Consider the following 128,929-nt stretch of genomic DNA (forward strand, 5'->3'; position numbering starts at 1 on the left):
GGGCAAGGACAAGGGGCACGCGAGGCCCGAGTTCGGCAGGGCAGGTCGACTGCTGCTAAGGGAGAGCATCAAAGGACAAGAAGCAGGGAGTGGGGCGACGACGGGTGCGAACTCCAACGCCGTGTTGAGCGCCGGCATCGCGGAGCTCCTGCACTGCACCCCCTCTGTCCTGGACCTCTGTCCACGCGCTGTCCACCTTCCCCTCTGCTGTGCAGGCACCCACTGTGCCAGCTGCAGACCCAGGATCTGCAGTCAGGGGTGACTCATGCCCTCGAGAGGAAGTCGTCCCCTTCTGCCTGTAGCAGCGAATCCGAGGCAGCGTCTGGGCCGCGTGGGCGGGTGGGTGGGCGGGTGGATGGACAGTGGCCTGCAGCGCACCAGCAACAGGGCGGGCTGGCTCTCTGCTTGTCTCTGCACACAGAACCCAGAGCTGCCTTGGCAGTGGCTCTTGCCGGCTGCTCTGCTCGCTGGGATCTCGGGGCCACCTGCTACAGCCCTGAGGCTTAGTTACCGTGAAGATGAAGTACTCTCCGTGACGGTTCAGGCTCGGCTGCTGTCTCTGTGCCAAGGACCCCGGCGGGGCCTCTGGTGTCGGAAGTCTCACCAGCTTCTGCTCTGGCAGTAGTTTCCTCCAGGATCCTCATTAGAATTCCTTTGGTAATTAAAACAACAGATGTTCTAATTAAAAGGCTCCTCATTAAATCACAAGTAACTGAAGCTCGAGGTGCGTCCTCCCTGAATGGTGTCATCCAGTCACCTTTGGAGGGAGCAAGAAGAACGCAGGGGCATGAGGGGAGGGGTCCCAGGCTGGCTGCCAGGTGATGAGAGATGCACCTGGATGGGAGTGCCCCGGGGGTGCTCAGGAGCCCGTAGGGGGCAGTGGGAGAGCCGTCTGCCCATGAAGGGCTCCGTGGAGCTGGGATAGAGGACTGTCCCACAGGAGGAGCTGGGAGCACCTTATCTCCCTCATTCTTTCGTTCTCAGGGCCAGGTGCAGAGGGCACTCCAACGACACCTGAGTCATGGGGAGCTTGGAGCAGGGAGCCCCTGAGAAGGGCTCAAGACACTTGGTTCTCCCCCCCGGTGGGCTGCTCATTCCCATGCTGTCCCTGAGTGAGCACTGTCTGAGCCCCAGCACCCTCGCTGGGAAAGCAGCAGGGTGTCACCCACCCATGAGCTGCTGGGGCGCAAGGCATATTCCTTCGATGTATGCAGGGACCAAAGCATCTGGGGTGTGAGCTGCGGGCTGTTGCATTTCTGAAAGACCCGGCGTCCAGGTGCTCTCTGGGTGGGGCTGCGTCTGAGGTTGAGCCTGGATCCTGCCACTGGGCATGGGACGAGCTGCCGGTGGCTCTCCCAGGAGAGTGTGGGGGGTGTGCTGTTTCGGGGTGCTGTGGCTAGCACCAGTGTCCGCCACACCCAGCAGAGGGGCACTGCCTCTCCCATAGCCCCACCCTGGCCACGCTGCCCAGCAGGGCTCTGAATGGCTCTGGGCAGTGATAAAGGGCTTTCCTTGGAAGACCCCCACTGCACCTTCACCACAGGAGAGGAAGAAGAGGCTCTGCCAGCTGTGCTGACATATGTGGCTTCCAGTCCCACCTCCTTCCAGCTTCGTCCTCAGGCAGCTGTGGCTCAGCCTGTCTCTCATCTATAAACGAAGGGCTACGATACCTTGAATGAGTTGTCTTGAGCATTAAGGTGATCAACTGGGGAAAATAAAGGACCCTACAGAGCTTACCGCATGCCAAGAAGTTTCTAGACCTTCACCTATGTCAATTCATTCAGTCTCCACGATAGCCCTCTGGGAGGCCTGGGAGATGGAATAGATGAGCTGGCTGTGGGCTCTGGGGCTGGGGGCAGGGTTGGGATCTGGTGCTGCCCCAGGAACCTCCATGTGGCTCAGGGAATGGCACTGACTCTGGTGCCCCAGGCCCTGGCCAGCACCATCTTGAGTTGTCTCAGTCATCACTGAGGTCCACCTCAGAGCAGCCCAGGTCCATATGCCTCAGGTGGACAGGTGCAGAGGGAGTCAACACTCCTCCTCCCGGTGGCCTGACCCAAGCCAGGGTGTCCAGTTCAGGTGGGGGTGGGGTGGAGGTGGCTGGATGGAAACCAAGGCCACAGCCTCAAACACCAGGAGCAGAAGAGGGAGCGAGGGAGCTACATCAGCACACTCTTGTCCCATTTACTCCCTGTTACATCACGGGTCTTAGCCCTCAAAACACTCAGTAAATATTGGTTGGATGGATGGATGAATGGATGGATGGCAGGATGAGTGGATAGATGGGTAGAAGGATGAATGGATGGAGGGAAGGAAGGTAGGGTGGATGGAAAGATGAATGGGTGGAAGGATGGACAGATGGACAGAGGGATAGATGGATGGAAGGAAGGAAGGAAGGATGGATGCAAGGATGGATGGATGGATGGACAGATGAAAGGAAAGAAGGGTGAATGGATGAATAGATGGATGGATGGAAGGATGCATTGATGGATGGATAAAGGGATTGAAGGGTAGAAGGATGGATAGATGGAAGATGGATGGATGGAAGGATAGATGACTGGATGAACAGACGGATGGATAGATGGATGGGAGGAAAGAAGGATGCATGAGTGGATGGATGGATGGATGGATGGATGGATGGATGGATGTAAATGGATGGACAGACAGATGGATGAATAGAAGGAAGATGAATGGATGGATGGAAGGATGGCTGGATGGAAGGGTGAAAGGATGGGTGGATGAATGGATGGGTGGAGGGATAGAAGGAAGGAAGATGGATAGATGGATGGATGGGTGTGTGGATAAGGGGGTGGAAGGGTGGATGGATGGATAGGTGGAAGATGGATAGGTGGTTGGATGGATGGATGGATGGATGAATGGATGAACAGAAGGATGGATGGAAGAATGGATGCATGGATGGATGGATAAAGGGATGGAAGGGTGGAAGGATGGATAGATGGATATATGGAGAATGGATCATAGGTGGAAGGATGGATGATAGATGGATGGAAGTTGGATAAATGGTAGATGGGCGAGAAGATAGAGCAATCGATGGGTCCTATAGCTACCATTTATTGAGTAACTACCATGTGCCAGACACTGTATACCTTTTTTAATCTATTTCTTACATTAACTCTGCAAGGTCAGCTTTTATTTTCCTGATTTAATATAGAAAACTGCAGTTAAGTGACATGCCTAAGTGCACGCTCCCAGAGGGTAACAGCACAGCATTCGAACCCTGAGAGAAGGATATCCAAGAGTGTGTCCTTCCCACTGAGGCCCAGAGCTCTTGCAAGACCAGAGCCAAAGTCAGCTCACCAGCTCTGTTTGATGAATTCTGGCTTTCCCTATGTATTTAGATGAATTCTGGTCTATCCCCACAATGCAGCTGACCATCATCCCCCCATGCCAGGCCCTGTGATGAGCACCAGGAACAGAACAGAGATGACTATGACCGTGGTCTCTGCCCTGGAAAGATCTGTGGTCTGGATTCAGTCCTGGCCGCACAGTGGGGAGTTCTGGGCTTGGGGGATTTTCAGGGGCAGGGAAACCCAAAGGCGTAGACAGATTCCACCTGGCGTCTCCGTGAGACTTCGGTAGCTGAACTGGGTTTTGAGGTCAAGGCCGGAGCCAGGCAGATAAGGGAAATTGGGGAATGGTCACTCCAGGCAGAAGAAATGGCATCTGCACAGTCAGAGAGGCCTGAAGCAGACTTTGAATGTGGGCTCCTTCCTGGGGGCAGTGATGGGGTGGGGCGGAAGGGACAGGAGATGAGGCAGGAGAGGGGGAAGTTGAGGCGCCACACTGACCAGCTCTCCCAGGATGCTTTTGCAGGACTGCGGTTTCCGTGTTATCCTCAGGGATGAGCTGCTATGAATCACTCCTCTCTGCTCTGCCTCCCTCACCCCCGCTGCAAGCCTTGACACTCCTTGATGTGCTCACGAGGGATCCTGCAGCCTCTGAGGGTGAGAGTGGGGTGCTGAGTGCGCCTGCCACAGCTGAGGCCACAGGAAATGGGGTTCGGGCTCTCTCCGGCCGCAGACGGAACCTGAGCGCCTGGCAGGCAGTGCTCTCCCTCTGGCCCATGGGTACTGCTGACTGCAAGCCCAGATTGTATGCCCCGCTACCCGGGGCTCAGCACTGGGGAGAGAAGTAGGAAATGGCTGGAGAGCCACACGCACTGCGCCGGTGTTGAGAGATGGGAGCAGGGCCAACACGAAGCCAGCCGGCAGAGAAGGGGGCACAAGACACTCCGTGGAAGGGCGTGGTGTGGCTTGGAGACGTGATGCATCTTCTGGAGAACAAGTGCATGGCTAGGCATGACGTTAGGACTGTACCATGAAAAGCCTCTAAGTTTAGTGCCATGGGGATATCCCGGGAGGTAGTACAACAGGGAGTGATGGGCAGCGCACAGATTTGTGGGCTGGGGACAGGGCTTGAAGGCGACTCCAGCTAGGGAGGCCGCAGAGGAGGCACTGGTAACCACCCCTGGGGCAGGGGGCTGCTGAGACTCTGAACTGGGGTAATGACAGGAGTGGTGACACCAGGACAGTGATGGAGGAATGCATGAGTGGTTGTGCGGGGGACAAAGGATGGGCATCCAGGGCCATGTTGCAGTCTCAGGTAACTGAGGAGATGGTGGGGAACATGGCTGTGCTAGATCTGCTCTCCCAGGAGACTCAAGGCACAGGTGCTTGGGGGAAAGTTGCAGGTGCTCAGGGCACAAGTGCAGGTGCACAGGGAGCAGGTGTGTTCAGAGGACAAATGCAGATGCACAGAGCACAGGTGCTCATGGCACAGATGCAGGTACACAGGGGCTCAGGGCACAGGTGCGGGTGCTCAGGGAGCAGGTGTGTTCAGAGGACAAATGCAGGTGTTCAGAGCATAGGTGCTCATGGCACAGGTGCGGGTGTATGGGGCGGTGGAGGCGGACAGTGGGAGGCAGAGAGGGTCCGCCTGGAAGGAGCAGGAGCACAGAGCAAAGAAAAAGCCTCTGACTGAGAAACCCCTGCGCAACCTCTGGAAGCAAGCTTAATGAAAGGCAGCCCAGGACTTCCACAAATTCTTGGTTCTAAGAAGCGGGAGAGGGGAGTCCCAAGTTTTAATAGTAATTTATCTCAATGTAGGCTTTTAAGCCTCAATTTATCATTGTCGTTGACAACACTTGGATTAATCTGCCCAGCATCTTGTGGCGGCTGCGAACCCCAGAAGGATAAAGGGAATTGATACACATAAAGAACTGAATTTGAATGAGTGCAAGCCCGCACTAACTTTCCAGCACATAACCTGGAGATATTTGCATTCATTACACTTTTGTCATCCCAACCCTCGAGGGGAAACATGCCCAGGGATTTATTTATTCTTCCAACCTCAAATTCATCATCAAGGGCATTTTGGGGAGAGGGAACCAGCTGGCCCTCACTCCTTCTCCTAAGGTCCACAATTTGATTTGCAAGGAAGGGACTGACTGCCCATTCCAGAATTTGCTAGAAGTTTCCTGAGCACCTTCAACAATGCTGCAGCAGCTGGAAGTTGGCGCCCTTTATGGCTCCCCATGGAAAGGCAGCGTCTGGCACTGAGGCTGGCCTGTGTCTGCCTACCCCCAGGCCCAGTTCCTGACTGCCTGGGTGGGGGCCATGTGGGGTCCTGATCCCAGAGCCTAATTCTGGTGCGGCAGATGGACTTCACCCCTGTGCGTAGGAAGAAGGTGGGACTCTGGGATGAGTGGCCTCCCACCCACCCTTACTGCACTTGCCACAGGCTACTTCATGTTTGCAGACCTCCCTAAGCTTGCCCACCCTGAGCCTGTGCACGAGTGGGCCCCTTGGCCAGCTGCTCCCTGTACACACCTGCCACCAAACTCACCCTGCTTTCTTCGGCCAGAGCAGCCCAGCTCTCCTTCTGGAGTGCTGTCTCTGTCTGTGTTCCCGTGGCTGTTCACTGGGGCCAACGGCCTGAGGATAGAAATAAGCCACCCACTCAGAGGTGTGCCCAGAGCCCCAGCAACAGCCCAGGGGCTGGAGGGGCCTCGGGGGCCCACTCTGCTCAAGCAGTCCCATGTGTTTGCAGGGAGAGGGCACCCTGTTGCCTTTGTCCCCCGCACTCTGGCAGGTGTTGCCCGTAAGAGACTGTGTCTGCCCAAAGGGGCAGCTCTTTCTAACCTGTGCTCCTGGATGGTCCCCTTATTCCCTCTGACACAAAGGGTGGTGCCTCACCAGGCACCTGCTGCCCTTTGCCAAAAACACTCAGATGGGTGCTCAGGCCATACTCCACGCTGGAGGGCACATGGTCTGCATGTCTTGCTCACTTCGAGCTGGGCCTCCCCACATATCCTTACGCGCCGAGGGCAGTGATCAGGGTAATTACGAGGAATAAGGAGCCCCATCAAGGGCACGTTTAAACAGTATCTTTTTTTTTAAGAGTGAGTGGAGAGGTTCTCGGGCTTGGCTTTCTCTCTTTCTCAGAATTGGGATTGCAGGGTTTGAACTCAGCTCTGGGGAGAAAGCCCTGGGCACCTGCCCCCCATCGCAACCACTTCTGCCCCCAGATGGCTGCTAATGGTGTCTCTATGCTGGGGACAACTCCCCATCCAGTTGTCGGCCAGGGCCTCCCCTGACTCAAGCTCCAGCTCCCCATGTACCAGGGGACGCCCAACTCCCCCCAGCAGACCACCTCCAGGCTGGCCCTCAGCCCTCCTCCTCCCGTCACCTTCCCTTGGGCAGGGCCCCATCATGAAGCTGGTCCTGTGAAAGTTCACACTCATGAGGCCTTCCCAGGAAAGCCAGCGGTGTGGAGTGCTGAGGTGGGAAGGGAAGGCCAGCACGACATCAGCCCCTGCTCAGCTCAGACCCGCCAGGGTACTTAGACCCCAACCCTTGCAGTCAGAGGTTAGGCCATGGCTCACCAACCATGTGCCACGCCACCGTGAGTGCTGTGGAATACTTTAAGTTTTGAGGACCAGACATGGAAAGCTGTCAGACACCACACTCGAGAGAGTTCACAGCTCAACATTCAACTGTTCTACATTCCCTTGGATGACGTCATTTCTCTTCCATCTCCCTGCTGGGCAGCAGCTCAGGGGGTGGGAGGGAAGCAAGTTCTGTGTGAAAATCCACGTTGAAAAGGAAACAAGGGTGGTGGTGGTGTCCAGTCCCAGTCTAAGAACTGAAAAGTTGTGCAGTGCCCAACAGGCACACATGTCCCATTAGTAAGAAAGTATGGTTATTTATGAATGAAGCAAGAATAGTATTTTTGTTTTAATTTGCATATATTGTATTTTCAGCCAGCTGCTCAGCTGCTAAGCTGTTAGGATATAAATATTTGTTTAGTTGTTTGGACCTTGTTACTTAAGGGAGTTGTTAGGTATTTCTTTTGGGCTCGGAATGCTTGCTGTGGGGAAATCACTGAGCGATCAAGGGCTCCTTGAGCTGTGGACCTTCTGGAATCTCAGGGTTAGGGCTGCCCTGGGGGGCTGTCAACTTCCAGGCCTTTCTGGCTGCTGGAAGCCCCGGGGGGAGGCCTCCAGCCAGGAGGCCTGTCACACCTGTTAGGAGGAGACCCGTGGGAGCCAGCGTGGGAGCAACTCGGTAAAGGGACCTGAGTGGGGACCAGCAGATGTCGGTTCAGGTGGGTTCTGTGCTATTGGTGCTTCGCGGGTGACCCACGGGGATCTTGTGGGCTGCCATTCTGACTTAGGAGTCCTGGGGTAAGTCCTGAGGAGCCCCTGCCTAACATGCTCTTGGGGGTCTGTGGTCCCCACATGACTCCCCTTCGGTGCTCACAGACTCCGCGTCCATGACGGACGCTTGTTCATAGGGAAGCCCAAGAGCGCGACGGCCCCAATCCTGGTTTCGGGGGTCCTGTCAGCCTTGGCCGCTGGCAGTGTGGAGCCCCGCCCTGAGTCCCAGGCTGCTGCTAGAATCCAAGACTTGGACAGCCGCCTGGGACAAGGAGGGATGCGTGGAGACAGCGCTGGGGGATGTGGAGGGGGACCCCACCACCAGAGTGCTGGCGCCGGAGCCTGGACGCGCAGTCCTGGGAAGGCCCCGAGCGCCCAGGGCGGCAGACATACCCTGCCCTTCACAGACGGGAAACAGGGCCAGGCCTGGCACTGGGGACCTGAGACCCCAAACCACCCCAAACCCAATTCCAAGGACAGGGGAGCTGATGAGGCGCCTCGAAGGGCTTGGGGGCCAGCACTTCTCTATGACCTCCCCCAACGGTGCCTGGGACCCCAGGCTCCTTGTGAGCTGCGAGGGGGCAGGGTGCTCCCTTCACACCTGAGGCGGAGCGCTGGCCCCTGTGCAGGGACGCCCTCTCTCTCCAGCACTGTCTCCGGCCCCACAGGTTCTTGCCCGTCATCCTCCTTCCAGCTGCTGCTCTGGTGGGCACAGCTGGGCTGTGCCAGGGCAGGGGGCCCTGTCCATGCCCTGAAGGTCTCATCTGCTCTGGGCGGGGAGCTCAGCAGGCGCTCTGACACACCCCGGAAGTAGGGCTCTGGGCACACCCCTCGGGTGGACCTTTGACTGAAATGTGCTTCCTCCCTCCCCTCCGCCCTCCTCCCCAGAGGCCATGCCCCCTCCCCGCCCAAGTTAAGCCACTCTTCTCCTGCGCAGGTGGCTTCTCATGTGAAGACCCTTCTCCTGGCATCCTGGGCACTCTGGGTGATGACCCTGCCACACACAGGTCCTGATCCTGGAAAGGCAAAGGAGCTTTCATGGATAGGACTGGGTTTAGGGTCTGGGCATGAGAACTGACCCTGGATGACATGGGGGACAATGAGGGCATGCACAGTGTCCCCTCAAGAGGGAGGCAGAAGGAAATTTGGTTGTAGGAGGAAACACGTTCATTGAGGCAGGAGGCCGTGCCTGGAGGGGCAGGGAATGGGGCTGTGGAGGTTGGAAAAGGCAGGAAAGAGGTCAGGCCAGGGAGGCTGGCCCTGCAATGCCTGGGTGCAGCCAACAAGGTTGCTCTGGGATGTCCACCCTCCAGACTGCTAGAGAGCAGCGTTTGTGGTCCTCGTCCTTGGGCAGGGTCCTGCTTGGTGCCCCACGTCCACCTGCTGCTCCCTCGGGCTCCCTGTCTCATGGACACCAGTGTGCGCCTGCTCTATCCCCCAGCCAGGCAGCCATAGCCAACTCAGGGTCTGCTCCACAGCAGGAGTCAGGCCAAGAGGGAGCGTGAGCTCCTGTGCTCCTGCATGGGGACCCGGGCATGGGCATTTGGGTGGATCATGAAGGAAATCGTTCTCAGACGTGCCCGGTGGGGTGCTGGGAGCCCTGTGCCCACTTCATGTTGTCATGGACATCAGCATTCATCTGCAGTGTAACTGTCGCCCTAGGTGGAGCTCCTTTGTGCAGTACACAACTGGAACAACCACACAGGGTAGCCCTGATGAGCTGCTTGGCCTTGGCAAACTGTCTGACCTCTCGAAGCCTCTCTCTCTTCTGTAAGATGGGAGTAGTGAGAACACACCCTCAGAGTGCTCTCCTGACTCGTGTGGGCTCTAATAAGCCACTAGTAAGCAGGTGTGGTGTCATCATGGCCATCCTTGTCCTGCTCAGAAAGGTGGTCCAGGCACGCCTGGCCCAAAGTCACACAGCAGCAAGGGCAGAACCTCATGGACTCAGACCTCCAGAGTCTGAGGGACTTCATGCTTCCTCCCCTCAGCTTCTAGGCAGAGGACAGGAGAGGGGGAGAAGGGCCACCCTGGAGCTCCCTGGGGAGGGGCTGGCACCACCGTGGACTGGACCGCAGCCACGGGAGAGGAAAATGAAGTGACAGTCCCCAAGCATGGTCTCTCTTTTTCTGATTCAGCTGCGTCTGCCAGCAGCCAGTATCATCATCACAGGCCGGGGGTCCCGGGTCTTTAGGAACCTCTGTCACCATGCATAAATCTCAGCCCTGGCAGAGACACTCCTCCAAATCTATACACTCCCATCCTCATCCTGGGGGTGTGCCTGTTATTTGACGAGTTGATTGGGAGGCTTTGCAGCCCCGTGAAGAGATGTTTCCTCCCGCATCCCATTACGGGTTCTCTCAGCAGGCTGGAACAGCAGGAACAGCCTCGGGGCAGCCAACCCCGTGACCGGCAGATGGCTCACGTCACATCGAGGCTTCACGAAGCACCTGTAGTCACCGTGCGGGTGGTACCACTGCCCGGGGTCAACCGGGGCCCTGTCTGTGTACCGCCTGCACGGCCTGCCCTCCCCTAGGCCTTTGCTAACCAACTGCCGGCTCCAGTGCTCCACCCAGCACCCCTGCCTGCATCCCAAGCCAGCTGCAAGCGGGAGGCCCAGGTTCTGAAGTCCTGGCCCCTCCACCTAGTAGGCTGTTCTCCACCAGGGCAACGGTGTCTCCCAACCTGGGCCAGAGTGAGCCAAGGTCGTTCTGCATGACAGGGAGCCGGGCAGGGGTGAATGCAGTGCAAGGACACCACTCAAATCCTACAGAGCCCAGGACAGCCTCTCAGCAGGGAGTGTCAGCTATCTGGCGGCTGGGAAATGCGTGCTGTGTGGCGGGGTGGACACAGAGTGCATGAGGGGGAGACCCCGCAGACCGGAGCGAGTGAGCTGGGGAGACCCCGCAGACCAGAGCTTATGAGCTGGTGAGACCCATAGACCAGAGTGCAGAGTGGGGAGACCCCGCAGACTAGAGCACAAGAGCTGGGGAGACCCCGCAGACCAGAGCACGTTAGCAGGAGACCCCCACAGGCCAGGGTGCATGAGCAGGGGACCCCACAGTCCAGAGCGCCCAAGCCAGGGAGATGCCGCAGACCAGGGTGCATGAGGGGGAGACCCCATAGACCAGAGCGCATGAGCCAGGGAAACTCTGTAGACCAGAGTGCAGAGTCGGGGAGACCTCGAGGACCAGAGCTTATGAGCAGGAGACCCCACAGACCAGAGCACGTGAGCGGGGGACCCCCGCAGGCCAGGGCGCATGAGCAGAGGACTCTGCAGATCAGTATGGGTGAGCCGGGGACCCTACAGACCAAAGACCGGGAGCCTGGGAGACCCCGTAGACCAGAGTGCATGAGCGGGGGGGCCCCGCACACCAGAGTTCATGAGGGGGAGACCCCACAGACAAGAGCACGTGAGTGGGTGACCCCGCAGACCACAGTGCATGAGAGGGGGATTCCCTCCAGAGTGTGTGAGCCTGGAGACCCCGGAGATGGGCTGTTACAGCAGGTGCCTTCCAAGCACACGCTGTGTCCCAGGCGGGCCCTCCCTGCTGTCCACAGGTCCATTCTTCTGCACCTTGAGTCCACAGCGACCCAGGGGGCAAAGGGTAGTTTTTACCAACTACACTCTCCCCCCACCCCATTTTACAGAGGCAGAAACTAGGGGCGAGGGGTTAAGCACTTTGCCCCAAATCTCAGGGCTCCTGGTCTGCATGCTGGGGTGGAATCCGGGTGAGCCCTGGCCTCTGGGAGCCGTGGAGCCCAGATTTTGTGCCGCCCAGACACTGGGAGGCTGGGACTCCGCCCCTCAGCACCCGCGAGACTCTAACAAGCTGCCCGCTGCCCCTTAACTGTCCCTGGGGATCTGGAATCAGTGTCCTGGGGGGGCCGGATGTCCATGGGTGAGGCGAGGCCATGGCAGCCACTCAGGCCAGGCTCTGAGGCAGGGTCTGTCTGGCCCTGCACAGATGCTGTGGCCCCAGTGTCCGTGGCTATAGCTGCGTCCCTCCGTCTGTCTCTGTGTCCGTGTGTCCTCTCCTCTGTCCGTGTGTGTCTGGTAACGACGCTTGTCCCTGGGTTGGGGGATGATCCGGGACCGTCTCATGTTGAGATCTTTCGTTTAATTACATCAGGCAAGACCCGTTAAATGTAACCACCGCAGGATGCAGAGTCGCAAATGCAGACGTGCCTCTCTAGCAGCCACCATTCAACCCCCTGCAGACCGCGATGCCTGCCGCAGTGAGCGCAGTCCTAAGAGTAAAAGCACCACCGCTCACAGGGGACGAGAGGAGATCTTAGAGGAGGCTCTTGTGCGCGTGAGAGGGGCTGGATGACCCACGGGAGACACTGCATGCTTGGCTGGCCGCGGCCCGTGGGAGTGAGTGCGGTCCCTGTGCTCTGGGCACCGGGGGCTGTTGGCTGTCCGTGGCTGTGAGCTAAGTGTCCGAGGTCACAGGCCCGGCACTAGGGGTGCTGCCCTTTCCACCCCTTCGGCCAGACGCAGCCGTGGGACTGGCTCAGCGGGCCGATAGAGTGTACCTGACGTTCAGTTAGGGCCGGGGTGAGTCCGGCAAGAGCACACATTCACACACAGTGCTGGACACCGCAGCACACGGCTGAGAGAGAGGAGGAGGAGGACCCGGCTGCCCGAGGCAGGGTCCTGAAGGCACGTGCCCCGCAGGCAGGGCCTGCAGGCTGAGGGCCAAGGAGGCTCCAGGGAGCCAAAGGTTCAGGGGGAGAGGCAGCCTGGGAGGAGGCAGGATGGGGGCAGGGGAGGGCTCAGGAAGGGGAGGAGGAGGAGCAGGTAGGAGGAAGAGGTACCTGGGGCACTGGGAGCAGAAAGCATGGCAGGAGTGAGTTGAGTACATGGCCGGGGCTGGGTACACAGGTGGGGGCGCAAGGTCTGGTCAGCGGGCAGGTTGGTGGGTTTGCAGACAGTCCCCGGCTGTGCTCACCATTGCCATTGGGCGTGGCCCAGGGAAGGGACCTTCATGGATGGAACCTGATTTAAAGGGTATCTGCTCCCTTGGGGAGCGGCAGGGTCCAGGAGACCCTGGGCCCTCCACTCTCCTGCAGGCACGGGCATGAACACAGAGCAGAGGGAACTGGGAGACCAGAGGGATGGTGTGCACAGCGCCTCATGGGAACAGAAAAGAGGAGCCTGACTCGCAGTGGGCAGAGCTGGGCTTCGAACCCAGGGAGGCCGGAACCCAAAGCACTGCCTCCTGGTCGCGGAAGGCTGCAGGTGGAAGAGTGGGTTGGTGGGCCCGGCCACCTGTGTGGATGCACAGTTCTGCTGGAGGTGGGGTGTCGGTGCCCTGATGGCCCTGCACCCTTCAGACCCACAGAAGCATAAGTGAGCTTGGCTCACTTTGACGCTGGCCCTGGCTCCCAAAGACACATCAGCTCAGGGGAAACTGAAGCAGCGTGACCCTTTGTCCTCCTGTCACAAGGCAGGCTTCCCCAGAGCATGCTTAGGCTGGCGGGGTAGGCAGCGGTCCCCACCTCCCTAGTCGAGCGCCAGAGACCCAGGGAGGCCAGGGGGAGGCCGACTTAGAGTCCGCAGATGCTCTGATGCAGGGCGTGCCCTCCCCTCCATCCTGTTACTTCCCCCCAGGGGGTGTTTCCCGGCCCATTATCACATGTGTGCTTGGCTGGGTCTCCATTTGTCACAGGCAAACATTGGGAATGTGGTAATGGTCCCCTAAACCATGGCCAGTTGGGTCTTAATGTCTGTTTAATGGTACCTGCTATGAAGACTCCCATAACAGAGCTCTTAATGGCAGATGAGGGGCTGTTAGACCTCGGACACTTAGCCCACAGCCACGGACAACTCTCGGATGGCAGGCTGCCTCTCCAGAGGGCCGAGGGGAAGGGCTGAGGGGAGGTGCCTAGAGCCCCCCTTGTTCTGCTGGGCCCCTGAGAGTGGGGGACACAGAAGTGGCTCGGGGGGGATGCGGCCAACACCAGAGCCCATCCTGGTTTCCTTTACAGACCACTGAGCCACGCTCAGAGTGAACACCAAGCACTCGGTTTCCCGTGTGGGGCTGGGGGGTAAGAAATACCAGGGATGGGGAGCCAGAGACTGGTCCCTCCCTACCGGGTCCCTCCCATCAGCAAGCAGGTCCCTTCCTGCCCTCCTGCTCCAGCCTCAACCTCCACACCCGGGTGCAGGGCAGAGACGGCTGGCGAGGGTGCGTGGAGACGTCACTGGCCAGCACGTCCGTTGTCAGACGCACTCTTTGTCCTCACGCCTCCCCGCTTGCAGTACTGAGGTGCGTCCAGGCAGGTGGTGCCTGCTTGCTTCTGGGGCACCTGTCCCCCTCGGGAGGAGGAGTCTCTAGGTGTGGGGATCGTTGGTCACACACGAGTAACTGGAATCCTTTCACGATGAACAGAATGTCCCCTGTGCTTGACAGGTATGTGGTGGGACCAGAGGCTGAAGCGGTTAGCACAGCCGTCCTCCTGGGCGCTCTCAGATGGAAACACACCCGGGAGTTTGCCAGCAGCCAGGGAGGTAGGACGCTCCATGAGGAGGGGACGGTGTGTGGAACAAAGGGTCACAGGAGGCCAACCACGTCCCATGGACAACAGGACAGGGAGCTCCCACATGCCCTCTGAGGGGGAGCTCAGAACTGCACCTGGACACCCAGCATCTTCCTCAAATACAATTAATTCTTCCCATCAGCAGGGAAGTTAAAACATTTTTATATTGTAGCTAACAAGAATATATCACAGTAAAAAAGCAAACATTGCATGATTTTTTTTTTTTTTAGGATTGAATTTTTGAAAGTGAGGTATGTTTTGTGTCTCCCCAGGCCTTACTGAAATGTCTGTGGCAGTGTTGGCACTCAGGCCTGAAGGATGGGAGCTTCAAGGGGCTATTGATGGTGAGGGGTCACTCCAGGGAGGTTCTCATCTGGGGGTGAGCTGGGAGCAGACCCGCGTTGGAAATAAGTGAGGCAGACAGTTTGCGAAGGACTGAAGCCAGGAGGCCGGCTTGGAACCTGCTGGAACGGCCAACGTAGAGGCCCCGTGGAGGGGAGGACGGCTGGGAGGAGCAGAGGGGTCCGCCCAGAAAGACCTCTGAGGCTCAGAGCCTGCGGCACTGGCTGGGACTGCAGGCCCCGTGAAGCATTTGGCGTCTGCACCCCACTCACCACGCCACCGTGCTGTGTGCTCACGACATCAGTAACTGCACAGTGAGGCCCCACGGAGTGCTTCCCGCACGTCCGGCAGTCTGTGGGCTCACACTCTCTGGAGCAGGTTCACCCTCGAGACAGCTGCTGAAGCAAGAACATGGCTCAGACAGGTGCTCAGGAGCACATCCGGAGCCCAAGGCCCCTCCAGCCTGTCACTGTCCCCTTGGTCCCAGGTGGTCAGAGGTTCTGTACAGGTGTTTCTGGAGAGAAGGCAAATGAGCAGCAACTCTTGCAAAACTTTGTCCTTTTACTCGGAAAGGAATTCGCTCACCAAAATTTCCATCTGTGCTCATGGACAGGAACCAGGCCGCATGGCCCACGTGGCCACAGGGAGCCTGGGTAGGTGAGCCGTCATCAGGAAGCATGGCCGCCCCACACGCTCAGGGTCCTCTCAGGGAACAGGGGGGTATGGTGGACACGTATCGGCTGACATGGCTGTCCCCACCGTCCTGGGATGTGATTACCATTTTCATAATTTGACGGAGGAGGGGATTAAGGGACAGGCAAGCCAGGTCATTTCTTTCCTGAAGACTACATAGTAGACGGGGAACCGTATCTCTGTGAGATCATAGGCAACCTGAGAGCAGGACCGTGTGTTTGTCCTTTGCCCTGTGTAGCTGTGACCCCATCACCAGACAGAATGTCACTTGGCTCGATGCCTGATCAAATGCCTCGTTGATGGCCCAGTAAAGTCCCATGCACATCTCAGGCTTCCCCGTCCTCCGTCTCAGAGGAAAGAGTTCTGGAAGCCTCCCCACCCCAGCATGTGGTTTCTCTGGGCCCAGGCAGCGTGGGTGTGCCAGGAAGACCAGGTTTGGCCGACTACCAGCCCAGCCACGATCAGCTGAGCTCACCAGGACCGAACAAGGCCTGAAGTGTCTCAAGGAGTATTTTTAACAAGTTGTAAATAATATCTTACCAAGTCCCATCGCTGCCTAGAATTGATGCAGCTGGTGAAAAGCAGTCATGATCCCGTGAATCATTTGTCTGTTTACAAGAACATTTCATTCACCTCCTTCCAGAAGGATGCACAGAACACGCCTTAAAAGAAGACATAACTGGTACCGACATATGGGAAAGCTGTGTTGCATTCCGATTCCTCACTGGCTCATGAGGTGTGTGCAAAAGAAGGGAAACTTGTAATTACTGGGGATTAAAAAAAATACTCACAGATAATTTGTCTTAAGAAGAAACATGGGCAACTGTAGAATGATGACCTTGTCTCCCTGTGGTCTGCTCTTGGGTCAGAAACGTGGCCGGTACCCTGCCATGTGATTACTGGCTTCTGGCCCAGCTGGCTCACTCTCGAAGAAAGGGCGTATGTCTCGGCCTCCTGCAGAACCACCCCGCTCTTGCCTCCTGTTACCCCTGCTAAGGCTGAGCACGGATCTCCGTATTATGGCACATAACTAAGGAATAAACCTCTGGAAGAAAGTCGGAATATCCCTGATGGGGAAGTGTTTCCTGCTACAGCGACCGTCTGTATGACAGTTGGGCTTAAGGAGGAAGAGGGGGGAGCTTGGTCGACCAGGGTTGCATCAGCCAGCGAACTGAGCAGCCATGCCACATAACAAAGCATCCCAACCCTCAGTGGCTTGAGACAAAGGCTATTTCTTCTCATGACCAGGGCTCTGCGGGTTGACCTCGCTACAGCTGATCTAGGCTACCCTCGTTCTGGGGCGGGTGAGCGGGGCATGGCTCCAGGCTCCTGGGTAGACTTGGTCTTTTCCTCGGGTTTCTCCAGAGGCCACATCTGAAGTGGCACCTCTGCCTGGTGCATAACCTTCTCAGGGGATCCCAGGAATGCAAGCTCGCCCAACTCCAGGGCACAAGGACGTGGCAATCCTCTGGCGGCATTGCATCTATGAATATCTCATTAGCCCAGACAGGTCACATGGTCCACCCATGTGCACCTCCCTCCCAAGGGCAGGGAGCAGGACCAGGCCTTGGGGCTGTGGGGATGGGGGAAGGGCCGTGGGGCCAGGGGAGGGGTATGGGGCCGGGGGAGGGGCTGTGGGGTTGGGGGAGGGCTAAGAAGTAACATCTATAATGAGGCAGCGAAGCTTCCAAACCAGAGATTCAGTCTGTCCCAGAGGAAGCCATGGGGTAGTGGGGTGGGGTGGGGGGAGCAGAGAAACGCAGGAGAAGCAGAGGGAATACACGGAGTGGGCAACAGGTGGAGTGTGCGTGGGGAGAGAAAGGGCGAATCTGTCCCAGATCCCCCAAGTCCGGGTTTCTGCCCCAGAAAGGTGAGAGCCACAGGTATAGGTGGGGCATTCCTGAGGGACACATCCCACACGTTGCCAAGATCCTCCGGGATGGAAAGGTCACAGCAGCACCTGCCTTCCCCTGCAGAGAAGCTGTGACCCCTAGTTTCCCCACAGTCATTCGGTCTGTTAGCAAATACCCCACCGTGCATGGAGGTCTGGACAGCGGGCAGGCGAGCAGACCTGCACCAGCGTGGGTCTCCTTCCCACCATCCTCGGCTGCCACCTGGCCTCTGTTCCCCGGGCCCCGCTTTTCTGACAGTCTCTCACCCAGTCCCCAAATCGACTTCCCTGTTAGCAAGCAACACCGGCTGCCACTCCTTCAGGAGACCTCCCCTTCCCCAGGATTCTGCTTTCTGGCTCTCATTAGCATTTCCTTCCTGTCACCCTGAACATTTCTCCTCAGTGTCTTTTCCTGGCGCATTCAAACGTTCAAGGAGGGGAATATCGGCAGCAAAGGTGGAGAGAAGCACTTAACAGTAAAAGGTCCAAAATCTTTTGCCTTGGAAGTGCCGGAAGCCTCCTGCTGTGGGGTTGGGTGGATGATGAGCTCCTCCGAGAACTGTGAGACCTGCTGCCCCATGTGAGCAGTGACCCCAGTGACCCCCCACCTCCTCTCATAAGCAGCATTGGTGAGTCCTTTGCACTGACCTTCTGGGCTCCTGGGAGCAGGCCTGCAGCCAAGGGAGCTGGACCACCCAGGGCCTGGCAGGGGGCGGGTTGCTCTCCTGACCACCCTGCATGAGGGGAAGGGGCTCAGATTTCACCTACAAATTTCAACACCTGCTTCTCCCACATCAGGGACCTTCCACCTGCCTTTCAGCACCCTCCCGCACTACCCCCTGCACTCCGCTAAAACTGCCCCCGTGCTAGTCTGAGCTCCTGCCCACCCTCTTCCTGCCTCTTCATCACGCGCAAATGCCACCTCCTCCATGACGCCCTCTCTGATTCTCTGGCAGGAGTCATCCACGCTGCCTCTCTTCTGGGGCGTTCATTACTGTGTAACTTATCTCCTTCCCCACCTGACTGTGCTTCCTGGCCGTGGGGAATTTGCCTCAAGCTTTGCTTTCACCCAGTACCTAACTAATGATTCCAGTGGAGTAGGTCCTCAATAAATAGGTGAGAAATCATCAAATTGGGGTGGGAGTGTCAATCGGAGAAGGGACCTGATATGTACTTAAGAGCTCCCATCCCCACCTTGTTGCTTTGGAAGAGAGGAGAGTGAAATCAGTTTTTTATTGAATCTGCTCTTTGCAGAGTGATTTCGTGCTCTCTTTCATTGGGCCAATTACAATTATGAAGATGAATTATGACAGGCGGGCACCCGCGTACCTGCATTACCGTGTGCTAGCTGTGCATTTAGTGGCCGGCATCTAGGAGGAGAGTTTGTTGGATGTTTCCATCAGGGAAAAAAAAAAAAGAGAGAGAGAGAGAAAGAAACACACATTATGATCCATAAAAAACAATGAGCAATGATATTTTCATTTTTATTGGTCATTTTAAAACATTCGCTGATAATTTCCCCCATGCTTAATAGGCACATGCTTGTATCTTTCAAAGTAAATCCAAAAACTTGTCGCAGAAACGCATTCTTATATGATTGTTCAGCTTCCTCCCATCGTGAAGCCCAAATGAACAACTTCCCAAGGCGGCAGGCGCGGGGTTCCTGGAGGGCATTGACCCGGCCATACAGGTCACCCAGGGCAGAAGGACTTGCATGAGAGTAAGCACTGACTGTCCAGCTGTCCTCCAGCCAAGGGGGTTTAAACCTGAGAGCATTTATCCTGTTTTGCATTTGAATTAAAACAGGATGAGCCCTTCTAACAGGTATCAGTCCTTTCTGCAGATAATTAAGAGGAGGCTTGAGGTCCTGGTTGGGGGGTACTGAAAGCAGCACAGATGGGAACAAAGCCTGGGCTCTGGAGGGAGGGGCCTCCGCAGCCTTCAGGATGCCCACAAGACCCACCCTCCTGTCTGTACTGTGGAGCTGGACAGACCTCTGAGTAGGTGCCGGTGTGTGACTGTGATCATGTGTGTGTGAGCATGTGAGCACGTGTGCGTGTCTGTTACTGTGATCATGTGTGTTTGAGCATGTGAATGTGAACATGCACATACCCGTGCGTTTGTGTCTGTGTGTTAGTGCAAAGGGACATGTGTGTACATGTGCACCTGTGTCTCCAAGTGAGCGTGTGGGTCGTGTGTGTACGTATGTGATCGTGTGTGTCTGCCTGTGAGTGTGATCGCTTCTGCATGTGAATGTGTGTATACGTGTGTGTGAATGTGTGTACATGTGTGCAGATGAGTGTGAGCACGTATCTGCATGTGACCATGCGTGTGCATGTGAGTGTGTGGACACGTGTGAGCATGTGTGTGAGCACATGTCTGCATGTGCATGAGTGGGTGGGTGTGAGCATATGTATGTGTGTGTGAGTGTGAGCATGCGTGTACACGTGTGTGTGTTAGTGCATGGGGAACGTGTGTACACGTGCACGCATGTCTCCGTGTGAGTGTGCACTGTGGGTCATCTATGTACATGTGGTCGTGTGTGTATGTTGTGTGTGATTGTGTATGCATGAGTGTGCATGTGAATGAGTGATTGTATGGGTGTGCATGTAAGTGTGTGTGTGTGAGCACACATGACTATGTGTTCCCATGTCTCCAGAAGCCCCCCGTGGTGAGTGAGTGGGGACAGAGGTCAGGATATGCTGCAGGGCTGGGGCTCCGTGCAGCATCAGGCGAGGCAGGGCAGTGGCGGGCAGGCAAGAGAGCCAGGCCCCATCAGTGTGTGTTCCTGGCTGCGCCCCATGGGCATGTGGCCTCTCCCTGAGCTGAGCGTGTCTGCCACAGGCCCGCCAGCGCCCTGGGCTTCTCTGGGACCGACACGCAGGTTACTACTCCTGCATTTCCGCTGTGCCCGCTGCTCTGCAAGCCCCTGCAGTTCCAGCAAGCAGAGTCGCAGCTGTGGCCCGGCATCTGTCCTCTTGCTTCCCACAGCCCCCTTGGCTCTCTTTGGCTCTGCAGACATTTTCTGCCTGCACTTTCTCTCACACTGAGTAGCCATGTTTGAACCTGCTTTTCCTGGAGGCTCCCATGCGGGGCCATGAGGATGCCAGAGTTCCCACCCCATAGGCCTGGGTCGTCCTCCAAGTTTGTGTCCCTCTGAGACCGTCGCAGGCCTGGACCCAGAAGGATAGGCCATCCTTGTCTGTATCCCAGGGAGTGTGTGCGATGGTGCATGATTGTAAGCAAGGTCTTCCCAAGTGGCAGGAAATGCCGGGTCTTGCCACATGGGCTCTAGGTAATCCTTGTGTTAGTCAACAAGCAGGTAATTACTCTGTATTTGTGTGATTTCCCCTTTCATGACTCATTTGCTCATCCATGTGTTCAAATAGTTATTCAACAAACATTTCGCAAGCACCTATTGAAGCCAGTGGGTCTGAGCCGTTCATGCAGGAGCTGGGTTCAAATCGCAGCCGGTCACCCCACCCGATCACTCAGAAGCCCTTTTGCTCATCTGTTCAGGGAGCCTCCTGAGGCTGATCAGAGGAACGCGGTACAATTCCATGTTAAAGGCCCCGTAGTTCTCCACCACTGTCGCTGGCATGGGTGTCCTCCCCATTAAACCCCGCAGAGGCTCACATTCCAGCAAAGGCAGGGACAAGGGTTCCCTGTGGTCTGTTCTGTCCCAGGGGATCAGGAAAGGCTGAGGGAGGAGGCAGGTCCTTCCAAGCTGGGCCTTGAGGGATAGTTAAAAGGCTACTAGTCAGTGGGGGTGGGCGGAGGGGAGGCATCCCAGGAATATGGAGGAGCACAAATGGCCGAGTGGATTGAGGATGGCGGCTATGAAGAGGAAGGTTGTGTGGCCAGATTATAGAGAGCCTTAGAGAGCCTCGAATGCCCCACCAAGTGGGGCATCTGGGTTGTGTTCTGCTGGCCGTGGGGAGGGATTCCAGTGTCTTAAACAAGGGAGCAGTGGGATCTGATCGGTGCCAAGGGGACCACTTGCCATTATAAAAATAAATGCGTTACCTGGGACTAAGGAAGTTGGCAGGAATGCGTGGCCAGATTTTCACTGCTCCGCCTGTGTGCCCTTGCTTCCTGCTGCAGGAAAAGGGGCCAGGAAGGGGGATGTCACGGGAGCTTGGAGGCCTCTCGTCCAGAGCAGGCAGCCAACTGGGCTTGCCAGGGACTGCGAGGAAGGGGACTTGATGCAGGGGGCCTCTGGCCCTGTGCCAGGCTTCCTCCTGTCCTCACCACCTCAGCAGCTCCTGGAAACCCAGAGGAACCACAGGCGGGAAACGAAGGTAAAGAGGGAGTGATGGGGCCCACATGAACTTGCTCTGTGACACTGAGACAGATCACTTAACTTTCCCAAGACACGGTGTCCCTGTCGCTGTGGGAGCTCCGTGGCACCGGCCGTGGCTGTGAGGACTCAGGGGGACAGTGTGAATGTCTGGGATGCACTGTGGGGCACACAGCAGGTGCTCATCAAACGGCAGCTGTGGGGGAGTGGGGGGCTTCGGAGCCTGAAGAGGCTCTCACACCTGCTCCCGCCTCCCACCAAGCCTGCTCCCACAGCCCTTCTCACTAGCATGCCTTCCCACGGGTGGGCTGGACGGGGCGTGGGACATGCGGCTCCTGCCCAGGAGGGTTTCACACAGTTTTTACCACCCCTCTCCCAAGTAGGCAACGCTCGCATCCTATGTCTTTTCTTCCAGGACCTTTGAAGTTTTCACTGTAAGTGGTAAAACACATCAGTGAATTTCCCCATGCATATTTATTGAAATGGCACTTTTAATACAAAGCCATTTTAGTGAAACTCCCAGGAAATAAATGCATTTCGTGCAGCCATTGATCTTAAAATTCCGTGTAATTTCATAGACTCGCCGTTAAAGCTGGAATCTGCAGAAGTGGGGTTTTGTCACAATTCTCCCCCAGATTCACACTGGCTTTTGCGCCCTGGCTGCTTAGGGGAACAGCAGCCACTTGATGGAGAAGTTGAGAGCTCCAGGAGGCCTCACTTGCACAAATGGACAGCCAGAGCCCTTTCCGTGCCTCCAGGCTCTCCCACAAGAAGAACCAGCCACAGGGCCTTTGCATGTCCTTGCTCATCAGACACCCAGGAGCACCAGCCCCCTGTAGGGCACCCGACCATGTGGACTGACTCAGCGCGACCTGGGTGTACACTGAACCCATCTTTCTACTCATCTGCAGGTCTGGCTGAGGTGCCCTGTAAACCACAAGGCCATCACAGCAGCTGGCTCTCCCCCGGGGAAGGAAGGGAGGTCTCTGCGGACCTGCAGCAGGAAATGGGACCATCTACCAGGGGGTCTGGCTGATGCTGTCCTGATTCCAGGTTGGGCAAGAAGGTGGGAGGCCCAAGGGTCAGTGGGCCTGGCCTTCCAGCCATTCCTCTGCCCTTCCCAGCCTCCCCAACGTCTGGGTCTTCTCCCCAAAGTCACACGCGGGGGGGCGATGCCGGGAAGAGTGAGGGCCAGAGCTGGGAGCCAGGCTCAGGAGGCAGCCAGCATCTGGCTCTCCATCCCGTCGAGACTCTAGGCTTGCTTCGGGGGGTGCTGGGACCCTTGGGTGCATGGCAGTTGCGGCCTCCTGGCAGACCTCACGTCTTCCTACGACTCCAGAGAAACAGTTTCGTCAGGGGCCTTCCCAGACTGAATCTCAGAGCCGGGGTCGTGCCAATAAGCGTTGCCAGTGTTAAGCAGAGAGCAGCTGTGGAACGGCCCAGGACAGGCTCAGCGCCATGGTGGGTTTGGCGGGGACAGGTATGGAGGCCTCCCTCCGAGGAAGGGCAGCCTGCCGGGCCCTCCACCCCATCTGCTCTCACCACAGTCACTCTCGGCTTCCCCAGGGCCGGGGGCAGTGCAGGGTCAGGATGTTCCAATGCTGGTTTCCCCAAATCTCTCACCCCGTTTTCTTCCCCTGGTACAGTTGGCTCAGGCTGCAGGAGGGCAGACCAAGGGGCCCTGCCGCCATCACTCCAAGCCTGGAGAAGCGTCAAGGGGCCCTGCCGCCATCACTCCAAGCCTGGAGAAGCGTCAAGGGGCCCACACACCATCATCCACCTGGTAGGGGCCCAACCCCCCCCCCCACACACACACTGGAGACCTGGTAGTGCGGCCTCATTTTGAACCCGAGGTACCTCTGAAGGAAGCTCTGTCCCTCCAGGCTGAGCACCAGGTGGCTGAGGATGGTACCTCTCTGTGTCCCCACCTCTGTCCTCACCCACCCACTCTGCCCCCAGCTGCAGAAAATCAGACACACACGCCCCACAGCCCATCCCCTTGTTCTCCAAGCCCCCGAGACTTTGCACACACTGTTCTCTCTGCCTCAAGGTCCTTCCCTTGGCTCTGCTGGGGTAATTTCTACAGATCCCTCCAGACCAGCCAGTATGGTGACCCTGAACCTGCATAGCAAGCACAGTCCTCTGCTACTGGGTTTCTTCCCCTCTGTGACCACCACTCCTCTGCCCCCTGAGGCTGTGAGCTGGGGTGGGCAGCTTTCCTACTGCTCCCCCCAGCCACCGGCCAGCTAGCACACAGCAGCCCACTGCACTCATGAGGACCCTTCTTCTGGGGTGAATAGTGGGAAAGACAGCAGGCTCCCACAGAGACAGAGGGTGTGGCGACGAGGCCCAGGGATCCGGCAGCAGGGGGTGGGTGTTGGGGGGTGGGTGTGTGTGAATTCAGAGGGTTTGGCCATGGCCCCTCCCTTGACAGTTGTGTGGATGGGGGACATGGTCAAATTGGGTGGGGCCACCGGTCTAAGTGATACCAAGACGCATCCCTCCTGGGTCTCCCCATGTGCACCCCAAGCTCCCTCCTGGAGGCCAGCCCTTCCCTGCCCCATGCCCCCTTGCCCCACACCCAGCCTCTAGGACATGGGAAGAAAAAGCCAGGCAGGAGGCCCCTCCACGGAGTGCTGACATTGGATGGGGTAGTGGGGGGTGCACAGAGCTGTGGCAGGTCCTGAGGTCAGTGTGCAGCATGGGGTTGGGGGAGGCTCCACTCTGCACTGCCCTCCGGTCTACGGAGAAGAGAGATGAAGGGCTGTGGACCCGGGAGCCTGGTGGCCATACCACAGATGTTCACAGGGCGTCAGATGTGCCGTTTAGGGCCACAGGGTCCAGCAGCCTCCGTGAGCCCACGTCCACGCTGCGGTACTCGCTGCCCACAGCACTGACACCCACCCAGCCCCACACCAGAGGGCAAGGACCCCGGCCAGCAAGCCTGCAGCGGGAGGCAGGAGAGCTGCACCAGGAGCCCAGTGCACACACCCAGGCCGGCGTCGCCAAGTCCGAGCGGTTCCCCAAGTCTGAGCGGGTCCCCGCAAGCGTGCAGTGGCACATGCAGTGGGTCTGTGAGCGAGGGGTTCCTGTGGCGGGTCCGGCAGCCGGCCCCGTGGAGCAGTGTCCGGGCGGCGCAGGCGGCCCGGCCCCGCCCTGGTCGTGCAGTGCCTTGTCCACCGTCCAGATGTAGCCATGGATTAGAGCCCTCATCTCAGGGGTGAAGGGCTCAGGGTAGTGCGGGTGTTGGCCACACCGTCGGAAGGTGCCCTCTTTGTTGTTCTCCATGCACAGCAGAGACTCCTCGCTCAGGGACACGTTGAGGAAGGCCACCATCTCCCGCAGCGTATGCAGCTCCTCCTACTGCACCACCAGCAGCCGCTTGCAAACTGCAGCCAGTCCAGCATGTGGTAGATGCACACGAAGTCTGGCCACTCTTCGGGGAGAGACGTCTGCACAGGTCGGCCCCGCCTCCTGGGTGCTAAGGGCGGGGAGCCGGGGAAGCGGGCGACCAGGGCAGGTGGCCCCTCGGACCAGGCCCTCCTGACGACCCGCGGGCAGTAAGAGCAGCACCTCGGGGCCAGCCTGGGTCACCAGGCCATGTCTGCCTCGGTGGCCATGCAGCCCCACACAAGGACAGATGTGGCATGTGTGGAGAGAGCTGGTTCCCTCTCTCATGGACAGTGAGTGCCCTGCCTGCGGGGCCCACGCCAGGACAGGGAGAGCCATGTGGCCCACGCGGCACAGCGGTGTTCTTCACAGGTGGGAGATGGGGTGACCCTGATCCACACTCACCTTGCCCTGGGTGACAGGGACAAGCAGGGGCCCCGGGAGAAAGCGTGCAGTCCTGAGCACCTGCCAGGGTCTTCCTGTGAAGCTAAGTGAATGATGTCCCTGCCTGATGCCCACCACGTCCCGTGGGGGTGGCCAGTCCACCCCATGACGCTGACGGGCAGCCCGCAATGTTTGGGGAGGATCTATCCGTGAGAGCTTATCCCGGCAAATATAGACGTGCTGGGGCTTTTGTCTTGCTGGGGACGGTGTCAATATCAACAAATACAGCTTGTGACCATCCTGCCACCTCGGATGGTGTGGGGACCCTTCGCTTTCCCTGGTCTTCACGACCACGCTCAGACAGGGACTGCCTTGGTGTCTTGGGTGGGTAAACTGAGGCCCCTGGGAGCCAAGGAGGGACCAGAGCTCAGACTCCTGCACCTGGGGACTCCAGCAAGGGGCAGGGTGGGCTGGAGGCGATGGGGGCATCTGCCGGGACAGGGTCTGTGGGGACGGGCCTGCTTGCCCAACGGCCCCACACTGCTGCCCTCTGACTGCTCAGTGTCCCAACACTCGCCACCCGGACCCGTGTCCCAGCAACACTGCAAGGGGGCAGCGGCCGAGCCCGGGCAGGGCCAGGAACGGGTGTCTTTGCACAGGAGAAGAGCTGCCAGGCCTCCCCACCCCCCTTCTGCCCATCTTTGCTCTTCCAGTTTCGGTCAGCCATGTAGCCCAGGTGCCCGGTACACTTGCGGTTGAATTCGGCTACCAGGGACCTGTATGGGTTCCTGATCAGCAGGTTGGCCGAGTCAAACATCTCAATCTCCCTGTGGCCCCTCTCGTGGGTCTTCTCGAAGATGGTGTGCCGGCTGCTTCAGTGGTCCTTCTCGCCTTTGAACCCTGCGGGGGAGATGGGGGGCCGCTGAGGATGGTGATGGACCCCGCCGTGACAGCAGGCAGAGCTGAGCGTACCTCCAGGAGACCCCGCAAGTCTGGACCCTGCAAGCACGTGCGTGTGGGCGTCTGCAAGGCAATTTCCCTCGAGCGTCGCCAACAACCCGTGAGATAGTCGTGGCCGCAGGCGTGGTTCAGAGTGGGCAGGACACCTGCCAGGATTGCAGGGCAGCACAGGGCTCTGGGCACCTGGTGCAGGTGTCCCTGTGAGGCCAGGCTTCCAGCCCCCGCCCAGCAGTGGGCCCCGGGGTCCTGTGGCAGGGTCCCAGCCCTCCCCACCCGTAAAGAGAGTCACACGTGGGTCAGCAAGACGCTGTGGGCTCGTTCAGTGGTGGCCTTTATGCTGGGGATGGAGGGGCTCCACGTGCATTCACAGGGAGCACAGCGCCTCCCAGGAAATAGGAGTAGGGGGCCGATCAGGGGGTGCAGCCAGATGTCACAGAAGGACCCCTGGAGGTGTGCCCCAGAACCTAGACTCTAGCCATATCCCGACAGACCCGGGGTCCGCCAGCCGGGGACCCATGCTCCATAAATGAGCATGTGTGTCTTCTGGGCTCTTGGGGACAGCGACAAGCCCCAACACAACCTGCTTTGTGAGCGGGGGCGGGGGGCATGCAAAGGTGCAGCGGGCAGGGCCGGGTTCTTTGATGCTGGGAAACAAGGCTCCTCTGAGTCGGGTTTGCCTCCTGGAACCCAACCCAGTTCAAAGAGATCTCTGCCCCAGGCCTAACAACCGTCAGCCTTTGCCGGGGCTCCTACTGCCCAGCACTGGAGACGAGGGAAAGAGGAGCCAGACCATGGGCTGTAAACACGGGATCAGGATCGGGATCGGGTCCCCAGCACCCCAAGACCTGCATTGTCTTCTGTGTGTGGTGGGCTGTCCCCACAGCGGCCGCTCTGTGTGTCCCATGGGCCACAGTTGCCCAGGACAGACCGGGTGCCCATGCATGTCACTGGTGGGTCGGTGCAGAGGCCAGCGGCCACCCCGCGCCAGTCCCATAAGCCTCACAGGGGGAACCCCCAGGGCCATCACACATGGCCATGCCAGCCACTGGGCCCCCAGGCCACTTGCAGACCAAAACCACCAGCTGTGAAGATGGCTATGGTCCTCTAGACGAGCAGGTAGCCAGCAGCCTGTGCCACAGGACTCCACGGGCACCAGGCCACAGCAGGCAGGACCCCAGAACAGGTCATCCGGCCGCCCCCCTAGGGGTGCCGGTAACACTCAGGGCATAAGATGAGCGACCAGCTTTCTCGGCTTCTCCCACCAGACCAGAGCCCCCCGCCAAGCTCAGGACGCTGTGGACCTGAGCTTCTCTTCCTAAACCATAGTCTGGTCAGGAATCTGGACGCAATGGAGGTGACACCTGATGGCAGACCGACAGCCCCTGGCTTGGCTGGGGTTCTCGGTCCTACTCAGCACAGGGAGGCCTCTCGCTTCTGCAGGGAGAGACTAGGGGCCACACAACTCCGGAGGGTTTTGCACCCATCTTCAAAAACACAGCGTTTTGAGGAGCTACTTCTGGCCTCCCAGAAAATCAGACAAATGAGCCAGTGACATCTCACAGAATTACTGCGGGTTCTGCCAACGAAGGGAAATTCAGAAAGTGGTCATAGTGTGGGAGCACAAGCCGCCAGGATGGATGTCCTGAGTCCCGGGCTGGCCGCAGGGCTGGGAATGTGTTTGCAATGCTGGGGGCTGGCCCCGGGACTCCAGGCCCCGCGGCCCTCACTCACCCTTGTTGTACAGGGTCCCATCGAAGTAGTAACTCCCTGTGTAGAAGCCAGTGGCGTGCTCAATGAGGTGCCGTGCCCACGTGTTCCTGGCTCCCAGGAAACTCGACAGAGCCACAAACACCTTGGCCTTGGTGGGCAGGAACCGCCGGTCTGTACAGCGAGTGTCTGAAAGGCCAGAGGCTGACCACCGACCGCCCCACCCGGACCCACCGCCCCCAGTCTCCTGCTTCATCGATGGGGAAACCGAGGCAGGTTTGGTGGGGAGGGGGTAGCCGCCCAGGCCTGTGCCCAGAGAGAGCTCCGGGGATGACGAGGCCTCCCACAGCCCGGGCAGTGAGCCCTGGCTTCCCACACAGCACAGAACATTCCAGATTCTGCTGGAGGGTGGTGGGGCCCCGCCTCGTGGCTCTCCTGCTGTTCCTCAAAGCACCTCTGTCCCCAGACTCAGGGAAAGGCCAGGTGTGCCCCGTGTCCAGCTTCCAGGGATGGTGGTGGCCTCCCCTCCCCACCCCAGGACGCATGCGGCCGCACTGGTCCCTCCAAACGCCCGGAGAGCACACATGGCAGATATGGCAGGGAAGGCCCCTCACACCTCATGCCCCAGCCGCCGAACTCTACCCTGCACGGGCATCTGGTAGACCTCGCAGTACTGGGCCAGCCTCTGTGCCTTGGGTTCCTGGCCACACAGCGCACTATCCACAGCATCCCCGAGGCTGAACTGAGGCATGGGGTAAGCACAATAGCACTCCCAGCCCCACAGGATGCCCAGGGGGAACTTCTGCTGGGGAGCGAGGGGGGAGAAGCATGTGGGGTGCCCACCGGGGCCAGGCCTCCTGGCTCCCGTCAACATGGACGGTGGCCATTCTTCCCATGCAAGCCCAGGGGAGGCTCGGTGCACAGGATGGGACTTTTGCCCCCAGCAGCTCAGAGTGGGTTGGGTACCTGACACAGTCAGCGTGAGCCAGGCCCAGGGCTAACATTGGGGGGCCGGCAGGAGTGCAGGGAGGACCAGGCACCCAGGACAGGAGCGTCTGCAGGAGCCAGTGTGTGCGAGGGTCAGGATGGGACAGGTGAGCACACATACTGCGTTGTGGACCCACCAGCCATGAGTCCCAAAGGGACCTCTGGCATTCCCACTGGGGCTCCCTGGGGAGGAGACCAGCCCAACCCAGCTGCGGGGGAGAGAGGGTGCAGGCCAGGACATTCACGAAGTCCCTGCCGGCTCTGCCAGGATTAGTGGCAGGGCAGCACCTCACGGTGAGGCCAGGTCCTGGCCTCCCTGGCCTCTTTGGGGTTCATTCCCTGCTCCCTCTGCCCCCACAGAGGAGACTGCTGGGTGCTGTGCGACCTCGGGCAAGGTGCCGACACTCTGTGCCCTTCACCACCAAATACGGGCAATCAAATTCACTTCACATGTCCCTTATGAGGGAGGCCCAGCGCAGGGCATGGCACGTGTGGGTGCTCTCTGGGTACCCAGCCCCGTCATCCCTGCCTGCCCCTGCCTCTTACAAATGGAAATGCAGGGGGGGAGGTGGCAGGGAGGAAGGCAGGAGCCAGAAATAGCACCACACAGACCTTTTTATTTTTTCCTCACAGCAAAAATATCGTAAATAAATAAAGAAAAATCACTAGCGTTTTTGAGCGTGGCTTGGCAAAGTGAGGATCTCCACACTCAGAAAGTCGCCGGGCCCATCCCAGTCATGGTGTGGGGGGGCGATGCAGAGCTTGTGGGGGGGTGCTCCTGTGCTCAGGCGTGTGCCCCCCAGTGCCCTGCACCCCCACCAGAGCCTCTCCCCGCCTCCCTCCTCCTCCTGGACACCCATAGGCAGCTGCACCCCTGCCGAGAGGTCCCAGGGTCCTGGCCCCGTCCGAGAGCTGAGCTGCCACATGGGGACACAAGCCTAGACCCTGCACTGTTCTGACACTGCACAACCCCTCCACACCCCCCTGCGTACCCCACCACGCACCCCTGTGTACCTGCACCATGCACCCCTGTATGTCTCTATCACGTACCCCTGCGCACCCCCACCATGCACCCCTGTGCACTCCACCACGCACCTGCACACCTCCACCATGTAACCCTGCGCACCCCCACCACACCCCTGCACACCCCCACCACGCACCCCTGTGTATCTCCATCACGTACCCCCATGCACCCCCACCACCCATGCCCATCACTGCTACAGCACTGAGCCCCCCCCCCCATGCAGTAAAAGCCCTAAAACAGCCCAGGGGCCCCATCCAGAATGCTAGTCTCTATAAAACAGACAAGTCCTTCGGCTGCTGGCTTGGAAGTGGGGGGGACCTGGCTTCCCTCCGACCTCCTCACCAGCTTGTCTTCTTCCCTGGGACCATAGCACTGGTCCCCATGCTTTTTCTGGACAAGGCTTGACACAGGGATTTTCGGAGGATGGAGGATGGGGGAGGCAGTAGCTCAGGGTGTCTGGGCTTCCTGGGTGTAGGGACCAGGGAGGAAGCAGCAGGCGTGTAGCCCGTCAGATCCCGACACAGACCCTGACACCTCTGAGCCTCAGTTTCCCTGTCTGTGAGCCCCTTCTCATCTCTCAGGACTCCACTGCCAGCGCCCCCTACCCTCCGTGCTTGGGGGACCTGAGGGTTTGATGCTCTGCCTGGAGGCTCCTCTCCAAGATCCCCATGCCCGGAAGGTCGGAAGTCCCACCCCCACTGCACCTGTCAGACCCTCCCATGGCCACAGCAGCCCAGCCCCCCTCAAGCCGCACCCTTGGGCACTGCAGCAGGGCCCGCCTTGGCATGTAGGGCTGGGACCTGGACCGGGCCATGAAGCAGCACCGGCGGAGCCCCAGCCGTCTCTCTGTACCACGCAGTCTCTGTCCCAAGCCCATGTCTGACCACCACCTCAGGATGCAGCTATATTCAGAGACGGGGTCTCTAAAGATATAATTCAATTAAAATAGGGCCATGGCGGGTGCAAGCCAATCTGATTAGTGTGGTCATAAAAAGAGTTTCGGATACAGACACACAGACGACCATATGAACACACAGGCACAAGACGCCCATCTGCGAGCCCACAAGGCCTGAGAAGAAACCAGCCCAGTGACACTCCACCTTGGGCTTCTGGTTTCCAGAGCCTCAAGAAGTATGAGCCCCCTGTCTGTGGCACTTTGTTCAGGCAGTTGTGGTGACCTTCTACACTGGGGTCCTTACGGTCCTTGGCCATGCACCACTGGCACACGCAGAGCTCAGGACCTTTGCACCTGCTGTTCTCTCTGCCTGGAACGTTCTGCCCCCAGACCTCCCCCACTTATTCAAGCCCCTTTCCCTGAGAGGCCTTCACTAGCCAACCCAGTTCACACCACCACACCCTTCCCACCCCCACAAGACCCCATCCCTTTGCTGAGACCTCTGGTTCTGCCCGTGGGAATCACTGGGTCCCGTTTCCTCCTGCAGTCAGCCAAGGCTCTGACTTGTACTCCGTGGTTGTCCAGCTACCCTAGAACATCCTGGAAACAGGATCCCTCGGTGTGGACTTTCCCTTCCCTCAGAAATCAGTGTGCTCACACTGGATCCCTGTGGAGGAACCTGCAGCTGTGGTCCACGTGCAGACACACCAGGGGGCATCCGTTTGCCCCACATGTCTTCGCTCTGTCTGCTGTGTCCTCAGGAGCATCGGCAGGACCGGGTCCTAGAAGGAAGTGTCCCTCTACCAGTGGTCACCCCTGGTGGGGGTCACACCCCATTAGCGACCCGAGCCCCTCCACTTCCTCGAGTGGATGAAACCGTCAAGTTCCGGGCATGTGCGGAGCACGGGGGAGCGCGGACAGTAATGCGGTTTTATTTACAACAGAACAGAACTGGATTCTGAAAACACAGGACAATTTCCAGCCCCTTGGGGATTTCGAGGACATGATTTCCATAAAAATTAAATATTGATGAAACTTTCTCTGCCAGATTCCCTGCTCCCCACACCCCCACCGTCTTCTCAACATTTGGAGAAGGGGAGGCAGGACAGGGACACAGCTGTGGGACCATTTCCATCAGAGGGGCATAGGGGGACAGGGCGGGGGGACAGGTATCCACCCGGAACTGCGTCCAGAGGCTGGGCCTGGTGGCTGCTACATGCACAGTGATTCAGTTTGGTGCTGGGTCATGGCAGCAGCGGCTGGGCCTTCCCGTCCCGGGAACCCCCCTGCAAAGGCATGGTCGTGGCCACAGGTCAGGTTGTGGACGTCCCAGCAGGCCTGTCTATCTCTGTCCTCCTTGAGTGCCTTTCTTTTGGTCGGTACCCAGAATTATAGAGAATCACAAAAACGTCAGAGATGAGAACTTTGGGCTTCAGGAGGGCAAACTGAGGCGAGGAGGCAGGTGCCGAGAAGCCCAAGACTTCAAACCGTGAGACTGATTGGGGGCAGAAGCAGCCCGGGGCTCTGCCCAAGACCACACTCAACTCCATGGACACACTCTTGAAAATAGGGGGGTTTTGGTGGTATCTGCAAACCAGCACGGAGCTTGCCTTCACCAATCTCCTGCCTCCCTTCACTCCGAGGCTGCTCTAGACATGCACACCCAGAAGGAAAGAAGGTGCCTGGGGGTGGTGGCTGCTGGGATGGGCGTGGAGGGCAGGCATCACAGTCAACCACAGCCCGTCCGCAGAGCCCATCACTGAGCTCGTGTCTTCCGCCGACAGGACGCCCCTGCCGTCAGGCTGCAAAGTAGGAGTTGTGTGGTCGAGGAGGCAGCCCCAGAGCCAGGACCAGCTCACGCTCCCCTCTGCCATGGAAACCCACAGCTTCAAATGGTATTGTTGACAATCAGTGAGAATGCCACGGTTCAGGGCCACGAGAATGGCCAGGACCACAAGGCAAGGACGTGTCTGCACAGGGACATGCACCCAGGTCACAGACTCTGAAGCCACCTTCCACTGTCTTTGGAATGAGGCCACGTGACTCGCTTGTGGAAACACACCTGAAGTCTCACGAGTGACGCAGGAGACACGCGAGTCCCTCACACCAGTGATTCCACGTGTGATGACGTGAGGAGAGCATTATGAGCCCCTTGAAAGCTTGACCTTCAGGAATGTTCATGGCAGCATGGCTTGTAACCACGAAGAAAGAGCCCAGAGTGGGCGGGAGGGGGGTCTCATGCCACAAGGGACACGTGGAACAAAGGAAAACGGAAGGAGAGATTCCTTTTTTTTTTTTTCTTTAAGCAGCCTCCATGCCCAGCACAGAGCCCGAGGCAGGACTCAATCTCACGACCCTGAGACCATGAGCTGAGCTGAGCTAAGAGTCAGACGCTCAACCGGCTGAGCCACCCACGTGCCCTGAATGATTCAATGTTAAAGATTCGAATTCTGGCAACATACCCTTCGAACAAAAGACCTAAAGATGTTAAATGCCATTGGTGGTTTTCTCTGATGCGGTAACGTCACTGGTGAGTTCTAATTTAATTTCACGTTTTCCAAATTTTCTAAAATATATATGTGTTACCTTTATAGACATCCACCCCCAGAACACAATAAATTTTCTCTGAAGACACACACGGTGTAATGTCGACAGGTTTATGGCCAAAATCGTGAGAGAACCCCAAGGCTGTGCTAGGTCGTCACCAGCAGACAGGACCGGCGAACATTTTAGCAAAGGGAAAAACCTCCCAAGGTCCAGATGGTTAATTCACAAAACCCAGACGCTCACTGCCCCACCACTGGCCGGCTGCAGAGGCAGCGCCCCTGCCCCATCCCGGGACAGCCTGTACCTGCCGGGACCCAGGTGGGTCCGGCAGAACAGCCATGGCGCAGGGAGCGAGCCAGGTCAGCACCACGGGAAAGCCCGAGAAGACCCGCCCGAGTCATCAGTCATCTATAGGAAGAGCTCACACTTGTCTCCCTTCATTCTTACCCTCCGACAGACCAGGAGCAGGAGCAGGTGCAGGGAGAGGGGACCTCCAGCCGCACGCAGGATCCCTGTGGAAGCGTCAGGGGCCGGCAGCCCATCTGCCCACGGTGCTGGAGCCCTTTGCCGGTCCCATGTCTGCCATCCCAGGTCCAGGCATGGAGACAGGGCAGGTCTGTCCCTATGGCCGCAGAATATCAGACCAGATGGCTTCTCTGTGCTCGGACACACGTGATATCGGCTGAGCCCCGCACCGGTGGTCAGACGGTCATGGCACTGATGGTGCCCCGTGTGTCCTTCTGTCCGGCCACATCATGACGTTCCTGAACCATTGGGACCAACCCACAAACCATGGTGGAGACGTCACCTCTGGGGCCACAAACACCCCTGATGGCGCGCGACCCAGACCAGTCCTCAAGAAGCCCAGCCCGACCCCAGCCTTGGCTCCGCGGTGGGGGTCCATGAAGTCACTGTGGCCTTGCTCACCAAAGCAGAGCACTGAAAACCACAGTGGTGCTCCACAGCGGGGGAGGGGTCACATAAACACCAGGATGTCTGCGCGAGGGAGCCCAAGTTGGGGAAAGTGCTGCCAGTGCCAGGACAGAGCGGTCCCTGAGCCCGACCCACCGGGCGAGGAACAGGAGCTGCCCGTCCCCTCCCCAGATGCCGCTTGGCAGGAACCGCGGCACCATCTGGACAGGACTGGTGCCTGCTTCCAGGGCCACGACCCCCTCTGGCTCAGGTAGCATGTGGGGGGCAGCGTGTCCCCCTCGGAGCACCAGGAGGGTAAAGTGGGTCAGCCGGCACGTGGGGCACCTCCAGGTTTGCAGATGGAGCCACCAGGTCTGGTGCAGCTGAGCTCCTTGGACTGGCGATGGCAGTGGGCACTCCCAGGGCTGCGGTGTGCAGGTGTGCAGAAGACCTGGGAGGGCCGCGTGTAGCAGGTGCACACAGCCTTCCACCCACAGCTCTGCTCCCACATGCGGAGCATGGGAACGCGGGCCTCAGCCGGATGCTGTGAGCCCCCAAGGACACCCCAGATACCCCGAAATGCTAGAGCCACAGAGACCCACTCCAAAGGCTGGGCTGGAAAGTGCAGGAAAGTCTCTGTCTCGGCCCTAATGGGCGCATCTCAAGAGGCACCAGGTAGGGCAGGCTCCCCGGCATCCCCAGAAGCCCACTTCCTATAGCTCCGAGCCACCAGCGGGGTCAGAACCAGGGGGCCTGCCTGGGTCCAAATCCCAGCTCCCCCACGTAGGGGATGGGTGACCTTGGACAGCATTTGTGACCTTCTCCGCCTCCGTTTCCTCAGCTACAATCACAGCATGTCCCAGTACCCGCCAGACATGGCCATTAGGAGGGCAGAGTGACTTCCTACGTGGCGAGGGGTGTGGCTGCCACCGGATGAACGAGGACATATGCGCCACCATCACCAGGACGCTCCCGTCCTAGACCCATCCTCTTACCTGGCCTCCGGTCACAGTCCCCAGCACATGGGAGCAGCCCTGACCTCCGCCTACTGCCATGCCCCGGGGCCCACATGTGGGCCACTGGACCGCACCCCAGACCTCAGCACTCTGGGGGTCCCGTTGCTTACCAGCTCCACCTGGCCTTGACCACCGTGTCCCACCTAGAGCTCCCTCACGAGGCCGGGACAGAGACCTCTGCACCCCGCCCGCCCTCTGCAGAATCATCTCCGAGCCCCGGCTGAGACAAAGGCACACGTGTGACCACGGCCCTGACGCCAGGTTCAGTGCCCATCCCTGTCCATCGGCACAACTGATAAGCCGTCCACTCTCCCCAAGCCTGAGCCAGCACGTCCCACTAACAAACCCAGTCAGTATGACACCTGCCATCGGGGAAGGCACAATCCTTCCAGCCTCGCGGCCCAGCAGACAGCACCCCGGCCAGCCGGGGGTGCCCACGCAAGCACAGACCACATGGCCATCCCAAACTTGCATCTGGCCTGGGCTCCTGCCCCATGCAGCGCACGGCACACACGCACACATCACAGGTGCCCTTACCTTCTGAGAACAAAATCCCGAGCACACGTCCACCATCGTGTTGGCCTGCTCCAGGGAGTCTGGGAAGGTGTGGGTGCCATTCTCCGGCAGTCGGAAGGATCCACTGTACGTGACAGTCCTCCCTGTGGGGACAGAATGGGTCTCTGGTGAGACACGGTGCCCCTGGCTGTTGGTGCCTGTTGGGGGAAAACGGTGGGTTCAAGATCTGGAAAGTGGCAAATAGGATCAGTGGGGGTTTCAAGCCAGACAGCAGACCGCTCTGGACAGCGTGTGGTGGGCCAGGCTCCTGAGACCCTGGGCACCCGAATCTCTCCACCACGGTCACCGACAAGGGACCACGTGGCTGCAGATGCTGACCTCAGGCCACTTCTCCTACCAGCTCCGCGGGATGGTTTCTGCCCCCCCTCTGTTCCTCCTTCCTTCTGCCACCAGCTCTGCAGAATGGTGTCTGTCCCCCCTCCATTCCTCCTTCCTTCTGCTAGCTCCCTGGGAATGGTATCCATCACCCCCCTTCCTTCTCCCACCAGCTCCTGGGGGATGGTGTCCATCCCCACCCCCATCCATCCTTCCTTCTCTCACTAGCTCTGCAGGATCCTGTCTGTTGCCCCACCACCCCCCGTCCCTCCTTCCTTCTCCTGCCAGCTCCCTGGGGATGGTGTCCATCCCTCCTTCCTCCTCTTACCAGCTCTGGGGGACAGTGTCTATCACCCTTTGATCCCTCCTTCCTTCTCCTGCCAGCTCCTGGGGGATGGTGTTCATCCTCGCCCCATCCCTCCTTCCTTCCACAGATCTGCACTAGGCCACCCAAGCGGCTGATATTCTGGAAAATTTTATGTCCCTGCCGTGCAGGTATGAGGAGAAAAGTAGATCCAGAAATGTGAAATGCCGCTGCCGCCCCTCACTGTGCTGTGGGGTCAGACCCGAACTCCCACCAGCCCCAGGAAGGCTCCCCAAGCCCACAAGCTGTCCTCCAGCCCAAGTGGAGTAGTACAGCCCCGAGTGGGGTCCTGGCTACTGGGCCTTCTGGAGTGTTCCAGCTCGACAGGTTGCACTCTGGCCACAGTCGTCAGGGCTGCTTAGGCGGGAGCCTCGCTGTCGTGCCCGCTTTGCCTGCCCACCTCAATAGCACGGGGACCCCGTCACCAGCCAGTGCCCCAGGTGGCGTCTCCATGCACAACCGTAGGGCAGGACCAGGCCTGGAGTCTGGGAGCCTGTCAGGTGGGCCAGCACTCTGCAGTCCCGGTGCCAGTGGGCCGAGGGCAACCCTGGGAGGCCACGCTAAGCACCTCCCACCTTCCCACTAGGGGCCCCAGTCTCCATGAGCAGGTGCGCGGCCCCTCACCCTCTCCCGGCCTTTATGTACTGCATAAAGCTATGTAGATATGTACCAATGTACGTCCTCATACACACACACACACACGGAGTTGGGTTTCTTTGTTCCTGTTTTTATTTTTGTTTTTCATTACCTTGAACAACTCTGTAAAAGTTATCTTTAGAGGAACCTGGTTGGCTCAGTTGGTTAAGCAGCTGCCTTGGGCTCAGGTCATGATCCCAGGGCCCTGGGATCAAGCCCCACATTGGACTCCCGGCTAAGCAGAGATCCTGCTTCTCCCTCTCCCTCTGCCTGTGGCTCTGCATACTTGTGCACTCTCTCTCTCTCTCTCTCTGTCAAATAAATAAATAAAAATAAAATCCTTTTTTAAAGTTATCTTTATTTATAAGTTCTTACAAACTGGTATATTTGGTTCTACACAATAGCTTTCTAGGAAAGGAATAGGTTTTTTTCTTAGTAGATATTGTCATATTCTCATTTTACAGATTAATAATACTGAGGCTTTTTAGAACAGAAGGCTGAACTCGGTTAATTCACATTACATTTCAGCCAGCAATCTAAGCCTACCCTTTCACCTCATGTCCATATCAACATGAAATCTGGAGCATTTAAACTTTCTCTCGGGTTAAATCAGTATATTGATTTCTATTTCCCTAGTAACTAGTCACTTTCCTTTTTCCCAAGGGTGTTAGTCATTTGGATTTGCACTTGGTACATTGTATATTCACATCTTTGCCCATTTTTAGACTCTGTGTTTGTCTTTTTTCCTGACAATTTGTAAGAACTTTTTGTGTATTACTGAAATGGACTCATGGCCTGCTATTTGCATTTTCATTTTTTCCAGATACATCACATCTATCTTGCTTAGTATATCTTTTTTTTTTTATACAGATGGTTTAAATTTCATTTAATAAATGCTGAGTTTCTAGATACTCTAGGTGTCTAGCTTTGCACATGAACTATCTAGATTTTCTTATTATTGCCAGAAAACAATCAGTGTTTTAATTCAACTGGTGTTAATTTTTGTAAATAGTGTAAGACTGGCAGGATCCCTTTTTAATTCCTCCTAGATCAATGCATTGCTGTTTCAGCACTGAATATGAAATGTGCTAGTCTTTTCTTGTTGAATGCCTCTACCACAATTGTTGTGTTAACTTTATTATTTTGACAAGGTATTCAGAGTCTGATGCTTATCAGACTGAGCTACCCAAGTGCCCCTCAATTCCTTTATTCATAACAACTGATTCTCTTTCTCTATTAACTTGTTTTGTCAAAAGTGAGAACGACCAAGAAATATGTAGAAAGTCTGTGATTTGTCTTCATCATCCCTTCCATGCATTTCTGCCTTTTCATGTCTATTTCTCCTCTTTGCTTCCTAAGAACCTTCTTTCTACTTCTTCCCACCCTCCATTGGTATCACTCCAGCCGCCTGTCAAGCCCACCTTTCTTTATTCCTCTCAAATTAGTCATGTCCTAATACCTTTCTATATGTTTTCCTATCATGAGATAGGTTGATATGTAGTTTTGTACTCCGTTATAATTTTTACAGTGATCCCCAAAAGTACTTATTATTATTCTTGTCAATGTTACTGAAGAGGCTATACGACCTGTCCAAGAACCAAAAAATGCCAAAAAGTGGCAAAGGCTATATTCAAACACAGACATTCTGATCATAAATGTCATGTGTTTTTTGCTGTCCTTTATTTGTAAATGACTGTTTTGTTTGATTGACTAATCTGAGTTAGGGTGACAGTGATTAAGAATCAGTAGATAATTTTCCGAAGTTTATCATCTCAGATGCTTTTTTTCTACATCAGTTGAGAGGACCATGTGGTTCTTCTCTCATTGATTTGTTCTATCACATTTATTGATTTGCAAATGTTGAACCACCCTTGCAACCCATGGATAAATCCCACCTGGTCACAGTGGATAATCTTTTTAATGTACTGTTGGATCCTCTTAGCGAAGATCTTGTTGAGAATCTTGGCATCCATGTTCATCAGGGATATTGGTCTGAAATTCTCCTTTTTGGTCGGGTCTTTGCCTGGTTTGGGGATCAAGGTAATACTGGCTTCATAAGAAAATCTGGAAGTTTTCCTTCTGCTTCACATTTTTGAAACAGTTTCAGGAGAATGGGTATTATTTCTTCTTTGAAAGTTTGTTAGGATTCCCCAGGGAACCTGTCAGGTCCAGGGCTCTTGTTTTTTGGGAGGTTTTTGATCACTCCTTCAGTCTTGTTACTAGTATTGGTCTATTCAGGTTGTCCATTTCTTCCTGATTTAGTTTTGGAAGTTTATAGGTTTCCAGGAATGCATCCATTTCATCTAGGTTGCTTAACTTATCGGCCTATAACTGTTGATAATAATTTCTGATGATTGTTTCTATTTCCTTGGTGTTAGTCGTGATCTCTCCCTTTTCATTTATAATTTTATTAATTTGGGTCTTCTCTCTTTTCTTTTGGATTAGTTCAGCCAGTGGTTTATCGATCTTACTGATTCTTTCAAAAAACCATATTCTAGTTTCGTTGATGCGTTCTTCTGTATCTCTAGTTTGTATCTCATTGATCTCTGCTCTAATCTTATTTCCCATCTTGTATGTGGGGTTGGCTTAATTTGTTGTTGATGCTCCAGTTCTTTAAGGTGCAAAGTTTAACTGATTTCACTCACCATTTAATAGATTTATTTGGTCACAGAAATGAGTCTGTGTATGTGTGTGTGTATGTACATGTGTAAAGCAATTACTTTACATCTCAGGTAATATTTTTTTTTCTTCAGGATATAGTTTTAAGTTATTACCTCTACCAAAAAAATCATATTTCAAAATGAGGCAAATAGGTTTAAATGTGGAAATATTTCACATGCCATAGGAGAGTGACTAAGAAACCAGAGTAAAGACTAGAAGTTGGAATTATTATTTATAGGAATATAATGAATAATAAATATCTATTATTTACCAGGGCCACCTAGGGTACTCAGAATCTCACTGGACATCTCAGATGTACCCTTACTTTACAATTCTAAATACTCAAATATTAGATACTCAAATATTAGATACTACATTGATTTTGCATAGAATAGCATGCACTCTTTATGGCAAGGCATCATGAACATGTGCATTTGTATTAGAATCTCCATATGTAGCAAATAAAAACACAGAGTACAGAGTTATATATACTTCTCAGATAAAGAACAAATGTTATTTTTAGTATAAGCATGTGCCATGCAATACTTGGGATTCATGTATACTAACAATTATCCATTTTTATCTGAATTCAAATTTAACTAGGTATCATGTACTTTCTCTGGCAACTATTTTTATATATCTAACACTATACTCAAATCAGTGTTCATATTGATGTTCAAGACAACAACAGCTGCTAACAGCTACATAGGATCATCATATTGCATTAACCTTTTTTTTTATGTTGCAATAGAACCCATATCACATAAAGTTTACTGTCTTAACCATTTTTAGGTATGCAGTTCAGTAGTGTTAAGTGCATTCGCATTGTGCCATGAATCTCCAGAGCTCTTTCCATCTTGCAAAACAGAAGTTCTATACCCATGGAAGAACCTGTCATTTCCCCCTCACTGTGGCCCATCAATCAGCATTCTACTTTCTGTCTTTTTGAATTTAACTACTCTAGGAACCTCTTCTAAGTAGAATCGTGAAGTATTGGGGTTTTGTTTTTGTTTTTGTTTTCTGGTGACTGTCTTATTTCACTAAGCTTAGTGTCTTTAAGGTTTACACAGGTAGCAGATGTCAGAATTTCCTACCTTTTTAAAGGCTGAATAGTATTCTACTTTTAGTTCTCTATTCACCTGTAAATAGATATTTGGATTGCTTTTACCTCTTTTGGTTATTATAAATAATGCTTCAGAGTTGCTGTCTTGGTCCCTTCAAGCTACAGTAACAAAAATCCACTGACTGGGTAGCTTATAAACAGCAGAAATGCATTTCTCACAGTTTTGGAGGCATGATTGGGTGAGGGCTCTCTTACAAGATGCAGACTTCTCACTGTGTCTTTCCATGGTAGAAGGGGCTGGGGAGCTCCGTGGGATCTTTCTTATAAAAGCACTAATCCTGTTCATGAATATTCTACCCTCAACCTATTTACCTGCCAAAGGCCTCACTTCCTAACACCACCGCAATGGGCATTAAAATTCTAACATTTAAATATTGGGAGATCATAATAATTTAGACCATAGGTTTGATTTCTCCTCAGGTTCTTCTTCTTATCCTGTAAATGGCCTTTTTCTCCCTGTATTGTCTGTCTCCTAGGTAAATCTGTATCCTAACTTTCTTTTCTTATTAAAACACCAGTCATATTATGTTAGGCCAAACTCATTTAAATTTAATTATCTCTTTAAAGACTGTATCCAATGCAATCACTTTCTGAGCTACTAGGAGTTAGGAATTTGGAGGGATATAATTCTGTTTGTAATAGGTATAAAACCAAAAGTGAAATTCCTAGATCATATGGAAATTTTGTTTTTATTTTTTGAGGAAACTCCATACTGGTTTTCATAGTAACTACACCTTTTTTATATAACAATACTGCATAAGGATTCTCTTTTCTCCACATCCCTCACAACACTTACTTCTTTTTTTGATAGTAGCCATCACAGTGGATGTGAAGTGCTATCTCATTGTGGTTTTGACTTGCATTTTCCTAATGTTGAACATCTTTTCATGAACTTATAGGACATTTCTGTATCTTTTTGCAAAAATGTCTATTTGAGTCCTTTGCCCGTTTTTTGTTTTTATTTTACTTATTTATTGTTTAAAGATTTAATTTATTTATTTGTGAGAAAGAGAGAAAATGAGCACAAACAGGAGGAGCAACAGGCAGAGGGAGAAGTAGACTCCCTGCTGAGCAAGGAGCCTGATGCAGGACTTGATCCCAGGACTCTGGGATCATGACCTGAGCTGAAGGCAGACACTTAACCCACTGAGCAACCCAGGCGTCCGTGATCATTTTTTAAATTGGATTGTTTTGCTGTTTAGTTGAAGGAGTTTTTATGTATTCTGGATATTAAACCTTTATCAAATATATGATATGCAAATATTTTCTATCATTCTGTAGGCTGTTTTTCACTCTATTGATTATGTCCTTTATGCACAAAAGTTTTCAATTTTGATGTGTTCACTTTTTCTGTGTTATTTTTTGCTGCCTGTGCTTTTCCTGTCATATCAAGGAATTCATTTCCACATCCTATATCATAAAGACTTTCCCCTGTTTTCTTCTAAAAGTTGTATAGTTGTAGCTCTTACATTTAAGTTTTTGACTCATTTTGAATTAAGTTTTGTATATGGTGTAAAGTAAGTGTACACTTCATTGTGTTGCTTGTGAATTTGCAATTTCCCTAAAAACATTTGTTAAAAAGGTTCTCCTTTCCCCATTGAATGATCTTGGCATCTTTGCCAAAGATCATTTGACCATTTAGAGGAGAGCTTATTATTGGATTCCCTGTTCTTTCCACTGACCTATAGACCTGTCTTTATTCGAGTACTACATTGCTTTTAGTACTGTTGTTTTATGATAAGTTTCAAAATCAGGAACTGTGAGAACTCCTACTGCATTCTTTTTCAAGATTGTCTTGGCTATCCTTGTTCTCTTGAGACTCCATATGAATTTTATGATGGCTGTTTTTATTTCTCTAAAAAAAAAAAACATTGGGATTTTCATAGAGATCACATAAGTCTACTTTTTGATGGATAGTTATTCTGTTCTTACTCCAATACAGATCTTAGTATTTAGAGTCATTTCTAATTTTATTAGTTTGAATATTATCTCTCCGTGGGAGGTAATGTTAAAGACGCTACTGGGCAGCAAAAAGCAGCACTTCTGAGACAGGATAGCATAAAGAGTAAAAACCTTAATTTACAAGTAACAGAAGTTTTTTTTAAAAAAGTGGAGATACATATATATGTAAAAATCCATTCAACCTACATGACCTGTTTGGCACTGGAACACAATGCCCAACAAATGCAGAATACCCAAGGACACAGGAAATACTCACTGAGATCAACCACCTTCAAGCCCATAAAACAAGACTCAACAAATTTTTTTAAAAGATTTTATTTATTTATTTGAGAGAGAATGAGTGAGAGAGAGCATGAGAGAGGAGAAGGTCAGAGGGAGAAGCAGACTCCCCAAGGAGCTGGGAGCCCAAGGCAGGGCGAGATCCTGCAAGTCCGGGGTCATGACCTGAGCCCAAGGCAGTCGCTCAACCAACAGAGCCACGCAGGCGCCCGTCTCCAGATATTGATCACCAACAGCTGAGGGGCACCTGGGTGGCACCCTCAGTGAAGAGCCCAACTCTTGGTTCTGGCTCTTGATCTTAGGCTCTTGAGATTGAGCCCTGAGGCAAGCTCTGGGCTCAGGGCAGAGTCTACTAGGACTCTCTCTTGGTCCTTGCCCTTCCCGCCTCCCCCACTCACGTGTGCTCTTTCCCTAAAACAAACAACGAAAATCCTTCACAGAAATGAACAATGGTTGAGAGTGGGAGGAGTGGGGAGAGAAGCGACCAGCCCTGGGGTGAGCGGGAGGAGCCCGAGATGCTGCCCGCCCTCCCCTGGCCGCGCTCGCTCAGCCGCCACCGCCGCCGCTGGGAGCCCACGGGGCCCAGGGCCCGGCGCCAGCAGAGCGCGCTTGGTTGGCGGCTGCCGGCCGCAGGCCGGTCCAGGGAGGCGGCGAGGGAGGCGCCCAGGCGCCCTCCGGGGGGCAGGCAGGATGCATCCAGACCCCCCGGGGATTGACTGAGCTGCTTCAGGGCTTTGCGCGGTGGAGGTGCAGAGGCACAGCCTGCGGACCTGCTGAAGTTCGCCCTGCTGCACTTCAGGCGCCTGCAGCAGGAGAACCAGGGCAAAGGCGCTGAGGACTTTGGCCATGAGGGCGGGACCTGGGGGGACGCCGGCACCGCCGCCTGGAGCGGCACCCCCAGTAAGGGGGTCAACTTCGCGGAGGAGTCCAAGCACACTGACTCTGAAAACGGGGAGGAGGAGGAAGAAGAAGAAGATGCTGCGGTGGAAGCCAGGGCGTTCAAGGCACTGGTAATAAACCTATTCACAGGGCACCTGGGTGGCTCAGTGGGTTAAAGCCTCTGCCTTTGGCTTGGGTCCTGATCCCAGGGTCCTGGGATCAAGCCCCTCATCTGGCCTCCTGCACTGCGGGGAGTCTGTTTCTCCCACTCCTTCTGCCCCTACCCTCTGCTCTTGCACTCCAGATCTCTCTCTCAAATACTAAGTAAAATCTTTAAATAAAGAGACTTTGGGAATAGCTCTGACTCCCCCAACTCAGAGCTCTTGGGAAAAGTGTGAAGACACAGGCAGGGCAGGGCTCATGCAAACAGACAGCTCCCCAGGACCCACCCTGCTTCCCTGTGGGTACGGGGTGGTGCTGGTATCAAGGAGGGGACACTGGAGGCTCCCCGCCTGATGCAGGGGACATTGGGTCACATGATGGCACCGTTTCTCAACCTGAGGTGTGAGCTCCAGTAGCTTCTTCTGCAGTTGAACGAAAGGGACACCTGAGGTGGGTGTTCATGCCCTGTTTCCCTGGAAATAGTTAAAGAAGCAGGATTCAAATGACTTATATTCCTTCTATTCATTCTCCAATTCCACTGTTCAATAATGTAATCGTAACTGGTTTGGTCGTGTATTACCGGCTCCTGTTTCAGGGAGCCTGGGTGGTCAGGTCCACTAGCATCTGCCTTGACCTCCTGTCATGATCTCAGGGTCCTGGGATGGAGCCCCTGTTTGGGCTCTCTGCTCACCAGGAAGTCTGCATCTCTCCCTCTTCCCTGCCCCTCCTCTCTTGCACAGAGGCTCTCTCTCCAAATAAACAAATAAATAAATAGATAAATAAATCCTTCAATAAATAAATAAATAAATAAAAACTCGTGTTTTGGCAAGCTTTCATGTTGGAATACACTAGAGAGAAATGACATGTTTTCATTACCATAGCATAATACCTTTTATTTTAAGCACCTTCAGGTTTGGCTCGGGTATTAGAAAGGAAAGGATTCCCAGAAGAAAGGGGGAGCTCCATGAACTGTGCACTTTGACTGTGTTGGTCTCATGATGGGTCTTCGTGTGTGGCGGGGGAGGGAGGCAGGGGCAGAGTGACCGTTCCCACCCTGTGTCATCAGGGCCACTGCTGCTCACGGGGCTCAGGGGTGGGACTGAGCCTGTTTATCCTAAGGCCTAGAGTCTCCCCTTTCCTGCACATCACATCACTGTCCAGGGGACCAGTCCCTTGAAGTCTGTCCGACCAAATGCCTAGGTGAAGTCTCTCCTGGGGGCATTTGTAGACACTCTCAGCTACAGAAAACACAGTGAGCTGAGACCAGCAAGGGCCCTGGTGCCCTGTGGCTCTGTGCCCTGGGGATGTCAGGGCCAAGATCCCCTTCTAGAATCTATGGGGCCTCCTGGATCCCAGATACCCAACCCAGGGGGCCTCCTCCATCCATCTCTGTGCCTCCCCCATCATTGCAGCACCTGTGTGTGCTTTCCAGGTTCTGGTACAACAGCTGGGAAGGGGGGGCCCTGCAGTTTTTAAAATGGACATGGGTCTTCAGAATCATTGAGACCTATTTTTATTCGGTATTTAAACCATATTTCCTCTCTGAATTATTTTGGTCACATCAGTCCTTCCATCTTAGAGTGACTACTTTCTAGTGCCTTCTGCTTTGTTTCAGTCATGACATGCCTTTGCTTTTTGATATTGATGTTTGAGTCATTTGACTTTCTTGCTGTTCGTTTTCACTTTATTTTTGGAATTCTCTATTTTCAGAGGGATCTGCTTTTAGCTCTGGAAATGTAGGTTTAGTTAGTCAGTGACCGTTCTTTATTTCTGATTCTTGAGGTCCCCAGATACATGTCCAGAGGGCCATTTCTACCTCGGCCTATAGTTCTATCAGCAAATGTTCCTATTTACAGTCCCAGACAGCAGGCTCACGGGGGACCTGGGTGAGTGTCACAGACTCCCTAAGCTTGTCCTTAAATAATAAATAAATAATAAAATAAAATAAATGCTAAATAATAATAATTAATAAAAATAAATAATAAAGTAAATTAATTTAAAAATAAAATTAATAAAAGAAAAATAATAAAATAAAATTAAAATTAAAAATTAATAAGAATAATAAATAAAATTAATAATAAATAAATAAATTGATAATTGCCAGGTTTACAATTCAAGGCAGAATTTTTGGGACCCCTGACTGTCTATGTGTGTTAAGCATCTGCCTTTCCTCAGGTCATGATGCCGGGGTCCTGGAATGGAGGCCCACATCAGTTTCCCTGCTCAAAGGGGAGTCTGCTTCTCCCTCTGCTGCAACCACTTACCCCTGCCTGTGCTCTCCATCTCTCTCTGACAAATATGTAAATAAAATCTTTAAAAATTTTAAGGCAGAATTTTAGAAATAACCTCTAAAAAGACAAGCTGCCCGGATGGCTCATTCGGTGGAGTGTGTGATGCTTGGTCTCAGGGTTGTGAGTTTGAGTCCCACCCTGGGTGTAGAGATGACTTCAGGTATGAGAAATAACCTCTAAAAACAAAGAATTTTGTCATTTTTCTCTACAGATAGATAAAAATCTATACCCACATATAAAAATATGTGAGCCATGTTATGTTGGGACTCCCATTACTGAACAATTGGAAAGCATGTTCAAATACAGAGGATCTTTGGTCAAAGCAAACTGTTGGACTATTATCGATGGGATTACAGTTCAGAATTTCAGAAACCCACCTCCCAGGCTTCCCATATGGGGTGAGGGTCGTCCTGCTACTACATGGCCACAGACTATCCAAGAAAACAGCTGGCTCCTGGCCTGGGGGGAATCGTTTTCAGAGCAAACCGCCAGGGAAAGAAATTCTCTTCCCAGGCCAAGTTTTTAGCCTCCTGAGCCCCCAGCAGCATGTCTGTGGCCTTGGGAGCTGTCATTGCTTGAAGTTTCTCTGTGTGCCCCTGGTGTGGGTTGGGCCCTGAGCAGATGAAAGCTCTGGTACTAGGCCAGCCCTGGACACAGGGGATGGTAGATGCTACCCACTCATGCAAACAGGAACAGGGTCCCACCAAACTGCTATGCAGATGAGGAAGAGACTGACTAGGACACAGTGGGGGTGACCTGCCCACTGGGGACCTGACGTGCAGCCAGGAGGAAGGGCAGGATCTAGATGGCCTCACTGTATCCCTGGATTGCTGTTCCTCCTCTCTTTCCTATCTGCCCTGTGTCTCTGTGTGTGCATGTGCGTGTGTGTGTGTGTGTGTGTTGTCAGTCCCCTCTGTTCCTCTCCCCTCCCACCTCCTTCTGCAGGTTAAGCTCCTTCAAGGAGCTGAGGGATTGGCGCCCTGCTCTGTGCTTCTAGGTGTAACCACTGCTTCTCTCTTCATGGGACGGAGTGGGGCTTGCCGTGCCAATACGTCCTCCTGAAGCCCTCCCATGGTAGTGGCTCTGCGCTTCCGCCGCTCATTCCGGGCAGGCCTCCCTGCTCAGAGCGCACCCAGAGAGGTTTGCCTAAAGACCGGCGTCGCCGTCCTGTCCTCTCCGCGAGCCGGGTGTGCAGCACAGTGCTCTACTAACATTCGCCCCAGTGGGGCCTATGACAGCAGACGTCAGGCTGAGGGAAGCAGGGAGGCTGTCAGAAAGCTGCCCGCTCCCTCAGAACTAGGGTGTTTGTTCTGCTGTGGGTCCAGCCTCACGGTCGCAGCAGAGGCCCCTATTGACGCACTTGTGCAGTGCTTCGGTGAGGCCGAGCAAGGGGTCGCCTTCTCGGATGGCCCCCAACCCAAGGCCCTGCTGGCAGCCTTCCTTAAGCTTCCGCACCAACCCGCGAGGGTGACTGTGTCTCTCTTCGTGAAAGCGGCCTGCACGCGAAAGGAAGCTTGGCTTCAGGCTTGTTTCCTAGAGGTAAGGCGTTGGTGCTTTCGCCAGGTTTCCAGGCTAAGCTTTGAGAAGGCATCCTTCTCCATGCAGCGACGTGTGCAGGGACGGTGTTGGCATTCCACCCTGACTTGTTTCTCACAGGGAGGTGGAGGGCCTCGACCTCCGGCGTTCCCAAACACGCCAGGTCAGCAAACCGCTTCCTGGGTGTACTAGGCGAGGCGCTGCCCTGGGGGGAGGCTGGCACTACAGGCCCGGAGCTCCCGCCTCAGGAAGCGGGTCACTTCCTCTCTCATCCCGGCTCCTCTCGTTGCGCAGGTCTCTTGGGGAGAGGCCTTTTTTCTGTTAGGACCGTGTTGCTTTGGAAATAGGATCGCTCTGTCTCTTCGGCTTCCAGGCCCCTGCGTGGTACGACCATGTCACCATGAATGCCGCTATTGCCCCTCAGGTGCTAGGGGCACCCATAGGTCCCTGAGGTGGAGGCCCAACCCGGCAGGGTGTGTGCACTTTCGTGCGCATCTGAGAGAAGACTTTGGGCTTTAGGGGAATGCGGAGCTGACAGGGCCCCCTGCCTTCAACTCATTCGAGGAGTTGGCGCCATGCTCTGTGCGTCTAGGTGTCACCACCGATTCTCTCGTCACAGGACAGAGTGGGGCTTGTCGGGCAAATACGTCATCCTGAAGCAATCCTGTGGCACTGGCTCTGCGCTGCCACCGCCCATTTCAGGCAGGCCTCCCGGCTCAGGGAGCCCCCAGAGAGGTCTGCCTGAAGGCTGGTGTCGCCGTCGTGTCCACTGCGCGAGCCGGGTGTGTAGCACGGTGCTTTCCTAATGCCTGCTCCGGTGGGGCTGACCAATGGCGGGCATCAGGCTGAGGGGAGCAGGGCTGCTGTCAGAAGCACTCCTGCGCCCTCAGAACTAGAGTGTTCTGCTGGGGGTCCCGTGTCACGGTGGCAGCAGGAGCCACTTACTACGCCCTTGTGCCGGGCTTCCGTGAGGAAGAGGGAAGGGGCCGCGTCTGAGAGGGCCGCGTCTGAGAGGCCGACCGACGGCGGGCATCAAACTTAGGGAAGGGGGGCTGCTATCAGAAGCCTGCCCGTGCCCTCAGAACTAGAGTGTTTGTTCTGTTGTGGATCCCGTATCATGGTGGCAGCAGGAGCCGCTTTCAATGCCCTTGTGCGGGGCTTCCTTGAAGCCGAGGTAAGGGGCCTCCTTTTGGACAGTCCCCAACCCGAGGTCCGGAAGGCAGCCTTCCTAAAGCTCCCGCCCCAACCCTCTGGGCCGACTCTTTCTCTCTTTGCAAAAGAGGCCTGCACGCGAAAGGCAGCTTGGCTTCACGCTTCTTTCTCCAAGGTAAGGCTGTGGTGCACACTCGAGGTTTCCAGGCTAAGCTTTGCTAAGGTATCCTTCTCCGTGGAGCGACGTGTGTGGGGACTGTGTTGGCATTCCACCCTGACTTGTTTCTCACAGGGAGGTCGAGGGCCTCGACCTCGGGCATTCCCACACACTCTGGGTCAGCAAACCGCTTCCCCAGCGTATGAGGTGAGGCGCTGGCCCAGGAGAGGAGGGCGCCACAGGCCCCGCGCTCCTGTCTCAGGAAGCGGGCCGCTTCCTCTCTCATCTACGCTTCTCTCGTTGCGCTAGTTACTCGGGGAGAGGCCTTTTTTCCGTTAGGACGGTGTTGCTTTGGATTCAGGACCGCACTGTCTCGCTCGGCTTCCAGGCCCCTGCGTGGTACAACAGTGTCTCCCTGAAGCCCGCTGTCACCCCGCAGGTGATGAGGGCACCCACAGGTCCCTGAGGTGAGGCCCAAGCCGGCAGGGTTTGTGCACTTTCATCCGCGTCTGAGAGAAGGCTTTGGGCTTTAGGGAAATGCGGAGCTGACAGGGCCCCCTGCCTTCAACTTGTTGGAGGAGTTGAGGGGATGGCGCCGTGCTCTGTGCATCTAGGTGTCACCACGGCTTCTCTAGTCACAGGACAGAGTGGGCTTGGGCAAATGCGTCGTCCTGAACCTATCCTGTGGCAATCCAGTGGGTCCTGGCGCGGAGACCAAAGCCCTGAGGATGTGTGTCCGTGCGCCGGGGTGTGAGAGAAGGCTTTTGACTTAGGGGAAAACGAGAACTGACAGGGTCCCCTCCGTTTAGCTCGTTCGTGGAGCTGAGGGATTCTCACCTCGATTGATGCTTCTAGGTGTCAGAACTGTTTCTCTCTTCACGGGCTTGAGTGTGGCTTGCAGTGCAAAGGCCTGTCCTGATGTAATCCTGTGGCACAGGGGTCGCGCTGCCAAAAACCGTTTCGGGCAGGCCGCTCTGCTCAGGGCACTTCCAAGATGTTGGCCTGACAGAGGGCCTCCCAATCGCCTCCTCTCCATGAGACGAGTGTGCGGCACAGGTACTTTCCAAACGCTTGCTCCGGTGGGGGCACACCGACTGCGAGCGTCAGGCTGAGAGAAGCCCGACTGCTTTCAGAAGCCCTCCCACGCCCTCAGAACTGGACTTTGTGTTGCAGTATGGCTCGGGCAGTCGTGGTGGCAGCAGGAGCCGGGTTTGACGCCCTGTGTGGGGCTTCTGTGAGGCCGAGTGACGGGCGCCTTCTCCAATGACCTGTGACACCGAGGGCCGGGAATCTTCCTGAGGCGTCCGCACTGACTCGCCGGGGCGAAGCCTTCCCTCGTTGCTAAGGAGCCCTGCTGGCGAAAGGCAGCTCAACTTAGGCTTGCTTCTGCGAGGTAAGGCCGTGCTTCTCTCTTGAGTTCTCCAGGCAAAGATTTGAGAAGGCATCCTTCTCCGTGGAGTGAGGTTGTGCGGGGGACGCTGCTCACATTCCCCATGGACTTTTTCCTCACAGGGAGGCAGATGGACTTCACCTCAGGCATCCTCACACATCCCCTCAGACAACTGTTTCCCCCTTGACGGCGCAAGGCGCTGGCGTGGGACAGGCAGGCCCCTCAGCCTGGGTGCTCCCTGACAGTCAGCAGGCTGATTGCTCGCTCCTCCGCGCTTCTCTCTTCCCGGACATCGTTCCCGGAAGGAGCCTTTTCCCCGAGAATGGTGTTTCTTTGAGGTCAGGGCCCCGCTGGCTCGATCGGCTTCTAGGCCCTGGGTGAAACGACTCTGTCTCCCTGAAACATGCCATCATACCAGAGGTGCTGGGGGCACCCCCGTGGGTCCTGGCGCGGAGTCCAAAGCCCTGAGGATGTTTGTCCCAGCACCGGCGTCTGAGAGAAGGCTTTTGGCTTTGGGGAAAACGGGAACCAACAGGGTCCCCTCCGTTTAGCTCATTCATAGAGCTGAGGGGTTCTCTCCTTGATTGATGCATCTAGGTGTCAGAACTGCTTCTCTCTTCATGGGCCTGAGTGTGGTTTGCGGTGCAAAGGCCCTGCTCTGTCGTAATCCTATGGCACCGTGGCCGCGCTGCCACCAACCTTTTCTGGCAGCCCGCTCTGCTCAGGGCGCCTCCAAGATGTTGGCCTGATGGAGGGGCTCACAATTGCGTCCTCTCCATGAGGGGGGTGTACGGCTCGGGAATTTTCCAAACGCTTGCTCCGGTGGGGACCCACCGACTGCGAGCGTCACGCTGAGAGAAGCGGGGCTACTTTCAGAAGCCCTCCCGCACCCTCAGAACTGGACTTTGTGTTGCGGTGTGGCTCGGGCGGTTGTGGTGGCAGCAGGAGCCGGGTTCAAAGCCCTGGGTGGGGCTTCTGTGAGGCCGAGTGACGGGCGCCTTCTCCGATGACCTCTGACGCCAAGGGCCGGGAACCTTCCTGAGGCGTCCGCACCGACTCGCAGGGGCAAAGACTTCCCTCTTTGCGAAGGAGCCCTGCTGGCGAAAGGCAGCTCGACTTCAGGCCTGCTTCTTCGAGGTACAGCCATGGTTCTCTCTTGAGTTCTCCAGGCTAAGGTTTGAGAAGGCATCCTTTTCCGTGGAGCGAGGTTGTGTGGGGGGTGGTGCTCACCTTCCCCACTGACTTCTTCCTCACAGGGAGGCAGATGGACTTCACCTCAGGCATCCTCACACATCCCCTCAGACAACCGCTTCCCCCTTGATGGCGCAAGGCGCTGGCGTGGGACAGGCAGGCCCCTCAGTCTGGGCGATACTGCGACAGTCAGCAGGCTGATTGCTCGCTCCTCCACACTTCTCTCTTCACGGACGTTGTTCTGGGGATGAGGCTTTTCCCCGAAAATGGTGTTTCTTTGAGGTCAGGGCCCCGCTGGCTCGATCAGCTTCCAGGCCCTGGGTGAAACGACTCTGTCTCCCTGAAACACGCCTTTGCAGGGCGGTGCAAAGATGTACCCCAGTGGCCAAGGGAGAGCACCTAGAAAAACATTTGGCGTCAGGGAGATGTCCCTGGTGTTCCTGCGCTTCTGGGTTCTCCCTGGAATCTTCATCTCCAGCAGCGTCCCCAGTGGTTGCAAGTTGTGTGGCCGCCTGCCTTGCTCTTGCTTCTTTCTTTGAGCATGGCATGGCCCTGGTGTCCAAAACGTATTGTAGCCCAACAAGGAATGGGCACTATTGGTAAGACCCATTGCGAGGGCTGGGGTTTGGCTTACAGTCCTGAGGACATTCGGGGCCAAGCCGATGGCAGCATGGAACCCTATCTTGAGGGCTGAGTGGCCGGCCAGCATTTGCATGAGGCTCAGTCTTTGGCTTGGGCCTCAGGGGAATGCTCAGAGTGTCCTGACTTTCGGGTTTGTGGCTCACCTCTCTCTCTCCAGGAACACCCGGGGATTGCCATTGGCATGGGTACCTTCTGGGCTCATCACTGAGTCATCAATTGTCAGCCTTTGAGCCAAATCCATTCCACCCTCGGAACAAGGATTCGGGCACAGTTTGTCCCATAGTCAGGACTAGGGTGAGGGTTACAAGCTGGGGGACAGTAGGATTCTGTCTGAGGGCAGAGTGCAGACCAGCCCTAAGGCCAGAGCACAGGGTAGCTTTGGCGTGAGGCCAGGATGAGGTTTTGAGCTCTGGTGTAGGCTAGGCCTACTGTGAGGGAGCAGGGTTGGGGTTTCCTCCGAATTTCGCAACAAACCCCACCCTGGGAATGAGTGGCACATGTACGTGTGGAGGATTTATCAGTGTCCTGTGGCCCCACCTTGCTCCGTGCCTTCTCTGAGAAGATAGATGCCTTCTACTGTACAGGCGCCTGCCTCAGGCTTAGGTGTAGGGCCAGTTCCCTAAGCATTCACAACCATTTTGAAGAAGGCTTCTAGCTTCTGGAGAGGAGATGCTGGTTGGACAACCGTTTCCCTACAGTGTTCTTAGAGCTAAGTGGAGGACACTTGGACTTTATACAGACACACACACACACACACACACACAACTTCTAACCTATGTTTCTTTATGAACTGGGATGGGTACAGAACGATACATGCCAAACAGACATCATTCTCCCTCAGACTTGTGTGTACGTTACTTTCTTCACACTTGCTACAAAAGTTGGGTATTCATCATTGGAGAATGCTTCTGTCCTCATCAACAATGATGATAGTAGGAACCCGGTTTCCACTACAGTCTTGCTCCTTAGAGTTAAGTGAATGTCCCATAGTTACACTTCCTCACCTATGTTGGAAAACGCCTCTTTCTTGATGTTACATGATGCTGTGGAAAGCTCTATTCTACATGAACTTGTTTCTCAGAGTCAAGGCTAGGGCACATTCCTTGGGCTGTCACACACAAAATTGGGGAACACTCCCGTGTTCCTGAACAATGTTAGTGGAAGGATGGTTTCACGACAAGGGTGTCTCACCAAGTGGAGGGACACTGTGCTTTCCCTCTGCTATTACACAAGCTCTGCCAAGGGCGTCTGTCCTCAGGAAAGAAGAGGTACATGGAATCGTTTTGTTTTCATTTTCTTTTCCTCCAGAGCTGTTTCTTAGAGTGAAATATACACTGCGTGGCTTGGGCTTTGACACCTATGTATGGAATCCCTTTGAGCTTCAGTAAACAACCTGTTAGTGGAAGGCACACTCCACTCTGACTTGTTGCTCAGCAGTAAGTCCACCTCACAGATCTTTACACTTGCACACCCAGACGTGTGGACATGCATCCAAGTCCAGGAGGGAAGAGGTGCACTGAAATTCCATTTGCTCCTGTATTGTTTCTCACTCAGAGACCCTGCTAGGGTGCTTTTCTTACACTTCCACATTGAAGCCTTGACAACACCTCTATCCTGGTGAGACCACATAGTCGTTCAAGTACAACCCTCCCTAGGCACTGGGTCCCTCCAGCTAAGACTCAGACACACTTCTGAGAGTACGTCTCTCTCCTGAAGGAAGAGATGCTGAAGGATGATTTCTCCCCAGGGTTGTTTCCTTGAGACCACTCCATGGCAATAGCCTTCAGTTTCTGCATATATAGTTGACAAAAGGCGTGTGTCTTTGAATCAAATGTTAGTTCGAGCAGGGGAGGGGGAGGGATGTGGGCGGGGGGGAGCGGGTGACAAATGGCGGAGAAGTAGTTGGCACTTTTTCAACCGGTCCCCTAAAGTGAGTTGATTATCAAAAGAACTCCAAAGAACTCCAATCACCCATGAAATAAGCCTGAGATTAGAATTGTACACCTCTGGGTCTCTACAGTGGTAGAATATGCCAGTGGACAGGTAAAGTGGAGTGGGAACATCAGACTGATATCGGAAGATAAACAAAGGGGGAGGGAGCCACCAGAAGCGACGCATTGGAAAGTAATACCCCAATAGGAGAGTTCCCTGTGATTGGGGACCAGCATTAATTTGGAGTCTGGTTGAAAGCACTCAAAAAGAGCAATAGATCTTAAGGGAAATTGGTGGAATTGGGTGGTTAGGGACAGGGACTTAAGCCCACAGACCCAGGACAGCCACCGCTGGCAATGAGCCAGACAGAATGCAGTGAAGAAGCCAGGCCTTGGTCCCTGAGCTGCCGGTGCATGTGAGAGTGTCTGTCTGGGTGGCAGCGTGCATGAGAGTCTGGTGTGGAAGCCAGCCGGTGCTCTCTAGAACCATAGGCTTTTGCACTCTACACGTGTACTGCGTGACCGCAGTCTGAGTCCGGCTCCACACCCTCCCCTGAAAGAGGTCTATGCAGTGCTATCCAGTGCTCTCTAGGACCAGGACAGCATGAAAAACTCAGTGTGCTATCTCTAGTTGGGACCTCTCTGGCAGTTTGGACATGCCCAGACAGCTGCAGTGGAGGCAGCTGTTGGAATCCAGCTCACTGGATTTCTTGTGGTTTTGGTAACACTGGGGCTCAAACAGGAGCCCCTGCAACCCCTGAGATCATGACTGGGGGCGTGCTCTGCCTGCAGCAGAGGGGGAATTTATGGAGTCCGGAGCAAACAGAGGGGAACAGACTGAGGTTTCTCTCTGAGACGAAGGATTGGGTGTAGTTTGCTTTCCTCTAAACCTCCAAAGAACTGCCAAACACTGCTAAGGGGAGGGAAAAAAAAAGAAAAACCTCCATAATCTCCCAGTCCCATCCATGTTGCTACAAAAGTTGGGTATTCATCCTTTCTGATGGAGGCATAATACTCCATAGTGTATATGGACCACATCTTCCTTATCCATTCATCCGTTGAAGGGCATCTTAGCTCTTTCCCCAGTTTGGCGACCATGGCCGAGCATAACAAATATCATGGAGGACAAGGGGAGATGGAGAGGAGAAGGGAGTTGAGGGAAATTAGAAGGGGAGGTGAATCATGAGAGACTATGGACTCTGAAGAACAACCTGAGGGTTTTGAAGGGGCAGGGGATGGGAGGTTGGGGGAACCAGGTGGTGCGTGTTAGGGAGGGCACGGGTTGCATGGAGCACTGGGTGTGGTGCAAAAACAATGAATACTGTTACTCTGAAAAGAAATAAAAAATTAAAAAAAAAAAAAACACCTCCAGAGAACAAAAACCTCAAAAACCTGTTTCTTCAGAGCCCAGACCCTTGACAGGGGGCAGGAAGACTCAACTCCAGCAAGACTGCCTGAAAAACAGGCAGGCCCCTCCACCAGAAAGACAGCCCAAAAAACAAAAACAAAAACAAGAGGACAACCACCTTCTACTTCATAGATATAACTTTTATTTATTTATTTATTTTAATTTGTCAGAGAGAGAGGGAGAGAGAGCAAGCACAGGCAGACAGAATGGCAGGCAGAGGCAGAGGGAGAAGCAAGCTCCCCGCCAAGCAAGGAGCCCGATGTGGGACTGGATCCCAGGACGCTGGGATCATGACCTGAGCCGAAGGCAGCTGCTTAACCAACTGAGCCACCCAGGTGTCCCTATAACTTTTATTTTTAATTTGTTCCCACTATTCTTGTTCTTTCCAATTTGTTTTATAATTTTTTAATTTACCATCACAATGAGAAGTTCAGTACAACAAATTCCATAATAACCTTTTAACTTGAACTTCTTTGATACGTATCCTGTGTTTTTCTTTTGCTTTTCTACTTTTTTATTTTTTTTATTTTTTCTAAATATTCATATAGAGATAAGCTTCAAGGTAATCCCCTTTCCCCAATCAATGCTATGCCTATATATAAACTAGTTTTAATCTCCCTTTATCTCACAAAAGTTGAGTCCTTTAACAAAGATATCAAGATACATCCAGGAAGAATCAAAATAACCTTCCTCACCCACACTGAGAATTTATAACCACCCTCCCATCTTTTTCTCCTGTCAGTGTTTCTGTGTATTTGTTTTTGTTCTGGTAGTATCTAAACCTTATACTTGGGGTTCATTTTGGCTGGGTTCTTTTTTTTTTTTCTTGTTATTTACTTTTTTTGGTCTTTTTGTTTGTTTTTGTTTGTATACTTTATGAATCTTACCTTTGGGGCCCATTCGGGCTGGGTCTTCTCTTTTATTTTTTCTTTTTTTTCCCCCCCTTGTCTCTTTCTCTCTCTCTCTCTCTTTCTCTCTTTTTCTTTTTTTTTTTTCCTTTTTGGTGGGGACCTCCAATTGCTGAGAAGCATTCCAGAGTGCACCTTGCCTGTATCACAGTTGATACATTCAGCTACACATCCCTTCAGCCATCTCTCACCAAAATGACTGGAAGGAGGAATTCCCAACAGAGGAAAAATTCAGAGACTGTGCCCTCTCCCCCAGAGCTACTGAATATGGACATAAATAGTACATTTGAAAGGGAATGAATTCAGGCTAATAATTATCCAGGCAATGGCTAGGTTGGAGAAAGCCTTTAATGACAAAATGGAATTTATTAGGGGAGAAGAGAAAGCCACCAGGGATGATATTAACAATGCTCTCAATGAGTTTCAATCTAATCTAAATTCTCTAACAACTAGGGTAACTGAGGCAGAAGATAGAATTAGTGATCTAGAGGACAAACTGATAGAGAAAAAGGATCAGGAGGAAGCCTGGAACAAACAACTTAGAAGCTATGAAAACAGAATTAGGGAAATAAATGATGCCATGAAATGTTCCAACGTCAGAATTATTGGAATCCCTGAGGGGGAGGAGAAAGAATGAAGACCAGAGGATATAGTTGAGCAAATTCTCCATGAAAATTATCCCAATCTGTCTAATGGAACCAGCATTTGTATCCTAGAAGCAGAAAGGTCTACCCCCAAGGTCATAGAATCTAGAAAGACCTCGAGATAGCTGATTATGAAAATGATGAATCGTAATTTTAGACAGGAGCTCTTGAAGCAGCTAGGGGGAAGAGATTCCTTATGTACAGAGGAACACTCATCAGAATAATGTCAGACCAGTCCACAGAAACCTGGCAACCAGAAAGGGCTGGCAAGATGTATTCAGGGCACTAAATGAGAAGAACATGCAGCCAAGAATACTTTATCCAGCAAGACTGACATTCAAAATGGATGGAGAGATAAAGAGCTCCCAAGACCAGCAAGGCTTCAAAGAGTATGCGACCACCAAGCTGACACTGCAGGAAATATTATGGAGAGTTCTAAAAAGGAAAAATCCTAAGAATATCATTGAACAGAAATATATGGAGACAATCTATAGAAACAAAGACTTTACAGGTAACACGATGTCAATAAAAACATATCTCTCAATAATCACCCTCAACATGAGTGGCCTAAATGCACCCATTAAATGACACAGGGTTGCAGATTGGATAAAATGACAGGACCCATCCATATGTTGTCTACAAGAGACCCATTTCGAAACTAAGGATACACCCAGACTGAAAGTGAAGGAATAGAGAACCATCTTTCATGCCAGTGGGCCTCAAAAGAAGGCTGGGGTAGTGATTCTCATATCAGATAAATTAGATTTTAAGCTAAAGACTGTTGTCAGAGGTACAGAAGGACACTACATAATTCTTAAAGGGAATATCCACCAAGAAGATCTAACAATTATAAATATTTATGCCCCCAATATGGGAGCAGTCAATTACATAAGAAAACTGTTAATCAAGATAAAGAGTCATTGATATGAATATATTAATAGTAGGACATCTTAACATGCCACTCTCAGTAATAGACAGATCATCCAAGCAGAAAATCAATAAAGAAACAAGAGCATTGAATGACATATTGAACCAGATATATACAGAACATTCCACCCTAAAACAACAGAATACTCGTTCTTCTGGAGTGCACATGGAACCTTCTCAAGAATAGACCACATACTGGGTCACAAATCAGGGCTCAACTGATACCAAAAGATTGAGATTATTCCCTGCATATTCTCAGATCACAATGCTTTGAAACTGGAGCTCAATCACAAGGAAAAGTTTGGAAGGAACTCAAACACCTGGAAGCTAAAGACCACCTTGCTTAAGAATGCTTGGAGATCAAAGAAGAACTTAAACAATTCATGGAAACCAATGAGAATGAAGACACTTCGGTCCAAAACCTATGGGATACAGCAAAGGCGGTCCTAGGGGGGAAATACATAGCCATCCAAGCCTCCCTCAAAAAAATTGAAAAATCCAGAATATACCAGCTGTCTCTACACCTTAAAGAACTAGAGAATCAACAACAAATTAAGCCAACTCCACACACAACAAGGGAAATGATCAAGATTAGAGACAGAGATCAATGAGATAGAAACTAGAGATACAGTAGAACACATCGATGAAACTAGAAGCTGGTTTTTTTTTGAAAGATCAGTAATATCAATTGGCCAAACTAATCCAAAAGAAAGGAGAGAAGGTGAAAATTAATAAAATTATGAATGAAAAGGGAGAGATCACAACTAACACCAAGGAAATAGAAACAATCATCAGAAATTATTATCAACACTTATATGCCAAGAAATTAAGCAACCTAGATGAAATGGATACATTCCCGGAAAACTATAAACTTCCAAAATTGAACCAGGAAGAAATTAACAACCTGAATAGACTGATATCTAGTAACGAGATTGAAGCAGTGATCAAAAACCTCCCCAAAAACAAGAGCCCAGGACCTGACGGATTCCCTGGGGAATTCTACCAAACTTTCAAAGAAGAAATAACACCTATTCTCCTGAAGCTGTTTCAAAAAATTGAAGCAGAAGGAAAACTTCCAGACTCTTTCTATGAAACCAGCATTACCCTGATCCCCAAACCAGGCAAAGACCCCACCATAAAGGAGAATTTCAGACCAATATCACTGATGAATATGGATGCTAAGATTCTCAACAAGATCCTAGCAAACAGGATCCAACAGCCCATTAAAAAGATTATCCACCTCGACCAGGTGGGATTCATCCCTGGGTTGCAAGGGTGGTTCAACATTCCAAAATCAATCAACATGATAAAACAAATCAATAAGAGAAGAGAGAAGAACCACCTGGTCCTCACAATTGATGCAGAAAAAGCATATGACAAGATATAGCATCCTTATCTAATTAAAACCTTCAAAGTATAAGGATAGTATATCCTTACACTTCAAAGTATAAGGATAGAAAACATTCCTCAACTTCATAAAATCTATCTACAAAAAACCCACAACGAGTATCATCCTCAATGGGGAAAAGCTGACAGCCTTCCCTTTGAGATCAGGAACACAGCAAGGATGCCCAATTTCATCACTCTCATTCAACATAATATTAGAAGTCCTAGCAACAGCAATCAGACAACAAAAAGAAATAAAAGGTATTTGAATTGGCAATGTCAAACTCTCTCGCTTTGCAAATGACATGATACTTTCTATGCAAAACCCAAAAGACTCCACCCCCAACTACTAGAACTCATACAGCAATTCAGTAATGAAGTAGTATACAAAGTCAATGTACAGAAATCAGTGGCTTTCTTATACACTAACAATGAAAATACAGAAAGGGAAATGAGAGAATCGATTCCATTTACTATAGCACCAAAAACCATAAGGTACCTGGGAATAAACCTAACCAAAGAGGTAAAGGATCTGTACTCGAGGAACTACAGAACACTCATGAAAGAAATTGAAGAAAACACAAAAAGATGGAAGACCATTCCATGCTCATGGATTGGAAGGATAAACATTGTTAAAATATCTATACTACCTAGAGCAATCTATACTTACAATGCCATTCCAGTCAAAATTCCACTGGCATTTTTCAAAGAGCTGAAACAATCCTAAAATTTGTATGGAATCAGAAGAGACCCCAAATTACTAAGGAAATGTTGAAAAAGAAAAACAAAACTGGGGGCATCACGTTGCCTGATTTCAAGCTTTACTACAAAGCTGTGATCACCAAGACAGCATGGTACTGGCACAAAAACAGACACATAGACCAGTGGAACAGAGTAGAGAGCCCAGATATGGACCCTCAACTCTATGGTCAAATAATCTTCGACAAAGCAGGAAAGAATATACAGTGGAAAAAAGACAGTGTCTTCAATAAACTGTGCTGGGAAAATTGGGCAGCTATGCATAGAATGAAACTCCACCATTTTCTTACACCATACACAAAGATAAACTCCAAATGGATAAAAGATCTCAATGTGCGACAGGAATCCATCAGAATCCTAGAGGAGAGCATAGGCAGTAACCTCTTCGATATCAGCCACAGCACTTCTTTCAAGATATGTCTCCAAAGGCAAAGGAAACAAAAGCAAAAATGAACTTTTGGGACTTCATCAAGATCAAAAGCTTCTGCGCAGCAAAGGAAACAGTCAATAAAACAAAGAGGCAACCCACAGAATGGGAGAAGTTATTTGCAAATGACAGTACAGACAAAAGGCTCTTATCCAGGATCTATAAAAAACTTCTCAAAGGGACAAGATGGCAGGGAAGTAGGAGGAGGTGCCTTTTCAACCTGTACCCTAAAGTGAGCTGATTACCTACCAAAGAACTCCGATCACCCATGAAATCAGCCTGAAATCAGAATTATACACATCTGGATCTCTACAGGGGCAGAAGACGCCAGTGGGTGGGTAAAGCGGAGTGGGAAAGGCGGACTGATATAGGAAGATAAACAAAAGGGGGAGGGAGCCACCAGAGGTGACCGGTTGGAAAGTAATACCCCTAATACGAGTGAGAGTGCCCTGCGTCTGGGGACCAGCATTAACTTGGAGACTGGTTGAAAGCACTCCAAAAGAGCAAAAGATCACGGGACGGGGGGGGGGGGGGGGGGGGGGAATTGTGGGAATTGGGATGGCTAGGGACAGGGGCTTAAGTCCCCTGTCCCAGGACAGCCTCCTCTGGCGCTGAGCCAGAGAGAGTGCGGTGGAGAAACCAGGTCTTGGTCCCTGAGCCGCCAGCGAGCCCGAGATTGCGTGGGTTCTGGCCCCTGTGAGGGGATGGGAGCCACGCCGGATGGCAGAACGCTCGAGCCCTGCTACAGAGCCTAAGATGCATGCGCCCCTCATCCTCCCCTGAGAGAGGTACAAAGGCCCAGCCGGCGCTCTTTGACACGCGCCATTGTTTCAGAGCCTAAGACGCACACCCAAAACTCTCCCCTAAGAGAGGTGCACGAAGGCCCAGCCTGGTGCTTTTGGACCTGCGCCCCGTTCTCAGAGCCTGAGATGCGCGCGCGACCCACAGCCTCCCCTGAAAAAGGTACACGCAAGCCGGGCGCTCTTAGACCCAGAAAGACCAGGCACTCCCAGCCCGGGCCAGCGGGAAAATTTCAGTGTGTGATCGCTGCTTGGAACCTCTCTGGTGGTCTGGAGCTACCCAAACAGCTGCTGCTGCTTTGGTTTTGGGTACAAGCAGAAGATCCTGCGTCCCCAGGGACCGCGACTCGGAACCTGCTCTGCCAGGGGCCAAGGGGGAATTTATATGGGCTCTGCAACACCCACAAAAGAACAGACTGAGGCTTCTCTCTGAGAGGGAGGTCAGGGTGCAGTTTGCTTTCCTCTAAACCTACAAAAACCATCAAAAGTGGTCAAGGTGAGAGGGAAAAAAAAAAAAAAAAAAAGGTTAACAAACATAAAAACCTCCAGAGAACAAAAGCCTGAAAAAACCGGTTTCCTCAGAGCCCACCCCTTTGAGGGGGACTGGAGGACTTAACTCAGGGAACATCATTGACTGAAAACCCACAAGGCAGGCCCCTCCCCCAGAAAACCAACCAGGAAAGAAAAAAAAAAAAAAAGACTACAAGAGAACCATCACCACTACTTCATAGGACAACTTTTATTTTTTTAATTTGTTCCCACTATTCTGGCTCATTTTTTTAATATAGATAATTTTTTAACCTATTTACCATCACAGCGAGCTGTCCAGTACATCAAATTCCATAATAACCTTCTAACCTGAACTTTTTTTTTTTTTTTTTTTTTTTTGACAGAGAGAAATCACAAGTAGGCAGAGAGGCAGGCAGAGAGAGAGGAGGAAGCAGGCTCCCCGCCGAGCAGAAAGCCCGATGTGGGGCTCGAACCCAGGACCTGGGATCATGACCTGAGCCGAAGGCAGCGGCTCAACCCACTGAGCCACCCAGGCGCCCCTAACCTGAACTTTTTGATACATACACCTGTGTTTTTCTTTTGCATTTCTATTTTTTGAATTTTTTTAATTTTAGTTTAGTTTAGTCTAGTTTATTCCTTTTTTATTTTTATTTTCTAATATCCATATAGACTTAAACTTCAAAGTAATCCCCTTTCCCCAATCAATACTACCCCTATAGGTAAACCAATTTTTAATCCCCCTTTAGCCTAGGAAAGTTGAGTCCTTTAACAAAGATATCAAGATACATCCAGGAAGAATCAAAACAACCTTCCTCGCCCACACTGAGAATTTACAACCACTCTCCCATCTTTTTCTTCCACCAGTGTTTCTGTGTTTTTATGTTTGTCCTGATAGTATATAAATCTTAAACTTGGGGTCCTTTTAGACAAGGTTCTTCCTTTATTTGCATATATTTTTTTTTCTCTTGTTATATACTTTTATCAGTCTTTTTGTTTGTCTGTTTTTGTTTGTAACCTCATAAATCTTACCTTGGGGCCCATTTGGGCTGAACCTTCTCTTTCATCTTCCCTTTCTTTCCTGTCTCTCTCTCTCTCTCTCATTTTTTTTTCTTTTTCTTTTCTTTTTTCTCTCATTTGGGTGGGGAATCCTGATTGCTCAGAAGTGTTCCAGGGTACACCCAGACTGCACCACGGTCGATACAACCAGCTACATCTGTTCAGTCATCTCTCACCAAAATGACTAGGAGGAGGAATGCCCAACAGAAGAAAAATACAGAGGATGGACCTTCTGCAACAGAGCTAACAGCTATCAACATAGACAATATGTCAGAAAGAGAATTCAGGCTAACAATTATCCAGGCAATAGCTAGGTTGGAGAAAGCCATGGATGACCAAATGGAACTGATTAGGGCCGAGCTGAAAGCGACCAGACAGGATCTTCACAATGTTAGGGCAGAGCTAAAAGCTACCAGGGCTGAGGTTCACAATGCTCTCAATGAGTTCCAATCTAATCTAAATTCTCTCAAAGCTAGGGTAACTGAGACAGAAGATAGATAGTGATCTGGAGGACAAACAGATAGAGAGAAAGGATCAAGAGGATCAAGAGGAAGCCTGGAACAAACAGCTTAGAAACCATGAAAATAGAATCAGGGAAATAAATGATGCCATGAAACGTTCCAACGTCAGAATTATTGGAATCCCTGAAGGGGAGGAGAAAGAAAGAAGTCTAGAAGATATAGTGGAACAAGTTCTTCATGAAAATTTTCCCAATCTCGTGAATGGAACCAGCGTTCATGTACTAGAGGCCGAATGGTCTCCACCCAAGATTATAGATTCCAGAAAAACATCAAGGCACCTGATAGTCAAATTGAGGAATCATAATTGTAGGTATAATCTCTTGAAAGCCGCTAGGACAAAGAGGCTCCTTACTTACAGAGGAAAGCCCATCAGAATAAGGTCAGACTTGTCCACAGAGACACCTGGCAAGCCAGAAAGGGCTGGCAAGATATATTTAGGGCACTAAATGAGAAGAACATGCAGCAAAGAATACTTTATCCAGCAAGACTGACATTCAAAGTGGATGGAGAGATAAAAAGTTTCCAAGACCAGCAAGGCTTAAAAGACTATGCAACCACCAAGCCGACACTGCAGGAAATATTAACGGGGGTTCTATAAAAGAGGAAAAACCCCAAGAATAGCATTGAACAGAAATATAGAGACAATCTACAGAAAGAAAGACTTCAAAGGTAACACGATGTCAATAAAAACGTATCTATCAATAATCACTCTCAATGTGAATGGCCTAAATGCGCCCATAAAATGGCACAGGGTTGCAGATTGGATAAAACGACAGGACCCATCCATAGATTGTCTACAAGAGACCCATTTTGAACCTAAGGATACACCCAGACTAAAAGTGAAGGGAGGGAAAAGCATTTTTCATGCCAATGGGCCTCAAAAGAAGGCTGGGGTAGCAATTCTCATATCAGATAAATTAGATTTTAAACTAAAGACTGTAGTCAGAGATACAGAAGGACACTACATAATTCTTAAAGGGACTATCCACCAAGATGATCTAAAAATTGTAAATATCTATGCCCCCAATATGGGAGCAGCCAATTACATAAGAAAACTGTTAATCAAGATAAAGAGTCATATTGATATGAATACATTAGTAGTAGGAGATCTTAATATGCCACTCTCATAAATAGACAGATCATTGAAGCAGAAAATCAATAAAGAAACAAGAGCATTGGGGCGCCTGGGTGGCTCAGTGGGTTGAGCCTCTGCCTTCAGCTCAGGTCATGATCTCAGGGTCCTGGGATCGAGCCCTGCATCGGGCTCTCTGCTCAGTGGGGAGCCTGCTTCCCCCCTCTCTCTGCCTGCCTCTCTGCCTCCTTGTGATCTCTCTCTCTCTCTCTCTCTCTTTCTCTGTGTCAAATAAATAAATAAAATCTTTAAAAAAAAAGAAAGAAAGAAACAAGAGCATTGAATGACACATTGGGCCAGAAGGACCTCATAGATATATACAGAATATTCCACCCTAAAACAACAGAATACTCATTCTTCTCAAGTGCACATGGAACCTTCTCAAGAATAGACCACATACTGGGTCACAAATCAGGGCTCAACCGATACCACAAGACTGAGATTATTCCCTGCATATTCTCAGATCACAATGCTTTGAAACTGGAGCTCAATCACAAGGAAAAGTTTGGAAGGAACTCAAACACCTGGAAGCTAAAGACCACCTTGCTTAAGAATGCTTGCATCAACCAGGAGATCAAAGAAGAAGTTAAACAATTCATGGAAACCAATGAGAATGAAGACACTTCAGCACAAAACCTATGGGATACAGCAAAGGCGGTCCTAAGGGGGAAATACATAGCCATCCAAGCCTCCCTCAAAAAAATTGAAAAATCCAGAACACAGCAGCTGTCTCTATACCTTAAAGAACTGGAGAATCAACAACAAATCAAACCAACTCCACACATAAGAAGGGAAATCATCAAGATTAGAGCTGAGATCAATGAGGTAGAAACCAGCAATACAGTAGAAGGTATCAATGAAACTAGAAGCTGGTTTTTGAAAGAATCAATAAGATCGATAAACCATTAGCCACACTAATCCAAAAGAAAAGAGAGAAAGCCCAAATTAATAAAATTATGAATGAAAAGGGAGAGATCACAACTAACACCAAGGAAGTAGAAACAATCATCAGAAGTTATGGGACGCCTGGGTGGCTCAGTTGGTTAAGCAGCTGCCTTCGGCTCAGGTCATGATCCCAGCGTCCTGGGATCGAGTCCCACATCGGGCTCCTTGCTCATCAGGGAGCCTGCTTCTCCCTCTGCCTCTGCCTGCCATTCTGTCTGCTTGTGCTTGCTCTCTCTCCCTCTCTCTCTCTGACAAATAAATAAATAAAATCTTTAAAAAAAAAAAGAAGAAGTTATTATCAGCACTTATATGCCAATAAGCTAAGCAACCTAGATGAAATGGATGCATTCCTGGAAAACTATAAACTCCCAAAATTGAACCAGGAAGAAATTGACAATCTAAATAGACTGATATCTAGTAACGAGATTGAAGCAGTGATCAAAAACCTCCCCAAAAACAAGAGCCCAGGACCTGACGGATTCCCTGGGGAATTCTACCAAACTTTCAAAGAAGAAATAACACCTATTCTCCTGAAGCTGTTTCAAAAAATTGAAGCAGAAGGAAAACTTCCAGACTCTTTCTATGAAACCAGCATTACCCTGATCCCCAAACCAGACAAAGACCCCACCAAAAAGGAGAATTTCAGACCAATATCACTGATGAATATGGATGCTAAGATTCTCAACAAGATCCTAGCAAACAGGATCCAACAGCACATTAAAAAGATTATCTACCATGACCAGGCGGGATTCATTTCTGGGCTACAAGGATGGTTCAACATTTGCAAATCAATCAATGTGATAGAACAAATTAATAAGAAAAGAGAGAAGAAAAAAAAAAAAGAAAAGAGAGAAGAACCACATGGTCCTCTCAATTGATGCAGAAAAAGCATTTGACAAAATCCAGCATCCGTTCCTGATTACAATGCTTCAAAGTATAGGGATAGAGGGAACATTCCTGAACTTCATCAAATCTACCTTTGAAAGACCCACAGCAAATATCATCCTCAATGGGAAAAAGCTTGCAGCCTTCCGTTGAGATCAGGAACACGACAAGGATGCCCACTCTCACCACTCTTGTTCAACATAGTATGAGAAGTCCTAGCAACAGCAATCAGACAACAAAGAGAAATAAAAGGTATCCAAATTGGCAATGAAGAAGTCAAACTCTCTCTCTTCGCAGATGACATGATTCTTTATATGGAAAACCCAAAAGACCCCACCCCCAAACTACTAGAACTCATACAGCAATTCAGTAACATGGCAGGATACAAAGTCAATGTACAGAAATCGGTGGCTTTCTTATACACTAACAATGAAAATACAGAAAGGGAAATGAGAGAATCGATTCCATTTACTATAGCACCAAGAACCATAAGATACCTGGGAATAAACCTAACCAAAGAGGTAAAGGATCTGTACTCGAGGAACTACAGAACACTCATGAAAGAAATTGAAGAAGACACAAAAAGATGGAAGACCATTCCATGCTCTTGGATCAGAAGAATAAACATTGTTAAAAGTCTATACTGCCTAGAGCAATCTATACTTTTAATGCTATTCCAATCAAAATTCCACCGGTATTCTTCAAAGAGCTGGAGCAAATAATCCAAAAATTTGTATGGAACCAGAAGAATCGCTAAGGAAATGTTGAAAAACAAAAATGAAACTGGGGGCATCACATTACCTGATTTCAAGCTTTACTACAAAGCTGTGATCACCAAGACAGCATGGTACTGGCATAAAAACAGACACATAGACCAGTGGAACAGAGTAGAGAGCCCAGATATGGACCCTCAACTCTATGGTTAGTTAATCTTCAACAAAACAGGACAAAATATACAGTGGAAAAAAGACAGTCTCTTCAATAAATGGTGCTGGGAAAACTGGGCAGCTATATGTAGAAGAATGAAACTCGACCATTCTCTTACACTGTACACAAAGATAAACTCAAAATGGATAAAAGACCTCAACGTGAGACAGGAATCCATCAGAATCCTAGAGGAGAACATAGGCAGTAATCTCTTCGATATCAGCCACAGCAACTTCTTTCAAGATAAATCTCCAAAGGCAAAGGAAACAAAAGCCAAAATAAACTTTTGGGACTTCATCAAAATCAAAAGCTTCTACACAGCAAAGGAAACAGTCAAGAAAACAAAGAGGCAACCCACGGAATGGGAGAAGATATTTGCAAATGACAGTACAGACAAAAGGTTGATATCCAGGATCTATAAAGAACTCCTCAAACTCAACACACACAAAACAGATAATCATATCAAAAGATGGGCAGAAGATATGAACAGACACTTCTCCAATGAAGACATACAAATGGCTATCAGACACATGAAAAAATGTTCATCATCACTAGCCATCAGGGAGATTCAAATTAAAACCACATTGAGATATCACCTTACATCAGTTAGAATGGCCAAAATTAGCAAGACAGGAAACAACATGTGTTGGAGGGGATGTGTAGAAAGGGGAACCCTCTTACGCTGTTGGTGGCAATGCAAGTTGGTGCAGCCTCTTTGGAGAACAGTGTGGAGATTCCTCAAGAAATTAAAAATAGAACTTCCCTATGACCCTGCAATTGCACTACTAGGTATTTACCCCAAAGATACAGATGTAGTGAAAAGAAGGGCCATCTGAACCCCAATGTTTATAGCAGCAATGGCCACGGTTGCCAAACTGTGGAAAGAACCAAGATGCCCTTCAACGGATGAATGGATAAGGAAGATGTGGTCCATATACACTATGGAGTATTATGCCTCCATCAGAAAGGATGAATACCCAACTTTTGTAGCAACATGGACAGGACTGGAAGAGATTATGCTGAGTGAAATAAGTCAAGCAGAGAGAGTCAATTATCATATGGTTTCACTTATTTGTGGAGCATAACAAATAGCATGGAGGACATGGGGAGTTAGAAGAAGGGAGTTGGGGGAAATTGGAAGGGGAGGTGAACAATGAGAGACTAAGGGCTCTGAAAACAATCTGAAGGGTTTGAAGAGGTGGGGGGGTGGGCTGTTGGGGGAACCAGGTGGTGGGTATTAGAGAGGGCACGGGTTGCATGGAGCACTGGGTGTGGTACACAAACAATGAATACTGTTATGCTGAAAATAAATTTTAAAAAATGATTAAAAAAAAAACTTCTCAAACTCAACACACACAAAACAGGTAATCACATCAAAAAATGGGCAGAAGACATGAACAGACACTTCTCCAATGAAGACATACAAGTGGCTATCATACACATGAAAAAATGTTCATCATCATTAACCATCATGGAGATTCAAATCAAAACCACATTGAGATACCACCTTACACCAGTTAGAATGGCCAAAATTAACAAGACAATAAACAACGTATGTTGGAGAGGATGTGGAAAAAGGGGAAGCCTCTTAAACTGTTGATAGGAATGCAAGTTGGTGCAGCCACTTGGAAAACAGTGTGGAGATTCCTTAAGAAATTAAAAATAGAGCTTCCCTATGTCCCTGCAATTTCACTACTGGGTATTTATCCCAAAGATACAGATGTAGTGAAAAGAAGGGCCATCTGTATCCCAATGTTAATAGCAGCAATGGCCACGGTAGCCAAACTGTGGAAAGAACCAAGATGCCCTTCACCAGACGAATGAATAAGGGGAAGACGTGGTCCTTATATACTATGGAGTATTACGTCTCCATCAGAAAGGATGAATACCCAACGTTTGTATCAACATGGACGGGACTGAAGAGATTATACTGAGTGAAATAAGTCAATCAGAGAGAGTAAATTATCATATAGTTTCACTTATTTGTGGAGCATAGGAAATAACATGGAGCACATTGGGTGAAGGGGAGGAGAAGTGAGTTGGGGGAAATCAGAGGGGGAGATGAACCATGAGAGACTGTGGACTCTGAGAAACAAACTGAGGGTTTGGGAGGGGAGGCGGGTGGAGGGTTGGGTGAGCCTGGTGGTGGGTATTAAGGAGGGCATGTATTGCATGGAGCACTAGGTATGGTGCATAAACAATGAATCTTGGAACACTGAAAAAAATTAAATTAAAAAAAAGAAGAAGAAGAAGACCATAGAGGAAGGGAGGGAAAATTGGGAAGAAATCAGAGAGGGAAACAAACCATGAGAGATTCTGGACACCAGGGGGAACAACCTGAGGATTGCAAAAAGGAGGGGAGTGGGGGAATGGGGGAAGCACTGGGTGTTAATCACAACTAATGAATCACTGAGCATTCTATCAAAATCTAATATACGTTGGCTAATTGAATTTAAATAAAAAAGATTGCAAATGTGAACATCCAGCAGTCTTCTTATGTGATAGACTTGCAACAATGCAATATGTACAAAGATCAATATTCTCACTGACCTATTTATTTCTGGAAATAGTTATTTTTCACTAAATTTTTGTTAACATGCAATGGCTTATTAACATCATTCAAAATTATCTCTTGAAAAAATTTTAAAACCTCTTTTATTCTTAGTACCGTTATGTATTTTTTTTTAAGATTTTATTTATTTATGTGACAGATCACAAATAGGCAGAGACGCAGGCAGAGAGAGAGGGGGAAGCAGGCTCCCTGCTGAGCAGAGAGCCTGATGCGGGACTCATTCCAGTACCCCGAGATCATGACCTGAGCCGAAGGCAGAGGCTTAACCCACTGAGCCATCCAGGCGCTCCAGTTATGTATTGATAGGTATAACCCACATAAACAAAATTATCCTTGGATATTAGTACTCACTAAATTGTAAAATTGTATAGATATCCTGAAAACAAAATGCTTGAGTCACTGATTCAGTGAGACAATATGACAAGACCACTTACTGCAGGAGAAGAGGGATCAGGACTAAGTCACAAATCCCTAGGCCTGTCTCTCAGGGTCCGGCGGGAGGGCGGTGTCTTCGGCCGGAAAGCCCCTTATTAACAGAGTCCGCATCTCCCCTGGTTTCACTTCCTCTCCGAACCTGTGTCAGGTCCTCCTGCCTGGATACTCATGAGACGACCCCAGTTCGCACTCTCATTGCCTATCGGGTTTCTAGAGAAGGCAATCGGTGGTCCTGGTATTTTCACTGGCGGCCAGGCGACTCGGCTTCTCCCCAGAACAGGTGGTTGCCAGTGATGCGTGTCCCAGCCCTCCTCCTGCTGCTGCTGCCGGGGGCGGGGGGCCCCTGGCCCTGACAGAGACCAGGACCGGTGAGTGAGGGAGAAACCGCCTCAGCGTGGGAGGAGGGAGGCGGCTGCCAGACCCAAGCACTGCTCCGCCGCCTGGCACTTGGAGCCCTTACCACATGACCTCACAGATGTTTTGCCCTACCCACCTCCCCCTTTCCGACGCGTGAACCCCTTGCCCTCTGCCCCTCCGGCCGCATCCACCTGGGATCGGACCCGGGTTGGGGGAGGGGTCGGACGAGGTCTGCCTCCCCGCGCCGCAGGCTCCCACTCCCTGAGGTATTTGTTCACTGTGGTGTCCCGGCCTGGCCGCGGGGAGCCCCGGTATTTGGAACGCAGCTACGTGGACGACACGCAGTTCGCGCAGTTTGACAGCGACTCTGCCAGTCTGAAGATGGAGCCGCGGGCACGGTGGGTGGAGCAGGAGGGGCTGGAGTATTGGGACCGGCAGACCCGGGACCCAGGACGTGCACACAGACATTCTGAGGGAGGCTGGGAGAAGTGGGCGGCTACTACAACCAGAGCGAGGCCGGTGAGCAACAGGGGCAGGAGACAGATCATGACCCCCATCCCCAGGGACGGCCGGACGGACGGCCGGGGTAGCTCCAAGTCTCCGTGTCGGAGCAAAATCCCGAGGCTGCGGGACACCGCCATGCCCCCAGCGGGGAAGAACCCTGGGGACTCTACTGGGTTTGGTTTTCAGTTTAGGTTTTAATGACAATAGGTCCTGGTGGGCCGGGGTCAGGGTTTCACACCTTCCAGAGTGATAGGCTGCGACGTGGGGCCTGATGGGCGCTTTCTGTGCCGGTACCTTCGTGATGCCTATGATGGCGTAGATCACATCACCCTGAATAAGGACCTGTGCTCCTGGACCGAGGCAGACTCCACCGCGCAGATCACCCGTCTGAAGTGGGAGGCGACTGGTGTGGCCCAGCGGTACTGGAACTACATGGAGGGCAGATGCATGGAGTGGCTCCACAGGCACCTGGAGAAGGGGAAGGAGATGCTGCTGCGCACAGGTACTAGGGCCTTCCTGATTTCCCCTCCCCTGGGGCTGGCTTCCCACCAGGAAGGGAAATGGACTCAATATCAGAACACCACCTTCCCACGGGTGAGGAGAGGGAGATCCACCTGTGTGTTCATGTTCCTACTAGAGAGTGACTCACCCAGAGGGCTGCTTTTCTCTAAAGGACAACTGAGGAATCCAGTCTCTCCTGGGGAGCAGTTGGAGACCATCCTTGAAATGGTCCCCTCCATCCTGGCAATCACCTTGTAAACCATGACTTTCCCTCTCAAGACTTGTACTCCACCTGAGAACATCCTTGGAGGTCTGACTCCAGGTTTTCTGAATCACTGATGGTCCCCCACAGTCAGGACCACTTTAGACCTGCACTCTCCTGTCCTGGAATCTCTCCCTGCTTCTAAAACATTATTTCAGATCCCTAAACCAATTGTCTTTTCCATCCTCAGGTTGGTCACAAGTGCTGCTTTGTGACCCATGAAGGTAACCCAAAGTGTAGATTTTCTGATTCTTCTTCCCCAGAACCCCCCAACACACATGTGACCCGCCACCCCATCTCTGACCATGATGTCACCCTGAGGTGTTGGGCCCTGGGCTTCTACCCTGTGGAGATCACTCTGACCTGGCAGCATAATGAGGAGGACCTGACCCAGGACACAGAGCTTGTGGAGACCAAGCCCACAGGGGATGGAAACTTCCGCGGTGTTAGGGTCCGTAATCAAAGGAGCGAGAGTGATACAAAGTGAAGGTCAAGCAAAGCTTTATTTCGCACCAAGCATCGAGAATCAAACTGACCGGTCAGGGCCGTCTCTTGCAAAGAGGCGACCCCTCCCAGCCTCACAGACTAACTTTTATAGAGGTAGTTTAGCCGGGCTATACATAGGTGGCCAATGAGATTGCAATGCACAGAGAAAACTGCACAGTCATGTTAGGTCACACACAGGCGGCCAATTGAATTACAATTCACCCTAGTAGATATATGCCTGCCCCACTGATTGGATGTCTCTACCTGGCCTGACCCGCCCTTGTAGAGGGAGGGGCAGGGTCAATCTAAGTTTACTGCATAGGGTCAATCTAAGTTTACTGCATAAACAACAAAATGGCTCCCTCTGATTAAGTAGGCCCTTACAGGCGGCTGTAGTGGTGCCTTCTGGAGAGGAGCAGAGATACATGTGCCATGTGCAGCACAAGGGGATGCCCCAGCCCATCACCTTGAGATGGGGTAAGGAGGGATTTGGGGTTGGAACCCCTTCTCCAAGAAAGTAGCTCTTCTGCAAAACATCCTCGAGGTCATGACTCAAACCTGAGGTCTAGGTCCCTCACCTTCCCTTCCCAGAGCCGCCACCTGAGCCTACCATCCCCATCATGGGCACCATTGCTGCCCTGGTTCTTGTGGTCACTGGAGCTGTGGTGGGAACTGTGATGTGAAGGAAGAAGCACTCAGGAAAGGGAGTGGGAGGGGAATTTGAGTTTTCTTGTCCCACTGAGAGGTTTCAAGCCCCAGGTAGAAATTTGTCCTGCCTTGTTAATGAGAGGTACCATCCACATACCTGTACTTGGCCACTCTGGAGCCAATTGCTAACATTAACTCTTTAGTAAAGACTTGTGTAAATGAAGGACAAATTTTCCACCTTTATATTAAATAATATTATATTAAATAATATAAATTATTTCACCTTTATATTCCTCCGTTGGAGACCTGATCCCCAGCAGTTGAAGGTCAGGGGCAATTCCCTGATGTAGATAGACCTCCAGAAGTTTGGTCCAGTGCCCCTACAATATCCTTTCTTTGTGTTTTCCAATACAGCCATGTCTTTAGTTAACAGTTCTGGAAACTTCATTTTGGTACAGTACTAGGATTGTTAGGGTCCGTGATCAAAGGAATGAGACTGATATAAAACGAGAATCAAACAAAGCTTTATTTCACGCCAAGCATCAAAAATCAAACTGACCGGTCAGGGCTGTCTCTTACGAAAAGACGACAACGACGATTCCGACGAGGTCATTCCCAAGAAGGCCGCTCCGGACGAGGCTGCTCCGCACGAGGCTGCTCCGCAGATGAGGCCGCTCCCTGGTTGGAGCCACTCCCAAGAAGGCCGCTGCTGGTGAGGTCGCTCCCCGGACAGGGCCACTCCCAAGAAGAGGCCACTCTGGAGGAAGCCACTCCCAGGACGAGGCCGCTCCCAATGATGAAGAGGCGATGACGACAGCGACGATGACAAGGAGACAACACCGATGACACAGATGAGCAGAGCTCCCCATGACGCCACTCTGACAAGGCTGCTCCCCAGAGGAGGCCACCGCTCTGGACGAGGCCACTCACCGACGAGGCCATTCCCCAGTCGAGGCCGCTGCTAATGAGGTGGCTCCCTGGACAGGGCTGCTCCCCGGACAAGGCTGCTCTGGCAAGGCCGCTCCCCAGACAGGGCTGCTCCCCGGACAAGGCTGCTCTGGCGAGGCCGCTCCACAGACAAGGCTGCTCCAGCGAGGCCGCTCTGGAGGGAGCCTCTTCCCTGATGATGCTGCTCCCGCAGGGCCGCTCACCAAGGAGGCCTCTTCCCAGACGAAGCCGCTCCCCGGAATGACACAGCTCTGGCGAGGCAGCGGCTCAGGGTTCACGGCGAGGTTGCTGGCGTCTAGGCCGTTCCCTGCGGCACCGCTGCCGAGGGTCGTGGTGTGTGGGCAGGGCCACTGGCATCGGGGCTGCTGGTGTCTTGGTGCCGCAGGCTTCTCGGGGCCGCTGGCGGCGCAGGACCGCTGGCGGCGCTTATAGCTCTTAGAAGAGCTGTTACAGCCCCTATAGCTCTTACAAGAGCTGTTACAGCTCTTCTTCTGCTCCCGCCGACTCTTCTCTCTGCTGCTCCCTCGGACTCTTCTTCTTCTGCTTCTTCTTCTTCTGACAGCTCTCCTTCTTCTCCCTTCCACAGCCTCGCAGACCAACCTTTATGGGGGTGGTTGAGCCCTGCCCCTACACAGGCGGCCAACTGAATCCCAATTCACCCCAGTGGATATACGTGCGCTCCACCAATTGGACATCTCCACCCGGACTGCCCCGCCCCTACATCCGGGGTCCACAAGCCAGTTCCTCTGGGAGGAGCAGGCCCTTATGGGATATTTCTCTGGATACCATAACCAGTCTTCTTCCTGGCCTCTGACCTGATGTGGAAAAGAAGGGAGCTATTCTTGAGATTCTTGAGACCCTGGGATAGTGTAGACAAGACCCCACGGGGAGCTCACCTACCCCATATCTCCTCATTTAGTCTCATCTCCTGTGGGCCCTGACCACATCCTGTTTGTTCTATCCCAGACAATGACAAACTGACCTTTGCTCTCTTCCCTGATCTGCTTTCCTGCTCTAGCAGAGATGGGACTGGGTCATCTCCATCCCTGTCTTTCCTTCATGTTTGGCTGAGAAGTAATATTTTACTTCTCTATTGAAAATCTAGATACAGGGGCACCTGGGTGGCTCAGTCATTAGGCATCTGCCTTTGGCTCAGGTCATGATCCCAGGGTCCTAGGATTGAGCCCCCCATCAGGATCTCTGCTTGGCAGGAAGCCTGTTTCTCCCTCTCCCACTCCCCTTGCTTGTGTTCCTGCTCTTGCTGTCTGTCAAATAAATAAATAAAATCTTTTTTAAAAAGATTAAGAAAAAGAAAATCTGGATATGAATTTGTGTTTTCTATTCTTGTCATATAGGACTGATACGGTAATAAAGGAGAAGACTCCTAAAGTTGAGATAGGAAATAAATGGAAGCAGAGAAACTTCCAGATGCCTGATTGCTGTGCTGTCTGTTGTAGGTGGGACAGGAGAGGCTGAGTAGCCAAGTGTGGACAGAACCGTGCCTGGTTAGTACTCAGTGCATTGTGAGCTTTAACATGGTCACTCCTCAGCTAAGTCATCTTTGCTATTCCCTGGTCCCTTCAGTGGAAACTTATTCCACCAGGACCTATGATCACAGGGACTCAGACATCACCTGTCTCTAGGACTACGGGCATCAAAAGCTGCCTTGACCAGGTCAGGCTAGGCTCCAGCTTGGATTAGATCCTCACCCCCAGTTTTGGGTGTTGTTTTTTTTCCTTTGTTTATATAGAGAATTGGGTCTCTTCTTATTCTTGTGTACAAGTTCTGGTCTCATATGCCTCTGGTATCCCCAGTCTGTGACCATCACAGGGGTCCTATGGCCTCTCATTGTTTCCACAAAGCCCATTGAGCCCTTACACACAGGAGTCTCTGTGGCATTGCAAGATGAATTTTCAGACCCATCCATCTCTTCTCCTTCTACAGCTATTCTGGGTCATTCTGCATCTTCCACCATCTTTTTTAAAAAGCAGATTCTGGAGTTAGAGATAGAATCTGATCATTTCGCATCCTTATTAAATTTCTGTCTGTCTTCTCTGCTCACCTACCTGACCCCCTGCCCCTTAGGTCTAGTGATCTTCATTCTGTTTCCAATCCTATTCATAAAGTTATAAAGCAGTGTCTGATTTGAATTCACATTTCTCTGGAATATATAACCCATAAGCCTAAGGACAATTTTTTTTTGGAAGATTTTATTTATTTGACAGAGATCACAAGTAGTCAGAGAGGCAGGCAGTGGGGGTGGGGAAGCAGGCTCCCTGCCGAGCAGAGAACCCAATATGGGGCTCAATCCCAGGACCCTGGGACCATGACCTGAGCCGAAGGCAGAGACTTTAACCCACTGAGCCACCCAGGTGCCCCTAAGTACAACTTTTCTGAATGGAGAACTGTAATTGTTTCCTGTGCTGTGCAGGAGGGATGGTGTGGAATAGAGGCAATTCTGGTGGAGCAGGGAGACCAACAATGGGGAGAAAAGTGGTAGCTGCCATGAATAGCTGTGGCCTGAGGCTCATCTAGAAGAGAGAGGTACTCCATGCAGATCATTCATTCAACTGATAACTGTCAGATACAGGAAAATTTTAAGATCTAGGACACCTCAGTGAAAAAAACAGAAAAAAATCTGCCCACCTTGTGAGGCATATGTTCTGGAGTAAGGGGCAGACTCTATGCTAATAAACAAGGGAAATGTGTATGTTAGGTGTTGGGAAGTATGTGTAGAAGGCGATCCAGAGAGGCACCTATGATGGGAAGGGGAAGATGGCTACTTTACTACAGTAATCAGAATGAGCCTCACCAAGGTGCCTTTGAGAGATCTGAAGGACATGAAGGAACTGTGTAAGAGGATGTCTGGGGGGAGTTCTTTTCAGGCAGGGAACCACCAGTGCACAGGCACTAGGGCAGGAGCATGTCCTGTGTTAAGGAAGGGCAAGGAGGCCACTGTGGCTGGAACAGAGAGCAGCTGAAATAACATCAGATGTCCAGGCCTTAGGGTATTAGAAGGGTTTGAGTTTTCTCTGCATAACGTGCAGTTACGAGATGGTTTTAAAGAGACAACCCACCTAGTACCACCTCTCCTTAGAAGCCTCTGTTTGCTGCTGTGTAGAATTGAGAGATACAAGGGCAAGCAACCAGTATATAATCTGTAGGAAACTGGTAGTGTCCCAGGAGGGGGATGTTGGCTGTATATCTGGGGTGTGAGGAGGGAAGGTAGTAGAAATGACTGGGCTCTGGATATATTTAAAGATGGACTTTGCAGCATTTCCTAATGGATTAATTCTAGGGAGAAAGAGAATGAGGAATCAAGGAGAGCATCCAATATTTCACACTGCAGTGCCTTCATTGGAAAGGGGGAATCTCTGGAAGTAGCACATTTGAGTAAGCAGCATCACAAGCATCCAATTTATGAAATGATTAATCTGAGATGTCTACTAGAAATGCAAGCATGGAGCACCTGGGTGGCTCAGTTGGTTAAGCATCCGACTCTTGATTTTGACTCAGGTCATGATCTTGAGGTCATGCCATCAAGGCCCGCATCAGACCACCCTCTCCCGACTCAGGAGGGAGTCACTTGGGATTCTCTCTCCCTTTCCATCTGCCCCTCTCCCCTGTCTCTAAAATAAATAAATCTTAAAAAAAAAAAAATGCAAGTGAGAGTGACAGGTGGATATAGAGTTCAGGGTAGGAGAAATATCTGGGTTGGAGAAATAGATGTGAGAGGTCATGCCATATAAACCACATTTAAAGCCTTTACAAGAGATGACATCCCTAAAGGGGTGACAGCCACAGAAAAAAAGAAGAACAGTACAGAACCCTGAACTCCTCAGGGTTAAACAAGCTGATGAGAGCGCACACCTAGAGTGTACTGCATAGTTCGGTTCTGCACCTAGAAAACACATAGACCAAGGAGGCCCAACTTTTAGTGTATACAAGAATTTCCTGGACTATGAAGAGCTAGACAGGCTGGAGTAGAGCATGAGATTCTAAAATTTATAACAAGGCTGGTGTTGCTCCTGCTGTTCTTCAGATCCCACACTGAGTAGTGAGCACAGGAAGCAGGATTCCTACATGGCCATGCATCAGCCTCCCCTGTAAGGCTGCTTAAGTAAGTGATTCCTGAGCCCACACCCAACATTCCAAGATGGTAGGTCTGGGGAGAGGCCTGAGTATTTTGTAACAAAAACACAAGCAATTCTGGGGCTTTGCCAGAGAGGGAAGAAGCACTGAAGTCCTTGATGGAGCACTCAGTGTGGGGAAGGGTCTTACGTACACATTTTTTTTTAAGATTTTATTTATCTATTTATTTGACAAAGAGAGAGATCACAAGTGGACAGAGAGGCAGGCAGAGAATGGGGGGGGGGGGGGGAGCAGGCTCCCTGCTGAGCAGAGAGCCTGATGCGGGGCTTGATTCCAGGACCATGAGATCATGACCTGAGCCAAAGGCAGACACTTAACCGACTGAGCCACCCAGGCACCCCTTACATACACATTTAAATAGTCTTTTTGTAGGAAGAAAAATGCAAGATATGCTGTGAGAAACGTATTTTCTCTCCCATGGAGCAAAACCAGATGAAAGATTTAGGAAGCGGTTATCAGCTCAACATAAAGAAAAACTTATTCATCCCTAAGAGTAGACCTTAAATGTTCCCACACACCCCCCAAAAAAGAAGAAGAAGATATAAAAGTTACTGGGTATCATGATGCAGGTGTTAGCCAAGGCTATCATTTGCAGTACATAAATGAATCAACAGGTTGTACACTTAAACCCATGTTACATGTCAATTATTTCTCAATAAAACTGGAAAAAATTTCTGAATCCCTGCTCTCTTGAAAATATTCCTTCATGGATTTCTTGTTCCTTGTTTTGAACAGATTCCAGGTTGCTTTAACTGAAACTACATATATTTATAGAGAAACATATATCTTTTTAAATTATAAATACATAATACAAAAATATAAAGTATGCATAATATAAATATTAAAGCATAACTTAAAATACATGAAATATATAAATTATATAAGTAGGAAAATATGTACTATGGATAGAGAGTACTAGGCCTCATTTTATTTCAGGGAAAGCCACAGAAGAGGCCCAAGGCTGCACAGGCAGGAACAGAATCCATCATCGCACCCCAGGTCAAGGCCCAAAGAGGAACCACTGCCCCACTGCTGGGCACAGGTCCCACGGTTCACACCACCACACCTTGAGACCAGGACTCCTGTCACTGCTGCTCCTGGCAGCAGGATGACATGATGGCCACTCACACCACCTGTGCCAAATGCCTGCAGCACTGTCCTGTCTTCTCCATCACCCATCCTGAGTCAGAGTCTGGCATGTGGTCCACTGACTGGTGGAGCCTCAGGCCTGGCCCCCTGCAACTATGTGTGACAACCCGACTCTGATCTGGATTCCTGGGGAGTGATCACCAACATCCTCGGACTTGAACTCTTCTTTTGGTCTGATCTCTGCATTCCTAGCCACAGGCCTGTGAAAGACCACACATTCAGGTGGTTCCCAAAATTACCCCTGCTGTAGGCAGATCCCAAGATAGCCCCAGTGGTCCTATCCTCCGGTATCATGCCCTTGTGTAATAATACCCACTTTGGGAACAGAAGGGACATAGTGACTTGCTGGTGACACAGAATAGAGTGAAGTCATGCAGTGAGTATCTGGAATCACCAGGACACAAGATATGAGGGTCTGGGGTCCACAGTCTCAAGGTGGGCCATCCAAGCCAGCCTGGATAAGTGCAGATTTCTGATAGAATCCAATGACAAATGACCCTGCGTTCCTTTTCCCTCTGAGGAGTTTCTTCTCTAGATCTCAGCCCCCACAGCCACTGCCCTCAGACAGGAGGGGGAGGAGGAAAGGTCACCAGCAGGGATTCTCATCCTGGCTGCAGTCAACAAAGGAATTCTGTAAAAAGTACAGGAAGGGAAGAGAAGAAACACAGGCCCCCAAATGTAACAGCTGGTGAATTCATGCACGCCCCCAGGGCAGCCCTGTGGCTACAAAGATGAGAAGAAAACAGTTTTCAGTCTCCCTGTGCTGCCCCTGGGGCCCAGCTCTCCCTTCAACACAGACAGTGTTCCAGGGAGCCCCCAGTGCTGCCCCCCCGTGTATCCGTCTCTGCTCATCTCCAGACCAGACCACCACGGCCACCCCCTCCAGGAAGCCCTCCCCTCTCCATATGCATTAGTTCAGTCGTGTACAATAGAAATCCAGCTAACAGTGGTGTCGACCAGACAGCAGCTTGTGTGTGTCCCATGAGTGAGGTGAGACGTCCAGGGCTGTAGGGTCGCTCTGCACCACGGGGCTGTCCAGACACACTGGTGACAATGACCCTGGGAAGTTTCCTTATTAGAACTAGGACCCCTAGGACCATAGTCCGTGGTCTGTGAGCAGGGCAAGGAGAGCAGAAGAACAGGAAGTTTCCATCCTTTTACGGCAACACCTACTACCTCATTCTGCGTCACCATAGCTGGAATGTAGTCACACAGACTAAAGTAGCCTCAGGGGAGGCTGGTGAATGAATGAGGCTATTTTTAATCTGAGTGACAATGTGCTCCATGAAACTCTGTCACTATGAAATGACTATGATTTTTGCTTCACTGATAGTTTTAAAAATTACCAGCAACAGAATGGTCATTATCAAATCTTGAGCCAGATTTCATGTAAATAGTGAGATAGTCTCACAATATAATATTAATAGAGAACAAAGATGCAGATAGAATACTTGGTAAAATACCACCTGCTGCAGTTGGTTGGGCATCGGCCTTCAGCTGAGGTCATGATCCTAGAGTCCTGGGATCAAGCCCCACATCCGGCTCCCTACTCCAGGGAGCTTACTTCTCCCTTTCCCCTGCCCCAATCATGCTCTAGCTCTCTCTCAAATAGATAAATAAAATATTTTTAAAAAAAGAAAAACCTGCTAAAATGGAAATCTCTCCCTTTAATACTGTTGAAACTGGTTAACAGCTGTTATGTCCGGGGAAAGAGTTTGGAAGAATTATGGATGGGACAGAGGATGAAATTTACTTTTCACTCTATACTTTCATGTTATGTGAATTTTTCAAACATTGTGCATAATCAGTTGAAAAAAACTTTGAATTGCCAAAGAAAGCCCCACTTCCATTTAGCAGACACATATTGGGCAGTAATAGATGTTAGGCTCCCTGCTAGGCTCAGTGAGAGAAACATGAAGGAATTCAGAGTCAGGTATATAACCTGGTAAATGCAACTATTATAATGAGTTTTGGGGAAACAGCCTCCACACAGAAGCTGAGTGCCTACTGTGGGCCAGGTGTTGTACCAAATGCTAGGGACATAAGAAGATACAGGTATACACCTATGTGACCTACCTGTCTCATGCGATGAGGTTCTATACCAACTCCTGACTCTACAGGAATCCTACTACTATCTTGTCCCTGTGTGGGAAGAAGCTGAGATTAGAAAGAGAACCTTTGCCCATTTGGTCCAAAAATTAGTGGAAAGGTTAAGTTAGAGGACAGTGACTTTTTAATGTAACTGACTCATCAATACAAGAGAAAAATCACTAAGAAATAACCTGGATGAAAGGAAAGAAACCAACAAAGTAGAATCACAAGAAGGGACTGCAGGATACTGTCTGAGGAACTGGTAGAAATAGTGGGAGATCGGAATTCCCATGGCAACAGGACACAGGAAAGCAAAAAAAAAATGGTTCCAAACTGAACTAGTTATGATGCTTTCCTAGAGATTTATTTTTTTTTTAAAGATTTTATTATTTATTTGACAGAGAGAGATCACAAGCGGGCAGAGAGGCAAGCAGAGAGAGAGAGAGGAAGAAGCAGGCTCCCTGCAGAGGGGAAAGCCCGATGCGGGACTCGATCCCAGGACCCTGAGACCATGACCTGAGCCGAAGGCAGAGGCTTAACCACTGAGCCACCCAGGTGCCCCGCTTTCCTAGAGATTTAGAAGGTCTGACAAGGGAAGGTGGAAATACTCAGGGAGGGCGATCTCTCCATAAAGCTGAGACAGATCTTTCCAAGTGAAAGCCATGATTCCTGTATCTAGGACCCTGCTTGGATAACACAGCTTAGCTCTGCAAATCATCTGGTCCAATATCAAACCCAGAGTTGATAATTATCTTGTTCAGTGATTGTGCACCCTCTGTATGAGCATGTGCAGTGCAGAGACCTTGCTACCCTCCATTCCTGTCATCTGTCACCTGGAACATCCCCGCGCAGACAGATTCTATAGTAAGGCCAATGGTCCCCAATTCCTGTGGAATCTCCTCCTACTGAGTGTGGGCAGACCCGGAATATATTCCAACCAATAAAATGTGGCAGTGGTGATCTTGGAATATATATAATCATGACTTCCATTTTGCCAGCTGACTTTCTACTATCTTCTCCACTTGCTAGCTTTGCTAAAGCAAGTAGCTGTGTTAGAAAGACCAGCTGTGTTAGAAAGAAACTAAGCCAACATCCTGCCTACATCTAGCAAGACACTGAGCCTCCAGTCTACCGGCTCACAAGGTACTCAGTCCTCCCCATAAGGCAGTCCTTCTCTTTCTTGAGGACAGACATCCTTTTTTTTTTTCTTTTTATCCATACAAATTCCATTTAGTTAACATACAGTGTATTATAAGTCTCAGGGGTAGAACTTAGTGATTCATCAGTGGCATATAACACCCAGTACTCATTACTTCAAGTGCCCTCCTTAAAGCCCATCACCCAGTTATCCCATCCCCCCATCCACCTTCCCTCCAGTTACCCTCAGTTTGTTTCCTATAGTTAAGAATCTCTTATGGTTTGCTCCCTCTGTATTTTTATCTTATTTTTCCTTCCCTTTCCTTTGTTCATCTGTTTTATTTTCTCTTTACAACATGAAGTCAAGTTCCTACCATCCTACTTGCGCTTTCCTCTCACTCCATCAGGGAGACTCCAGGAGGGAGCAAAGGCAGGGTGAGAGGAAGTGCCATGAGCAAGAAAGAGGCTAAGCTTTGTCTCACCTCTCACCTTGGAGAGCAGGTACAATCAGGAAGTCAGTTGGAAGAATTGCAGGGTGCAAAACTGTAACTTTTAGAAGTCTGCTACAGTGGTCTAAGTCCCTGACTTAAAGCTGCTCAGGTGGCAAGGTGGGACAGAATCCCAGGTGTGACAGGGTGGTCTCAGGATCCCTGAGGTCACAAGAAGAACGGGGATGCCTGAGTGTGGCAGGTTCCCAGGAATAAGAATGGGAAGCCGGCCGAAAACAACAAGTCTAGGTGCCAGTTTTCTGCTCTGTGTTGCCGTAAACTGTGAGCTGCAACACCATCGTGCATCCACTCTCCAGGCAGGGGCCCAGCAAAAGGCAGAAACATGGCGAGAAGCCCTCCCATCCCCCACAGGAAGGAACAGTGCAAGTCCATGTAGCAGGAGTCTGTAAATTTAGTGACTTGAAATAGCGTGCCTGAGATAAAAACACTCTGTCACATGCTGGGTGAACACAGAGTTCTGACAGAAACCAGGGAGACAGGAGTGATTGATTGCTTTTCTGTGAAGGCTCACTGAAGAGTGGGGGACACAACTCAGCTCAAGGGCTATGGAAATTCCATAAAGCAAAATAATATCCATGCAAATGGGGTCCCAGAAGATGAGGCGTGGGAGGAAGGGGCAGCTGAAGTACCAACACTTATATCAGACAAACAAGGTTTTGGGGTTTTGTTTTTTTTTTTTTTAAGATTTTATTTATTTATTTATTTATTTGACAGAGAGAGAGAGAGAGACAGTGAGAGAAGGAACACAAGCAGGGGGAGTGGGAGAGGGAGAAGCAGGCCTCCCGCCATTTTCATCCTGCACATGGGTGCCAAAAGCCTTCAGGGAGCAAAACAGTGCCACCTAGTGGAATCCGGAGCCACTCAGACTGAGCCCAGCCTCCTGGCAAAAGCAGCACATTTGCAAGGGCAAGTACATCTAAGAATCAGCGCCACACAACTGGCTTGCACCATGTTTATGGATCATAGAAGGCTACAAAGATTCAGCTCTTGGGGAAAACAGTTTATACGTATAGCATTGTTTTTCTAGCCTTTAGGCTTTCAGTATTATTTTTTGTTATGTTACTATTTTTTCAAATTTTTTTGTTTTTAAATTTTTATATCACATGATATATATATTTAGTTTTTGTTTCCTTTGGTTGAATTTTATTTTACTTCATTTTTATGTGTATAGAGGTTTTTCTACTTTCTTATCTTGGAATCTCGTTTCTTTTAACAAGTAAAACAAAACAACCCAGGATCTAATTTTTTGTTTTGTTTTTTTGTTGGTTTTTCTTTTGTTTCAGTTTGGTTTGGATTTTGTTGTGGTTTTTTTTTCCATTGTCATTGTTGTTCTTATTGTTTTTTCTTTCTTTCTTCTTTTCTTTTCCAAATGGCAAGGTGGAAAAACTCACTCCCAGAGAAAGAACAGGAGGTAGTACTCGCTGTCAGGGATTTAATCAATACAGATGAGTGCTTGCTTTGGCAGCACATATAATCAATACAGATGTAAGTAACTAAGATGTCTGAACTAGAATTTAAAACAATGAGTATAAAGATACTAGTTGGGCTTGAAAAAAGCATAGAAGACACTAGAGAATCCCCTACTGCAGAAATAAAAGAACTAAAATCTAGCCAGACTGAAATTTAAAATGCTACTACTGAGATTCAGTCTCAAGTGGAAGCTATAAAAAAAAAAAGGATGAATGAAGCAGAAGAGCAAATCAGTGATAAGATAAAATGATGAAAAATAAGAAAGCTGAAAAGAGAGAAAGGAAACTATTAGATCACAAAAGGAGATTCAGAAAACTCAGCAATTCCATAAAGCGAAATAATATCCATGTAAATGGGGTCCCAGAAGATGAGGTGTGGAGGAAGGGGCAGTTGGAGTAGCAACACTTGTATCAGACAAACAAGGTTTTATTTTTTTTTTTTAAGATTTTATTTATTTATTTGACAGAGAGACACAGCGAGAGAGGGAACACGAGCAGGGGAAGTGGGAGAGAGAGAAGCAGGCCTCCCGCCAAGCAGCCTCGATCCCAGGACCCCGGGATCACAACCGGAGCTGAAGGCAGATGCCCAACGACTGAGCCACCCAGGTGCCCCATAAACAAGGTTTTAAACCAAAGACTGTAAGAAGAGACAAAGAAGGACACCATCATATTAAAGGGGTCTATCCAACAAAAAGATCTAACAATTGTAAATATTTATGTCCCTAACATGGGGCACCCAAATATAGAAACCAATTAATAACAAACTTAAAGAAACACATTGATGGGGCTCAGTGGGTTAAGCCTTCAGCTCAGGTCATGATCTCAGGTCCTGGGATCAAGCCCCGCATTGGGCTCTCTGCCCGGTGGGGAGCCTGCTTCCCCCTCTCTCTGCCTGCCTCTCTGCCTACTTGTGATCTCTCTGTCAAGTAAATAAATAAAATCTTAAGAAAAAAGAAAAGAAATACATTGATACTAATACAGTAATAGTAGGGGACTTTAATGCCCCACTCACAGCAAAGGACAGATCATCTAAGCAGAAGATTAACAAGGAAATAAGGGCTTTAAATGACACACTGGACCAGATGGACTTCAAAGATATATTCAGAGTATTTCATCTTAAAGCAACAGAATACACATTCCTCTCAAGTGCACATGGAACATTCCCCAGAACAGATTACACACTGGGTCACAAATCAGGTTTTACTTTTGTCAGTACAAAAAGATTAAGATTATGGCAACTAATGATTCACTGAACATTATATCAAAAACTACTATAATGTGGCAAATTGAATTTAAATTTAAAAAAGGTTATACCATGCATATTTTCAGAACACAATGCTTTAAAACTTCAATTCAATCACAAGAAAAAATTTGGAAGGACCACAAATACATGGATGATAAAGAGTACCCTACTAAAGAATAAATGGGTCAGTAGGATTTAAGATGGCAGAGGAGTATGGGATCCTAATTTTGTCTGGTCCCTGGAATTCAGCTAGATCGTTGCAAAATCATTCTGAACACCTATGAAATCAATTGGAGATCTGAGAAAAGAATTACTGCAATTCTACAAATAGAAAAAGCAACCACTTTTTACAAGGTAGAAAGTGCAGAGATGTGCATCCGGGGCGAGATATATTGGGAGATAAACCAGGGAAAGGAGGGAGCTTAAGGGGTCTACCGGAAACTATTACAGGCAGTGGAGTACAAAATCCTAAGTTTTAGAAGTCTGCTACACTTGGAGACATCCCTGGCTTTAAGTTGCTCTAGTAGCAAAGTGGGGTGGATTCCAGGTGGGACAATGTTGTCACAAGATACCAGGGGTCAGAAAAAGCCAGGATGTCTGAATGCAGTCGTTTCAGGGAAGCTGGCCGAAACACCAGTCTAGGAATCAGTTTTTTGCTCCATGTTGCCATAAACCATGAACTGCTGCACAATGGTACAACCATTCTCCAAGCAGCGGCCTTGTAAAAGGCAGTAGCCTGGCAAGACCCTCCTCCCTCAGCAGGGAGGAATGGCACAAGTCCACACCACAGGAGTCCGTGAAGTTAGGAGACTGGAAACTTGGTTGTGTGCCTGAGATAAAAACGTTCAGTCATAGGCTGGGTGAACACAGCACAGAAACCAGGGAGACAAGAGTGATTGAGTGCTTTTCTGTGAGGGCTCACTGAGAGTGGGGGTGTGAACTTTCAGCTCGGGCTAGAGACTGGGGTGCTGCCATTTTCATCCCAAGTGGTGCTGAAAGCCTTCAGGGAGCAAAACAGTGCCATACAGTACAATCTGGAACTGTTTACACTGAGCCGGGAACCCCTGACAAAGGGGCCGACACTTCACCAGGGCAACAACACAGGCCCCACCCCCAGAAGACAAGCAGGAACATCCGGCTAACACCAAATTTATAGATCATAGAGAACTGCAAAAATTCAGCTAGCAGGAAAAACAGTATGTAGCATTAGTGGCTTTTTTTATTACTCTGTAATCTCTTAGTTTTTTCTTAAGTAATTTTCTTAATTTATTAAATTTTTTATTCTTTTTTTAGATTTTATTTATTTGGCACAAAGAGAGGGCACAAGTAGGTACGACAGCAGGCAGAGGGAGGGGGGAAGCAGGCTCTCTGCTGAACAGGGAACCCGATGTAGGGCTCCATCCCAGTACTCCATCCCAGGGATCATGACCTGAGACAAAGACAGCTGTCTAACTGACTGAGCCACCCAGGCGCCCCTAATTCTTTATATATATATATATATATATATATATATATATAGAGAGAGAGAGAGAGAGAGAGAGAGAGAAACATATATTTTATGTTTATTTAATTAATATATATATAAAATATGTTTATTTAATATGCATATATAACATATATGTTTATAAATATATATAATATATATAAAATATATGTTCCTTGTTTTTAGTTTCTTTTCATTTTATTTTAGTATATATAAAAGTTCTTCTTTCTTTCCTTTTTTGGGATCTAGATTCCTTTAACACAAAGACCAAAATACACCCAGGATCTAGTTTATTGTTCTGTTCCATTTTACTTCTTGTTTGATTTTTTTCTTATTTTGTTTTCTTTCTGCTTTTCTTCTAGTTTGTTTAGTTTGTATTTTTCTGGTGTTGTTGTTATTTTTCTATTTTTTCTCTCTTTCATTTATTCTTTTCTGGACATAATGAGACAGAAAAACACACCCCAAAAGAAAGAACAGGAGGTAGTACTCACTGCCAGAGATTTAATCAATATGGATCTGAGTAAGATGTCAGAACTAGTTTTCAAAACAATTATAAAGATATTAGCTGGGTTTAAAAAAGCATATAAGACACTAGAGAATCCCTTACTGGAGAAAAAAAAAAGAACTAAAATCTAATCAGGCTGAAATTTAAAATTCTATTACTGAGATATAGTAAAAAAGGGAGGCCCTAACAGCTAGGATTAAACAAGGCAGAAGAGATAGTTATAGAAGGCAAAATGATGGAGATTAAGGAAGCTGAGGAAACGAGAGAGAAACATACTGGCTCATGAAGGAAAGATTCAAGAAATCAGCGATACAATGAAGCAAAATAGTATTAAAATAATAGGTGTCTCGGGAAAAAAAGGAGAGGGACAAGAGGTTTATACGAACAGATTGTGGCTGAGAAATTCCCTAACCTGGGGTAGGAAACAGCAAATCAAGTCTGGGAGGCACAGAGAACCCCCCCTCAAAATCAATAAAAATAGGTCAACACTTCCACATATTATAGTGAAGCTTGCAAATTTCAGAGAAAATCCTGAAAGCAGCTCAGGACAAGAGGTCCATAACCTACAAGGGTAGAAACATCTGACCAACAGGAGACCCATCCACAGAAACCTGGCAGGCCAGAAAGGACTGGCATCATATACTCACTGTGCAAAGTACGGAAAATATGCAGCCAAGAAAACTTTATCTAACAAGGCTGTCATTCAGAAAAGAAGGAGGGATAGTTTCTAGGATAAACAAAAACTAAAGGAATTTATAAACACTAAATCAGCCCTGCAAGAAATATTAAAGGGGATTTCCTGAGAAAGAGAGCATCCAAAAGAAACAAAGCTCAGAAAAGAACAGAGATAATCTACAGTAACAGTGACTTTACAGGTAATACAATGCCACTAAACTGGTGTCTTTCAATAATTACTCAATGTAAATGGACTAAATGCTCCAATCAAAAGACATAGGACATCAGATTGGATAAAAAACAAGACCCATTAATATGCTGTCTACAAGAGACTCATTTTAGACCCAAAGACACCTCCAGATTGAAAGTGAGGGGTAGAGAACAATTTATCATGCTAACGGACATCAAAAGAAAGCAGGGGTAGCAATCCTTACACTGGAGAAATTAGACTTTAAAACAAAGAGTGTAAAGAGATGAAGGAGGACACAGTATCAAAATAAAAGGGTCTATCCACCAAGAAGATCTAACAATTATAAATCTTTATGCCCCTAACTTGGAGCAGCCAAATAAATAAACCAATTAATAACAAGCTTAAAGAAACACATTAATACTAATACAGTAATAGTATTAGTATTAGTAATAGTAATAGTAATAGTAATTAGTAATTACTATTAAATAGTAATTAGTAATAGTATTAACACCCCACTCACAGCAATGGACAGATCATCTAAGCAGAAGATCAACAAGGAAATAAGGGCTTTGAATGACGCACTAGACCAGATGGACTTCAAAGATATATTCTGAGTATTTCATCCTAAAGCAACAGAATACACATTCCTCTCAAGTGCACATGGAACTTTCTTCAAAATACATCACACACTGGGTCACAAATCTGTCCTCAACCAATACCAAAAGAATGAGGTTATACCATGCATATTTTCAGACTACCCACTTAAAAATTCAATCACAAGAGAAATTCTGGAAGGAACAAATACATGGAGGTTAAGAAGCATCCTACTAAAGAATAAATGAGTCAACCAGGAAATTAAAGAATTTAAAAAAGCAAACAGAAATAAATGAAAATGAAAACACGACAGTTCAAAACCTGAGGGATACAGCAAAAGAGGTCCTAAGAGGAAACCAGGCAAAGACCCATCAAAAAGGAGAATTTCAGACCAACATCCCTGATGAATACGGATGCCAAGATTCTCAACAAGATCCTAGCTAATAGGATCCAACAGTATATTAAAAAGATTATCCACCATGACCAGGTGGGATTTATCCATGGGATGCAAGGGTGCTTCAACATTCACAGATCAATCAATGTGATAGAATAAACCAGTAAGAGAATAGAGTAGAACCACCAGGTCCTCTCAATTGATGCAGAAAAAGCATTTGACAAGATACAGCATCCTTGGGAGGTGAACCATGAGAGACTATGGACTCTGAAAAACAATCTGAGGGTTTTGAAGGGGCGGGGGGTGGGAGGTTGGGGGATCCAGGTGGTGGGTATTGGAGAGGGCATGGATTGCATGGAGCACTGGGTGTGGTGCAAAAATAATGAATACTGTTATGCTGAAAAAATAAATTTTAAAAAAACCATAATAAAAGAAAAAAAAAGATACAGCATCCTTATCTAATTAAAACACTTCAAAGTATAAAGATAGAGGGAACATTCCTCAACTTTATAAAATCTATCTATGAAAAACCCACAACGAGTATCATCCTCAATGGGGAAAAGCTGACAGCCTTCCCTTTGAGATCAGGAACACGGCAAGGATGCCCACTCTCGCCGCTCTTGTTCAACATAGTATTAGAAGTACTAGCAACAGCAATCAGACAACAAAAAGAAATAAAAGGTATTCGAATTGGCAATGAAGAAGTCAAACTCTCTCGCTTTGCAAATGACATGATACTTTCTATGCAAAACCCAAAAGACTCCACCCCCAACTACTAGAACTCATACAGCAATTCAGTAATGAAGTAGTATACAAAACCAATGTACAGAAATCAGTTGCTTTCCTATACACTAACAATGAAAACACAGAAAGGGAAATTAGAGAATCGATTCCATTTACTATAGCACCAAAAACCATAAGATACCTGGGAATAAACCTAACCAAAGAGGTAAAGGATCTGTACTCAAGGAACTACAGAATACTCAAAAAAGAAACTGAAGACACAAAAAGATGGAAAAGTAGGCCATGCTCATGGGTTGGAAGAATAAACATTGTTAAAATGTCTATACTGTCTAGAGCAATTTATACTTTCAATTCCATTCCGATCAAAATTCCACCGGCATTTTTCAAAGAGCTGGAACAAACAATCCTAAAATTTGTATGGAATCAGAAGAGACCCCAAATTGCTAAGGAAATGTTGAAAAAGAAAAACAAAACTGGGAGCATCACGTTGCCTGATTTCAAGCTTTACTACAAAGCTGTGATCACCAAGACAGCATGGTACTGGCACAAAAACAGACACATAGACCAGTGGAAGAGAGTAGAGAGCCCAGATATGAACCCTCAACTCTACAATCAACTAATCCTCCACAAAGCAGGAAAAAATATCCGTGGAAAAAAGACAGTCTCTCAATAAACTGCGCTGAGAAAATTGGACAGCTATGCATAGAAGAATGAAACTCGACCATTCTCTTACACCATACACAAAGATAAACTCGAAATGGATAAAAGACCTCAATGTGAAGCAGGAATCTATCAAAATCCTAGAGAACATAGGCAGTAACCTCTTTGACAACAACCACAGCAACTTCTTTCAAGATATGTCTCCAGGGGCGCCTGGGTGGCTCAGTGGGTTAAAGCCTCTGCCTTCGGCTCGGGTCATGATCCCAGGATCCTGGGATCGAGCCCCGCATCGGGCTCTCTGCTCGGCGGGGAGCCTGCTTCCTCCTCTCTCTCTGCCTGCCTCTCTGCCTACTTGTGATCTCTCTCTCTCTCTCTGTCAAATAAATAAATAAATAAAATCTTAAAAAAAAAAAAAAGATATGTCTCCAAAGGCAAAGGAAACAAAGGGAAAATGAACCTTTGGGACTTCATCAAGATCAAAAGCTTCTGCACAACTAAGGAAACAGTCAACAAAACAAAGAGGCAACCCACAGAATGGGAGAAGATATCTGCAAATGACACTACAGACAAAGGGCTGATATCCAAGATCTAATAAAGAACTCCTCAAACTCAACACACACAAAACAGATAATCACATCAAAAAATGGGCAGAAGACATGAACAGACACTTCTCCAATGAAGACATACAAATGGCTAATAGACACATGAAAAAATATTCATCATCATTAGCCATCACGGAGATTCAAATCAAAACCACACTGAAATACCACCTTACACCAGTTAGAATGGCCAAAATTAACAAGACAATAAACGTGTGTTGGAGAGGATGTGGAGAAAGGGGAACCCTCTTACACTGTTGGTGGGAATGCAAGTTAGTACAGCCATTTTGGAAAACAGTGTGGAGATTCCTTAAGAAATTAAAAATAGAGCTTCCCTATGTCCCTGCAATTGCACTACTGGGTATTTACCCCAAAGATACAGATGTAGTGAAAAGAAGAGCCATCTGTACCCCAATGTTCATAGCAGCAATGGTGACAGTCGCCAAACTGTGGAAAGAACCAAGATGTCCTGCAACAGACGAATGGATAAGGAAGATGTGGTCCATATATACTATGGAGTATTTCGCCTCCATCAGAAAGGATGAATACCCCACGTTTGTATCAACATGGACAGGACTGGAAGAGATTATGCTGAGTGAAATAAGTCAAGCATAGAGAGTCAATTATCATATGGTTTCACTTATTTGTGGAGCATAAGAAATAACACGGAGGACATGGGGAGATGGAGAGGAGAAGGGAGTTGGGGGAAATTGGAGGGGGAGACGAACCATGAGAAACTGTGGACTCTGAAAAACAAACTGAGGGTTTTGGAGGGGCGGGGGGTGGGAGGTTGGGTGAGCCTGGTGGTGGGTATTATGGAGGGCATGTATTGCATGGAGCACTGGGTATGGTGCATAAACAATGAATTCTGGAACACTGAAAAGAAATTTAAAAAATAAATAAAATTTTTTAAAAAAGAAATTAAAAACAGAGCTACTGGGGCGCCTGGGTAGCTCAGTGGGTTAAGGCCTCTGCCTTTGGCTCAGGTCATGGTCCCAGGGTCCTGGGATCAAGCCCCGAGTCAGGCTCTCTGCTTCCCCCTCTCTCTGCCTGCCTCTCTGCCTGCTCATGATCTCTGTCAAATAAATAAATAAAATCTTTAAAAACAAAAACAAAAACAAAAAAAAACAGAGCTACCCTATGACCCTGCAATTACACTACTGGATATTCACCCCAAAGATACAGATGTAGTTAAAAGAAGAGCCACCTGTACCCCAATGTTCATAGCAGGAATGGCGAATCGCCAAACTGTGGAAAGAGCCAAGATGCCCTTCAACAAACGAATGGATAAAGATGTGGTTCATACATACAATGGAATATTACGCTTCCATCAGAAAGGATGAATACCCAACTTTTGTATCAACATGGACGGGACTGGAGGAGATTATGCTGAGTGAAATAAGTCAAGCAGAGAGAGTCAATTATCATATGGTTTCACTTACTTCTGGAGCATAAGGAATAACACAGAGGACACTGGGAGCTGGAGAGAAGTGAATTGGGGTAAATAGGAGGTGTTAACGAACCATGAGAGACTGTGGATTCTGAGAAACAAACTGAGGGTTTTGGAGAGGAGGAGGATGGGGGGTGTTGGTTGAGCCTGGAGCTGGGTAGTAAGGAGAGCACATATTGCATGGAGCACTGGGTGTGGTGCATAAACAATGAATCTTGGAATACTGAAACTAAGCTAAACTAAAATAATAAAATAAATAAAATAGAATGACATTAAAAAAACAAATATATTATTTTCATTCATATCCACATTAGGGGAAATATTTAAATTTATGAAATAAAGCAAACATAGGGGAAGGAAAGGACAAAAAAGTAAGACAGAATCAGAGAGGGAGACAAACCATAAAAGACTCTTAACTCTAGGAAACAAACACAGTTGCTGGAGGGGAAGTAGATGGGGGCATAGAGTAACTAACTGGGTGATGGGCATTAAGGAGGGCATTTGATATAATGAGCCCTGCGTGTTATATGCAACTGATGAATCACTAAATTCTACCCCTAAAATAATAATATACCGTATATTAATTAAATTGATTTTAAGTTGAAAAAAAAAAAAAAAAGCCCAGGGTACCTGGGTGGCTCAGTTGGTTAAGGGTCTGCCTTTGGTTCAGATCATGATTCCAGGGTCCTGGGATCAAGTTCACACTGGGCTCCTGGCTCTGCAGGAATCTGCTTCTCGCTCTGCACCCCCCCACCCACTCATGTGTACACTCTCACAAAAATAAACAAAATCTTTAAAAAAAAAAAAAAGCCCAATTTGGCTTTTCACTTATAGAGGAAAAAAAAAGACGTGTTATATATACAATATGGAATATTACTCTGCCATCAAAAAGAATGAAATCTTGCCATTTGCAACAAAATGAATGGAACTAGAGGGTATTAGGCTATGCAAAACAAGTCAATCAGAGAAAGACAAATACCATATGATTTCATTCCTATCTGGAATTTTCTAAACAAAACAGATGAACACAGAGGAAGGGAAGGGAAAACAAGTAAGATACAGAGAAGACAAACCATAAGAGACTCCAAACTACAGGGAACAAACTGAGGGTTGCTGGAGGGGAATTAAGTGTGGAATGGGGTAACTGAGGACACTTGATATAATGAGCATGGGGTCTTACATGCAACTGATGAATCACTAAATTCTATTCCTGAAACTAATAATACACTATATGTTAACTAAATTGAATTTAGGTATAAATTTTTAAAAATATATTACAATGTATATATTTTTTTATTTTAATTCTCCATGTCATTACTGTAATGCATTTTTGCATACTCCTTTGGTGGAAATGCCTTGATATAAATAAATCAACATTATACCTCAGCATTATTCCGTCCCCTGAACTACAATTCCTTTCAATTCTGAACAAGGAAAACAGCTTGTTTAAAGAATGTACTTGTAGGGGCGCCTGGGTGGCTCAGTGGGTTAAGCCTCTGCCTTCGGCTCAGGTCATGATCTCAGGGTCCTGGGATCGAGCCCCGCATCGGGCTCTCTGCTTGGCAGGGAGCCTGCTTCCTCCTCTCTCTCTCTCTCTGCCTGCCTCTCTGCCTACTTATGATCTCTGTCAAATAAATAAATAAAATCTTAAAAAAAAAAAGAATGTACTTATATCCTACTATATTCATAAATCTCAACTTACCAAGTTTCACAAGTCATAATAAATGTGGGTTAAGATTTAAGATTTCCTTTATTATTGTTTTATGTAATATTTCAAACAGATAGAAATAAGATATCACAGCATTGTGTTCACCCTTGTTCGCAATTACTCTCTCTTGAAACATCCTGGGTACTTCATTATTGTTCTATATCGGGGTACCTGTGTTTATATGGCCTACAAACTAAAAATGGTTTTTACAGGGACGCCTGGGTGGCTCAGTTGGTTAAGCGCCTGCCTTCGGCTCAGGTCATGATCCCAGCGTCCTGGGATTGAGTCCCACATCGGGCTCCCTGCTCGGCAGGGAGCCTGCTTCTCCCTCTGCCTCTGCCTGCCACTCTGTCTACCTGTGCTCACTCTCTCTGACAAATAAATAAATAAAATCTTTTAAAAAAAAATGGTTTTTACATTTTTAAATGATTAGGGGTTAAATCAAAAGAAAAGTAAGTATTTTATGATATATGAAATTCAAATTTCAGTGTCCATACATGAAGTTTTATTGGAACAAAGCAATTCTCATTCATTTAATACTAACACTGTTTTCACACTACAAATACAGAGGAAGTATAAGCCTCAAAGCAGAAAATACAGCTTATCTGGTTCTTTACAGGAAAGATTTGCCAACCCCTATTCTATATCCTAGTACATGCCCTACATAATTTTTTTTTAAGATTTTATTTATTTATGTGATAGAGAGGGAGATCACAAGTAGGCAGAGAGGCAGGCAGAGAGAGAGGGGGAATCAGGCTCCCTGCTGAGCAGAGATGCAGGGCTTGATGCAGGGCTCGATCCCAGGACCCTGAGATCATGATCTGGCCCAAAGGCAGAGGCTTAACCCACTGAGCCACCCAGGCGCCCCGTAATTTTATATTTTTATCTAAACATTCTCTCACCTTTCCTTCCATATTCAGCATAAAATCTTGTTAATAATCAGTCTCCAGGCAAACACATTCTTCACAGACTTTTTGAAATACTCTTCCTCCTCGGAATGGTTACCTACAAACAGAAAGCCAGTATGGAATGCTAGCAACACTTTAAAAAGTTACAAATGAACAAATCAAAACCAGAACCAAACCTCACCGTCACCACCCTCTCTCCAAAGCAAAGCTAAAGTGGCTGACCCCTCAGTTAGTGGCTTTCAAACTACCCTATCTTAAAACTCAGGTGTTTTGGGCACCCAGGTGGCTCAGTCAGTTAGCCTTCTGCCTTCCCCCTGGGTCATGATACCTGGAGTCCTGGGATGAGTCCCTCAGCAGGCCCCCTGCTCAGCCGGGCCTCCACTTCTCCCTTTCCCTCTGACGTGCTCCTGATCTATCTCTCTCTCTCTCTCGTGCACTCTCTCTCAAATAATTATATAAAATTTCAAAAAAAAAGATTGAGGCGTTTTATAAACTAAATTTTACCACAGCTAAAATTCCTAACAGTCAAATAACAATGAGAAAAATAATTTTCCCAAGTCTAATCCTCTTCAAATCATTGGCTACCAGAAAAAAAAGCTCAAGGAGACCAATTATATTAGTATGCCTGATCCTAAACCCCTATACCTCGCACATTTGATGTTTTCTCCAAGTAAACAGTTTCTGGCTCCCAGGATGTAGGGTTAAAGGCTACACTGTGTTTGTAAACATCACAACTTACACAGGAACAAGATGGGCCCTTCAGCCATTTCCTCCTAGAAATGGGTACACCAAAATTTGCCCATGTCTTTCATTCTGCATGCCAAGTATTGGGGGAGAGAAGGTGGGACAAGCTGACTTTTTGATGAACAATATCAGACACTCATAGCACCAACTCCTCTCCAGTCTCATCACTATTCCACCCTGCACTAGGTCCTCCCCAGCTCCATCCTCTTTTCAGCATCTCATCCCTAGTTTCAACATACTTCTTTCAGCAGGCTCTTCCTCCAAAGTCACAGGCCTGCAAAGCTTCCAGTAGAAGAGGAAAGCAGGGAGGCTATAATGCAAAAGTCTGGAGTCCCCACACAAGCATCATCTGCTCTTTGGGACAATCTGGAGTCAGAGCCTCCAAAATGGAAAGAATGAGCGTTAGGCAGCAACCACTTTAACCGCGGTTTATTGCAAGCTTGCTTGAGGTCAGCCGCGAGCGAGTTGAAGATAAAACCTGAGCAGCAGAAAGGCAAGACTTTCACTCCACTGGGGGAGGTAAACAATGTCTTTAAGCCCGCCTGGAGAGGGTAGAGCGAAGAGTATTTGAAGCCCAGGGCAGGGACAACTTACCTAATCCTGGAATGTTAAAAGGCTAAAACTCAACCAGTCGGAAGTGACGTGCCAGCTGAGACCCGCAGGTCCGCCACGTAACTGGCCGCCGCTTCAGCTCGCCACCTTCTCTCTGGACTGACCTGAAGAGAGGATAAGTGTAGCTCAAAGTCCGCAGCCGCCCTTGCCCTGCCCTCAGCGGCTCCCAGCCCCACCCAGGACCAGCAAGCGTGGCCAGAGCCGGGCCCCCGAGCCTGGCGGGACAGCCACCGTCCCAGGCTCCCGCCGGCGCCCTGCAGGCAATGGGGCTTCAGCGCTCCATCAGGCGCATGCGCGGCCCTCTTTCTCCAGAGGAGTCCTCCGGTCACCTGGACGACCACATTTCAGACACCTGCCCCTCCGGGTCCCTTCTCGTTCCTGACTCCTCCAGCTGGTTCTCACCTCTGACCCCCCTCCCTTTCCACCTCCCGCAGGCACCGCTAGGCCTTCCCGCGGCGGCCAGCCGACACCCCGACTTCCACTGACACGAGCCTCTCCGCGCGGCTTCCGCTTCCGGCGAGTATTGTGTGTCGCGCTGCGGGGCGGGGGCGGGGGGAGGAGGAAGGAGGGAGGCTGCGCTCCGGCGGCTCCGCGCCCCGCACTCCCGGACCTGAAGCCGGGAAGGTAGGTGCTGTCCCGCCGCCGCGCCCGGGCCTTGGGGCCTGCCCCTGCCGGCCGGCTCCGCACGCCGCGTCCCAGCGCCCCGCGACTGCGTCACCGGCCCCCCGCACGTAACCACAGCTGCCTCCGCCCGCCTCGGGCCCGGGCGGACGTTTTGCCGCCCCGGCGACGTCAGCGCGTCCGGCGTTGCTTGGCTACCCCGCCGTTCCCCCGTCCCGCTGCCGCTCACCTCCCCGGGTGAAACTCTGACGCCGTCACCGCGGGCCTCGGCTGCGTCATAGCGGCAGGCATCCCACCTTCACGTCACACCTCCTCCTCACCTGGACACGCATTCCTCCCTCCCTGTCAACCACTACGTTTCCTTTCCCCCTCTCCAATCCCCTTACGCCAGATCTGGCGAGAGAAGATGGAGACGAGGGTGGGACTGAGTTGTGGACGACGCTCAGGAAAGGGTCGCAAGGTGGGACCCCAGACAGTGGTAGAAACAAAATAAGGATGTCCCTGAAGTTTGCCCTTCTACTGAGACACTAGGAATAGAGGGAAAGAAATGACCAACCCAGAGACACCTCACTCTGGGTTGTAACTTCAAGTCCTCTCTCTGCTTTCCTAACCTTTTCCCCATTTCTCTTTCACACCACTTATTTGCCAGTCTAGATCCATCCTGGTCCCTAACTCTGCGTACAGTTCAACTCACCCCAGGTGAGGAGGCTGCCTAATTTCTAGAAGAAGGGGGCAGGTTCACTAGTTGAAGTTGGTTACCCTTCGGAAAAGAAGAATCATCTCACTGAACTTCTCTCCTGGTTGAGGGAAGAGTTCAGGTCCAAATAAGTTATCAGTTCCTATTCCAAATTAAAACACTTTTCATGTGTGCCATCAGTATATACAATAATCATTTTTAACCCAACTCATTACATGGCCACTCTTCTCCTAGCACTTAGACGTACTAAATTTCCTTTCTTCTGTTGGGTCTCTTGGTGTGGAGGGGAAGAGGGGGTAGATAGAGAAATCAACTATTTCATGGATAAAAGTGGTGATTTTCAAGGAAGGAGTGGGGGACCAACCTTCTGCTTTATAAATCCCTTTGATGCATTTCCAGTATTTTGAGCCTTCACTTGAGGGAGACTTTGACTCTTTCTCTAATTCCCAACCACTCTAGAACCTATTAGTTGGAGGTACAGTACCTCCAAGGAATTAGTTTTCAGTGGCTGTTTCAAAACACTCCAATCACTGCTGAATATTTAGAAAAGACTTCCTCAGCCCTCTTTCCAAGAAGTATATTATTTCAAGAAGTATGTACTAATATACTCTTTAGTGTAGTTGCCACCTATTTATCACTCTTCAGCAGTTCCAAATATCCAAGTGCACACAAAGATATGGGATGTTGTGTGAATCACAAGAGGCCAAGAGGCACACTTTCTCTAGACTAGTCTAATAAAGAGTAATTTCAAATTTCCTGAAAAGAAGAGCTTGTTACTCTTGCCTAACTTATTCCTTTTTTCACCCTTTGAAAGAGTGAGAGAACAGTGGCAGAGAAGCTTATGCTTCAGGAAGCTATTGTAATAAAATTCTTCTGTCATATTAAACCTTAAAATATACTTAAGAAATCTTAAGTAATACTTTGACTTTTATAGCACCTTTCAGTTTCCCAAGCCCCTTTCTCATCTATTAGAAAAACATGTCAAACCAGGGATACATTGGTCTGGTTTTAAGACACATGTGGGATAAGTCTGGATCAGGAGAAGTATGCTGGGATAGGATTGAAGGAAGCCTCTAATGAAAAAGCAGAGGTAAAGACAAAAGAGATGGGTGTTGGGTATCTGTGTTGAGGAGGAAAAAAAAAAATAGATTGGTGGCTGGGAGTCACAGGTTTTGGAAACAAACAAAAACAAGGGTGGGGGGTGCCTGGATAGCTCAGTCAGTTAGGTGTCCAACTCCTGACCTTGGTTCAGGTCTTAGGGTCCTGCGTTCAGGCTCTGTGTTGGACTCCACACTAAGCATGGAGCCTACTTTAAAAAAAAAAAAAAAAAAAGTTGAATCTAGTGGAAGGGAAGAGTAAAATACCAAAATAGGACTAACCAGAGTTAGGATTTATCATGGGAGTAAATGTCAGGCCAGGGATACCAAAAAGCTAAACTTCCAACTAATATTTATCTTTCTCTGCCCCCTTTCCATCCCTAAGTTAAATAATGGCAGAGACAAGTCTCTTAGATGCTGGGGCCTCTGCAGCCTCCACAGCTGCAGCGCTGGAAAACTTACAGGTGGAAGCGAGTTGCTCTGTGTGCCTGGAGTATCTAAAGGAGCCTGTCATCATTGAGTGTGGGCACAACTTCTGCAAAGCTTGCATCACCCGCTGGTGGGAGGACCTAGAGAGGGACTTCCCTTGTCCTGTCTGTCGAAAGACATCCCGCTACCGCAGTCTCCGGCCTAATCGACAACTAGGCAGTATGGTGGAAATAGCCAAGCAGCTCCAGGCTGTCAAGCGGAAGATCCGAGATGAAAGCCTCTGCCCCCAGCACCATGAGGCCCTTAGCCTCTTTTGCTATGAGGACCAGGAGGCTGTATGTTTGATATGTGCAATTTCCCACACCCACCGGGCCCATACCGTCGTGCCACTGGATGATGCCACACAGGAGTACAAGGTGGGGAACCAGACACATGACACCAATGTGGGGCAAGAGGGAGGAGTACAGAGGATGGGAGACTCCCTGGGTAGAGGATCTTAAGCTCCTGAGGGCAAGACTGTATCTGGTCCTTACTCTCTAGTCCCTTCAGAGCTACATACACAGAGGGCACACAGTACATCTGATCAGTTATCCTCAAGCATGACAAGTTTTGAGCAGTGCCTCAAAATTGCTTTCTGACTTTTCCTAACATCATTTGAGTCTTACATGGAATATTGGTTTGTGTGGTCTTACAATGTATCATTTTTTATAAATGAATGAAACGAAACCACTTGGAGATGATCAAATTGAGGAAGAACTGAAAAGTGGTTTGATTTCTTCATTCTGTCCCCCTACTCAGAATGTTCCTTATATTCCCATTGGTAGTGGGAATAGATAACATTCATTAGGCTGATACCCCACCAGACTAAGCTGTACTTGTCTGCCATTTGTATCTGCCTAGATAATAGATAATGTGGTAACTGATTTAATTACTGTTGGGACACAGGGTAAATGTTCATGAATAAGAACTAAAGATTTTAATATCTTAGCACTGACCAAGTATTTTTTTAATTATGTTAATAAAATCTTGGACACAAGATTTAAAGTAGTTTACAGTCTAAGTAATAAAGACTTTATTATATTTGTAGGTGGTTTGAGTTGGATAGCAGGACAAGTGTAAAGAAGGATACCAGAATACAGAAAGTCACTTTGACCATAAAAGGCAGCCACTTGAGTAAGAAAATGATAGGATTGGGGAAAGACACGGAGTTGGTGACAGCTGGACAACTGTGAGATTCAGTGAGAGGAAAGTTTGGTGAGCAAGGAATATGATGGGGACAGGCTGGTGGCAGGAGGAGGGACCAGAAATTGACACCCCAAATGACAGGCAAGGAAGGAAGTGGGATCAAGAGGTGATGAGATGGATAGGAAGCAAATAAATGGGTTTAAAATAAGTGAGTTAACCTCTGAATGTAGGATGTGCCAGCCAACCCCAAATGCCCCCTCTCCCACTTCCACCCTCAGGAAAAATTGCAGAAGTGCCTGGAGCCCCTGGAGCAGAAGCTGCAGGAGATCACCCGCTGCAAGTCCTCTGAGGAGAAGAAGCCTGGAGAGCTCAAGGTAAAGGCAGGTGATTCCATTTGGGCTGCTCTGCAGTCAGTTAACCACACATTATTTAATCCACCAGGTCTGATTCATTCAAAAAATGCTGTTCTCTCAAAAATAATGGTATTTTATTAGGCTTCTTTGTCATTATACATTGTACTGAAATTATTTTTCATGAATTAAGTATTGAAGAGAAAGATGTAGGAAGTGAAGGAAGGACAGACAGAACATCTTACATGTGGCAAGTTGAGGGAGTTCATGCCCGTTGGTCTCCTTTTTTCTTGTAAATCAAGGAGAGAGCAGGGATAGGAGTTTCTTAGAGGGATTGAGGAGAGAAGAATTTGGAAGGTTCTCTGGGGAGAAAGAAGGAAGAAACAGACAAAGAGCTCCCAGAACTACCCAGTGACTTTAGGACCACATTCTCTTAAGTAAGTTCAGGTATGTTAGATGATGTTAGTTCATTCCTAGACTGTTGCTCTCCATCCTACATCTATAGGATCCTATCTATCCTTCAGGTAAGATAAAAGCCACTTCCTATGCAACCTTCCTTGACCCTTCAGAAATTAACTTTCTTAATTTGTATATAATTTTGCTTCTTCTTCATAGCATTACCACATTTGTAGCATGATATTGTGCTATCTGTCTTGTTTTATTGGACAGTGAACAATTCTTAATAGTGGCAGTAATAACTATTTATTGAGTCCCATGTATGAATTCATTGGATGCCATGACATTCCAAACTTACAGGGTTGCATTTGATTTTAAGGTTCTGCCCAGGTTAGAGTTTTAAGAGTTCAGGCCAATGAACATGTGGGACCTAGAGGAGCTATAACACAAAGGAAAGGGAGTCCTGAAGGTCATCGTTAGCAAAAATGAACTTAGTAAAGTAGGTATTATTATCCTCAGTTATCACAGGAGGAAACAAAACTTGAATAACTATTTAGTCCAAATCACACAGCCAATATGTGGCAAAATCAGGGATACTAGCTCTGCATGAATCAATAAGTATGTACTAAGCTTCCAGTATAGGCCAAATTCTGACACTAGGGAACAATGATGATCAAAAATAGTCCCTGTCCTGCTTGAGCTTATAGTCAAGTGGCACAATGACATGGCACAAAAAGCACAGTTGCAAATTCATAAGAAGACAACATAGAAATTTGACCTCATTAAAAGCTTCCAGAAGAAATAATGAGTTTTTGGAATTGAGATTCTGGGATCACCAGAAATTAAACACAAGTTTGAAAATAGTAGAGACACTAATTTTTTTAACAATGACAACATTTTGACAGAAAGCAAGTATGATTAAGTATTACGAAGTATTACCTTAGTCCTTTATATATTTGAATAAAGCAAGCATTTGAATTTTTTAAAATTTTAACTAATTTTGATTGCAAAGGTGAACTTTAAAAAAAAGTTCTTTGTTCTTTTGGAGGGCTCCTGAGAAACTTAAAATATGTGAAAACGAAGCTTATTCCCAGTCATTAACTTTCCTGTTCCTGTTGATCACCTTCTTAAAGGTAAAGGATAAAAAGGGGAATAAAAAATTTTTTTGAACAGAACTGTGGTGTTTTTGAAAATTCAGTGGTCTCTGAAACTACCACCGACATTCCTTTTGTGACCATTTGAATTCTCCTTCCTCCCTCTCCCTCATCCCTATTTCCAAATTCAGGCCCAGTGCCCCTTTTAAACATAAATAATTAGTAATTAATGATGCTGAAGTGAAAGTTAAAGATAAAATAACTTATCTGTGTAATTTTAAAAAGAGACTTATGCCCAAATACACACACACACATACAACATAAAGGAAAGTGATTTAAATAAAATCTGATATATAAGTATTTGGGCACAGCTACCCTGAAAGACACCACAATGTAGTTTTATCCTTGTACCTATATGTGACATCATCAACAATGCCACAAATACAAATTCAGACTGAAATAATTGCATAGTAGTGTTGTCAAGCACCACAAGCAGCTTAGCTCTTCGTGACATAATTTTTCAAAATAAGTAACTTTTGGTAAAGTTCTAAGAAAAAATACAGTCTTAGTTTTATTCAGCCATTTCTAAAAAATTCAGGTATATTAAAACGGTACAAATTACTCTGTTTATGTGTAAAATGACATTCAAGTCCAGGCTTATGTTTTTAAATATATAGCAGAACATAGAAAATAGTGCAGGACAGTGCATGTTGCAGAGTTATCTCACATACTGGCATGTTAGCAGCCTTACTAAAGTACTCCCAGTTATGGCAAACAAAAAAATGCCCCTTGTTTCCAAAATATCTCTAGTGGGAAGTAAAATCCTCATTAAGAACCAGTGCCCTACATATATAGAGTGGGAAAAAAGAGAAGGGATTATAGAATTATATAAAAGACAGCCCTTTGCTTCCTATTTACCACAGGTATGAATCCTAAATTCTACCCATACATCACCTCTCAACATATACTAACACACACGTGTGCACAAACACCAAGAAAAAAGTTGTGTTTTACTTAGGGGTTAAGAAATAAAATTCAGTTATTTTACCTGCATCAGTGAGATTATTCAGGAATAGCAGAGAATTGCAATTCAGGGCAAGCAAGCTAAGGCAAAGCCATAGGCAAGTCTAGAGAACAAAGGAGAGGACCACTCTTCTAAAGAGGAAAGGGGGTATTTAGGAGGGACTCTTATAAATGAAGAGTCCTTGAAGTAAACTGGGAGTTCAGAGTATAGGGACTTTTCATTGACTAACAGTTTGTCACTGGCTGGGCTTGTTGCCCTGCAAAAAAACAAACCTTTCTTTCTCCTGTTGGGGTGGTAAGATATTATGGACTTACAAGGTACATCTCTTCTGGTTGGGTCTATAACTGACCAGCGGTTGAGCTCCCCCTGCTGGCATCCTACCTTCATTTTAGTGAGTTTTCCTTTTATAATTTTCACAGGGTAAATGTTTTAAGAGTATATTTTGTTCCACTGTGCACCTGAGGAGCCACCAGTGAAATGGGAAGCAGCAGCAGCTCCAGAACTGGAGCTAGCCAGCCTCTGCTGAGAACTAGCTTGAAATCCAGAAACGCTGAGCTTCTAAGACCCACACTGGCTTTGCAGCCCCTCTCTATTCACCCTCAGCCCTGCCTTTCAGTCCCTATCTACTTTTTATTTCCAGAGTCCCTGTCTCTGCTTCTCTTTTACTTCGCTCTTGGGTTTACTTTTCCTCATCAGTCATATGACACTTGGAGACTCCCATCTGGGCAGATCATTTGTTGCAGTGGAAGTACAGAAGGAAGGACATGCTAAGTGATAACTTTCAGAAAGTATTATGGCTGGTGTTTTAGGCCTATATTATCAAATTTCAGGAAGATTAGAGATTTAATTTTGTGTGGTAGCTGAGAGAAAACATGTTTCAAATTTCAACAACTAATTCACAAACTCTGGAACCTAATCCTGGGATGGGAACTGTCAGTTCTCTGAAGTGACTTGAAACTATTTAACGGGTTTGTTGCTGAAATCAATATACAATTGACCCTTGAACAAGATTAGCAGTGCAGAGGAAAATCTGCATATAACTTTCAACTCCCCAAAAACTTAACTCTTTTTTTTTTTTTTAGTTTCAGAAGTAGAGTTTAGTGACTCATCAGTTGCATATAACACCCAGTGCTCTTCACATCACATGCCCTCCTTAATGCCCATCACGCAGTTACCCCATCCCCCCACCCACCTCCCTTCCAGCAACCCTCAGTTTATTTCCTATGATTAAGAGTCTCTTATGGTTTGTCTTCCTCTCTGGTTTCATCTTATTTTATTTTTCCTTCCCTTCTCCTATGCTCCTGTTTTGTTTCTTAAATTCCACATATGAATGAAATGATATGATATTTGTCTTTCTCTGACTGACTTATTTCACTTAGCATAATACCCTGTAGTTCCATCCATATCATTGAAAAACTTAACTCTTAATACCTTACTGTTGACCAGAAGCATTAGAGATGACATAAACAGTGATTAACACCTATTTTATATGTTATTTGTATTATATACTGTATTCTCACAATAAAGTGAGCTAGTAAAAGGAAATGTTATTAAGAAAATCATAAGGGAAAAAAGACCTTTATACAACCTATTTATGGAAAAAAAGTCCGTGTATATATATAATGGACCTTCACAGACTGTTTTGTTCAACAGTCAACTGTATATATTTTATAACAACCCATTGCTAAAATCTGACTGATTCTGATACTTCTCCAGTTGGTTCTCTGGTTTTTAGAGGGTAGATGTCTAGCAATATACAAATGATGACCATCTTATCTCTAACTTTCCAATACTTATTTCTTTCCTTTTCTTGATAAATTGTATTAGCTAGAACTTTAGGGGCGCCTGGGTGGCTCAGTGGGTTAAGCCGCTGCCTTCGGCTCAGGTCATGATCCCAGGTCCTGGGTTCGAGCCCCACATCGGGCTTTCTGCTCAGCAGGGAGCCTGCTTCCTCCTCTCTCTCTGCCTGCCTCTCTGCTTACTTGTGATTTCTCTCTGTCAAATAAATAAATAAAATCTTTAAAAAAAAAAAAAAAAAAAAAAAAAAAAGAACTTTAGAATTGGGACTAACAGATATAGCTTGTATCCATAATAGTAGATGCTATTATATTATTGAGTTCTTACATCTTGCTTTTTCTTTTCACTAAACCATAGAAGTACAGCTTTTTTAGAAGTTAATAAAGAAAATTAAATTTTTTAAAAAGATTTTATTTATTTGACACAGAGAGAGAGAGATCACAAGTAGGCAGAGAGGCAGGCAGAGAAAGAGGGGGAAGCAGGCACCCCACCCAGCAGAGAGCCCGATTCGGGGCTCGATCCCAAGACTCTGAGATCAAGACCTGATCCGAAGGCAGAGGCTTAATCCACTGAGCCGCCCAGGTGGCCCAAGAAAATTAAAAATTTTTTAAACACTGATTTTTTAAGATTTCGCTAGTGGTCTTCATTCCCGAATAATCAGTAAGGGTGACAATGGGGATGGAGCCATTACTTACAGAAGGAGATTTCAATGGAGAGAAACATGAGTATCCTGTTAAGCTATTTCCAATGACACTGGAAGTCTGTGTTAATTCATACACATGGTGGGTAGGGAAAGGCCCCAGTGGTCCTGCTAAATATAACACCTTCCCTCTTTTCTCAGAGACTCGTGGAGTGTCGCCGGCAACAGATCTTAAAGGAATTTGAAGAGCTTCATAGGCGGCTGGATGAAGAGCAACAGATGTTGCTTTCACGACTAGAGGAGGAAGAACAAGACATTCTACAGCGCCTCAGAGAAAATGCTGCTCACCTTGGAGACAAGCGCCGGGACCTGGCCCACTTGGCTGCTGAGGTGGAGGGCAAGTGCTTACAATCGGGCTTCGAGATGCTTAAGGTTCGACCTTTGCCCCTGCATAGCCCCTCAGGTCAAGTGCAGTATAGCTTTGCACAGGCCATTCTGTCAACCTGGGATGCTCACTCTTCTGCTCTACTTCTCTAATCCAGTTCTTTATTCCAGACATACTCAAAGGATCTTTTTCTATAGAAAGGCTTCTCTGATTTCTCCCATCCCCTTCTAATCATTTCTGTGTTCTTATGTCTTGTGAACAATTATGTGCTTAATTTGTACCAAAGAAAAACATTCCCTTTGAAAGAAGGGAAATCAAGTCTGAATTAGTGAAAAAAACTACACATTAAAAATTATGTAAATGTAGTAGTTGCCATTACTTTAAGGTCCTGGAACTTGATTTACCTACTGCTAAAAAACAATTTCAAACCTAGTTTGAAGGACACTTGAAATTATGTATAAATAATATATTACTTTTGAAATGTAAATAATGCCTTTAAATGTTTGAAATAATTTGTTCTTTTAAGCAGATGAATGGTGTTAGCAAGCCTGTAGGAAATATGTCTCTTATTTTAGAAATCAGATTACCAGCATTTGGATCAGTGAGGCTTCGTTGTACATTTATCTGCATGTTATGTATTGCTTGGTACTTATTCTTGTGTCCTTTCATGTATGTGTGTTCTGCCTTCCACATTAAACTGGGAAATCCTCGGGGGGGCAGAGATTTCTCTTCTTTGTCTTCTGGACCCCAAGTATTCACAAATCAGGATTGGCACACAGTTATTAATGTTTATTAACCAGTACCAGATGGGGATAACAAACAACAACAGGAAAGTGTGATTCATTCCTATGCCACCAGTCTGTACTGATCCTCAAGGAGACAGGTGTGTGGTTGGTACTTGGGGGACAGAGTAAAGAGCAGACACAATCCCTGTCCTTTGCATTGAGCTCCCAGTATCCTTAAGGAGCAAGACAAAGACACAAGAAACCATTTGGAAGTGATATAAATTACCAAGCTTAATGCTAACCAAAAGTTGAAAATGGGGATCAGGTTGCAAGAGATGTACTCAGATCCCTCTGGAGCTCTTCCCCTTGCATTGTGATGCTCAGTTTGCCCTATTCTTATTGTACAGATCTAGGACTTTGGGGAAGGGGGGGGAACCTTTTGCCTATAGGACCCTTGACTACCAGGACCAATATTGCTTTCTTTTCTCCTTCCCTCTAGGATGTCAAAAGTACCCTGGAAAAGTAAGTGATTCTTGCATCTCTTTGAGTGAGTTAGGTCTTGGCTTAGAGACCAGGAGTATAGTAAGAAGTTAGGGGAGAAGGAAAGTCACGCAGAGTCCGGGTAGGATGTGGGAGAAGGTTCATTGCATCCATGAAGCCAGTTAGAGAGGAAATCATTGGGAGTAATAGTCCATTACCTTTTCCCCTTTGAGCATCAGGACTAACCTGGTAAGGAAAATTCCAAGGGAATGTAGAACCAGATTCTCCCTGTGCCTGTGGGTGGAAATGTGTCCAAACAGGACAGACAAAGGAAGGGGCTGAGAGAGTGGAGAGAGTGATTACTACTTGCATGAAATATAGCCATACCTCCAGAAAGTTCTGAGACTCATTCTTAAAATAAGGCTTTGTCGAGGGGCCATATGGTTCTCCATAGATTGGCAAAAGAAAGCAGTAAGTGAGTACTTGTCTTCAGAGAGGAGGGAGAAAGTGGGAGGATGGAGAACTTTAGTTTCTCCATAAAGAGAATATCTTCATACTCACTCAGATGGAGCTTCCCCTGACCCTGCCCTTTCTTCCCCTATCTCCCTATCCCTCCTAGATGTGAGAAGGTGAAGACCATGGAGGTGACTTCAGTGTCTATAGAGCTGGAAAAGAACTTCAGCAATTTCCCCCGACAGTACTTTGCCCTAAGGAAAATCCTTAAACAGCTAATTGGTGAGTTGTTCCCAAAAGTAAACTAGCAGAGGGAATTAGCAGAGAAGAAAGTCGTTAGATCCCACTTTATCTGGGCTTCACTTATCCCATCTGTCACTTTTTGTGCCCATCCCGTCACCTGGCTTTCAATTTCACTGTGAGTAACAGGGTTAGGTGTCATCTATTCTTAGGCCCACACTTTTCTAAATAGGCACCCAGAGAGGTTAAATAATATGCTAAACTTGTCCCCCCTTGAGAGTGAAAGGGAGTATCATTAATACTTACTCAGAGAAAATAGTCATGAACCAGGACTATTCCAGATAAATGGTCACCCTATCCCTAGACCATAATGCTGTCTTGCTGTTATCCTTCTTAACATTTTCTGTTCTTTCTGGCCCTTAGACTGTGATTTGTGCTTCTTCACATAGTGAAATGATGTCATAGGATGATGGAGAAGGGATCAGGCAGGACCCTAAAATCAGCCCTTGCAGAATCAAGAGATCATTAACTGTATACTTTAGGGCCAGGGTGAGAAGGGAAGCCATTGTTCCCTCCTTTCCCTTAGGTAACACCATGGATTGAGAAAGTTAACCAAACCATGGTGTTCTGGGGATCTTTAAGGAAGCAGGCTCTGTAAAGGCAGGCTGGAAGAGTGAGGCAGGGGCATTTAGCTATTCCCATCCTCATCTAGCTCCCCACTCTGGCTTCTCCCGCCAGCGGATGTGACCCTGGACCCAGAGACTGCTCACCCTAACCTAGTCCTGTCAGAAGATCGTAAGAGCGTCAAGTTTGTGGAGACAAGACTCCGGGATCTCCCTGACACACCACGGCGGTTCACCTTCTACCCTTGTGTCCTGGCTACTGAGGGCTTCACCTCAGGCCGACACTACTGGGAGGTGGAGGTGGGTGATAAGACCCACTGGGCAGTGGGCGTGTGCCGGGACTCCGTGAGCCGAAAGGGCGAGCTGACTCCACTCCCTGAGACTGGCTACTGGCGGGTGCGGCTGTGGAATGGGGACAAATATGCAGCCACCACCACGCCTTTTACCCCTTTGCACATCAAGGTGAAACCCAAGCGGGTGGGCATATTCCTAGACTATGAGGCTGGCACGCTCTCTTTTTACAATGTCACAGACCGCTCTCATATCTACACTTTTACTGATACTTTTACTGAGAAACTTTGGCCCCTCTTCTATCCAGGCATCCGGGCTGGTCGGAAGAATGCTGCACCACTTACCATCAGGCCCCCAACAGATTGGGAGTGACAGGTAGGGATGTGGTAATAATTGGGGTGAGTCAGGGTCAAGAGCTATGGGCCTTCCTTCCTGTGACCTGCTGGAACGTCTTTGTGTCTGCCTGGTTCCAGTCCTGCACTGTCTAGGAGAAGCACCTTGGTTTCTAGAATGGTTTATATGGAGGAGTAGATAGGACTGGTCTGGGATGAGAGCACAGTTGCGTCTCCCTCCTCTCAGGGTGGGGAGCTAGTTCCCAGGGGTTGACTTCCCTGAAGTCCATCAGGTTTTCTATTGCACATGGATAGGTTGGGAAGGAAGGAGAGGCGTTTTCGGAAACAGAAAGGCTATGGGAGGGTCTGACTTGCTCAAAACCAGAAGAGGAAAAGAAACCCCTGTACATCCTTTTAGGGGGTTGTTTGACCCAGAATGGTCCTATTTCTTGAGGAAGGTCAGAGGGGTCTGTGTACCCGTAGACTAAAATAAAGATGAATGATAGTTGCTCTTATGGGTCTAGAAGTTAAGGAGTTTTGTTTTTTTTGAGGGCAGAGATTGAGCATCAAGATTAGAAAGAAAGTCGGGAAAGGAGCTAAAGGAACAGATTCCTAGCAACTAATGAAGGGGAAAGGGGTTTCCTTGGTCTTCCATTCCCAGAGTAAGTTGCCATTAGGATTGGCCAGAGGTAGGACTGTGGGGAGGAGAGTGTGAGAAGAAAGGAGAGGAGAACTCGGGTCCCCGCCTCAGCCTTCAGCAAAGCTGGCTTAGTGCCTGCCTCCTTAGAGTTGGTTGTCTCCAAAATGTCAGTCAGTCACCTTTCTCCTGCAGAGATGAGGTATCTCCCTCAAGATCTACCCTTCACTGCTTTCCCAAGGGAACCTGGAAAGAACAGTCAGGTATTAGAGGAAAGAGAAAGGTTTTTCTATCTAAAGCCCTGGCCTTAAAGGATTTTACTAAGTATAGCTGCTCCCTAGTTGTCAACCTTACTCCTTGGCTAAGGTGTCCAAGCCAAAAAGGGAGAAAGAAAATGGAGTCTTTCTCACTCTGAGGACAGGGTAGAAGAGAGGGTATGTAGAGGGAAGGGTCAGATAGGCAACTTCCTTTAGCCTGTGTGCATATGGCCTGGAACTAGTGTTCACAGGAGCCAGTCTTTTGCTTATTTGTTGCCATCCTTCACCTTTTGCCATTTCCCCTATCAGAGAATGTAAATCATTTTAACATTAGGCCAAAATAAACAACTTGTAGGGTACATATGTTGTCAAAAAAGGTTAAAGCAATGCATGCCAAACCAAACTAAAATGATTTGGAATATCTGCTATTTGGGTAATGAAGGGTTCACAGAAGATTGGGACAAGAAACTGCAGTTTATTGAGGGTGTTTCAGTTCCTCCTACCACCTCAACAGGACTTTGTCCAAACTCTCCTCTTACCTTTGTGCCTTGACTGTGGTTCTTTGTGGCAAGATGCTTTGGTTGGTAAAACATAATATGGAACAAAGGATCCACTGAAGTGATCTCTGTGTTGTGTGGTAATTCGACAATGGCCTTGTGTTGATGTTTAAGAATCACTGGTGTTAAGAATGCGTAATCCTGGGGTTTGCCCTCAGTGATTGATCAAGGTCTGGGGTGGGCCTGGATGTCTACATTTTAAACATTTAGGGATCCTTGTGAAATTAATCCCAGAGGAGGTTTTGGCCATTTTTTCTGAGCTGGAGGCCTGGTTTCCTGCGTGGCCTGACAGGGTTTGAGAAGGGAGAGAGGCCTTACTCTCCTGGCCTAATGCTGCCCTCTCCCTATCCCAAGGTTCATTCATGTTCTGCCACTCCAGCTCACATCCCTCTACTTCCAACTTCAGGAACTGGTGGTCATTATGAGGCAGAAGTAAACACAGGATGTCAAACAGAACAAACAGGAGACAGAGGTCAGAATAAGGGATGTGAAGTATATGACTGGAATAGGGGAGGTGGGAGAGGGGAGAGTTTCAGGGGCAGGAGATGTCAAAAGTTTCTGTGCTCCGGTACCTAAGATGAGAAGTTAACTAGGATCACCTACTGTGTCTCCAGCACTGCATAATAGGAAGTGGGGTTTTTTTGTTTTGTTGTTGTTGTTGTTGTTGTTGTTGTTCAGTGAAAAAGAATGGTAATAAGCTCTGCTTCTCTCTCTTGATCACCCTGGTGATCCTTTCCAATTTCACTCCCACTGGTACCAGTGCTTTCTTTGAATGTATAACTTCTGTTCCTTCAATCTGTAGATCCTTCAGACATCTGCCTTTGGCTTCGGGAGAGTAGGGTAGAAGTTCTAGCTGGGTATAAATTGCACATAACCATCTCCCCAACCTATCTGCATAAAGAAACCAGTCTTCTGTCCTAAAAATGTTTTGCAGTTTAAGATCCTCTCCTGTTCTAGTGAGCAGTGACTTTCCTACCTAGGATAACTGATCATGGGCTTGAGGAAGACTAGAAGGAAGCCAAAACTCAGAAAGGGACCCTGGACTTGGGTTGCAGGGGTGGGTATGGGTTTACGAACAACTGGGGTCCGTGAGGCCGCAGGGTGGCGCCAAAGTAAGGATCGCGGAGAGAGGCTCACCGGCCCAGGAACTACACTTCCCAGGAGGCCGTGCGCGGGCGCCTGAAGCGGGGCTATCGGAAGGGCGGTACCTGCAGACGGTCATGCGTGAGGCCCTCGCGCGGCTCAGATGGCTGGGCCGGTTAAGGACCGCGAGGCTTTCCAGAGGCTCAGCTTCTTGTACCAGGTGAGTCCGCGTCTGGTGACGTACGGGGAGGCGGTCGGGTGTGGCTGGCCACGAAGTAATGGTTTCCTTCCTCCAGGCCGCCCACTGTGTCCTTGCACAGGACCCCATGAACCAGGCGCTGGCGAGGTTTTATTGTTACACGGAGAGGACCATTGCAAAGCGGCTGGTCTTGCGGCGGTGAGACGCTCAGGGAATCTAGCTGCGGGCGGGACGCGGGAAGAATGGGAGAGGGAACGCGGGCCTTCGGACCACCATCCCACTCCGTCCGCAGGGACCCCTCGGTGAAGAGGACCCTCTGTCGTGGCTGCTCTTCCCTCCTCATCCCGGGCCTCACCTGCACCCAGCGCCAGAGACGTGAGTGCCCCTAATGGGGGTGAATGAGGAGCACCAGTGGGCTCGCTTTAGATGGCGTTTGGCGTGAAATTTAGAGCTTCCGGCTTTTTCAAGCTCTGGGTTGAATTGCTAAATTCACTTGGACCAACTAAGGAAAGGCTGGGCAGTAGGGAAATGATGTTGCTGTAAGAGGTAACCCCCCTCCCCATTTTTGCATGGTGGAGGACAGGATTCACATCACCATTCATTCATTCATTCATTTACCAAATATTTTTCTAAGATGTGTCAAGTATTGTACAAGATTCATTATTCTCACTGAAATTACAATCTGATAGGACATAGTGTAGTAAAATGCTTTGCTTGAGGAACTAAAATGCTAACTTACCTTCCTGATAGGCAAAAGAAGTGAGAAATGGAAATTCGGGCAAGTGTGAGGACTCTGAGACAAGAGAGCTTGTGGTGCTGTCAAGGAGACTAGAGTCCAGGAACCTGGAGTTTGGGGTAGACAAGGCCAACATATAAGGCTGGAGAAGGAAACAGGGCAGATCCTCTTCCAAATTAAGGAGTCTGGACTTTATCTTAAGGGATACCAAGAAATTGACAGACTTTAAGCAGGGCTAAGACACCTCAAATTTGTATTCAAAGTTGGGGAGTGTTCGAATTCCTACTGAGAAACAGTGGAGGCAAAACTGGGTGCAGGAGACCTTTTCTTCTCCTAAACCTGGGCACTCCCCCCCCCCCCATTTTCATCCAGGCTGCAGGGGACAGCGCTGGACAGTACAGACTTGCCTAACATGCCAACGCAGCCAACGTTTCCTCAATGATCCTGATCATCTACTCTGGGGAGACCGGCCTGAGGCCCAGCTGGGGAGCCAGGCAGGTGAGAGGTTTGTAGAGAAAAAATGGGGATGCCCCCAGGAAGATAGGGGTGATGGGGGACATAGAGCTGAAAGGACACACAGGTGGATTCTGGATTGCTGTGAGAGGTGCTACAATCTGAAAAAACTCAAATTCTCATCTACCCAGATCTCAAACCACCACAGCCCCTGCCAAACGCAGCCCACCCCATTCCAGCCCACCTCCCTGAGAAGAAAGTGTAGCCTCAGAGCTCTGGTCACCAGTGATGGATTCACCCTAACTTTCAAATAAATAAAAATAGTTCTGTTTCACTTTGTGTGCTTCTGTGAGTATTTCAGCTCTTCATTCTGTTTTTCTTTAGTTTGTATTTTTCTGTCACTGGCTAACCTCTCTGTCTTTACCCATGCTCATATTCCTACCATTCAGGGAGATCCTGATTTCCATAGACCACTTGACCCCACCAAGCAGCTTCCATTTCCAGGGCCCTGACCCCAGTGCTCCTTCATCCCTGCTTCCTCAGTACAGTGCCACATTTGGAACTCATGATTCAGGGTTGTCTGTAAGAGTTTGAGACTTCATAGAGACTTCATTTTTCATTCAGGTAGCCCTCACTGTTGAATAAAGGGCTAGACCGACTACTGATGCCACTGGCAATGTTTTTATTTTTTTTAAGTTCTAATATTTAGTTCTAATTAAGTTTTAATATTTTTTTAAGTTTTTTTAAGTTTAAGTTTAAGTTTTTTTATTAGAGAGCAAGAGAGCACAAGTGGGAGTGGGGGACAGGAGCAGAGGGAGAGGGACAAGCAGACTCCCTGCTGAGCAGGGAGCCCAACTTGGGGCTCAATCCCAGGACTCTGGGATCATGACTTGAGCTAAGGGCAGATGCTTAACTGCACCACCCAGGTGCCCCTGCTGTTGTTTTTAAATAAGGAAAAAAGTTTAGAGGGTCAGAGTGGCTTCAGATCCTCCCGGTTCACTCAGCCTTTCCCAATGTCTCAGTCGTCTTCTATAAAATCCTAATAAGAGAAATTGTACAAATTTGAACTAACAAGGTCAAAGGTGCTAATGAAAGGACAATGGTGGACACTACACAAGTATGCCCCATAGGTAAACCCTCAGGGTTTTCTTGAGAACGAGTAAACAACAAAATTGTTTTATTATCCCTAGGGAACTTACTCAAAGATAGAGTTTCAGACTGACCTATTTGCTAGGTTCCAGCTAATCAATTTACCTCAAACATAAAAATAAAATTCACTCTTCCCAGAATGCAGGTTTTTTTCCTTCCTTTCTTTTTTTTTTTTTTTTAAAGATTTTATTTATTTATTTGACAGAGAGAGATCACAAGCAGGCAGAGAGGCAGGCAGAGAGAGAGGAGGAAGCAGGCTCCCCGCTGAGCAGAGAGCCCGATGCGGGGCTCGATCCCAGGACCCCGAGATCATGACCCGAGCCGAAGGCAGCGGCTTAACCCACTGAGCCACCCAGGCGCCCCTTTCCTTCCTTTCTCTTATAAATCCTGTGTTGTACTTATTTACTGCTGCACAAAGGTCACTGCATAATGTGGCTTCAAAAAACAATGATTCTGTGGACTAAGCTATCTGAGAGCTTTGCTGGGTAGTTTCCTCTGTTCCATATGGCATCAGCTGCATTTGGCTAGTGGTTGTGGCACCTGATCTGGAAGACCCAAGAAGTTTCTTTTGCATGTCTGGCACCTCATTGCTTTTCAGTGTGGCCTCGCGACATAGCTGGTTTTCAGGTCCTCGCAGCATGGCTGTCTCAGGGTGATTGAACCTCTTACATGCTCTCTGGCTTCACAGAGAGCATTTCAAGAGGACAAGCTCCAAGTTACAGGTACTTATCAAGCCTCTGTATTCCTCACATTTGCTAATGTCCCCTTGACAAAGCAAGTCATGTAACCCAAGCCCAGATTCTACAGGGAAGGGGCTGCAATGGGGCATGAATACTGGGAGATTCATTCATTCCCTGGAGTCCACTAATGTGGAAATTTACATCTTTATTTTGCCTTCATCCCTGATTCAGTGTGTCCACTGATTGCTTCATATGTCAATAAATTATGTGCAGGGAAAATAGTAATTAGTGCGCAAGTAACTAAATGTTTCTGAGTACTTTATCACTTATTTCTGGAGATAATGTCTACCTGGTTTAGGGTAGACCTGGACCCTTTTTGTCTTCAGCTCATATTCCTTGGCTGCGCCCATGAATCTCATTTCTGAGTTCATTGGCTCTTGAACACTAGTTCTGATTTTTGGCTAAGTTTAAGTGTGTTGTGGTTGCACATGATCGAACATGCCCACAGTGGGATGGTAATAGGGGAACTTGGGAGTTTTGATTTTGTGGCTAAATCATAGAGTGATACCTCTCATGTGGGAGACTGAGAATAATGTCCCAATTAGGAAAATAGATGAAATAATATGGAATACAGTTCACTTAGGAGTTTGGGGTTCATTCATCTGTTATGTTTTTATCACTATAGGTTCCTCTAACTAGAGAGAATATTCCTATTCCTCCTTCCTAACCTCTGTCCTTCATGTTTACTTTTTTTTTTTTTTTTTTTTTAGATTTTTTTTATTTTTGGGTTTCCTGGGTGGTGCAGTTGGTTAGGCAGTTAAGCATCTGCCTTCAATTCACTCAGGTCATGATCCCAGGGTCCTGGGCTTGAGCCCTGGGTTGGATTCCCTGCTCCGTGAGGAGTCTGCCTCTCCCTCTCCCTACCCACCCACATAGTCATGCTCTTTCTTGAGCTCTGCTCTCTCAAAATCTTAAAAAAAAAAAAAAAAAAAGATTTTTTTTTTTTTATTTTCAAGTAATCTACACAGAACATGGGACTCAAACTTACAACCCCAAGATCAAGAGTCACATGCTGCTCAGACTGAGCAGGCCAGGTACTTCTCATTTTTACTTATATCATAATAAGATAGTTAATATATGCAAAATATATGGACTCCGCATAACAAGCAGGAAATCAAATCCTAGTATGCAGTGGCTTTCCTTAATGTTTCTAAACAATTTAGTAATTCAAAATGTGTACCCTTTGTGCTGGGTGTTGTATATAAGTGATGAATAACTGAATTCTACTCCTGAAACCAATATTGTACCCTTAAACTAGAATTTAAATAAAAATGTTCTTAAAGGGGCACCTGGGTGGCTCAGTGGGTTAAAGCCTCTGCCTTCAGCTCAGGTCACGATCCTGGGGTCCTGGGATCAAGCCCCTCATCAGGCTCTCTGCTTGGCGGGAAGCCTGCTTCCTCCTCTCTCTCTCTCTCTGCCTGCCTCTCTGCCTACATGTGATCTCTGTCTGTCAAATAAATAAATTTAAAAATCTTAAAAAAAAAAAAGTTCTTAAAAAGTATATAGCATATCATTAGTTTCAGAGGTAGAGTTTAGTGATTCATCAGTTGCATATAAGACCTAGTGCTCATCAAGCGCCCCCCTTAATGCCCATCATCCAGTTACCCCATATCCTGCCAACCTCCCCGCCCCCCCCCCAAGCAATTCTCAGTTTGTTTCCTATAGTTAAGAGCCTCCTGGGATGCCCGGTGACTCAGTCAGTTGCGCATCTGCCTTCTGGTCAGGTCAGGATCCTGGGCTCCTGGGATCAAACGAGCAGGGAGCCTGCTTCTCCCTCCCCACTGCCTGCTACTCCACCTGCTTGTGCTATCTCCCTCTCAAATAAGTAAATAAACATATGTATTTTTAATATCTTATAATCACATTTGTTAGTATTTTCTTTTATTCTGGTCTGAATGAATCATAATTAGAAAGGTCTTCCCAACCCACAAGTTCTAGATGTTATCAATGTGTTCTTTCAGTACTTGTATGGTATCATTATTTATGTTTAAGTTTCTGATTTATTGGGGCTTAGTCTAGTGTGTGATGTGAAGTGTGGCTTTAATTTTATCTTTTCCCAGAGGCTATCCAAGTTGTTCTAATACCATTAATTTAAAAGCCTGTCTTTCCCCCAGAGATTTGAGATGTCACTTTACTGGCATAACATTGATCAGAGTGACAAAAGTGCCAAAGTTTGTCAAAGCAGCTGTTAGTAATGTTGTAGAGAAATGGTCCCACCATAGCATTCCTGATTGGAGGGCAAAATGTTTAATAGAATCCCTATAGAATAGAATTTAGTACCATCTAAGAAAATTACATCTATTAATCACCCTTAGACTCAGAAACTTCATTTCTAATAATCTACTCAGTATATATTTCCACAGTGAACATGCATGAGCGTATTCATTTTGGCATTATTTGTTATAACACTGGAAATGACACAATGTCCATCAGTATGAGACCAAATAAACTAGTACATCTAGACGACAACAACACTATGCAGCTGTAAAAAGAATGAAAAAGAAGGGACGCCTGGGTGGCTCAGTTGGTTGAGCGGCTGCCTTCGGCTCAGGTCATGATCCCAGCGTCCTGGGATCGAGTCCCACATCGGGCTCCTTGCTGGGCAGGGAACCTGCTTCTCCCTCTGCCTCTGCCTGCCTCTCTGTCTGCCTGTGCTCGCTCGCTCTCTCTCCCTCTGTCCCTGACAAATAAATAAATAAAATCTTTAAAAAAAAAAAAAAAGAATGAAAAAGACCTGCATATAGTAATATGGAGCAATCCTCAGGACATATTATTAAATGATAGAAATTGATGTGGGAAACAAAGGTGGAAGAAAAATCATTGAATTTCCTTGCTATCTGCAGCCCATTGACAAGTCCTTGAAAATAGGCATTGACATTCCTCTAGGGACTCAACTGCCTGAATGTTAAAACTTTCCTAAGGGCAAAAAACAATCATAGCCCTGCTCCCCCAAGAATCTTGTAAGTCTACTTTAACATATAAAAATTCCTTTGGAGGGGCGCCTGGGTGGCTCAGTGGGTTAAGCCGCTGCCTTCGGCTCAGGTCATGATCTCAGGGTCCTGGGATCGAGCCCCGCATCGGGCTCTCTGCTCAGCAGGGAGCCTGCTTCCTCCCCTCTCTCTACCTGCCTCTCTGCCTGCTTGTGATCTCTCTCTGTCAAATAAATAAATAAAATCTTAAAAAAAAAAAAATTCCTTTGGAAATTTCCTTTATTTCTACTCCCCAAGATATGTATTGGCAATCATTCCCCAAGTATATGGCCCACCGATATACATATGAAGGGTTTCATGTCTAAGGTTTTATTAGACAATAATAAATGACCTTTTCCCAGTAATAGCTAGCCCCTTCAGAATCCTGGAAACCTTGCTTCCAAAATTCCTTAGAGATTTACTATCCCTAACCCCCTCCCAACTTGAAAGTATATAATGGGTCACTCCTCATGACCCGATTGCTGCTCTTTCTGCCCACAGGTCCCTGTGCTTTAAAAGAACCACCCTTGGGGCACCTGGGTGGCTCAGTGGGTTAAAGCCTTCGGCTTGAGTCATGATCCCAGGGTCCTGGGATCGAGCCCCGAGTTGGGCTCTCTGCTCAGCAGGGAGCCTGCTTCCTCCTCTCTCTCTGCCTATCTCTCTGCCTACTTGTGATCTCTGTCTGTCAAATAAATAAATAAAATCTTTTTAAAAATAAATAAATAAAAGAACCACCCTTTTGTACCAAAGACATCTCAAGAATTCTTTCTTGGTTATTGGCTCTGGACCCCACCCCACCAAACCTCACCTATACTCCAAAACCACATCAAGGTCATGATCCCAGGGTCCTGAGATTGAGTCCAACATTGGACTCCTTGCTCAGCGGGGATCCTAGTTCTCCCTCTGCCTGCTGCTCCCCCTGCTTGTGTTCTTTCATTCTCTCTCTCTCTCTCTCTCTCTCTCAGAAATAAAAATCTTTTTAGAAAATAAAAGAAACCACTTTTTGGAAGGTAGGTGATGGGAGATGTGAATCAGAGACAATATATTTGTCAGAGGATACTGCAGAGGGAAGGGGGCCTGCCTAAAGAGGCTACCACAGAGCATTATAAGCAGTGGCATGCAAAATCAGAACTTCTTAAAGTCTGCTGCAGTGGAGGATGTCCCTGGCTTAAAGGTGCTTAGGTGGCAAAGTGGGGTAGATTTCAGGTGGGACAGCATGATCTCAGGATCCCTGGGGTCACAAGAAGAACGGGGGTGCCTGAGTGCTACAGGGTTCCCAGGCATCAGAGCAAGGAAGCAGGCTGAACACAGGGAGTCCAGGTGCCAACTTTCTGCTCAATTTTGCCATAAACCACAAAAGGCTTTACACTTGCACAATTGCACTCCAGGTAGGGGCCTAGTACAAGGCAGAAGCCTGAAGAGACTTCCCTCCCTCTCCACTAATCCCCCACCAGGAATGACTCAGGTCCACATCACAGGAGCCCATAAAGTTTGGAGACTTGAAACTGGGTCACTTTCCTGAGCTAAAAATGGTCAGTCACAGGTGGAGTGAACACAGAGTTCAGACGGAAACCAGGGAGACAAGGGTGACTGACTGCTTTTCTGTGAGGGATCACTAAAGAGTGGGGGGCATGAACTTTCAGTTCCAGTGCTAGAGATCATGGTGCCACCGTTTTCATCTCCCCACTGCGTAAAGGGACAGGAAGGGCTAGGTAGGGAGAGATAGGGGGCTATGCAATCAGGCTCACAGAAATCCCCAAAATGCAGAAGTGGAAGGAAACCAGAGATAAGGGAAAACTCCAGACCACCCTGCCCTAGTGTTCAAGGGCAGAGTCTTCTTTATGACAGTCTCCTGTGGTCAACAGAAAATAATCAAACCCTAAAAGGAAGTAAGCCATGAAAGATGTTATCACTAGTCCTTAATCAATGGTGCTGCCAGTAGAGAAGTCAAAAAGATTTTAAGTTCCCTGGTTACCTTTCAATAAAGGACCAACCTTAAAAGATCTCGGTTGCAACCCTGTCTGGACTCCTCTCACTCCTGGGAGCTTTTCCTGTATCCTTGCTTAAAACTCTATCACTTTACTCACTCTCCTTTATCTGGGAGATTCATTCTTTGACTCCTTGAGACAAGAACCCAGCTCTGAATCTTCACCATCAGTGCTGAAAGCCTTCAAGGAGCAAAATATCACCACATAGTGGAATCCAGAGCTTCTGACATTAAGCCTGGCCACTTTGCAAGGGAGACAATTCCACCGGGGCAAAGTCACCTGAGAATAGGCACAACCGGCCCCTCCTCCAGAAGATGAGCAGGAACAATTCACTAGTGAAGTTTACTGATCATAGAAAACTGCACAACTTCAGCTCTTGGGGAGAACAGTATATACCATTTGTGGGGTTTTTTTATTATTCCTTAGTCTTTCAATTTTATTTTTTCCAGCTATTTTCTTATTTTTTTAAAGAATTTATTTATTTATTTGACAGACAGAGATCACAAGTAGGCAGAGAGGCAGGCAGAGAGAGAGAGGAGGAAGCAGGCTCCCCGCCGAGCAGAGAGCCCGATGCAGGACTCAATCCCAGGACCCTGAGATCATGACCTGAGCCGAAGGCAGAGGCTTAACCCACTGAGCCACCCAGGCACCCCTATTTTCTTATTTTTTCAATTGTTTTCTTTACTCATTTTTATCTTTATTTTCATATACACATTATATATTTTTTCATTGTACATTTCCTGTCATTGTATTGTATTTTATTTTTGTATATATATAAATTTTTCTCTTTCCAGTTTTGGGATCTAGTTTCTTTTAACAAACAGACCAAAATACACCCAGGACCTAGTTTATTGTTTTGTTCTGGTTTACTTCTTGGATTTTTTTCTTATTTTGTTTTGTTTTTGTTTTCTTCTGGTTTTGTTTGTTTTTTCTGTTGTTATTTTCATCTTTTCTCTTTCTTCTATTCTGTTCTCAATATATTGATGAGACAGAGGAACTCACCCCAAAAAAAAGAACAAGAGGTAGTACTCACTGACAGGGACTTAAACAATATGGATATAAGTAAGATGTTGGAACTAGTTTTCAAAACAATGATTATAAAGATACTAGCTAGGTTTAAAAATGCATAGAAGATACTAGAGAATCCCCTATCAAAGAAATAAAAGAACTAAAATCCAATCAGGCTGAAATAAAAAATGCTATTACTAAAACAAAACAAAACAAAAAAACTATTACTGAGATGGAGTAAAAAATGGAGGCTCTCACCACTAGGATAAATGAAGCAGAAGAGAGAGTCAGCATATAGAAGACAAAATGATGGGAAATAGGGAACCTGGGAAAACAACTACTGGATCACCAAGGGAGACACTGGGAAATCAGAGATACCATAAAGTGAAATAATATCCAGATGATAGGGGTCCCAGAAGATGAAGAGAGAGAGGGGGGCTGAAGGTTTATTTGAACAAATTATACCTGTGAACATCCCTAATCTGAGGAAGGAAATGGGTATTCAAGTCCAGGAGGCACAAAGAATGCCCCTCAAAATCAATAAAAATAGGTCAATACCTCCACATATAGTAGTGAAGCTTGCAAATTTCAGAGATAAGGAGAAAATCCTGAAAGAAGCCCTGGGACAAGATGTCCTTAAGCTACAAGAGTAGAAACATAAGGATGGCAGCACACCCATCTGCAGAGACCTGGCAGGCCAGAAAGGACTGGCATGATATACTCACTGTGCTAAATGTGAGAAATATGCAGCCAAAAATACTTTATCCAGTAAAGCTGTCATTCAGAATGGAAGGAGAAATAAAGAGCTTCCAGGACAAACAAAACAAATTTGAACACTAAAACAGCCCTACAAGAAATAGTAAAGGGGATCCTTTGAGCAGAGAGAAAAGCCAAAACTAATAAAAATCAGAAAGAAACAGACAATCTACAATAACAGGGACTTTACAGATAATAGATGGCACTAAATTCATATCTTTCAATAATTACTCCTGAATGTAAATGGCCTAATGCTACAATCAAAAGACATAGGGTATCACAATGGATTTAAAAAGACAAGACCAGGGATGCCTGGGTGACTCAGCCAGTTAAGCGTCTGTCTTCTGCTCAGGTCATAATCCCAGGGTCTGGGGATTGAGTCCTACATTGGGCTCCCTCTCAGTGGGAGCCTGCTTCTCCCTCTACCTGCCACTCACCCTGCCTGTGCTCACTCTCTGTCTCTCTCTCTCACTCTCTGACAAATAAAAAAATTTTAAAAAGAAATAACCAAGATCCATCAATACAATGTCTATTAGAGACTCATTTTGGACACAAAGACACCTCCAGATTGAAAGGGAGGGGGTAAAGAACCATTTATCATGCTAATGGACATCAAAAGAAAGCTGGGGTAGAAATCCGTATATCAGACAAACTAGATTTTAAACCAAACTGTAATAGGAGATGAGGAAAGACACTATATCATAATTAAAGGATCTATCCAACAAGAAGATCTAAAATTGTAAATACTTATGCCCTCAACATGGAAGCAGCCAATTATATTGACCAATTAATAACAAACACATCAACAATAATACAATAATAGTAGGCGACTTTAACACCTCCCTCACAGCAATGGACACATCATCTAAGCAGAGATCAACAAGGAAAAAAGGGCTTTGAATAAAACACTGGACCAGATGGACTTCACAGATATATTCAGAACATTCCATCCTAAAACAACAGAATACACATTCTTCTCGAGTGCACATGGAAAAGTCTCCAGAATAGATCACGTCCTGGGTCACAAATCAGGTCTCAACTTGTATAAAAACATAGGGATTATTCCCTGCATATGTTCAGACCACAGTGCTTTAAAACTCAAATTCAATCACAAGAAAAAATTTGGAAGGAACACAAATACATGGAGGCTAAAGGGGATCCTACTAAAGAATGAATGAGTCAACCAGGAAATAAAGAGAGAATTTTTAAAAATACATGGAAACAAATAAAAATGAAAACACAACTGTTCAAAATCTTTGGGATGCAGCAAAGGTGGTCTTAAGAGGGAAGTATATACCAATACAGGCCTTTCTCAAGAAACAAGAAAAGTTTCAAATAACAACCTAACCTTACACCTAAAGCAGCTGGAGAAAGAACAGCAAATAAAGCCTGAATCCAGGAGGAAAAGATAAATAATAAAGATTAGAGCAGAAATCAATGATATAGAAATTTTTTTTAAAAAGTACAACAAATCAATGAAACTAGGAGCTGGTTCTTTTAGAGCATTAGTGAGATCAATAAACTCCTAGCCATACTTATCAAAAATAAAAAAGAAAGGACCCAAGTAAATAAAATCTTAAATGAAAGAGAGGAAATCACAACCAACATCAAAGAAATACAACTATAAAAACATGTTATGGGCAATTATATCCCAACAAATTAGGCCATCTGGAAGAAATGGATGCATTCTTAGAGATGTATAAACTACCAAAACTGAACCATGAAGAAATAGAAAACCTGAACAGACCAATATACAGCAAAGAAATTGAAGCAGTAATAACAAAACTTCAACAAACAAGAGCCCAGGGCCAGATGGTTTCCCAGGGGGAATTCTACCAAACATTTAAAGAATTAATCCCTATTCTCCTGAAGTTGTTTCAAGAAATAGAAATAGAAGGGAAACTTCCAACTTCTTTCTATGAGTTTATCCCCAAACCAGGAAAACACCCCACCAAAAAGGAGTATTACAGGCCAATATCCCTGATGAACATAGATGCAAAAATTCTCACCAAGATATTAGTTAATAGGATCCAACAGTACATCAAAAAGATTACTCATTGTGGCCAAGTGGGATTTATTCCTGGACTGCAAGGGAACATCTGCAAAACAATCAATGTGATACTCCACATTATAAAAGAAAGGACAAGAATCATATGACCCTCTCAATTGATGCAGAAAAAAACATTTAACAAAATTCAGCTTTTCTTGAGAAAAACATTCCACAGTGTTGGGAGAGAGGAAACATACATCAATATCATAAAAGCCATAACCAAGAAACCCACAGCAAATATCATTCTCAAGGGGGAAAAACTGAGAGCCTTTCACCTAAGGTTAGGAACATGACAGGGATGTCCACTTTCAACCACTATTGTTCAACATAGTCCTAGAAGTCCTAGCCTCAGCAATCAGACAACAAAAATAAATAAAAGGCATTGAAATTGGCAAAGCAGCCAAATTTTCACTCTTTATAGATGACATGATACTGTATGTAGAAAACCCAAAAGACTGCACCCAAAAATTGTTAGATATAATAAAGGAAATCAACAAAGTGGCAGTGTATAAAATCAATGCACAGAAGTCACTTACATTTCTACACACTAACAATGAGACGGAAAAGAGAAAAAAACAATCCCATTTACAATTCCACCAGAAACCATAAGATACCAGGGAATCAAAGAGATAAAGTATCTGTACTCTGAAAACTATAGAACTCTTATGATAGAAATTTATCAAAACACAAAGAAATGGGAAAACATTCCATTCTCATGGATTGGGAGAACAAATATTGTTTAAATGTCTATGTTACCTAGAGCAATCTACACATTCAATGCAATCCCTACCAATATATCATCAACATTTTTCATAAAGCTGGGACAAATAACCCTAAAATTTGTATGGAACCAGAAAAGACCCCAAGTAGTGAAAGGAATGTTGAAAATGAAAACCAAACCTGAGGGATCACAATTCCGGACTTCAAGCTCTATTACAAAGCTGTAATCATCAAGACAGTATGGGACCAGCAAAAAAGGAAACACATAGATCAATGGAACACAACAGAGAACCCAGAAATGGACCCTCAACTCTACTGTCAACCAAATATATATGTATGTATATATATATATAAAATGTCACACACATATATATATGACACATATATATAATGGAATATTACTTAGCCTTCAAAAAAAAATGAAATCTTACTATTTGCAATGATGTGGATGGAACTAGAGGGTACTATGCTAGTGAAATAACCCAGCCAGAGAAAGACAAATACCATATGATTTCACTCATATGTGGAATTTTTTTTTAAATTTTTATTTATTTATTTGACAGAGAGAGAAATCACAAGTAGAGAAGCAGGCAGAGAGAGAGGGGGAAGCAGGCTCCCTGCTAAGGAGAGAGTCCAACGTGGGGCTTGATCCCAGGACCCTGAGATCATGACCTGAGCCAAAGGCTGAGGCTTAACCCACTGAGCCAACCAGGTGCCCCCATACGTGGAATTTAAGAAACAAAACAGATGAATATAGAGGAAGAGAATGAAAAATAAAATAAGATGAAATCAGAGAGGGAGAAAAAACATAATAGACTCTTAACTCCAGGAAACAAACTAAAGGTTGCTGGAGGGGAGGTGAGTGGGTGGATGGTGTAACTGGGTGATGGACATTAAGGAGGGCACTGAAGTACGGGTATTGTACACAACTGATGAATCACTAAATTCTTCCTCTGAAACATAATACACTACATGTTGATTAAATTGAATTTAAGATTTCTTTTTAATTTACTTGAGAGAGAAAGAGAGAGCATGAGAGGGGAGCGGGTCAGAGGGAGAAGCAGACTCCCCACCGAGCAGGGAGCCTGATGTGGGACCTGATCCCGAGACTCCAGGATCATGACCTGAGCCGAAGGCAGTTGCTTAATCAACTGAGCCACCCAGGCGCCCAATTAAATTGAATTTAAATTAAAAAATAAAAATAAACAGGGGGAAGGAAGAAATGAAATGGAGTATATGATAAATATACTTGTCTGAATGCATCTTTTATTTTAAGATTTTATTTGAGAGACAGAAAGTGAGCATGAGTGGTGTTGGGGGCAGAGGGAGAAGCAGACTCCCCGGTGAGCAAGGGGCTCCATCCCAGGACTCCAGGATCATGACCTGAGCCAAAGGCAAATACTAAATGACTTAGTCACCTAGGCACTCCTAAATACATAATTTTTATTTTATTTATTTATTTCTTTTAATTTGTCAGAGGGAGAAAGAGAGCACACAAGCAGGCAGAGCAGCAGGCAGAGGGAGAGGGAGCCCAATGCAGGACTTGATCCCAGAACCCTGGGATCATAGCCTGAGCTGAAGGCAGATGCTTAACTGACTGAGCCACCCAGACACCCATGAATACATCTTTTTTAATCTTGTTTTTTTGTTTTCAACATTTTAAAAATTTTACATATTAAAATGAAATTAATTTTTTTTAAAGATTTTATATATTTATTTGAGAGAAAGCATGTGCTAGTGGGGAAAAGGGACAAGCAGACTCTGTGCTGAATGTGAAGACTGTTGGGGGCCTTGATCTCAGGACCCTGAGTTCATAACCCCAAATGAAATCAAGAGTTGGATGCCCCAACAAATACAAATACAAAATCAAAACCATAATGAGATACCACCTCACACCAGTCAGAATGGCTAAATTAACAAGTGAGGAAACAACAGGTGTTGGCAAGGATGTGGAGAAAGGGGAACCCTCCTACACTGTCGGTGGGAATGTAAGCTGGTGCAGCCACTCTGGAAAACAGTATGGAGGTTCCTCAAAAAGTTGGAAATAGGGACACCTGGATGGCTCAGTTGGTTGGGCGGCTGCCTTTGGCTCAGGTCATGATCCCGGCAGCCTGGGATTGAGTCCCACATTGGGCTCCTTGCTGGGCAGGGAGCCTGCTTCTCCCTCTGCCACTGCATGCCACTCTGTCTGCCTGTGCTCACTCGCTCTCTCTCCCTCTCTCTCTGACAAATAAATAAATGAAATCTTTAAAAAAAAAAAAAGTTGGAACTAGGGGGGCGTGGGTGGCTCAGTTGTTAAGCATCTGCCTTTGGCTCAGGCCATGATCCCAGGGTCTGGGATTGGGCCCAACATTGGGCTCCCTGCTCAGCAGGAAACCTGCTTCTCCCTCTCCCACTCCCCCTGCTTGTGTTCCCTGTCTTGCTCTGTCTCTCTCTGTCAAATAAATAAATATAATCTTTAAAAAAAAAAGTTGAAAATAGAGCTACCCTATGTCCCAGCAATTGCACTACTGGGTATTTACCCCAAAGATACAAAGCTAGTAACCCGAAGGGCCACGTGCACCCCAGTGTTTATAGCAGCAATGTCCGCAATAGCCAACTAAGGAAAGTCTCTCTCTGCCTGCCTCTCTGCTTACTAGTGATCTCTCTGTCAAATAAATAAATAATCTATTTTTTAAAAATTGAAATCTTGCCACTTACAATGATGTGGATGGAACTAGAGGGTATTATGGTAAATGAAATAAGCCAATCAGAGTAAAATGATTACATATGATCTCACTGATATTTGGTATTTGAGAAACAAAGCAGAGGATCATCAGGGAAGAGAGGGAAAAAATGAAACAAGACAAAACCAGAGAGGGAGAGAAATCATAAGAGATTCTTAATCTCAGGAAACAAACTGAAGCTTGCTGGAGTGGAGGGGAGTGGGAGGCATGGGGTAGCTAGGTGGTGGGTATGTGTTGTGGGGAGCGCTCTGTATTGTATAAGACTAATGAATCATAGACCTGTACCCCTGAAACAAATTACATTATATGTTAGTAATAATTTTTTAAAAAGTTGAGTAACATATTAAGATACAAAAAAAAAGTTGGATGCTCAACTGACAGAGCCACCCAAGTGATGAAGGAGCAGGAGTCTGGCTGAGGACAAAGCAAAAGCTGGCACCTTGCACACCCTCTCCACTCAGGCACCCCTGACTGCCATAAAAGAGAATCAAATAGTTAACTTGCAGAGATCACAATCCTGCAAGACAGGAGTCTCCCTTGGTTTACAAATGTCCTAGAG

The 128,929-nt window shown here is 48.3% G+C and overlaps 5 protein-coding genes and 2 pseudogenes across 24 annotated transcripts; 5 read left to right on the forward strand and 2 right to left on the reverse strand.

Annotated features, from left to right (window-relative positions):
* Nucleotides 1–20,961: 20,961 nt before the first annotated feature.
* LOC125101546 (uncharacterized) lies at nucleotides 20,962–23,407 on the forward strand (annotated as a pseudogene).
* Nucleotides 23,408–24,252: 845 nt separating this feature from the next.
* LOC125101547 (WSC domain-containing protein 1-like) lies at nucleotides 24,253–36,980 on the reverse strand (annotated as a pseudogene).
* A 6,657-nt stretch (nucleotides 36,981–43,637) lies between these two features.
* LOC125101548 (uncharacterized) lies at nucleotides 43,638–71,856 on the forward strand. The gene is made up of 3 exons (XM_047731964.1): nucleotides 43,638–43,800; nucleotides 43,942–44,198; nucleotides 71,155–71,856. Exons 1-3 carry the CDS (start codon nucleotides 43,638–43,640, stop codon nucleotides 71,818–71,820), a joined length of 1,086 nt encoding a protein of 361 aa, XP_047587920.1. The 3' UTR covers nucleotides 71,821–71,856.
* LOC125101549 (class I histocompatibility antigen, Gogo-OKO alpha chain-like) lies at nucleotides 71,830–74,899 on the forward strand (the record flags this gene model as incomplete). The annotated part of the gene is made up of 4 exons (XM_047731965.1): nucleotides 71,830–72,124; nucleotides 72,649–72,828; nucleotides 74,105–74,200; nucleotides 74,661–74,899. Coding segments are annotated over 4 exons (810 nt in total), but the record flags the coding sequence as incomplete, so codon positions are not given.
* A 20,802-nt stretch (nucleotides 74,900–95,701) lies between these two features.
* Nucleotides 95,702–98,726, reverse strand: LOC125101550 (uncharacterized). Its single transcript, XM_047731967.1, has 4 exons — nucleotides 98,716–98,726; nucleotides 97,813–98,400; nucleotides 97,466–97,587; nucleotides 95,702–96,224 (listed from the first exon to the last, which is right to left on the reverse strand). Exons 1-3 carry the CDS (start codon nucleotides 98,724–98,726, stop codon nucleotides 97,488–97,490), a joined length of 699 nt encoding a protein of 232 aa, XP_047587923.1. The 3' UTR covers nucleotides 95,702–96,224; nucleotides 97,466–97,487.
* TRIM39 (tripartite motif containing 39) lies at nucleotides 97,866–114,257 on the forward strand. 12 transcript variants are annotated; one of them, XR_007127931.1, is made up of 11 exons: nucleotides 98,014–98,107; nucleotides 100,284–100,743; nucleotides 101,791–101,886; nucleotides 107,015–107,245; nucleotides 108,423–108,445; nucleotides 109,023–109,138; nucleotides 109,835–110,019; nucleotides 110,318–110,385; nucleotides 112,955–113,096; nucleotides 113,173–113,273; nucleotides 114,184–114,257. XR_007127931.1 is itself a non-coding variant. In XM_047732279.1 (9 exons), exons 2-9 carry the CDS (start codon nucleotides 100,291–100,293, stop codon nucleotides 112,907–112,909), a joined length of 1,188 nt encoding a protein of 395 aa, XP_047588235.1. In that variant the 5' UTR covers nucleotides 98,014–98,107; nucleotides 100,284–100,290; the 3' UTR covers nucleotides 112,910–113,024. The 12 variants fall into 12 exon arrangements, 10 of the variants coding, with proteins under 10 accessions (XP_047588231.1, XP_047588235.1, XP_047588234.1 ...); XR_007127930.1 differs by having other exon boundaries at nucleotides 109,835–110,385; XM_047732279.1 differs by lacking the exons at nucleotides 113,173–113,273; nucleotides 114,184–114,257 and having other exon boundaries at nucleotides 112,894–113,024.
* RPP21 (ribonuclease P/MRP subunit p21) lies at nucleotides 112,955–119,104 on the forward strand. 9 transcript variants are annotated; one of them, XM_047732326.1, is made up of 7 exons: nucleotides 112,955–113,096; nucleotides 113,173–113,273; nucleotides 113,368–113,450; nucleotides 114,184–114,309; nucleotides 117,110–117,187; nucleotides 118,502–118,639; nucleotides 118,870–119,104. In XM_047732326.1, coding segments are annotated over exons 1-7 (585 nt in total). In that variant the 5' UTR covers nucleotides 112,955–113,039; the 3' UTR covers nucleotides 118,872–119,104. The 9 variants fall into 9 exon arrangements, with proteins under 9 accessions (XP_047588282.1, XP_047588283.1, XP_047588286.1 ...); XM_047732327.1 differs by having other exon boundaries at nucleotides 118,517–118,639; nucleotides 118,870–119,103; XM_047732330.1 differs by lacking the exon at nucleotides 118,502–118,639 and having other exon boundaries at nucleotides 118,997–119,019.
* The last annotated feature ends 9,825 nt before the right edge of the window (nucleotides 119,105–128,929 follow it).

The sequence above is a fragment of the Lutra lutra genome, chromosome 6, assembly GCF_902655055.1.
Source record: "Lutra lutra chromosome 6, mLutLut1.2, whole genome shotgun sequence".
In the NCBI taxonomy this organism is placed as follows: domain Eukaryota; kingdom Metazoa; phylum Chordata; class Mammalia; order Carnivora; family Mustelidae; genus Lutra; species Lutra lutra.

Coding starts and splice junctions, on each gene's coding strand:
- LOC125101550 (XM_047731967.1), bottom strand. Junction 97,588..97,812: donor TCTGAAATGTGGTCGTCCAG/GTGACCGGAGGA, acceptor TCCTCTCTTCAG/GTCAGTCCAGAGAGAAGGTG.
- TRIM39 (XM_047732275.1), top strand. CDS start 100,291: ATGGCAGAGACAAGTCTCTTAGATGCTGGGGCCTCTGCAGCCTCCACA. Junction 100,744..101,790: donor ATGCCACACAGGAGTACAAG/GTGGGGAACCAG, acceptor TTCCACCCTCAG/GAAAAATTGCAGAAGTGCCT. Junction 108,446..109,022: donor GTCAAAAGTACCCTGGAAAA/GTAAGTGATTCT, acceptor TATCCCTCCTAG/ATGTGAGAAGGTGAAGACCA.
- RPP21 (XM_047732324.1), top strand. CDS start 113,040: ATGGCTGGGCCGGTTAAGGACCGCGAGGCTTTCCAGAGGCTCAGCTTC. Junction 113,097..113,172: donor GGCTCAGCTTCTTGTACCAG/GTGAGTCCGCGT, acceptor TCCTTCCTCCAG/GCCGCCCACTGTGTCCTTGC. Junction 113,274..113,367: donor AAGCGGCTGGTCTTGCGGCG/GTGAGACGCTCA, acceptor CTCCGTCCGCAG/GGACCCCTCGGTGAAGAGGA.
- LOC125101548 (XM_047731964.1), top strand. CDS start 43,638: ATGGTTGAGAGTGGGAGGAGTGGGGAGAGAAGCGACCAGCCCTGGGGT. Junction 43,801..43,941: donor GCGCCAGCAGAGCGCGCTTG/GTTGGCGGCTGC, acceptor GTGGAGGTGCAG/AGGCACAGCCTGCGGACCTG. Junction 44,199..71,154: donor CCAGGGCGTTCAAGGCACTG/GTAATAAACCTA, acceptor AAACCGCCTCAG/CGTGGGAGGAGGGAGGCGGC.